The following is a 126,072-nucleotide window of genomic DNA, read 5'->3' as shown; positions in this document are numbered from 1 at the left end:
AATATCTGTTAACAAATCTCCATTTGTGAACACTAAATCCAATGTGGCCTCCTTACGAGTTGGTTCCTCAACCACCTGTTTTAAAGATAATCCCAATAAGGAGTTTAGAATATCCGCACTCCTGGTACAACCAGCTACTTTCGTTTTCCAGTTCACATCAGGGAGATTAAAGTCACCCATGATTATAACATCCCCCTTCACTGTCATTTTAGCTATTTCCTCCACTAGTAGATTATCGAGTTCTTCTACTTGTCCTGGGGGTCTATAAATCACACCTATGCGAGTTACTTTACTTTTGCCAAATTGTACTGTAACCCAAACCGACTCTAAGTTCTCTTCACCAACTTGTATTAAGTTAGATTTTATGTTATTTTTCACATATAGGGCCACCCCTCCCCCTTTCCTGCCCTTTCTATCTTTTCTATATAAAGAGTACCCCGGTATTGATATGTCCCAGTCATTTTTCTTATTATACCATGTCTCAGTAACAGCCACTATATCAACATTCTCAGTTGCCACAACTGTTACAAGTTCATGGATCTTATTCCCTAAACTGCGAGCATTTGTAGACATGACCTTCAGCTTGTCATTTAACACCGATGCTGCAATCACTTTCTGTCCTTGCTTTGGGGGGCAAAACATATGCTTCTCCCTATTATCGTTATAGACCAAGCCCCCAGATCCACCCACCTGGTTACTAAGTAAATCGCCTTCCCTTTCTATACTGTCTAACCCGGTATTTATTCCCTCCCCCCCCATTCCTAGTTTAAAATCTCCTCCAACCGTCTAACCATTCTCTCCCCAAGCACATTGGACCCTCTTGCATTTAGGTGCAATCCATCACGACTATAGAGATTGTACCCCAAAGCAAAATCAGCCCAGTGCTCTAAGAACCCAAAGCCCTCCTTCTTACACCAAGACTTCAGCCATGCATTTAGCTGCCTAATCTCCCGCTGCCTTTCTGGTGTAGCGCATGGCACAGGTAGTATCTCTGAGAATACTACCTTGGAGGTCCTTTTCTTAATCTTACTACCCAAGTCCCTAAAATTATCTTTTAGGACACTCCATCTTCCTCTTACTATGTCATTGGTGCCAATGTGCACCAAGACAGCTGGATCCTCACCAGCCCCTCCCAATAATCTATCCACTCTGTCCGCAACATGCCGAACCCGGGCACCCGGGAGACAGCAAACCATTCGGTTGCTGCGATCAGAGCTACAGATTACCCTGTCTGTTTTCCTGATTATTGAATCCCCTACCACCACAACCTGCCTGGGCTTTCCTTCCTTTCGGATCCCCTGCACATTGGATGAGCTGCTCTCCCGGCTGTTAGGGAGAACAGCTTTTTCCGCAAAGCCTACCTCTGAGTCTGCCTCCCCAACATGCTCACTTAAAAGGGCAAATTTGTTGGGAGGGAGAGACTCTGGGCTGGCTTGCCTCTTCCTCTTCCCTTCCCCACTGCAACCACGTCTTACTGTCACCCAGCTATGTGCCTGACTCCCTTCTGCCTGATCTCCTCCCTCATTGCTAGGGGCCCCATCTAAACTTTGCTCAGTGAGCAACAGACTCCTCTCAAGGTTGTCAATCTCTCTCAGTGTTTCAATGTGCCTCTTCAGAGCACCAACCTCAGCTTCCAGAGAGACCAATTGATCACACTTACCACAGCGATATGGACCCAGGAACTGCTGTTCCAAGCATGCATACATATGGCATGATGTGCACTGAGTGAAATCTCCAAGCTTGCTCATTCTTTATAAAGAATTGCTAAAGAATTGTGTTAGCCAACATTATCCTTGGTCATTGGTGGGAATTGAGGATGTCTTCCAGTACAAATATGCCAAATATTTAAAATTATAATTAATAATCTTTTTCAAAAACAAAACAGTGATTCACAAAACCAAAGAAATATTCATCCACCGCATTGACAATCAACAACATGCTAAGCTATCCCTGGCAGTGGAGAGGTTGATATACTTTTCATACATTTGGTATCCACGTTGTCGCATTGCAGGTTTCACTAGAATTTCCTAAAATAAAAAACATCCCTGCCAAATCCTGATTCACAGCTGGCTGTTCTATTTAAGAACAGATCCCTCTTCATACTTGTCAGAGTTATTCATCTGAAGGACCCGAACCTGCATTTATCACCTTCTAATGACTCCTTCTAAAAGGCTCTTTTCTAATGTCATATTCATTAATCACCATTGGAAGATGTTAAGTTAATGGTCAATATGGACATGAAGGTGTCTGGATGGATGTAGGAACGAAAGGGTAACCTTTTGCAAAAATGTCTTTTAGAATTGGAGAAATGGTCTCTTTTGTTGTCTTGTCCTAAATATTATTTTATTAAATAATATTCATTATTCATCATTTCACATTAAAACGTTTAAATAAATAGCCTTTTTGCTACCACTTGCAAATTCAATAAATATTCATAAATGTGTGTGGACAGCAAAAATGGTTAAATATTCAACTACTTTTTTGCACATTATAGCAGTTCTGAGTACCCTATGCATGTTCATAAAAACAGTGTGTATAAAACAGTGTATGCACATTACCCTATTTTGCAACATATTTAGCAAAATATAATATTTTTTCTTTACATTATATACTGTCCTCAAAACTGTCAATGCAGTGAGCAGTAAAGCAGCACCTTAGCGTGATTATTATATGATAGTGTTTTAGAACTTGATCTTTTTCAGAAAACACATTATTGCTAATAAGTAATTGATTGTTTCTATAAGAAATAACATCAGACATTTTGCTAAACAGTCTCCAGGTAGTTTCTGTCTAATTTGACACTTGTTTGCCTTTTGGTTTACCCTGTATCCGCATGTGCATTCCTACCCATTTGAATGATATTAATCAAAATGGAAATGAACAATGGTTAGAATGGTTGGACTTTATTTTTAGTGTATCCGGCCCTGGGATTAACTATTAGTTAATGTAGGCTTTATGCAATAGTTTCAGGCCACTACACCACATCAATTCATACTTTGTTATTTGCACAGGGATAGTAGTATTCTATGCAATTTGTAAAAATGTATGCATTTAAATTCTGCAGTCTATTTCTGTTGTTCACAAAAAAAGATTTTTTTTAAAAAAATACACCATCCAAAAAAAATCACTTACTAAGTTATAGCCCATGTATGAATGGTAAAAAGTAGTTCTGGCAGTTTTCTCTGGAAACAGGGAGATTAGGTTTATTTTTCACTTGTGGTAATGGTCTATATGACCACTAATATTTCAATAATATCAATAATTTCAAAATGGTTAAAAAAAAGTTTTTGTGATTGAAAGATTTGCCTTATTAATGTGCATTAACCCTTGTGTCACGGTCACTGCTGCCTGTGTGCTACATATATGTTTTGCCACTGGGGTGGACAAAGCAAACCTCCCTGCATGAGATACTGTCCTCAAAATCTGTGACTATAATACAATAACATGGTGTACAACATAACATGCATATCACCCATATGTTATCAGTGTGCAAGATGTACTGACCATTTAAAATTAATTAATGTAATTAATGCTGATTTTCGGCTCAGTCCTACCAGGTTGACCTGGCTTCTGTTTGGGACAACGTGATAAGTGTTTCCTTTGGAAGACATCGGTGTCAACTGGAGTTTCAAGACTTTAGTGTGCACGGGATGAGAAAAAGCAAAAAATAAACCATACAGCAGATCCAAAACTAATGAATTAAGTAACTGCATAGTTTCATTTTTCCCCAAACACCCTGTTTTCACATAACATCATGACAAACCTGTGAGACATTGTCTCAGTTCCAAGTTGTTAATATAGCCGTATCCCTAATAACTAGAGTCACCAAAGAATTTGCTGAAATGAAGTAGCAAACTGGAGTTAATCCCAGTCTGTTGGCTGATTCCTGTTGTTTCAAATGACCGTTTATTACACTGGTATTAAGTAATGTTTAATTCTCGTAGCAGGATACAAACCACTAATTTATAACAGTTATTGCTGTTTGGCGTTGTAAGAATTCTCATTTAACAGTAAGATTGTGCCACGTTAGATTTAAATCCAGGAGGTGAGACCCCTAGCACTTTAGTTGCAATAATATTAAGAAATATTGCCGGCAGAAGGCTGTCTAAGTGTCATGTGAGTCCTAATCTACAAAAACAGTAATGCCAGAGGTTTCCTATACTAACTGTAACGGTTAAGCCATAACACTAATGATCAAATTGCTGTCTTCATTGAGCATTGTCGCTTTCCAAACACCTGCATGCTTTCTAGAACATAGGCCTTTATATCTGTACACTGAACAGTGTGACTTCTCTCTCGGCTCCCGCAATGACTTTGTTAACAAGTGCCCTCAGGAAAGTTTCTTTCAATGGCTCATGTCCCTGGTTGTTTGAAATGGATGTAAGAACGCTGTTTGTGTTTGCTGGCTAAGCAGCCTCTCCAATCTCAAAGCTTGCAGGTGCTCTCTATACACGCACAGACCCGTCATAACATCTATAGCTACAAATGTGAATTCTCTTTATTTTCGAGCCCCGTGTGTATGTGGAGAGCTCTGTATTTAGTAGATCTCGTGAAAAACGTTAACCTTATTTTTTACATTCCCCAAGTATTTTAGCTCAGAACTGAGAGTTCTGAAATACAGCTTATTTCTGTTGAAAAGAAATTCTGTGAGAAAATTCTACTTTACAGAGAAGGTGGTAGTGGGGGTAGGCAGACACACAAAGCTGTCCTAAAGATAAATTTATTCAAAAAGGGCAGGCTAGATTAGTTTTCTGTTGCCTTTGTTTTTCATATCCTTATTGGGCATGGCAGAATATTTTTTTTAATCTAGAGTATAAATGTATTAAAATAATAACACGTGTTAGCTAGCCCACTCCATTCGACTCACATCGGAATGGGGTTTTACCCATCCTTTGTCCGAAGCTGCACCCCCTTCCAAATGTTTTTTCAATAGTAGTGGAGTCTGGATCACGGAGCTTCCAATGTTTGTGGTCATGCTGATGGTCTGCGTATTGGATTCACGTCTTACTTAGCATTATGTCACCTGACATCCATGGGGATTACATGTGCTGCTTAGATAGATCATAAAAATTGAAAGCTGGGGTGTTTAGATGAAGGAGTTTTTATTGGGCCTCCAGAGAAAAAAAGATGTAGAACAATATAAGCTTTCCTGACCTTGGTGGTCTCTTCTTCAGATGGAGAAGATGACCCAATAGAAAGTATGTTTTTTGCTAAAGACTCTCTCATTTTTATTTCTAAAATGACTCTGTTACATTATTATTTTTATTATTATTGTAATTATTATTGTCAATTACTATGATTCATTTGCATAGTACTGTACCAATTGCATGGGGTATGACATAGGGAAATCAGTACAGTAAAGCGGGCCATGATTACAAGTATTTATTCTACAGAGTTATATTTATTAGTTCTAGATGTCACACTTATCTGACCCTACTGCGGCCATGTTCCATACTGCTGAATGCTATGATATGGAATCATATCAAAGATGTTCCTTGTATCTAGCCCAGAGGAGTTGTGCACCAGGAACCCCAATAGTCATTAACAGCTACCAAACCCAGAGCCTATCATCCTTGGCCTGGAATATATCCCTGATTATAGAAGGCCTAAGAGGGATGCGTCATAATGTGTCCTGGACTCTACCAGGACTTTTTATGTGACTGTGACTCATTGATAGCTCTTTATACAATTGAGCAAGGATATAGAAGAATATATGTAGAATAAGAATGTACTTAATTTAAACATGTTTCCCATTTACTTCCAGGATGGGTTCTGAAACTGAAAATTCTGAAAATTAACTCATCCAGTACCAAGCATGAAGTGCCACTGCCACTAAAAAAAACATACTAGTAAATCTAGTTGAGGCATGTCCCCATCCCCAGGTTTCATTTCTATATACACTGAATTGTAATCATAACCTGGAGGCTCCTTATTACTCATTATTTGTATGAAGCCGCGGAACATACCCTTTTGTCCAGTGATGTGAGACTGATAAATAAAAAGGGTTTATCCATAGAGTGTTCATGTCCTTGGTGACTTAACAGTGGTGAGTTACAGAGCCTACCCCATATACAGGCACCCAACAGAGTAGATGCTTAACATAACCAGCAGGGCCATATTCCGTGGGCTCTGCCACAAATGACTGCTTGTTATTTCCCCCAAAAAATATTTGAATTTCCTAGAAACAGTCACCCAAAACAGAGACCTAGGCAGCTACCCATTTTGCCTGCATGGTGGGGTCAAATGTGTTATCTCAAACAGTTAAAAGGGTAAATGCATAACATCTTAGAACTTCTATGTAGAAGCAAGACTCTCTCTAGTGCTGTGAATGATCTTAAGCTATAATTTAATCAATTATATAAATCTGAATGCACAGTTCATTTAATTTAATTGCACTAAATCTATTTTATAGAAAAGAAAAATAAATTGTGTATCGTAATTAACCTCAATGAATTTGTGCTTGTGTTGAATGCCCCAGATCTTTCAAGTATTAACACCTGTTATAGTCTCTTTACAAACATGTGTACCTTTCCTTTGGCAAAGTGATGTAAACAGCATGAGTGAGAGACACAAAACACATCCTGCATCTGGATACGGAAAATGGTGAAGGATCGCTGCCACCTATAGGGAAGGACTGGGACTGATCTTTCTAAAACATTTGTATGTCAAAGTTAGTGAGATATTCATCTAGACTAGAGCTTAAAAAAAAAGAGGCGAGAAGAGAAAAGTTGAGCTTTACAACTATGTAACTTTTAGTAAGATTTTCAAATTCTTCTACAGCTTGTATAATTTGTAGTTAAATTGGTGTGAACATTTTTGGTAAATCACCCTGTATTGACAATGCATTGCGCAGGGCCAGCTCAACCTTTTTGTGCAAGTCAAGGTCACTGAGGTTGGCCCTTCTGAGTTCATTGTGAAGCCAGGGAATTGAAATGTTTAGATAAGTAAACATACCCCAATGATAGGTCCCAATTCAATCACAATATTTTATGTAGGGGGGGTGACCTAGTGAATAAAGGTGCAAGTTATTTTTAATGTAGAGAAATGGACAATTCCATTTGAGATACCACAAATTCCTTATTCCACCATTCAATGTTGTTCCTCCTTTTCCACAGCTCCATTTCATTCCTCTTAGTTCCATTTCTGCATTTGATAGATAATGGTTCCCACTTTGTCTATATCTGTCTATAAGCTTGGCTGAGAACTAAACACTTAGGAACATGCAATGTCAAGTTGGGTTTATATGCACCTGAGACACACAGTTTGTAGTGGTCAGACTATGCCGTGATAAAGCAAGTCAAATTGTTCAATTAATCTGAAGACATCCTTTTTTCCAAAAAAAAACAACCCACAATGGAGTATCATTGGATAGAAAGAGGTCATGCTAAGAAAGCCATGATTAAACAAATGCTGTATTTGTATCAGGTTAACCAAATAAATATCAGCAGATGTGTAATTTTATCATTTCCTTTGAAGAGTTGATTTGAGTATGTTATTTTGTTTCTATTATTGTGTTTAGTTGCAAAGTGTTATGATTAGCAGAACACGTGAAACAGAACCTTTAAAATCATACTTTGTGGCTCAGCAGGAAATTGGATTTTAATGTTCTTGGGAAATTTGGACATCATTCCAATGCGCGGTGGAGCTACACCAAGTTCATCTACCTGGTGGGTCTACTGGGAATTGTGATGCTTTCTACACTAAGATGCCTAAAGGTAGACCACACTGCAGTAGATATTCTTCTCAGCACAGCAAAGGAAGAAGTCTGTATGGGTCAAGTTTAAATGCATCTTCTCATTCAGAGCTTTCAGTTTTGGTTTGTTTAACACGCCCTTATTGGCCAATTAATTAATTTAACTTGAGAACTTGAAAACAAATAATTATAGCTTTATTCATTTACCTCATTACTTAGAACATATAGAAGCACATGAATAAAGCAATATCAGTATATAATGCTATCAGTTCTCACACAAGCACAGCCTTTCTTCCCCTCATAGTAGGGGTATCCACATTTTTGCAAGAAAGGTCAAAGCCTAATTGAAAGCAACACATCTTTCCTCTGATCCAACAGCTGCTATTTCAGCTGTTCACATTTATCCCATTGTCCTCCTCACCATTTCCCATTCCCTTACCGCCCGCAGATTAGGGGAAGACTGTGAGAGTCAGTGCAGTCTTTCCCCTTCTCACCCTGACCATGACTTTGAGAGGTCCTCTCCCCTAAAATCATTCCCAGTCCCTTTGTCCCTCATTCACTAAGCCATAGCTCTCCTTTCCTTCCTCCCTCTGATCTATAGATCAAACACATATAAACAGCACTTGCATGTATAGATCACATACAAACCCTATATTTGCAGGTATGCATAAATGATGTATGGAAACATAGCATATCAGGTATAGATCAACAGAATCAACACAAAAAAACAAGCTTTGCAGGTACAGATCAATTGAAAATCACATGTTAACTCAGTGTTGAAGGTATAGATCAAATAAACAGAATCAGACATACAAACCCTCTATTTGTAGGTATACAATAATAATGCATGGAAACAGAGCGTACCAGATACAGATCAACAGAATAACACACACCCAGTTACACAGTTACTCAATTTACACATATTCATTAATGCAGTCTCACAAATCATTCAAGCAATCCATTCACACATTAATTCATTCATTCTCGTACGCATTCACACAATTCATCCACACATTAATTCATTCATTACCCCCTCTCCCCATCTTCCCCCTTCTTATTATCTGCCCCTTCTCACTATGTACCCCCTTATCATTATGTACTCCCTCTCCCCCTCCCCTTCTTATTATCTGCCCCTTCTCACTATGTACCCCCTCTCCCCCTTCTCACTATCTATCCCCTCTGACCCTTCTCTCTATCTTCCCCCTCTGCCCCTTCTCACTATCTACCACCCCCCTCTGCCCCTTCTCACTACCCCCCCTCTGCCCCTTCTCACTATCTACCCCCCTCTCCCTACTTCTCATTAGCCTTACTCACCTTGTTACCGGAGTCCTGCGGTGGGAGCGGGAGGTGTCCGTCTTCCCGCTCTGCCGTGGTGTGTGCTTCACAGCTGAGCGCCGGAAGATGACGTCATATTCTGGCGCTTAGCATGAAACGCAGACACCGCGACAGTTTCAGTGAGGGGCCCCGAGCGGTTGCTGAAAACTTAACGAGCGACCGTTCGGGCCCCTGCCCGGGACTTAAATTAAAACATCGGGTTTTTTTGTTAAATAAAACTTTATTTAACATATTTAACATGGAGGATGAGAACTAGAATATATATGTATTGACTAGCTATTAATGAAAAAGATGGAAATGAAAATTCATTATATGAAAGGCTTTTGGTAAATTAACACAACTAAAATGTGAAACAATATATTAATTTGAATATTTAACACCAAACATATATAACAAAAAGGAATAGTTTACATAAACTGCCTAACTCATATTTCTGGACAAGAATTTGTTAAAAGGATGAACCCAAATAAGCAGTTTCTTATGATTAATTTTGTCTGGGTCACTGTGAAATATGGAGTAACACAACATTCTTGGGAGATAGGTTATTAATTCTCTGTATGAGAGCTTCTGCCAAAATCTGGATGAAGGAAAAATTCAGTATTTTAACTTTATGTGGTTGGATTTTTTCTGTGTTTATAATTGTTATTGATTGTAAGCGGGGAAATATTTTGTTGAGATAAATTGGAATACACATTTTGTGATCGATTTTCTTTTCTATAACAAGATGCCAACATCATCTGTGACACTTGTATTCAGCAATATTTATTTTCATAGAATTCTTGCCTAAGATATGTATGATTATTAAAATAGGGTTACTTTTTTATAATTCATCACAAAATAATGTGTTACACTGTGTTTGTTTGTAAGAGCACTTCACCTTGCACAACTCATTCTAACTACTAAAACTTACCTTAATGTTACCTATAATTATTCCTATTTCTATGGAAACCATTACATTCACTTACCCAAGAGTACATTTACACATACTTAGTATAAAAACTAAATTATAGCCATTCCAGGGGAGTCCTATAGGAAGGCATATGTTCTTCCTGCTTTTGATGATGATGTCATTTAGGAGTATGTTAGGTCATACTTTACCATATAAGATCCAAGAATACTTAGCTTAGTTAACAAAAACACTACTTGGCTTTTTTATATAAACATTTACTTACACAAGTGATATTAAATTAAGGTTATGCAAAAGTGTAATGATGGGATATTCTATTTGAAGCTTCAGAATCCCTTTTTTTATATAAAACTATTGAATGTGTTACACTTGATAGACTTCCAGTTAATATTTAATGGCAACTATAAATGACAGTAGTTGTAGTACTACATAGTTGGCACTAGTACTGATTAAACCCCCCTTGAAATCTGGAAATGATGTCTAACTGTGACAGATACAAACTATCAAATATAGTTGTTTCTTAGCAGTTGCCATGGCAATATGGAAACATTGCCAAGCCTAATTGGCAATGCTCCAAATTGGTGTTCGCAAAATATGATACAAGGATTCATGAGATTGATAAATATAATGAGAAGTATAACCGATACTGGAACCCAATTTTAGGAAAATTATTGGGACAGCTGTTTCATATTAGCAATATATTAAATAGTGATATTTTGTGTTTTCGCTCTGTATGTGTATTGAGAACGACTCACCGTCTACTCCACGTTTAAATGTTACTTCCCTAATCCCTTTACCCCCCTGTGTTACAATAAGCTATATTAGTTGCAAAAGGGGGTGATTTAGCCCCTTTTAACACTTTATGCAAAGCTGTTTTTCGACTGAAATTTAGCGGCTTCTTATGTAGCATTTGTTTTGTGTGTTGTATCACTTTCTTCTTGAAGATATGGAGAGTATTAGTGTCTAGAGTTCTTGGGTATATCTAAACATATTTCTGTTTTAGACTGAAACTATTATGGACATTTGCCCTTAAAGTGTTTGTGTTATTTAACCAAATGGTATTAGAGGAGATGAGTGTCAGTTTTATATAAATTCTTCTTATTATTTAAATCAGTTTTCACTTTGACTAGTTATGTGTCTAGGGCAGGGCTGGCGCCACCTATAGGCAAAGTAGGCAGCCACGCAGCCGGCCGGAGGATAATCCCCATAAGTTTTCCTTTCTCATTTTCCTCTTCTGCATGGCTGTCTCTACTAATCATAGGGGTACCCACAGCAACTACAATGCACATGGACTGTAGCACTTCCAATGAAACCAATTTGAGGAACAACGATTGCATGTGTGCTGGCTGAGTGCTGTGATGTGGCTGCCAGAGATACTGCTTTCAATCGACCCTTCACTTCAATGTACAATGGATGTACAGGAAGCTTTCATAAGTATGCATCCTACTCATGCATCTCATTTTCTAACCCCAGTAACTAAATGAAATGCACTGATTTCATGTAGTAAAATGCAAAGGACTCCATGCAAAGTAGACTCCAATATTCATTTTACATAAAACAGGGATTTTGTGTTGGTTTAAGACACTGGTAGGTCCAAGACAGAGAAGATATCAGTAATGTAACACAAGGCTGGATTTTTCTGGGTGTTACTCAGCATGAACTCTACTACCCCTCCTTCATTACCAAACATGTGGCATTTGAGTAGGACATGATGTAAAAAAGGTAAATACGATGAAATATTGGTAGGATACAGACAGAGGTAGGTGAATCAGAAAAAGAATTGGGCTATCATGAAACCACTACCATTTTGTCTTCCATGGCACCTATACAAAACCCAGACATGTCTAGTCTGATGAACATGATCCATCTCTGGAGAAAAACACAAAGCATGTATTATCTACAGACAAAAAAGTGACAGTAACCAAAGTACCCTTGTCTGTTGGCACATCATTAGCTCTACAGTTCACAGTGGCAACTTTGCCCTCTCTGCTTACATTTTTTAGGCAATCCACCCATGGAGTGGAATTGCGGTTCTTATCGTATTTATGTTACATCACAGTAAACAGATTTCAAAATTATATTTTTTGCCAGGAGGCTTGAATAGATGCATGAAAACATTACACATTGATGCATTTATCAGCAGAAAATGTACCTAGTTCCATCCTTGTGATGTATTTAGCATCTCCTTTTCCAAGGACATTCCATTTTAAAAAGTACACTCAATTTTAAAATTTACATCTCATCTAGTATTGTATTTTCCAAATTTAAGATAATTATATAAAAATCGAAGAACATGCAGATTAAGACTTAAATTACTCGTTTTAAAGAATTACTTGTGTAAATATATATATATATATATATATATATATAGACATAGATAGATATATAATCAATAACCATTTTGAAGCTGTTTACTTTTTATTTTAATATGTTAGCTTCCAAAGAAACTAATGTTTTTTTAAGTTATTTTATACTTCTTGTTTATATTACAGAAAGAATAAAACCAAGCTCACAAATTGCCTATACTTTTATATATTTTTTTTTGTTCCACAGATGCCTTATGACTGAATACTGATTAGTAAACATGGGCCAAGTCACCCCCACATAAATTGATATTTGCTAACAGTGAAGTACATATTTCAATTTAGAAGTTTTATTGCAAGCCCACATGTCAGCTCAGTATACTCTTGGCAAGCTCCAAGCTATTTCGCATGAAAAATAACCATTAGACATTTATCAGGACAAGCAGTACCTTTTGTTTTTGAAATTTGATGTATGACGGAGAACATTATACAGAATATAATATAAATTATAATTATTGACCTCTGCACCACCAGAATACACTGATCATAATGTTAGTAAAGCCATCTGTCGATATGCAAGCAATTGTAATACATTTGCCTGAAGCATAGATTCACTGGCTGTGTTCGTAATATTCTCAACTGGTTATCATTATTTTTATTGTCTTTATATTTAAAATTGATGAGTTTTTAGTAAGTATAGAAGAAAATGTCTTTGGGTTAAATGATCCTCTAAACTTAACTTAGCATGCATCTTTATATATAAAGGCAAATCTTCTCTTCTTTACAGATTTCTTCCAACATGTTCATCTAATTCCAGGTATCATTCCATCGACCTGTGCCCAACCATTATTTCACAAAAGAACATTTCGAAAGGGACCTTTAAACCACAGCTTAACCAGAGCTTTTTTTTTTTCTTCTTCAATCCAAGGCATCTTGTTCTCTCCATTAGTTTCCCAAGGACTCTAAGGTCTATTTTTATATGTCCAAAAGTAAAACTACAATGATCATGATATTAAATGCTTTCCACAGACTCTGGATGTAATGATCCATCATATGGCTGAGATTAATCTCATCATGTAACAATGAAATGACTCTTTCAGTGATCACTTTGCGGTGAGTGCATTGGCTTTCATAGGTTTTAGTTGCTCAATTTAGGTGCTCATAAAATGGTCAAGATTAATAAGTAATATTGGACAACAGAATAAAATCAAATTACTAGCATTTCTAGCGTCTGTGACCCAAAATTGGAATATTAGGTCCTTGCATTTCTTACATATTTACAAAATGTACCAAAAAATGTCAGCATTTTGCAAAGTTACGTGTTTATAGGAACTCCCCAGATGGGCACACTGTCAGGAGAATGCTCCAAGGAGGAAAAACCCTTTAGGTTGCTATAACATTGAAAAATATATGGCCTCTGGCAATACTACTTTGTTTTTCTTGACTTTGAGTAGTATTGTATTACTGGCTCCTTTGTATATGCCTTCTCTAGATCTTTTGTACAAGACATTGTAGAGAGTGCATGCTTGGGTACTACTTGAGTAGAGACATTGCTGTGGTTGTGAGTGTGCCAAGGAGCTTATATTACAATACATTCAAGAATAAATGCATTGTAAATAAGGAAAAGCCGATTGGATGGACCAGTTGGTTCTGCTATTTTCCACATATTTTAGATCATCTAAAATAATTCTACTTATACTTAACACATCACCAGGGACATAAGCTTGCAATGAGCAAATCAAAAGAAATTGGTGTGTAAATAATACTTCAAGTTGTTTCATTTATTAAATACATACTAACATGGTGATATAACGTAGACACCAGTCTATCAAGTTCAAGCCTACCGTTGATCCAGAAGAAGGCACAAACCCTACCTTGAAACAATTTGTAATTGTGCTTCAAAATAACGAACAAATGACGAAGTCTGAATGGATGTTCTTTGTACTGTCCTTTTAAAGTATTTTTCTCCTTGAACATGAGATACAGTGCTATATACAGTAACGAAAAGTATTTTTAATTAACAATCAGGCTGTCTAAGCAGATCAAAGAAAACCTTTTGGAATCAACGCTATCAAGCAATTAGGTTCAATAATGTTAAATTAGCTGTAAAAAGTCCAGATTCCCTTGATAAAACCTGAAACTCATAAAAGACAAATAACAATCTTTCCATTACATTTTAAATGTTACATGTCTGTTTTGTAGTCATATGGAAGTAGATATTAAATGTATTAATGATATCTATATCGTTTAATAGAAAATAAATTGTTAATATTTAATAATCACAAAAAGCTGCAAAAAATAAAATTAAATAAGTAATAAAAGGTACAATAAAAGGGACAAAGAGGAAAAAAAAGTTAACTTCATTTTTTGTAATCCAATGAAGTGGTGACACCAGATAGGCTTCCATACCAGTGGCATGGACCAGTTTATTGGTTCTTAATTATGGTATTTTCTAAATATATGTTAATCATATTAATTTATGTATAAAACATTATGTGTTTTTGATCAAAACAGTTTCATGCAGGTAAAATCATTGTGGCTACCAAAATCTGTATTAAATAAGGACCAATATTTCTATGGCTTTCATGGGGCGGCTATGTAATATAACTGCATACGGTGATAGTGATTATGTTTATTTCTGTATTATGGGACATTATAATTGTATTCAACTGAACTTAGTAAAGTAATAAATGGTATGTTTCCAAGCCATGCATCATACAGCTGTGTTACGGTCATTCAAGGAGTGTACTGGAATGTTTTAATTTCTAGTGTATTGCGCAACACTCATCTGTTTTATGGAGGACGTTCCCCTGAGAGGCAGTTCTAGGCATTAATACAAAATGTAGTCATCATACTCTTCATATTTTAATCATTTGGCTCTAGTCTGTCAGGTTATTGTGCCAACAAAATATTTTTTTTTTCTGCCAATACTAAAAACAATCAGTAATTTAGAAAATGTAGTCTCATAACTGGAACAATAATATACCATTAAAAATATACAACTGAAAGCTTAATTTAGTTTCCTTTGGAAGACTGCAGATTACTAGCTGTTTTATATATGAGTTTTAATAAAATATAATGTAAAGCCATCTTTACATTTATTAAGTAATTATACAGAATAATAAACACAGGCCTGGTTCCTTAATATATTGGCAACCCTTTCTTATACTTGTGTGGTTTTCTTCCCATTCTTTGGCCCTGGTGTCTCGTTTGCTGCATAGAGGAGAATTCTGCTTCTTTTAAAGCCAGCATTAAGACCCTCTGGGACTACAAGGCTTTGGGAACCCCTATCCACCACAAATAATAGCACGCTCACATGCAGGGCCGTCTGGGGGCCGCCAGCTTATATATGTGCTAGATGCCCCATCCAGCCATACTCACATTTTCTATCTAACTTATGCTTACCCATTTCTAGGAATATATATTAACCTAGTAAGAGAAGGTTTTTTTCTGTATTCCCTAATGTATGAATAAATATGAATACTGACTAAAGAAACCATTCAATTATTTTCCAGTTTTTTTATTTAGATCATTCAAGATCCTAAAATATTGTGTTTAAAGATGTAACCTTTTCCGTTGCATCTCACAACTGAGTAATCGGCAAAATTTCCCTGCTAGAGAAATCTTTTGTTGGAAATTCTGATTTCACCAATGTACACTTTAAGAAGCAGTTATTTTATTTAAAGTGATTCTGCTTACATTTTTTGAATTAAAAAGGTCTTATCACCACAGCAACCAAGGAACTAATCCAAACCACAATCTGTAGATATACATCTATCTATCTATATATCTATATATCTATATATACCGTATATATTTATAGATATATATGTATATGTACCTCCATTTGCCTTGCAATAAGGATTGGGTGAGTTTGGAGAGAACTGTTATCTCATAATTTCTATAAAAAATAAATAAAAATGAGGACAAGGCCATATCAAAAGAATCCAGATTCTATTCAGCATTGCAGTTATTATCAAAGAAATATAGCGAGGTCTTCCAGCTATGCAATAAAATTTAAATATTATGGAGCAGATTATACTTTCTGAAAGGGACACACACGTAAAAATACAACGTCACGCGGAGAATATAAATATTTTACGATGCGGTTTTCCGAAATCTGCAAATTCAGGGAGCGGTCCAATGAATGGACAACATATGTGAAATAAAATGCACCTTGTGACAATCACATTCACATGTATGTGAGCTTCTTCCTGAGTCTCCCAGACTTGGGGTTTGTAGCTTGCTTCCACACATGGGTTACATATTTGCTTTCTCTATCATCTGTTTCAAGGAAAAAGGCCACAGAATGTGGGATGTTGTTAAACTGGTCCATTTTTAAGCAAAATCTATGGAGGTTTTGATAATATGACGCTAATCATGGATGAGCCAGTGATCACTGGCTCCTTGGTGCGGTGTTTTGCAGTTCTGCCCCAGATATCCCGTATTTAGAGCACTCAGGGCAGAAAAGGGCTCTCTCCCCAAGGATCAATATTTCTGGTTACCTTTGAAATCTAATTTACCTTTAAGCTAAAGAGGGATTCAGGAGACGTTTCTGGGGACTAAAATCAACTGGCCACTGTGGTCACCCTACTTGTAAAGTACCATACTTTAACCAACCCATAAACTATGAGTCAAGTTAACTTTGTCTAGACTAACGGTAAATGCAACTTTCTAAATTCCATATAATTCATGAAAAGCAAAATGATCTGTGTTAAACCAGACTACATGACTGTGTTATGTTATTATTTCATATCACACGCAAGCAATTGATATTGATATTGGATGGCTTAAAAAAAAATAATAATACTTAGCAAAGGTTTGTGATGCACACATAACTTTTTTTTTTAATTCCCTCGCCTCCAACTTCCCTGTATGCCACCCATAATTTCTGAAATACACAGAGCGTAACAGGAAAATAAAAAAGCATTATCTAGACGAGTGTATATTCATAATCATGTACGTTACCCGATTATGTGAAATTAGTAGCAAAAATAACTCATACAAGTATTGGATATTTTGCGGCTGCAGTCACAAAACAGCTGTCGGGGTGCAGGATGCCAAACCCAGATAGGTTATAGGGTTCTGTACAAGAACAAATAGCATTTATAGGAATGAACTCATCACGGAATGAAGGGGAATGGAATTGCAATGAAAGCAGTTCTGCATGACTGCAGCACACTAGGTTATTCATTTACACCGTAGTTTTTCCATTGGTTATCCGGTGGCTTTGGTTCTTGTCTTTCTCTCGGCCTCTCCATACACCTAGTTTAATGCCATTTTTCTTGTATTTGTCATCATAAGCCACAAGACAAATCTACTTAATCAGCTTGCCTGCTTTCTCTTTATTGAATTATGCTGTCAGGACATCCTTCTGTATTTATAAACAAATCTGCCCAAAATCTGATTGCTACATTTCCTACTGCCGAGGTAGAAACCAGATTTCGTTTTCATATGTAGCCGTTTGAAAGCCCAATTTATTAAAATATAGGAAAAATAAAGCAGTACAGTACCAACAATGGTTCATTGTCAAAATCCGACTGAAAGTGCTAGATTCTGTTATATATTATATTTTTACATGACTGGCAGAGCGCGGTGAATGCAGGTGTAAATACGGGTATCTGCCCCAATTCCAGGGAAGCCTAAATTTACCAACATTCAGTCCTTAGGCACAAAGCAATAGTGAACTCAAATTGCACATTGTAATTTCTGGCGTCAGTGAAAGAGGCACATGTTCTGTATTGCTGGTTTTAGAAGAAAAAAAAAATCCAAAGATATACTCCAAATATTTGACATCTTCCTTTAAAATAATAGTCCTGGTAGGGCATCCGTTTTTACCTGTATAATAGGACAATCATGGCTAGACCTGAAAAAGCATTATAGTGTTGTTCTTTTTCTGCATTTCCCTAAATATCCCATGTAAAGAAAAAAAAGGTTATTTTCATATGCCCAACTGGAATTGGACTCAGTTTTACTGTATATGTCAGAATACCACTTTGATATAATAGTTTTGATCATTCATGTCTCATCATCTGATAAATGTAAAACGTCCAGTGAACAATATCTGCTAGTGGATTGTTATAGGAGTACAGGGAAAAAAAGTGAAGGCAGACTCACCGTGGATGGCCTGTGTCTCCCTTTTTAGTTTACCTGCTTTTTTTCAATTCAAACGTTTGGGGTCAGTTAGAAATTTACTTGGTTTTGGAAGAAAAGCAAATTTTGTCCATCAAAATAACATGAAATGGATCAGAAACACAGTGTAGGTGTTGTAAATGACTATTTTAGCTGCAAACGGCTGATTTTAATGGAATATCTTCATAGGCGTACAGAGGCCCCTTATAAGCAACCATCCTTCCTGCGTTCCAAAGGCACATGACTATTTTCATGGAAAACAAGGAAATTACTAAGTGACCCAAACTTTTGAACAGTAGTGTATGTATGTTTTGTTTAGCTTACCACAATGGTGTATTTTACAGCATTACTATGTAAATAGATCATCTTGTTTCATTTCTTTCAATTTTGTGAATACATTCGGCCAAGTACAACATTAATCAATGGACTTGTGAACTGAAAAAACCTTATATCTTAATGGTGGTCTACTGAATAGCAGTGATTATTAATTACCAACACATTTCATACAAATACAATTCAGAGAATACTCAGCAAAATGATTTGATTCTTGTGTTTTGTGGAATGTACAGCCACCATGGATCCAGCTTCACTGAAACAAGGTATGAAGCCAGGTGAAGATGTTTTGGAGAATATAGGAAAGGAATAACCCAGAATTGTTTAGAATGCAAAAAAACAGCTATATTTATAGTGTCAGTTCAGAGCTGTCTTTTTTCATTTGGAAAACATGGCGGCTTTTCTAAGCCCAACCGGAAATGGCATAAAGTTTCCTCTTTTTCCAACTAAGCGTCAATTGCAGTTGGAGGAGGTGAGCCAGTAGAGGAAATAGTGCCAGAGACCGCAGTCTGTTTTAGATCTTAGGTTTAGGTTTGCTTTAATGGATCCCATCGTAAATTTGGATCAGGTAGGTATATGATCTTACAATGGCAGTACTGGGTAGAAGGGTCATTAAAATAACAACTACTTACATCTCCTCACTCATTTCATCTATCCCTAACAACGGCACTTTTACGTCTTGTGTAATACACCCCAAACTCCCTCTAGATTGTAAACTCGCTTGAGGAGGGCCCTCCTTACCTGTTGTTTCTGTAAGTCATCTTGTTATGTCCTGTCTAACCTTTGTACAGCGCTGCAGCATAAGACGACACTATATAAAACAATAAGTAATAACAATAATCAAAAGCTGGTTTACAGGATGAACATTCTCATAGACTTGGGGCACACGACATTAAAGTGATGGCGGTATTTGGCAAAATAAGGGCAAAAATGTAATGATGAGGTAAGATTTCTAGCCCCTGATTAAATATTTTGTTGCCACATCTACTGTATTTCAGTTCACAGGAGCCAATGTAAAAATAAAAGCAATTTTTGGTCAAACTAGTTCCAGCATAGATGGTCCTATTTTATAAATGAAGTCATGTGATTCTAAGTGATTTGATATAAATGAAACGCCATCAGTCATTTTAACACCATGCTTACGCTTTAGCTCATAACGTTTGAGCATAGGTTTCTTTTTTAATGATGTAAAAAGAATTATTGTTACGTTTAAAGTATGTATTACAATATAAAACAAGAGGCTTCACATGCCTATACAACTTCCAAACAAACGGGAATTGTATCTGACAAATTCTAAATGTGTGGCCTCTCTGTCTCCCATTTTTAGCCCAAAGCACTATCAATTCAGAGGTGTCAGCTGGGGTGTCAAAGGTTGCCAGCCCTTACATTAGACAGGTTGTTAAAAATCCATTTGAGTGAATCAGACAAATGAAAAATGGCTTGATCTCATTAGTGATCGCTTCTTGACTTTCATTGCAGGGATCAGAATAAGTCAATGAGGTGGCTGCGTGGACAAAAAGCCACAAAACCCACTATTTCTGTTTCTGCTTTTTTTCTGTCATTTTACCTTATGTTACAAGTAGGGCCTTCGTTTAAAATCATAGAAAAAGAGAATAATTATTAGTGATAATAGAAAAAACCATACTAAAATAGAAATGTTTTCCTTAAAACGTGTTCTATACTGTAGGTGCCCCGGCTGAACAATGGCCCAGTTTATGTTGAGAATTATCACCAGAATACAGTCATACCCCACATACCTATTTATTTAATGAGGGTCACATGCATACTTTACATATTACCCTATATTACATATTTTAATACCTTTAACTTAAAGGGTTTGGGGGTAGTGATTTTTTATATTGTTTTCTTATAGTGGTAGGGCTAAGAGGCACTTTTAAAAATATATTTACTTATTATTTTTTATTATTATTTTCCTTTGTTTGTTTTACACTGTTCCCAGTGCAGCATGGCCCTTAAGGGACCTCTCATACATTTTTTATGTCAGTGATGTCATTTTTGGGGAGAAACTTTGTCTCTCTCCTCCTTCTGCTCTATCTGTGCTGATCACACTGTGAAATTTAAAGGGCCCACCTAGCTATCATTTTTAATACCAAAGCATAGCAGAATGTGATGAAAATCATTAATTAAATGGTTTGGCCAAAAACGTAATGGAAAACAATTAGCACCTGTAATCAAATCCTTTTTTTTAGACAATTTTCATGTTCCCAGTTGCTGTTATCTGAGATCAGCAAAAAAAGAGTAAGGTTAACAAAATGCCTTATTATGTATAAATATGACACCACCAATATGGACCATGGCAAGGGACTAAAAAGACAAACTTATAGAAAACAATGACAAAGAACTACTATCTATTGGGAGCATTTTTATTTTAGGTGTTGTAATGTGAGCACTCCCAAAGTAATGCAATGGTCTACTTACTTTGTTAATGTTATTTTGTATCTGCGTGTTATGCACACCTAGGGCTTGATTCAATAACCTGTCTAAAAAACATTTAGATGGAACGTAGAGCAAGGAGCTTTTTCTTCACTGAGATGTGAGAGATAGAATAGCCTCCCAGCAGAAGTGGTAGAGGCTAATACAGTGAGGTCATTTTAACGTGAGTAGGATAGACATAAAACTATCCCAAATCTAAGACTAGCCTAAAGACTGATTAAGGTCTTAGTCTTAGAAAAATGGGCAGACAGCATGGGCTAAATGGTTCATTTCTGCTGTCAAATTCCTTGTTTTTATATACTTTCATGAAAAAGCAGACCCACTAGTAAGTAATCCATATCCCAGGACCCAAATCCCCCAAAATGATCTCTAACTGCCCGTTAACTAGCATATCTCATAATCACAGCCCAGCATGCGCTAACTCCGTGTCTTCATAATATCAAAGCAAAACTTCAAACTGATGTTAGCGCAGGTTGTTGTCACAGCTGCAGCTTATTACAGCCAGTCTTGTGGGTAATTTTATGTTTACTTTTATGTTTACTGACACTCCTTTGATGTATGCTTGCCTCTAAGTTAAATTATTATTATTATTATTATTTTATAATATGTATCACCTGATATAGTTAAGTGGTAAAAAACATGGTTATATTTGTGCATCAAATATTGGGATGAAAGTGAAATGCATGTTTGGTTAGGAAGCCATCCCTATGGAAGTGAACGTGATGTTCACTTCCATAGAGTACATGTACAGTAATAAGAGAAGGAATAGCATTGTGGCTTCTTTTATATGCTAAAGTCCATATGCTGGCTTTAAAAGGGTTAAATTATCAGAGCTATACAGTGTATATGCCTCTGTATTTGTTCAGAGTATTTTTTGAGACTTAAAATGTATTACTTGTCCTGTAGATTGTGGTGTAGATTGAATATATAATAAATCTGCATACTCTTACCTGGAGCGTTATTTGAGCTGTGCTTAGAGGTGCTGCAAGCTGCTGCGCTACTGCTATGGGGGCATGTAATGTTATAAGCTATGGACTCATATAATGGGCTGTTCCAAGTAGGACTGGCCCTATCTGAATAATTTGGACTGGTACCCTATCCACGCCCAACTATTTAGGTTTAGTGAAGCCATGTACTTTCCACAATTTCAGCCACATAAGGCTTAGAACCAAGTCTATCTGGAACCACTGGACTATCCCTGTACATTACTTTACAATTATTTATATAGCACCAGCACATTCCGTAGCACCCTACAATCGTTGGTAAGATACATTTAAAATCACAAACAATGACAAACTGGTACAACAGGAGAAGTGCACCCTGCTCTTGTGAGCTTACAAACTTTTTTAAATATCTCCTGAAAGCTGATCTCACCTGGCTCCTTTGCAGCATTAAAAGGTTTAGGTGGATGCCAAAAAATATATCTATAAAAAAACACAAATACATATGAATAGAAGAACAGCCATTTTCTTGAAATGCCCCTAATTGCACATAGATATTCATGCTTGTTGATCTATTGGAAATTAAGTTACATAACAGATGCCTGATTTTTATTGTCTTCTGGTTTTCTGGTAATGAGGGCTGCTTGGTTTCATTCCACACCCATAAAACCTTGGTTGGATGTCTAAGTTAATTCGTTTCAGTGATGATAGGATAAAGGAGGTACATTCAGCAATAAATTCCTCCTCTCATCCCTGACTGAGCTCATGCCTAGTCTGTCTCCCTACATATTTATAGTGAACTCATACATTGAGTGGGGAGAAGGGTGGAGAGTAATTGGAAGGGAGGGAGAGCTTAAGGGGAGGGGGAAAAAGTCTTCTTCTATCATCCATTGTGTATGCTCCAGAGAAGAGCAGGCATTAACATTTCTTCCAGAAGACGCATAGCAAGGCTAGTAGGAGGTAAGTACTTACATTTTATGGTGCATGAATTGTACACAAGGTTGACCTGTGCATCTGGAGCTCTGGAAGCCTTGTAGATGTCTTGGATAGCCAAGCCCATGCCACCACAGGTGAGTGTCCCTGACTGCAGCATACAGAAAACTTTACTCTAGTTAGCCACACTTTCCTTCAAGAAATTTGGAAGCAAAAGGTCCCCTTACAGATTATTTGGATTATTGGTAAACTGTATTAACCAATTGTTTCTATTATTATTGTGAAGAAAGAAAACTTTCTAAGCCTAGGGGACTTGGGACCATATTAAATGTCCAATATAGCTTAGGAGAAGGCTTAGTAAATAACTGTTGTTACTTTCACCGAATGAATAAAACTACCCATATATTCATTTGGTTTTGTATGAAGCTAAATCACACCCTGCATTTAGCTGCATTTAGATGTTACTTCTGTGGGTGAGGTCTGTCTGTTCGTAAAGGAAATATATATATATATATATATATATATTTCACTGTGTATTGCCTAATATATATACATTTATGTTTTACCTTAATTTTTTGCATATTGATTAATCATTTTTATATGAACAAGATTTAATTTAACTCTACATTGTGTATGATCATATAATATATAGATCTCATTGTACAGTGGTACTGAATATGGTGACTATATAAAACAATAAATAATAATAAATAATTTATACTACTATTGAGACTGTTAATTAGAAGTTCTCCTAGTGTTTCATATATTGTTGAAAGTTAATTTGGTTTAAATGTGACCCCTTTCTCTCCACTTACTTGGACTTTCTATTTATGATGTGGATACAAAGTTTTAGAACAATGTTCTTAAGGAATGCTTATCTCACTTGTTATTGAGATGTTGGAGTCGGTTCTGCACAGGGTATCTGGAGCTGATGGAAGTATAAATGTTGAATCAGTTAAGTGTCTGTATATAGGAACTGCAGTATAAGAAGGGGGTTAGGTATTAATCTCAGAGAATGTTCTATGTTTAGCTGCCCTATATGTCTGTGTAGAGAAGGATATACAGATAAATACTGGCAAGCAATCTCTCTGCTGGCACAGTATAGAGTAGAGGATATGTTAATGCTTTTTCCAAGGCTGTTAAAAAAATATGATAGCCCTTATGTTCAATGTGTATTTGATACTGAAGATGAGGCAGAACTCCTACTTCTGAGTTTCATAACCAGCATTAACCCCATTCACAGACACAGATCTGGTACAATGAACAATGTCTTTATGTGACAAAGTAATAACTCCTCCACCCAGATCCCTAACCTAAGACTACATACTGCAGATGGAAGATTCATTGTAGAGCTACATGGCCGTAGTTACATTGTTGGCTATATAGAAAAAGAAAAACTAGCTGGATTGATACAATGTATAGACACACAGAGGGAGGCAGGGATTGTATAGCCAGTTCTTGGCATGTGTGTATATGACAGTAATTCATTCATTGAGGGAGATAAGATGCTTTAGAGCTCTGCTATGTTATCACACAGCCCTGATGTGAGAAAGTGAACAAAATGTTAAATGAGGATATCTTGAATGTTTAATTTTACATTAAAAAAGTGCATACTTGAGAGGCATTTTGGCATTAACTTCAATTACTACAATATCGTTAAACCCTTACATATTCATGCAGTGTATGTGTCAATACTAAGAAAGTCACACTGAGTCCCTTTACCATTGAAGACCTTATCCCTTTATGTTGGTGATATCACAAGCTAGCCTGAATGTTACACACAAAAACTAGACAGAAAAAAAACATTTCTGCTTCTCAAATCTAAAAATGTGTAGGGATTGTCAGACTTTTTAATTGATTGTTCCACCCACCTTTTCATTAAAACCCCTCCAGATTCTCAGAGCTTATATAACAATTGTAGAATATATCGCAAAGCTTTGCAGATCGTACTTAATATAATACTTTGATATAATATTTGAAGTTGGCATCATACATATGTATATATGTGTGTATACATATATATATATGTTAAGGAAGGCTATATATAATCATAGAATCTTATATTTCATAGAAAATAAAAACACGTTTGCATTTTATATATATATATATATATATATATATAATAAAAAAACGAGTGTAGATACATATAGATAGATAGGTATATAATGCAAGCATGTTTTTATTTTCTATAATATATAAGATGATTAGTTATGTATGTGTAACAGCATGTGTAACACTAAAAGGGGGTGAATGAACTTTAACCCGTTAATGAAGAATGAGAGTAAAGCTGCTTGTAACATATATGATGCTGGTAGGGAATGTATGTGAATGGGATGCACACACTGATGCTATAAGCCCCTCCGGGTCTACAGACTGTTATATTCGCCAGGCGGACGGTGGAAGGGTGCTTTTTTTCGAATGCAGACCAGAGGGATTGGATCCAATTAATGGAACGCGTAAGGAACCCGTTAGCATAGAGGGAGCCGCCGAGGGGCTATATAACGGCAGGAAGTTACCGGAATCCTAGTGACGGAGGGGAGAAGTTCACACAGGACTGAACAGGCGGCTGCAGCCATCAGGGAGCTCCGAGCTCTCCATAGGCGACGCAGTTACCGAGCGCTATCCGAGGTGCTGAAACCATCCGAAGAGCGCTCTCTGAGCAAGTGGCTCCAAACTGCCGTGGGGTGGAACACGCGTGGGGGGTATGTAACCGATTTGAAAATCTTTACAGCAACAGTGCTGCTATGCGAGTGATACCTGTAATGGGAGCTTTTATAATCATCGTTTGTGTGGTGTAGTTAAGAGAACCATTCTGTAACTAAGGACATAGAGTAATGAATGCATTTACGTGTATGTAGGATCCAACACAAGACCACATACATACATATATATATATATATATATATATATATATATATGTGTATATATATATATATATATATATATATATATGTACATATAAGTCTTAGGTACCTATTGTGAACTTAGTGAAAGCAATTATCTCCCGCAAAGGATTGTTGAGTGGGATGGAATATATCTATCTATCTATCTATCTATCTATCTATCTATCTATCTATCTATCTATATATATATATATATATGAAAATTCCTAATCTAAAGAGGAATCATAGCAAATACTAGATATATGTGAATTTGAGATTTTTTTTTATCTAGTGTCCCTGCTCTTTATCATCCTAGAACCAGTTCCTATAGGAATATCTGCATTCCCTTAACCACAGGCTGTAAACTGAAGGCTATGCAGCAGCTTGGTTCTATTGCTTCTCTCTCTCTATGCCAAATCACTTATTTTCTAGCATATGAGCCTCTTAAGGACGAAAGTCTATATTTATGACAATGATCTTTAAAATTGGAAATGTTTTGAAGACTTGAACTCCTGAATGGTGTCAGCCAGTTTCAGCAAGATTTGGTGATTTACCAGCTTTAATTGTAACATAGTAGTAGAACACAGAATCATTACACCTCTTAGAATGTAGAAGCTCATTCTGAATTTAAATGAAAGATTTTATATATTATATATTACATACTAGGATTATGGATTGATTTTGCTGATTAGAAATTAAAACAATAATTCCAGCTGCAGTTGGACATGTCTCTATTGACATATAGAGCAAAGAAAACTCTCTTTAAAGTTCCATAAAGAATATCATTTTGGAGCATTAAGCAGACATAATCTGAAATAGTGGAACTTTAGCTGGAAATATGTCATGATATGAACTTGTGGCATTCTATCACCAATTAATCTTTTTAATCAACAAGTGACGCCATAATGTACTACTCTACAGTTCTACCTTATTCTTGCTGAAGATGTATGTCCCTTAAAATAAATGTGCGGGCTCCAATCTTAGTTTTAGAACAGACTTGACTTCTGTATACATGACATGATAAGATGAGTAGCGGCAGCTTTAGATTTGTTAAAGTCCATAGGTTTTAACATGTTTCATATTAAATACCAAGGCATGCCCAGCATCTATAGATGAGTGACAGAGTCTTATTTTCTCCTGTATGTCAGACCTGCAGTGTTTGGCAGGAGGAGTGCATTGTGAGGATTTGCCTTAAAGCATGTCACTTTGCATGGGTTGGGATTATACCAAAAGAAAATGACAAGGGTAGAAATAAGATCCTGTATTTAAAACATTTCAGTTGAATGTTAAATGTGTGTGTATTGCATTACACATTCAGTGGCATTACAAGTGTTAACCCTTCAGGAATACCCAGTCTTTAAAATACAAGGCTGAGAACTGACAGACATGATAAAGTGTTCTTTTCCACCTTCAATTTCTGTGTTTGAGCGAAAGAACAGAAAATCCCATTTAATTACATATCGCATATGTAGACAACAATACTTACCTGCATTCCCCAGAATTACTGTTCTTTTTTACTGATACGAGCTGTTCCATAGAATTTTTTTTTCCCCAAGTAAGCTTCTATAAACAGACCCCTGGGAATTCAGGATAATTTGGATACCAACACATCCAAAATATTTCCATAGCTCTTCTATGTAGGTAGAGCTTTGCTTTTTATTCTCTACAGGCACCTGGTAACCATAAAATCTATGCAATGTTTTGACAGATTGTAATGTCATTCGTAGTTTCTTCTGAAAATTTCCCTTTCAGATGAGTGCATATTCCCCTGTTCTGCTCAGCTCTGTGTCAGCAGCCAATACAGAATGTGCAATATATATATATATATATAGATATATATATATATATATTGAATATATTTTATATTGTTTTCAAGATAATGGTTCTTGCAGGCTTAATCAGAGCAGTAGAGAGAAATCATAGAATGTGTGTATACATTTAACTCAGAACATCTAGTTTGCATAGTTACCAATAAAATATGGTTTTGTGCCACAGAATGTTGTCTTTCTTGTTACCAAGTATAAAATTAGCAACATGAGTCATCATGTTCCATGTAAACTAGTGGTAAATTGCTACGGGATCTCAGAATGATTTTGCTCTTTGACTTGTTGGATTGTGTCACCCACAGTTACATGAAAATGAACAAGCATGAGTAGAATCTAATTATAATAAAATACTGTATGCGGAGGAAAGTGGCAATTCAATTAGCGAATGAAATTGAGACAATTTGGTCACCTTTAACTTAGCTACAAAGTGGATCTAAAATTGAGCTTCAACAAATGTTAACGTGTAACCCTTCCTGTACGAGAAGACTCAATAGTGTGCCGCACACCTCTAAGGGCTAAATAAAAAATGGGTATCTGTACTTTATAGGAATCCTTTCACTGTTCCGCATATATTGTGTTTTTGGTGTAGTGTGAGGAACTGGTAATAGTGTAAGTTCTTGAGTTCAAACCAGCACTAGTTATGGAATATATTAGTATTGCATGAAGGTTGTTGGTTGATTCAAATGACTATGGCACAGAATATTATAAGAAAATCCTCAAGCATAACCAAAATAAATGCCATGGTCGTCTCCACAGTTCTCGTAGAAGTGTCTAAATTCAAGGTCAATGCAGTAATCAGTAAACCCACGAGTTAGAACTTGAAATAACGAAACAATGTAGAACTAGAATAGCCTAGACAAATAAGCACTCTGTGCTTGAACTGATCATGTCTAATAGTTGCATGGAGATATACAGATCAAAAGAGCTCAGAAACCTGAAAGGTAGGGAAAAAAGAAATGATGTAAGGAATCGTAGACAAACAATCTTTAAGTATGGCTGGAGGTGAACCATATGAGTGTACTACTACAATTTTTTATGATGGTAAGTAGTTTGTGTGATGAAGTAAACACTTTGCTTTAAATTCATTGAATAAACCTCATGGTTCAGTTTTGTTGCAGTAATTTCGGAACATTCTGGGTTCAGGCATCCACACTGTCAAGAAAAAAAGACCCAAACTGATCAAGTTCAACCTGTCTAAATTGTTGCTATTTTTTGCAAATATTAAGGACAGATTTTCATGGCTCCCAAGAGCAATAATTCCTTGATCACTACTGGAATTAAAGCGTAGCTGCAGGTATTGCCTCCATAAATTCCTTCTTTCAAAAAAATATCTCTTTAAATGAAAACTATGGTCTGTTAATGGTAACGAGTATCTTCCCATTATCCGCTCTATGTGTAGGGTGACCATTTCCCCTGTGATTTAGGAAAACAGCTGAACAGGTTGGTCCCTCCAGAACTAAAGGAATGTGTACTTATTTTTTACAAAGAAATTGTGACCATTTAAATGTGTTTACAGTCCAATAGAAAAGTACATTTCAACTAGAGCATTTAATGCAATGTGGTGTTCGGTAAAGTGGTTTGGTGTCGAGGAAAAGTTAGTGTGGCTTTCCCAAAAGACATTCATGTGTGAGATGGTTTAGTGGAACCCCCCCTTTAACCCCTTTAACATTAATAATGCCATAGAGTCAAAGGTTATGACATTAAACTATCCTGCAGGTCAATTAGGCAAAGTTACATGGAGTGCGTGTGCACAGGGGTAACAGGGTGGCTTCTTGTCTGGGGTGCTCTCTGAGCAAAGACTGGCAGACGCCCAGAAATACGTCTGCTTTGGTTCAGATTTACCTATTAGGTACAGTTCAAATAAATTCCCTATAGTAAATCACCAAGAGTGGCCATACAGCTAAAGTTTAAAAAAAATCTAAACTACGTCAACTACTGGTTATTTGCAGCAGTGGCAAGAAAAGAAATTCCTACATATTTCCTGTTCAAATTGCGAACACCTTCTTTATGTTCGTTTTTTTGCCAACTTATGTTCTCTTGACAGTTCATACTTGCCTGAAGATCTTTGAAAATACCCGTCAAATGTTCTTATCTGCCCACATCTGTCTTATCTGATGCCTCCTATGTACCAAGTAAAGTGGCCGTTAAAAAAAATCAAATCAAGAGTAGAAAAAATACAGAAAATACCATTATATTAATCCTGGAACTCATAGGAATACAGGTTTAGCTTTACTCCAAGGTATTCCTTCACACCTATCTCCCTGTCATTCCCACATACGTAAAAACTACAAATATACATTACACCCCGCAGATTTGTACTTTGCCGTCACTGTAGGATAACACGCTTTTTAAAAGATTTGTCTCAGGGTACATATGTAATCTGAACTATGCTTCAGTTCTTATGCATTAAATAACTGATTTCATGCATTATTGGAACCCAGCCTCAAATGGTAAATTATATTGCATAAATGTTCACCAATTTGTTACTCCCAGTCAGAAAGATTGAGGTAGCTAAGTGGTAATATTATCACAACTAAACTACTTTCACTGATTTATTTTATGATGCCTTGTACGAACAGAACTAAATGACTATGCCAATATATTACACTTACATTACCCTTGCACCAATAATGGAAACTGTACATTGTGTGATGAATTGATTATTAACGCCACGACCGGGGTCTAACATCACTTGTAGATTGTAAGATCTCTTACCATCTGTACTTTTTGGAAGACTCCTGCCACCTGTTGTCACTTTATGTTCCGTGGACTGCAGCTAAAGCTGTCATCATTCACTACTGGCAAACGGCTATCGACATCGCATCTACACTGATCCAAATCTGTGCTCTTCACATTTTAGTTATACGGATCAGTTAATCATAATCGTTTCTCTCGTTATTAAAGGTTTTGGTCCTGTGAACATAAGTGCAAACAAAACATTTACTTGAAACACTTTTATGTGATATGTGCTGTTATTAAACAAACATATAGCTCTCTTCTGTGACTGCTAATCACTGTAAGGCAGCTCTGTGAATAATGTTACATTTACTGCAATGTCCACTCAGCTAAATCAGAGCCTATAACCAATTAGCATCGCAGGCAGAGCAAATGCTAAGCCCAAGCAAATTATAGGCAAACAGACCCGCATGCAGTAAATAGCAGATGTGATTAAGCTCAATTATACAATAATCTAACGTGCGAACCTGCAATACAGGAACAGAGAAATATGATTTAAGTGAGATCATTTTTGTTTGGAGGAAGGTAAAAAGATATGTATCTGCAATAAGTATATAGTGTCACAATATGTATGATTCACTAAAATCTTGTAAACAAATGAAATATATCGTCATAGCCATTCCATTCTACTCTTATTAGGTGGCATAACAAAGCATTGGAAGAAGTAGTTTGGTTGATAAGTTAATTCTGATAACACTACTACTTTATTAACCCTTACATTCTAAATTATACCATCATTTTGGTTATTACTGCTTGAAGAAACGTGCTTTTAATGCAGTTGTGTTAAGAAAAATGGTTAACATTTAAGAAATTTGACAAGCTCCCAACAATATCGGGCTTTCTCTGAATGTAACATTCATTTCAAGTAGTATAATTGGGAATTTAACAAAACCATGTTAAAATAAAAGATCGTTAGATATCTGGATATAAATTATTTGCAAGATCAGAAACATCATGGGTTTACTGCAGGGAGATCTTTTCAAATAAACTGATTTTTTTTGACTGGGTAACTAAAATATTGGACCATGAACAAGCTGTTGATATAAGTATATTGGGATGTCAGTATGGCATTTGACATTGACCTTCACATAAGACCTATAAACAAATTGAACTGTTTGGGCTTGGATGTTCAAATACATGAATGGATAAGACAATGGTTGAGTGACGGGTGACAGAAGGTTGTAGTTAATGGTGAATATGTAGAGTGTATATACCAGTGGGGTACCTTGGGGATTGGTACTGGGACCTGTACTTTTTAACCCCTTCAATCCCAGGGGTTTTTGGTACCTCAAAGCCCAGAGCAATTTTGCCATTTTTGGAGTATGTCGGTTTAGCGATTATTCTCTGTTCCTGTGAATAGTGTACCCATATAAACTATATATTGTTTTTTCAAGGAGAGATAGAGCTTTCGTTTGATACCATAGTTGGATGATTAGCTGATAATTTAGAATGAGAAATTTAGTAAAAACTAGCGAAGATTAGAAAAATAAACTACAGCCTGGTCTCCCATGCAGAGGCAGGGATGTGTCCCTGACGCTGCACGAAGGGCTGGACGTACCAGGACGTCCATAGGGGTTTCTTAGTGGGTGTTTTTTGGACGTCCCGGTACGTCTATAGGGGAATGAAGGGGTTAATGTGTTTATTAGCAATATTACAAAAGGTCTCAAAGGTAAGGTATGTCCTTTTGTAGATGATACAAAGTTTTGCATTAGGCTAGGTTTCCACTTGTTTTTTTTTTTTGCTAAAAACGCCCATAAAAACGCCAATTCAGCCACACAGCGTTTTTTTTTGTGAAAAAACGCTGCGGCCAGATGTTAGCTGTTCTTCAATAGGAAATCGCACAATGCCATATCCACTTGGCGTTTTTCTGTTTGGCGTTTTTTCAGTTTTTCAAAATCGCAGCATGTTGACACTCTGGCGTTTTTTGCAAGGGAATCATGGCTTTTTTCTCCAATACAAGTCTATGGGAGAGAAAAAACGCCATGAAAAAGCCATGTGGGTTTATTGCCTTGGCGTTTTTTATGGCGTTTTTTTCCACAGTTACAATGCAGAGGATGGACCCAGTATCTGTGTGTCCTACGAGAAATAGGCTGGAAACAAACAGTTTCACACAAAGCAAAGTTCATATTGAATTTTACACCATTTGGAACAAACATGCCATTACAAACAAACATACCCAACCAGATCCTGCGTGCCAAAAGCAACAGCAAACCATTTGCACCATCATTTGGGGCCAATCTTCCTAGAGGAGCAGACATTCGGAATAAAGCATGCCTTACAAACCACAGAAAAGAGACAAAAGGGCATGTTTAAGTAGAACTCTACCAAGGAAATGACATCAGGAGGGGGCAGATACTTGCCATTTATCCTAATCCCTTTTAGCTGGGTGACAATTGTAACATGTAAAGGCTGGAAAAACTGCCTAAGGCCAAAAAAGCAATTTCCACAGAAAGGCTAAAACGCCAGAAAAAACTCCAGAAAAAACACCAAAACGCAGGTAAATGCAGTGGCAGTTTTCTTGGTGTTTCTCCTGGCGTTTTTTATCAAGAAAAAAACGCAGGACAAAAAACCAAGTGGAAACCTAGCCTTAGGGTAGAACAAGCCAAATGTCAAATGATTTCAATAAATTATCAGAATAGAAGCTGTAATTTAAGGTTAACAAATGTAAAATAAGGTACTTGGGATGTACAAATCCAAAAGATAAAATATAGCATTGAGGATACTCTTCTGCAAGTGACCACAGAAGTGAATGACTTAGGAGTAATTATTTCTGAGGAGTTAGAGGTAAGTAGGGAAAGCATCTGAAAGAAATAAGGGTTTTGGGTTGTACAGCTAGAGGCGTTGTTATGCCACTTTACAGATCTCTGGTCAGAATTCCCCTAGAGTACTGTGTACTGTTTTGGAGACCTCTCCAGAAGGACATTGCCATTCTAGAAAGAGTTAAGTGGAGGGCTACTAAAATGGTAAATGGTTTGAAAATAAAAATTCTCAGAATTTGGGATCGCAATATGTACAGCTTGGTGGAGACTGGGGATAAAGATAAGGGATGGGCTAGATAAATTTAAATGCATAATGAAAGTACAGAAGGGGAGATGTTAGAACAAGAACTCATAATATAAAACTAGAGGGTCAGAAGCTTAGAAGTAACATAAAGAAGTTATACTCCACTGAGATGGTGGTAGATAAGAGGCTTCCCTGTAGATGTAGTAGAGGCTATTAGAATGAGAGAATTTAGATATGCATGAGATAGGTACGTGGTTATCCTGAATATCCTGACAAGAATAGATGGGTCGATGGTTAAATTCTATGTTTCTCAAAACCTCACTGCTTCTACCAGTGAGAAGCTAACCACTTCTTTTAATAATAAATATGGTATAGCACGGAAAAACCTTAGTCATTCTAATTTTACTAAAGCCTTATATTCAATTTCAAAATTGTAACAACCAAAGAAAATGTGTTTTCTTTCCAAATGTCCATGTAACCACTGACCCACATTGGGTTTTGTATAGGAATATACACAGTACTGTGCAAATGTTTAAGGCAGTTGGGAAAAAATTAAGAATGCTTTGAAAAATAAACATGTTAATAGTTTATTTTTATTAATTAACAAAGTGCAAAGTGAGTATACAGAAGAAATCAATCAATATTTGGTGTGACCAAAACAGCATGAATTCTTCTAGGTAGACTTGCACAAAGTCAGGGATCTTGTAGGCATGTAGATAGGTGAATGATTGAACAAATATAACAAACAGGTGCTGATGGTTAATTTAATATGTAGGTTGAAACAAAAACAGCTGAGTAGGAGAAATAAAACCTGGCGAGGAACAGCTAAACTCACTAACAAGGTGAGGTTTCTGACAATTCAATGTAAACAATCACACACCATGGCAAGACTGAGCACAGCAACAAAGGCACAAGGTAGTCATACTGCATCAGCAAGGTGTCTCCCATGCAGACATTTCAAAGCAGACAGGGGTTTCCTGATGTTCTGTCCAAGCTCTTTTGAAGAAGCATAAAGAATCAGCCAATGTTGAGAACCATTGACATAGCAGTGCTCTGCCAAGGAAACCTAGACTGTCAACTATTCACCAAAACACAGGAACTGGTTTGTAGAAAATTGGAAGCAGATGCTCTGGATTGATCAGTGAAAATTTGAAATATTTGGCTGTAGCAGAAGGCAGCTTGTTCTTTGAAGGGCTGGAGAGTGGTACAAAAATGAACATTTGCAGGCAACAGTGAAGCATGGCGGAATTCCTTTCAAGTTTGGGGCAAACACAGATACTTATCCATCATGCAATATCATCATCTGATTGGCCCCAAATGTATTCTGCAGCATGACAATGACCTCAAACAGAAAGTCATAAAGAACTATCTCCAGCATTAAGAGTCCTGGAAGTGATGTGATGGGCCTCACAGAGACCTGATTTCCAAATCATCAAATCTGGCTGGGAATACATTAAGAGAGCGAAGCTGAGGCTGCCAAAATCAACAAGAAAACTGTGGCTAATTCTCCAAGATGTCTGGATCAACCTACCTGCCAAGTTCCTAAAAAAAATGTGCGAATGTACACCAAAATAGTTTTAATATTTTTCCTAATCAATAATAATAAAAAAACTATAAAAACCTATTAAAATGTCTATTTTTTAAAGCATTCTTACAACATTTTGCACAGTACTCTATATATATATATACCGTATTTGCTCGATTATAAGACGACCCTGATTATAAGACGACCCCCCAAAATCTGAATATTAACTTAGGAAAAAAAGAAAAAGCCTGAATATAAGACGACCCTAAAGGAAAAAAGTTTTACCAGTAAATGTTACTTCATGTAAACTATTTTTTTTAATAAAAGCTATGATTGAGAAAAATATTTTTTTTTGTTTTTATTTATTTTCCAACCTGTCCCCCAGTTACGCACATCTGCCCCCAGGCTTGCCACACCAATATGGCACTGTGGCCCATGATATGCCTTTTAACCCTCTATATGCCACTGTGCCCCATGGTATGCCTTTTGACCCCCTATGTGCCACTCTGCCTCCAGAAATGCCTTATACCCCTATATCCCATTCTGGTATTTAGGGGGTTAAAATGCATATTATGGGGCAGAGTGGCATATAGGGAGGTATAAGGCATTCCAGGAGGCAGAGTGGCATTAAGGGAGTTAAAAGGCATTATATAGAGCACTCTGCCTCCAGAAATGCCTTATACCCCTATATGCCACTCTGGCATTTAGGGGGTTAAAAGGCATATTATGGGGCAGAGTGGCATATAGGGAGGTATAAGGCATTTCAGGAGGCAGAGTGCACTATTAAATGCCCCCTTAACGCCACTCTGCCTCCTGAAATGCCTTATACCTCCCTATATGCCACTCTGCCCCATAATATGCCTTTTAACCCCCTAAGTGCCAGAGTGGCATATAGGGGTATAAGGCATTCCAGAAATGCCCTACACACACACACACACACACACACACACACTTACTTACTTACTTACCGGTGCTTCCAATTTCCTGCTGTATTGCCGGGGCAGCGGGTTGACGTCTCATTCCGCGGCAGCCGGAAGGAGGTGGAGTTGGCAGCGGGGGTTTGTATGCGTCCGTCGCAAATACCTTCCCCGGCTGTCAGAGATCAGAGTTCCCCGCACCGGTGCGGGGAACTCTGATCTCTGACAGTCGGGGAAGGTATTTGCGACGGACGCATATAAACCCCCGCTGCCAACTTCACCTCCGGAAGCACCGGTAAGTGTGTGTGTGTGGGGGAGGACGTTAAATTGGGGGGGGGGGGGCGACGACAGGAGGATCCAGGTCCCCTGCAGCGGTGCGGGGGATCTGGATCTTAGTCTCCTAATCAGACCTCTATTTGAGGTCTGATTAGAAGACGACCCCGATTATAAGACGAGGGGTATTTTTCAGAGCATTTGCTCTGAAAAAAACCTCGTCTTATAATCGAGCAAATACGGTGTATATATATATATATATATATATATATATATATATATATAAAACAGTTATAGAAGCATATTGTCATACAAGTTGACGATGTTCTTGTGCTTTCGCTTATTTCACATATATTAATTCGCACGACTCTAAGCCATTGGTGAAAAATCAGATCACGCATGAAAGATGATGTTTGATTTTGGCTCGCAAATATAGCAGTTTCCTTTGAATTATTCCAATCATGGCACTTTGTAAGAGAGAGAGTAAACAGCACATACAAAACATTTTGCTTTCTTAATACCTTCAGTTCTAGATGAAAAAAAAAAAATGTAAATTTGTATAGAAGTCAAAAACCTCATCTTGTTCTAGTGAGCAGACAAATGTTTAGGGGTTTCAAAAATAAATACTTCGGAAACATAAAAGACACCGAGGAATAAAAGAATAGGCAGCGTAAAAATAACATTTGCTTTGTTTCAAAGAAGATATACAAAACGCTGCTGTTTCCATATAAATAGAAGACACCCAGTGTATCACACGCAGACTGAAATATCCCAGATGTTGCATGTTAACCTTTTGACAGCTATGAAGTCTTGAAATGATTTGAATCCATATTATATTTTTTAATGAAAGTTTTAAGTATTTAAGTTTTGAGAGTTTTCATAAGTTAATCATTCTAGTGAGTATTCCTAAAACTTTTTCAAAGTCTCCTACTTGACAAGGGAAACTATGGCTTAAATTTAGTTTACTAGAAGGTACGTTTCAGAAACCTTTTCAGTCTCTATGGCTACATCCTATAAGTGTTTGAATTTGTATTGTGTACCTGAGTGCAAGGTGGACATCTGTGCAGCTGCTGGGACAAACCTATCCACAAATGTCTCCTCATCCACGGCTTACATGCCACGGCTGCTGGGCACCAGTATATAATGCCATATCCCAGCTCACCACAACAATTGGTAATTGTTCAGGGGCCAAAGGGACAGCTGCTGCGGGCCCTTAAACTGATGTGCAATGTGAGGAAGAGATTGTGTGTTGTAAAAAAGAAATACGTGAAACAAATAGTGAATAATAATGGGGGCACTTTAAGTGTTGGATCCTTGGATGTTCAGTGTTGGATCCTTTGTTCTTAATCAATTATAGGTTGTCTATGTAAGTATAAATCCATGAAAAATATGAAAATATATCTCATATATCATATTTACACACACGTTCGCATACCTGTATGTATATATGCACGTGCACATACAGTAGGCATGGACGAATGGATTGCTTGCCTGGTGTAGGAACAACCCACTGTTGAAAGCTGTAACTCAGCTCAATGCCTGGAGTGACTTGTCTCTCTTAGTGTAAAGATGTTGCAGAACCTTCACAGTATCTAGATCTCCCAAGGTAGCCAATTTAAAAGAATAAAAGAGAAGGAAAAATCCAATATAATGTAGTTTTTAATAAATAAAAACCAAAGCAAAGCCTCTGGGCGGGTCGAATCAGGTCGGCGTCTCTGCAGCTTCTGGGTGTGACATATTGGAAGTACGCCTGGGCCCAAGACAGCTTCTGCTTTTGTGTCACGTTAAAGACAGCCTTAACAATACGTAATAAGAAAAATTGTATGTGCTTGAAGAATTATTATTATTATTTTTGCCTTTCAAGTTTACCTTCTGTAGTATTTTTGTGGAACCACCTTAGAAAATGATCAGGAAGCTGCCATAAGTAGGCATGGGAGAAATATGAAATATAATGGGTACAATATAACGGTATAATAAACTACAATTCTTTCCGTGAAAGATGAATACTACCATATTGACCCAAGAAAAAAAGGAGAATATTTAGTCAAAGTCAAAATCTTTTATTGGGACAACAATAAAACACAAAGTTACATAGGCTTTCATGACAGAGATCTCTTTGTTAGATACACATTCCAGCCAATGAGTTCACGAATCGACACTTATTCCTATTAATACCTACAAAGGAAAATCTGACCTTCTAGAGAACAAAAGTTATTTCATGTGCTCAGCTATCACACTATGGCATATTATTGGACCATTTTAAGACCTGTGAATCTCAGGTTATTGAGTTCCTCAGACCATGATGCCCTTACATATGTAAGAGGCTATACACATTAACATTGTATGTTTCTGCTCCGAATAACCAGGCTGTTAATGTTCTATTGGACATCAGGAATCATTCCTTTGTACTGCAGCACATGTTATAGTAATTATATCCTATACAAGCTATGAGGGGAAACACCAAATGAAGTAATAAAGAATTGGTTTAAAAAATTATATAATCCTGGCCATCAGTTATTGTTGAGTGGAAGTGAAATCATGAAGACTGGCACAATTCAACAAAACATACTCTAGTTACTGCATTTTAGTCTATGAGTAGATATCAGGTGACTACAATTGCCATCACAGCATTACGATAAACAGCCAAGAAAAAATCTCCCTGAATGTCCCTGTATTTAAGTCATGCAAAGATATTTAAAAAAAATATTTTTGGGGGGATATACGGGATATAGATAGATATAAATCTTCAGTTCTGAGTATGATCAAAGTAAACCTTTTATTCCTCTCCTTAATGAAATGTGGTCTCATTTGCCTCCTCTATGTACTACATTTTGTATCAGCTGGTTGGTGGGCATCCAGGGCTTTCATTTGGCTCTCTGGGTGTTGGAAGTGACATTTAGTTGTGCTTTCTTTCATGCTAGGATCCACCTAACTCATGTCTGTTCTGCCCCTACTCACCTGTGGCTAACCAATGCCCCATGTGTCTATTACCCTGCCCTTCCAGATCAAGCTTCACCCTCACACACCTCTGGGTGAGATTACTAAAGAAGTTTACAGACATACATCAATGTTCTCTATTGTCAATCTTTTTAAAAATATCCATATGACATATAGGCAGAGTTTAACTTTCGACATCTTTTATTATGTGTATTATAAACCTATAATGAATGGCCAACATATTTAAATACATTCAGCCTTGAGCATGAGCACACATAGCTCAAATGACAGTGCAAAAGATTCACCCTCTAAAATAAAGCAGGGAAAGTTTTTGATACCTGGTAAATTGGCAATCACTGAGGCATGGATTTATAGACCACCGACTCGAGCATACCAAACATTCTAATGAATATGTATATTGTACATATGAAATGATCTACAAGGTGTTTATCACCTTGCTGTATAATCAGCTGCTTTTTGCGCAGCAATCATGTGTTATCAGTGGTGCCTGGCATCCTGAAATATTAATGCTCACACTATGAGTAAATAGGAATAACTAAAGAAAAATACACTGTATCCAATTTAGTAAATGTATGTTTTTTCATTGGGCTTGTGACCTCATCATTTATCCAACTATCTCTTGCTGCAGAGTGGTGTGAGCTGAAGCCGTAGAGTGGCAAAGTCAGCTTTCTGCATTATTATTTACAGAAGCCTTGAGCCTGTTATTATAATGCTGTCACTTTCCTTAAAGCTGTGACTATATCTCATTATTACTAAACAGTCTTTTCCACTGACGTTATTCGCCTATAAAATCACAACTCTAGTTAGCTTTGGGAGGCAGGACCCAACTTATAGTGATTTCTATTCTACTAGCAGTCTGGTCGAACGGATGTGGTAAAAGAAGAGTGAATCTTAGGCAACTGGCATAAAGACAAGGAGCATAAAACAATAAATATATATTAAGTCAAATGTGATTTTATTAGCCTAACTGAAAATGTGATACAAACCTAATGTTACTTGTTTATTGATCATTAGGAAGAGGTTGATATTAGCATTATCTAAGCTATTGCTTCAGTAACTTTGGCGTCCCAATCGTTTGAATTTTGTCTCAAGGAAATGTTCCGAAAAAGGTTATCTTAGGTTCTCTTTCTTCCGAACACATCCCAAATATTTGTAAGATATTTTAAATAAACCAGTCATACCGTATACATCAATTAGCTAACTAAGGATTCTGTCATCTAAAACGGGGAAAACCAATTTATCTAAGTACTGAATTAAAGTCTCTAAAGAGATGTTTAAAAAAAGAAACCATTTACGGTATAAGCAACAGTGAATATTTATTTACACACAGGAACAGTGTTTGTGGTTTCTTTCTGTCGCACCTGTCTTCCTTATGTTCAGCTAACTACTATGGACGTGTTAGCGTAATTGTTGCATTTTATTTATAGAGTGCCGGCCAGCTCTAGGTGGGGACAAAACTAAATTATCTAAAAATTGTGAAATTAACAAAGTACATTATTAAAGGTAATATGAACATAATACATCCTGAAGAAGCCCCTCTTCTATAATTTTGTATCCGCTAGAAGCTTGATAACTAGAGCCAGTTTCTTAGTGTCTAGCTCTGGTAGAATTAGTATATTTCATCAAAAAGTTCGAAACTGCGCCATGTTATGTTACTAATCAAATAAATGTAACGTTTTGTTTTTCTCTGCCAGATACAAAAATTCTAGAAGCAAACTGAACACCTGAACTCGAGGATTTATAAGAAGTGAGGAAATATTAAGATACGAAGAGACACCAAAGTTGTTTGGATTTAGTCTTACCTGGGAAACATAGGTTTCGGTCCTCCTTATACAGCCTAGTTGCACAGCAAGGTAACTGAAAATTGGAGGAAAGCATGAGATAGAGCAAGCTACTGTACGTTCACCTGAGATTCAGGACTGATCTATAAATTTGATTCTGAACTCATTAGACACTGAAGGAATCAGTTTCAAGAAATAAAATACAGCTTCTTGCTACTTTTGGACAAGAAAATTGACTAAGCCTTCATACACTTCTGAAAATTCTCTGGTTCCTCACAGACTGCAAAGAGCATTGCCATGGAGGAGTTTGAATTCAGTGTAAAACAGCTGCAACCAAACGTCATCTCTGTAAGGCTCTACAAACGTAAAGTTGGAGGTCTGGGGTTCCTTGTTAAACAAAGAAGAAACAAACCCCCTGTGATTATCTCTGATATCATTCGTGGTGGTGCAGCTGAGCAAAGTGGTCTGGTACAGGTAGGAGACATTATTTTGGCAGTGAATGACAGGCCACTTGTTGATTCTAGCTATGAAACTGCTTTGGAGATCCTGCGGCGTATTCCTTCGGAGACCTTTGTGGTTCTCATCCTTAGAGGTCCTGAGGGATTCACAACCCATTTAGAGACCACTTTCACTGGAGATGGTACACCTAAGACTATTAGGGTGACCAGGCCTCTGTGCCCTAAATCCAAGTCGTCTGATCTCTCAAGTCAGAGCATGTACAGCAAAGATCAACATAACATGGTGGACAGTGCCACAAGTTCAGCTGGCTCTTCCTGGCAGGAAGTTCACCAGCTTCTACACTTAAATGGACTTGACGGAGCCAAGGGTGATGATATCAGCATCAATCCTTGTCTTAACGGTGGAGCAGAAAGCAATGATATCCTGAAAGAGATAGAGCCAGTGGTGAACCTCCTACAGAATGCAAGAAAAGAGCTAAATGGAGATGGTTGTCAACCAATAGAACATAAGGATGCAGAATGTCAAGCTGACAGGTAAGTTGTCTGATTAAAAAAAACACAAGATAAACTATGCATTTGATATAGAAACTTTGTCTTTGTATAGAAACTTTCTAGACTTTGTCACAGGGATTAGTTATGAAACATGTGAAGTGTACAGGTTTACAGCATGTCCTCAAGAGGCACCTCAAGGAGAAAGATATTGCTTTATTGGCATATGATGTTGGCAGTAATTCCTTATCCTCACTCGAATCTCTGCATTCAATGAACTGGCAGAATGCATTGGTAATAAGCGAGGAGTAGCTGTAGAGGGAGCTGAAATTCCTTGGCCCTCAGTTTTAAGATTAATTTGTGTGCTGTAGAGAAGAGTCCATTTACATTGGTTAACAAAAGCAACCCAACAGTTTCTATAAATCCATTGTTTTAACATTTTTTCCCAAGTTTCCCATTCTATCATGGCCTTACAGCACACACATTGGTGAATTATGAAGGGGCTCTGTCAACTAAACAAGATGTTATGCTGTGAATGTAGAGCATAGAAACCAATCTGTACAATAGTGCAGTAGACCTTCAAGCAAATGTTTACCACCTTAGAAATCAAGAACAAACAAGTAACAAGGTCAGAGATAAAAAAAAATAGCATTATAGTCCAAAGAAGCAGAATGTCTACCATTGTCCTGTCCAAGGAGACAGATACCACACAGATAAATTCAGAAAAAAGCATTTGAAAGAAACTTAACCGCACAAAGGACTATGGGGTATACAATACATCAGACACTTTTTCTACAAGATTTTAATATATATATATATATATATATAAATTATCTGGAAAGCCTAGGGGATCTCAAATGTATAGCTTGTAGGAGAGAAAGAAAGAGAGAGATATGGTAGAGGCTAATATAGCGAGGGAATTTAAACACGCACAGAATAGGCATATGGCTTAAACTGGCAAATCCTTAATCAAAAACAGGACCATGGGCTGATTAAGATCTGAGTCTTCAAATCAGGAAAAACTGTTGGAGCTTCTTATCTGCTGTCAAATGTAACTTAGAAATTACAAAGATCCTGAGAAAATATATTTTCCCATTTTCCAATGGCATACATGTCAAGTAATTCATATGAAATGTTATATATATTTCAGTATATATATATATATTGGTTGTTTTAGTCGGGTACATGGATTTATTTATTGTATGGAATTATAAAAGAAAACACTCCAGATCCTTATACAAGCAACATATCGAGTATATAACTACTAGACACAATAGTGATTGAATATATTATGCACAGGTTCTTATGTATTCACAGCCAGAAAATTGTAGTGTCAGCTCTGTTTTCCATGGTTTTCAGTTCCCAAACTGCAGGTTTTTAACTGCACTGTTGTAAAAGGCCTGGATTTAACTGCTAATTGTTTGCTAAGAATATACATACAGTGAATTTTTCTAAAGAGATTAATGTGCCTCTTGATCTGGCTTTCAATTCACTGGTAAAAACCTAATCAGAGCTCTACACGAGTGTCAATCAATAGAAATAAATAGAATGCCAACCTTGTCGTGAATTAATGTAACGAAGCATGAAATGCACAGATCATACTCTCTGTTCTACCACTTCCTAACAACGATCTGTAAATACCCTTCTGTGATGAATATTACTTCCAATTAAGTCAACTTTCATCCCCTGGAGGAGCTTGCTAATGGTTCACAGCATCTGACCAACAGCCAGGACAAGACTGATATCTCAAGTCACAGCTAAGTCGCATTACAAGGCTAACACAAAGACACTCAAATCCCTCTGCTCTCTCTTAATATGTTATTATTAATGTAGATTGATATACATTGCAGACCGTGGTATCCCCCCCCCCCGTTAGTACAGCTTCTGATTATAACAGGATAATCGGATGCTAAATAAACAGCTGTTCATATACAGTAAATATATAGGGATATATTTGACTTCTTTGCTTTCTCATCAGCTTCATCACATGATTTAATAACTTCTATAATCCATTATAATATAGATTTGTATACATTTACTGTAGTTATACTATACAGGATAACCAGTGCTCTCAGGGATTAGGTTGTAAGAAATATTTAGCAACTGAATTCCAAAAATGAGTGTATGATACAAGGATAAACTATACAGGAACAGAGTTTAGTTGCTACTTTGTGAGTTGATTAAATAACTTTTTTTGTTGCTGATCAACATAAATTATTATGGGTTTACCTGAGAGGTATATTCTATATGGCGTGTGCGTGACCCTGCTTGATGCATGCATAAGTGTGCTTATTATGCAGATACATGTTTCTTCATTCAGTGGATGCTCAAGGGTTAATAGTTAATACAATGAAATGCTTAATCGCATGTGAACTCTCCCTTCGGGGAATAGAGCCCCTAGGTAATTATTGGTTGCAAAGAGACGGTGGGTTTACAAATAAAAAATAATCGTATGATATTAATATACAGGTCTGCGGAAGAATCAGACTTATTTTTATCGGATTGCTTGGTGCATCTTGAATACACACTGTGATTCATTAGTGTTTATTACTACTTGTGATTAAATGCAGTTCTGTTTCCTTTTACTAAACCTGCTGGATTGGTGTTTACATATTTCATTAAGATACGCTAAGGTTTCCCTTTAAAGCCTAATGTGCTTTTCTAATCTGTTGTCACACAAGGGTGAATTAGTATTAGTACAAGTACTGAATCGTATACAATTACACAGCTCTTAAAATCGGGTTCATTCTTTACATACATATTATAATTCTTTACATATGCTGCAATATTATCTCCATACATTGCATGGGTAGTAAGTTAATATCTTTATTGAAAAATTATAATATAGTTTTTTTTTTAATTTTAATGAACTCTGTTCATTAGCTCCCATGTCCATTGAGTGGACTGAAAACCATTTTGCCCCGCAATACAGATATTTGCTCGTAACATGATCTTGCCTAAAAATTGGTTTGCAGCCAGATTGACAGATTGACAATTCCTCTTCTATTGCTACATTTAAAACTGGTTTGGGGCAGGGTTGCCCCGTCCGTCATCATGCTGTCCACATACTCACCGCAGGCCGGCGAGTTCTCCAAAACAGAAACTGTGTTTGAACTTGGAAGATCACACACATCGAACAGAGGTGTCTACTAATCGTATGTCAGTGCATCGAGAGCTCATGTCTCTCTCAAAGAGATTGGGATGATCAGATGTCAGTTACCGATACGGTTTCCTTTTCTGATGTTTAGAGAGCTTGTCTGCACCAAAAAAATGAAAGTACAGCTATCTGTTCATCAGTCAGAATTGAATGCTTCATTTGCTCTTCTGTATGAAGTAGTGTACTTAATAACAAATACCACTAATGCGTGTATAATAATCATAATACCGGTACTAATAATTCTACTATACAATGATGGATATAGCATCATCATATTCCACAGAGCAGTACATTTGCATCTATAGCTTATTTTAATTGTCAGTAACATATAATTTAAAAAAAAAAAATCTCACATCAATGGTTACTATGTTGGCTTTAGAGTATTAAGTACTGTCAGTGGGTACACAAAGTTGATAACCATATACACGTGGTCTTTACAGTTAGATGTGTACCAACATTATAGTAGCAACAAGAATCCCTGGTAGATGTGTGGGTTGTTGTGGGAGATACGTTCGCGCTCATGTTAACTGTTCCCTGTAATCCAACATCCCTAATTATAAATGGTGCTTTCTGACTGCATGTTCTTCTATGCAAAAACCCGATACTGTGAATGTGCCATGTAATTTGTCCTAAAGAATAAATAGATAGTAGCTGAACGGAGGAGATGAAAGCAAACCCTGATTGCATTACAAGGCTAATGTATTAAATCAGATATTTGAAAAATGTATTAGTATGTGAAAATTATACTTCCTTTTAAATCCTTCTCTGTAAACACCTGCTGTGCTGTCCCCACGGTAATCTGCTTTCGACACATTATTTGTGATATAAATGCAGGATTTCCCTTCTGTCTTGTGGCAGATCAACTATGAATCACCTGGTCTCCATAAAGCGGTTAATTCCCTTGTATAGCATATTGTTCCATGTGTACAGTAACTATACTGTTAACTTCTGGGTGTCCTTATACCTTTTTTGGACCACTGTACACCTTCACATATTTTAACATGAAACACAATAATACTGAATTCTAAGTATTTATGTAAGGACCAAAATAGAAGGCTGGGAGTTTTCTTTGTTGAGTTCAGATTTCATAAATAAATAGTTGTTTCTATGGGATGAGTTTTTGTACATGTTTTAAGTATGAAGAGTTAGTAGAGTGGATCTGTAAATACTCAGGAAATGACCATGCTATAGGTACTGAACTTGACATGTTCTTCTATTTTCAGTAAATCTCAGAAACCAACAGGAGGTGAAAATGATCAAGTCCTAAGTGATCTGTGGAAGAACAACAACAACATGCCGGTGGTTTTGAATAACCCATACCTGGAGTCTGAGCTGGTAGGAAAATTAGATGAATTTCTTCGACCATCTACAGGATTAATTCATAAAGCACACGTTAACATGGAGTATTACATTCTAGAACTTTTAAGGTCTTAAAAGGGTAGCCTAACTAAGTGTTGAAAATTCAGAAGGGTCTATGTTATTCTATGGAGACTGTTCATCACTTTGAAAGTAAGGTTCAAAAAGAATAACTCATTCTCCTAAATGTCCTCATATAGTTTTGCCATTTTGCCTTTACAATAGATGGATTTTGAGGAAATGCACCACATTTGAGATGACCTTCCCTAAAAAGCTTGGATCAGAGAAGCTTTCAGAGCAGTTTACTTTAACCTTGTACCCATCCTGCGTCGAGAGGGCTCACTGCTTGTTTATTGTCAGACTTGATCTGTTGTATCCTTGCAATCAGCTTGGTGGAAAGCTATCATTCTTGAAAAGTATAATCAAAGAAACTCTGGCCAGCTTGTCCTGTTGTAAATATACTGCTCTACGCGGGATGGCAGAGATGAAATGTCCAGTATAGTCAGGGCTCTTCTGATAAGGAAATTAAATAAAGTAAGTTTTTTATTCTGCGTAGTGAACAGGGAAGCTGCAGTCCATTATTCTATTGTTTTATGAATTTACAGTGGATGTACAAATTTGAACATTCATGCAAGTGTGCCAGTTACTGGACTCTTAATTCACGGTCACATCAGATGTAATAACATATATATATATATATATATGTGTGTGTGTGTGTGACATACTAGAGGTGACCGGGATTTCCTGTTAAATGTATCCCTACTCTCAAAACAAACGGATTATGGGATTCCCCTAACATGTGCTTGGAGTCTCTGTCCCTTTCTCAATTCTCACTAAGCTCCATGTCCCGTGGTAATCCCTTTTACTGAACGCCTGCCCTTCGGCCCCAACATTAATCTGCTTTTAACTTAAATTTCTGACACAAATGCTGGATTTCCCTTCCATCACGGGTGCTGATCCATTGTGAATTACACATCTCCCAGAGACCAGAATTCCTATAATCTCTGCTATGACCATCCCCCTCCTTTTTTTATTTGCATGCTATATATTTGGGAAGTGGAAACTGCATACAGCGACGTGTTCTCTATGTTCCTTCTCAAACGGTACCACTTTAAGTAGCAAAATGCTTACATGACAAATATATGTCACTCGTATGATTGCCATGAAACATCTGCTTTAAACAGAGATTGGCATTGTGTTAGCCTTTGATTGGTGACTAGGAATTGATCAGCTGTAACTTTGTAGATGTTGTCTTACCCCAAATCCCTAAATCATTAACCCATTTTTATGGTGACCACTGACTACATGTCCATATTGCCCGGAACAGTCCTTAAATCAGAGGAGCTGCCCTGTGTGCCAGAAGATCTTGTTCTGGGACCATATCATGTCTCAAAATGAGAACAGACTGCCCTTTGTAACCTGCGTCTGCAACCAGCAAGGGGGAGGACATGCAGAGTAAAAGACTCCGACACCAGTAAACTGACTTTGAAGATAACACTGTGCATCGAGCTCTAAGGGCAACCAGGACCCACTATGTGGTAGCCAATACATTTATTCAGCAGGCAAACTATTATTATTTGGAATCCTTTATAAACAAAAGAAGGTATTATAACAAATCAATATATCAAAATATGTCAGAACCATCTGCTTAATGGTATAATACAAACATGTGATTTTTCGGTTTCTCTTCTGAAGCCACACATGTAAAAATGTGATATAAAAATAATTATTGTCATTCGTAGTTAGAGTTGCCTCTGAACATTATTCTTGCCATATTTGGTAATTTATCTGTGTACATAATTAACTTAAATGGAGACCTCTATGGCAAGGGACAATTGTATCTGTGATATCCGGTTTGGTCTTATCTGTCTTTGCTGCTGTAGCACTGTGCCACTAGCTGCTGTCTCGTCTACTAACACCTAGGTCTGAATAATTCTCCAGAGCATATTTTGAACCAATTATCCCTGTCCAGTGTAAAACCAACTCTGCCTTAGGGACAGTTTTACGGTTTTTCACTTGAAATAAATCATCCTTTTTTTAGGTATTAAAAATCCTCTCTCCCAGCGGAGCCTCAAGGCCAGTTACATTGACTCTGTAACATGCTAGTCTATCAATAATCCTTATTGCAGGGAGGTCACTGTAAATGCTTGTCTCACTGGTCAGGATGAGGTCAAGTGAAGCTGTAAAAATGGCAAAGTGAAAAACAGATGTCATCTTTGTTCTCAAAGGGATGCTCTTGTAGCATTCTTTCACGCCATCTTAAAAAAACCTCAGATTTCTGAAAATACTAGAATAATAATATATTATTTAATAATATATATAGAATTATTTATATAATGCCAACAATTTAAGCAGCGCTTCTTACACTATATACACATACATATACATATATGGACAAAAGTATTGGGACACCTGACTATTACACCAACAGGAACTTTTATAACATTGCATTCTAAATACATAGTAATATGTAGTTGCCCCCCCTTGCAGCTATTAACAGTTTCCACTCTTCTGAGAAGGCTTTCCACAATATTTTGGGGTGTTTCTGTGGGAATTTTGCCCATTCATCCAGTAGAGCATTGGACTAGAGATGAACGATGGGATTGAGGTCAGAGCTTTCTGCGGGTCAGTCAATTTCATTCCACACCAAACTCATCCAACCACAAAGTTGGAAGCATAGCATTGTCCAAAATGCCTTGGTATACTGAAGGGGACATACCAAGACATTTTGGGCAATGCTTTGTTTCCAACTTTGCGGGAACAATTTAAATCACCTGGCAGTGTTTAAACATGTATGCCATTTATCCATGGTGATCATCTATACAGTATGTTCACCTGAACTATTTTTCTGTAATTTGTGAGTTTTAGATATAATCCCACCAACTAAAGCTAGAAAAGAATGCTGTACTATTGTGTTTATCCATTAAAGTACCCTTTAAAATAAGATGTTACCATTGTTGGCACCAAAAAACCTACTATGGCAAAAAATAAATAAATCTGAATTAAGACTTCTCCCCTAATGTAAGTAACAGTTACAGGAACACTTATTTTCCAAGCCAGGATTGGTCAGGGCATTAAAAAGTTAACTCACCTACTCTATCTTTAGCATTCAAACTCCTGTTACGGTTATGATCGGTTCTAAATATTTTTACAAATATGTTATAAAATGTTCTCCATACCTGCAATTGAAGAGCTCCTTCCCAGGCGCTCCGGGCCAGTAACTTCAATCTCTAGGGATGATGAGCAGCATTTAGTTCTGCCTACTCCCAGATATTCTCCATCCACTTTTGCGTACTGTCTCCCTCCATTAAATTCTAACCGGGGCTAGCTCTGCCCCTACTTGCAGCAATCCCCCCCCCCCCAGTCCCAGTATTTGGGAAGCTTTGTAGGTTCCAAACCCGGAGAAAATCCCATGTTTGTCTATATCTGTCTACATCGTAGGTGTACTTTTGACAGTGGAACAGCGGTTTTCTTGTTTTGATGCGAATGATAAAACATTCCCAACTCAATATTTTACCTCTATAAATACAGTATTTCTCCATTCACATTGTGGGATCCCAAAACTAAAAAAAAATGTACTTTGTATTGTTTCAGTGTCAACGCTTTACATCCGTGCTCTGTCATGTAAACATTTTCATCAACATCACGGAAATAATGGAGGATTTTTTGAGCTTTTATTTATTGATTATTATCTGCTTTCGAAACCAGAAACCCTTCAGGCTGCTGTGACTTGCAAATTCCCTATAATAATCAGTCTTCTGATTACTTAAGTAGAATCTGTCACATTTCATAAAATCTCTGTTTCTGATCCGATTTCTCTACCTCAATCGAGCATACCTTTTATTTAATTATTATTATAAAAACGACCGCCTACTTTCGCATCAATGATGATAGCAGCTTTACAGTGTAACTTCATATTTCTTCTGCTATACGATATGGGGGTCACAATTTGTATAGAGGTGTGTTATGACTTCCTACTTATGCTGGCAGTAGGATTCCAATGCAATCTTTACTGCAGTATAATGGGAAATAAATGCACATTTCCATGGTGGTGTGCGTAGTGGGTGTAGGATGGAAAATATAAATTTCAGTAATTAAAATTAGAATATTACATATCATACAAGTGATAACTGTCCTTCAGATAGTGGTAGTGATCGTTCCTCTTTTAAAGAGATTGCTTCATGCAATGTGTGTCTTTTACTTTGCTTATAACACTAGCATAAAGCTACAAAACCTATGCCATTTTATAAATAATAATTATGTATTTTCCAGTTATTGTTTGATACCATGATTATTTTTATTTTTTGGTGGCTTCCTTAAAGTTCTCCTACTGGTTCTGCTATTTAATTGTACTATGTTTTAGGTTTCAGCTTCGGGTAGACATTCCCCGGGAAAGGGCCAGGTCAATGAAAGCCCTTCCAAGTGTCCTCGTTATCTGAAAGTTCGGAACTGGGAAACTAACTCCACGCTGCATGATACACTGCACTTCAAGGCTTCCATGGTACGTTCTGTGCTCCGGTGATTACGTTAAAGGAGTATAACTAGTGCCTTCTACTAACGTTTAAAATTTCTGTTGCTTAGCCAACACCTTGTACAGAGCAGTTATGTATGGGAGCTGTCATGACCCCCCCACAGTATGTGCGCAAACCAGAAGACATTAGAACGAAGGAACAGCTTCTGCCTCTTGCTAAGGACTTCATTGACCAATATTATTCTTCTATTAAAAGGTAAATTGTACTATTACAAGTCACATTCATTATAATGCTGATTTTAGTAGCTCATGGACAAGAACAATGCAAGCCACCTGTCATTGATGGGACTCAGGGAGTGTTAAAAAGTTGCATTTTGGTACCCAAATCTTTCTGCGATTATATCTATACATTTCATCTTTACCTGTCTTCTTTAAGATTTGGCTCTAAAGCTCATGTGGAGAGGCTGGAGGAAGTCAAAAAGGAAATTGAAGAAACCGATACCTACCAGTTACGAGACACGGAGCTGATATACGGAGCAAAGCATGCTTGGCGGAATGCAGCTCGCTGTGTGGGCCGGATCCAATGGTCCAAACTGCAGGTTAGGATGTTTTCCAGTTTATGCTCAGTAATGGAACTAAATAATTAACTATTCCTTATGCAAGACACAGGAGGTAGTATTTTCTAGTCCATGCTTGGACAAGTGTGGATTCATAGTACTGTGGAAGCAACATGAGATTCACTGTGTCAAATCGAGAGAAACTTCATATCTGCCAAATAGCCCATGGGCAGAGGTACCTGGTCCTGCACAATGATGTATCTACAATTAAGGCCATCAGCTCAACATGTCAACCTACACAGAAGGCAGCGATTTTAACAGCCATTGATGTAAATTTTTGTATAAAGTGGTTTTTGTGCAAAGTTTGAAGAGTGGTCTTATTGGAAAATCAACCAATGGAAAGGCTTTTCTAACTTTACTTACTAATTACTTTTTATGCATAAACTTCATTATATAAGAAAGGGTATGCTGTTCTCTCCCTGTATATTTAAGAAATTAAGATATAAAACTTCTAATCTAAATGTATATGTCAGACTTGTGCATTCGGATTCAATATTTTAATTTCAAATGGTAACATGCTGACAGGTCCTTGGATTTACACCTTCGCTCACTCGCCCTCATGCTCTCTCAGTGCCTGCTTACATTCTCCACTGACCTCTTCCGTGTCCCTATCCTCCTCAACAGCTCCACTCTCTCTTTCCTCTTCTTGGTCTTCTTTCTTCGTCCGCTTCTTCCCGGTATCAGCTCCGTCATCAAGGTACTTCTGCAAAGTACTCTAAAATGCCAGAATATTGCACACAGATTAGCAGAGGAAGAGATGTGTCTCTTGACCTCTTTTTCTTGTGAATCCATCTGCAATATTCTGCCCTCTTGGAGTAATTCCACAAAAGGATAAAGCGACGACGCGTACCAAGGGGGCAGCCTCTCCCCCGTTCCTCCAATGGGGAGAAGGTGTGCATAGAGGCTCAGCCCCCTTTTGCAGAAGAAGAAGAGGCAAGAGAGGAATTGGAGCAGCAGAAAAGGAGACAAGTACAAGGAAATGGTCATTGGAGAGAGACATTGAGAGAGAGAGCAAATGAGAGTGTAAGAGAGAATGAGAGAGTGAGCATAAGTGTAAGAGAAAGCAATAGAGCATGAGTGACAACGTATTTCATTTGCAAATGGAAAAAGCCCTCCAAATTGTGTCCAAATCGAAATTTGTTGTCATTTTCCCAAGTGTAATATACGTATATAGACATGCATTGATCCTGTATTCATAAAAATCTGGTGGGATTCCAAAATAGATATATTTTCCTCATATTGTCACATAAAAGCCTGGGAATTATTTGTATAGACTGCAAATGTTTTCTGTGTTTCAAATCCTGCTTTCATATATCTGCCTTCACGTTAGTCATAAAATTCAATTAATCGAAATCAGGGTTAGCTCATTCTCTTGTCAATGTCCAATGACCTGTCAGCATGTTAGCATTTTACCAGTTAATATGATCGTTTCCAGCTACTTTTGAAAGCTAAACTGTTCCATGGCTTCTTGTTTGGATGTAAAAATATATAAAAGATCTGAATTTGAATGATTTACAGACAAAAAAAAACATTATTGTGCATCATAATAGATTATAATATTGTGCACTAATGGCTACCAATAATTTGGTTACCAATAACCTTGCATTGGGTGCACCTTGGCCCATATATACAATAATGTAATATGTAGAAGACTAAAAAGATTCACTTCTCTTGCTAACAGAAGATAATAACCTGGTGTTTCTCCTGTTATAGGTCTTTGATGCTCGGGACTGCACCACCGCGCATGGAATGTACAATTACATCTGCAACCACATCAAATATGCCACCAACAAAGGCAACCTCAGGTAATTCATACAGAATATACTAGTAACCCAAGTAAAATATTGGGATATGAATGATGAACAAAAATCACTAATACGCCTTGTTATAATCCGTTGAAGTATTATTTTGAACATTGACTGCTGAAATTGACGGGTTAAATTCTCCAGTTCACATTTTGGAATTCAGTTCCCATAGCAATGTATGCCCCACAAATGAGCAGCAATTATGCCAAGCCTCAGTTTGAAATGTATCCCTTCACATTGTGCTTCTTGTATATATATATATATATATATATATATATATATATATATATATATATATATATATATTTCAATCCTTAGATTGATCCATAGGGAAATTCTATTCCCTAGGGACTGCCTGAGGTCCCTAGGAAATCGAGACTCTACTGTGAGTCACTTTTACCATAATGGATGCGTCAGGGGTATTTAGGAAAACGTCTGTCAAAATGGTTATTGTTTTCTATACACCCTGCTGGTTCATGTGGGACTTTTTTAACTCCATTGAACAGTTTTATAAATTGCTATGTTTTAAGCAGAGAAATAATAACACTGGTGGCAACACATTCTTTTTTTTGTTACAGATCAGCGATCACTATTTTTCCCCAGAGGACAGATGGGAAACGTGACTTCAGGATCTGGAATGCTCAGCTTATTCGTTATGCTGGATACAAGCAGCCCGATGGCTCTGTGCTTGGAGACCCTGCTAATGTAGAGCTGACCGAGGTAACCCCATGTGTAGATAACAAAACAACAGGATTTCCAATATAGAAAAACATGCTTATAGTATCTCTGCTGCGCTACAAGAAATATTTCTATGTATAAAGGTCCATTCAAAGCAAATGTTTACCTACAGATCTGCATTCAGCAAGGCTGGAAAGCTCCACATGGCCGCTTTGATGTCCTTCCCCTGGTACTTCAAGCAGATGGCAATGACCCTGAACTGTTTGAGATCCCTCCAGAACTCATCATGGAAGTCCAGATCAGGCATCCAAAGTAAGACCCACATATCTGTACCGTTCTAGAATATGGTTAGCATTTTCAAAGTTTGAGCTGGAAGTTTTGCCATTTTCATTGGTCCAGATTTCAAACAAAAAGTGGCTTAAATTGATCTGTTTTAGACAGTAATGTAAATACAGGGCCACATTACTACTTTACAGAGAGGGTAGAGGCTAAAACAGTGAGGGACTGTTTCTTGTTGGTTGTCAAATTCAATGTTTCTATTAAAGTGTTGCACAGTACAGTGCTATGGATAGGAAGAATGTTCGAAGGGATCCCCAAGTCCCAAGTGGTGTACACAATTATAAATAAGTCACCCACTCACAATATTAGTTGGCATACTCTTTGGGGAAGGTTCCAGTAAATAATGACCTAAATCCAGGTTGCTAATGAACATCCTTTGCCTGATTCATTTGTACTCCGGTTATTATCACTGACCCTCTAGTCTTCACTTGTTAATTGAATAATTGGTAATGTCTTGTAGAAATCATAATGTACTCAAAAATTATTGTTTTTTGCTAAAACAGTAATTGATTGTTTTTAATCAATCATATTTGAAGCTATGCTCTCCTACCTTCTGTTTTGTTTCCAGATTCGAATGGTTTAAGGACTTGGGTTTGAAGTGGTATGGTTTGCCGGCTGTATCCAACTTGCTGCTTGAGATTGGAGGTCTAGAGTTCAGCGCGTGCCCATTTAGTGGATGGTACATGGGCACTGAAATCGGGGTCCGAGACTATTGTGACAACTCTCGCTATAACATACTGGAGGTACTGTGGCCTGGTAAAGAGCTCCACCTTTTGGCAGGAATAGTTAACTGTGCCTAAAGGATGTACAGTTTAATAATCCTATGGAACCAACTTCATGCATAGCTAAAAACAGCCTTAAAATGACAGTATGAAGATTAAGGTTTCATCTACATTCACAATGCAGTCTAGATGTATTTTCTTGCACGATTCTATACCTAATATACAGTTTTTTTAAATGTTGTCAGCTAACGTTACAAATGGAAAAGTGATCCTGGTCCAAAAAATAAAGTAATGTACCAGTTTGGAGAAATGTTGAAATGATTGCTACAGTGATCAGATCACTTTTCAAACTTTGAACCAGAATCACATTTCAAACATACCCCCATACTTTATATTTTTTTATATTTTATGCACACTATTCACAAAACCATACTTGCAAAGTTTGTCTACAAAACAGTGACATGGTCAACTCAAACATATCGTTTTAGGGTCTTTGAAATTGCTGTTCTACTAGAATGCCAACCATCCTCAGACACTCCCTATATAACGCAGATATCACATGTGCGATCATTGTGTTATTAATATTATCTTTCTCCAGGAAGTGGCCAACCGAATGAACCTTGACACAAGGAAAATGTCTTCACTGTGGAAAGACCAAGCACTGGTGGAGATCAACATAGCAGTTCTTTACAGTTTTCAGGTATGTTCATCAAGGGCGCCTCTGTTTTTTTTTTTTTTATATAGACCCGTAACAAAAAGTAGGGGGTCCATCTCTGATACATGTAATGAAAAGCATAATTTACATTACATGAACTAAGGAACCCATTATGTATGATCACAAGTGTGTTTAAAAAACTTTATGCAAACTCTAAGTCTCATCCTTTCACATCTTCTGAAGAAGGAACCTAAGCAGCTGCTTAATTTGCTTAAATAGTAACATCTAGTGTTTATAAGGGGTATCTGACCTGGCAGAAAAAGGAAACGTAGGTTGAGCATTTAGAACATAAATTAAGGAATCTAAGAAAATGAGGCATGTTGGGTGGTTTAATATACAGAAAAGTCACCAGGTCCCATGGTTCAAATACAGGAGACTGCTTGCACAAAAACATTTCACAGTATTATTTTAACAGAAAAGTAGCTGCAAAGTTACTTGAAATTAATCTAAGTTCGGTAGTTTGTATGACGGCTTCTGGTGCCCCGAAATGACTGATATCAAAGTTCTACTTTGTAAACACAGACACAGCATTTTTCAAAATGATTTACCATGTGTGCTGCTTTCTGAAATGGAATGTCAAGGCTGTGTATCTTCTTTCTGCAGGATCGCTGAGGATTTATGTCACACCGACAAAACAACCTATGCATTTTATGTTAGGGTGTGTCATTTGTATTAATTAATTTGCATTTTTAGGCATCTATACTTTATTAGACGTTCTTTACATTTGATGGAATCTAAACACAAAATAGATAAGACATAATTGTTATTGAAGGAATATTACCTATGTGCTCAACAGTGTCCAATGGACTCTTGGCCTCAAAAAAAGGGGTTTATGTCATAAAAGTTGCCATGGATAGAAAGTGAATAAAAAGATAGGAAGCAGGGAGTTATTTTAAAATGATATTGCCTTTAGTTGTGAAAATAAATAAATTTTTTAGCTATATTGGCTGATGTTTTCTTACAGGCATTTTCTAAATTGTTTTAAAGTACTCTTCCACTCCAACACACAATTAATTTTACTTTCTACTATGTAAAGCAAATGTGCAGATTTGTCATTTTATCCTTTAATATGCAGGTTGAATCACATTAAAACAGTACATAAATGTTTAAGAAGCCTTTTCAGTTTCTATGGAAACAACCTATCCATGTCTATTTTTGTAGTTTTTAGGGAAGTAAAAAAAATACTTGTAAACTTGGTAAGGGATATGTATTCGCTGTGGGGTAATTTCTTTAAAAAGCAAAATTGTTCAGAAAAATGGTAGATGAGAGTCGACATTTCGTAAACACATGCTAAATCAACCAAAGAATTCAATGGGGTCGGATTTTTGAAGGAAGATTTAAGAAAATGAAAGAACTACACTAGAACGCAATATTCCTCTAATGGAACTATTATTTTGGTCAACAAGACTTCATTGTTCTGTGTGTTAAGTAGTTCTGTTTTGCTGTTTTGTTTCAGAGTGATAAAGTAACAATTGTCGACCATCACTCAGCAACCGAGTCATTTATCAAGCACATGGAAAATGAGTACCGTTGTCGAGGTGGCTGTCCAGCTGATTGGGTTTGGATTGTCCCACCAATGTCTGGAAGCATCACTCCTGTATTTCACCAGGAGATGCTCAATTATCGGCTCACCCCATCCTTTGAATATCAGGTATTAATGATCTTTTCTTATAATGCGACTACAGCTTCTCAAAGACATTTTTCCTCAGACACGATACTGCTTTGGTTTGTGCAACTCCAAAGGGATGTCAAAATGAGCAATGTTTGTCTTACGACTCCGTACACAGACAGCAAGATGATAGTATTGACTGTTATAAGCACTGTTCACAAAATGTTCAAATTTATAGCTTTAGCATTTATATAACAGCCATAAGGGGTTTCAAGTATCTCATATCTTAAGTACTAGCCCTTTAAATGCTAAACAAATTTCCATAATTTTGCCTAAGTTGGTTAAATCGTTTTTGGTCTTAACAAATTCCGTAATCAGCAGGTTGAACTAATTCCATGCGACTTGACTTTACGGCTGGTACAGTTGACTTTCATTCAATATAGGCAACACGTTCTTAAATGCAGAAGTTACTGTAATACATTCATGCATAGAAGTCAATGAAACAAATCTACAATACACAACAGTTTTTTTTATTCTTATAGGTTCTTTAAATGGCTTAAACTCTTTTCTTAATAGCTTGAATTACAAAATAGCTGGGAATTTTTTTAGTATTTCAGTCTTCAGAACACCATATTTAATTTTTTTTATCAGAAATAAACTATAACACAATATTTCTCAAACTAGGTTTTAATACCTAAAAAAAGTTTTACTGGCAAATATTCACATGTAAACAATTTTTTCATATTTAACCCCTTAACGCTCAGCGACGGGTCAGGCACGTACATTCATTTTTTATGTGATATATGAGAAGGTACTGTATATCTGAGATATTATTTGATAGTTTTATTATTTTATGATCTGCATATATTTAAAGGGACAGTCATGCCTAGCTTTTCTGAAATCAGTGAGGCAAATCATGTTTGCTTTGCTGGTTCGGTTTGCTTGTTAGTTGGCTATTTGCAGGCAGGTTTCCAACTAAGGGTTAATTTACTCGCCAAATGAGTGGTTCCTGGACAGACCACAAAGGTAAATGTCAGACAGGCTGAGGGACCAATGACAGAAAAAGAGGGGGATGTAGACACTAGAGAAAAAGTCTAAGCAATAGCAAAAGGGAAAAATGGTCTAAAATGTAATACTGAAAGACATTAAAATAATAGAAATGCCATGACTGCACGTTTAAAGCCACTAAACAACAAATTATGTTTTAATAATGGCTTCCCATCAAAGAAAGAGCAACACAAATAAAAGGCATGATCAAAATATAATTTAGTTGTAATTTACTGCAAAGAGAACTCCGCCGTTAATCTTCATTGAAGGAGTCTTGATGAGAGCCAAGGGAACTGATGCCTCTGTTATTCAACCTCTTGAGGAAAATGCAGCTTCATGAAGATTAATGGGATACATCTTTTCAGCAAGGAGAGCAATAAGGACTAAAGCCAATAGTTTGTGGATATGGAGAACATGTCCCTTAGGGTGACCTTGGACTCTAAAATCTATTGCTTCTTAAAAATACTGAACACAATAAAAAAAACTAGAGATAATGCTTATATCTGTTATTGTTGTCATGGCCCAATGGATAATGCGACATAAATGTCTCAACGTGACCTATAAAAGCATTCATGCATACTGTTTCATATTAACTATATTTTTATGTAACATTATCAGCCTGATCCTTGGAATACTCACATATGGAAAGGTGTTAACGGAACACCAACGAAGAAAAGAGCCATTGGATTTAAAAAACTGGCCAAGTAAGTACCACGTTTTTGTGTCTTTTACAACAGGGGCATTACAAAGTTTCATTCCCACCATAAGGCTAGGTTTCCACTTGGGTTTTTGTCCTGCGTTTTTTTCTTGATGAAAAACGCCAGGAAAAACGCCAAGAAAACTGCCACTGCATTTACCTGCGTTTTGGCGTTTTTTCTGGAGTTTTTTCTGGCGTTTTAGCCTTTCTGTGGAAATTGCTTTTTTTGACCTTAGACAGTTTTTCCAGCCTTTACAAGTTAGAAGTTTCAGCTAAAAGGGATTAGGATAAATGGCAAGTATCTGCCCTCTCCTGATGTCATTTACTTGGTAGACCCTTTTGTCTCTTTTCTGTGGTTTGTAAGGCATGCTTTATTCCGAATGTCTGCTCCTCTGGGAAGATTGGCCCCGAATGATGGTGCAAATTGTTTGCTGTTGCTTTTGGCACGCAGGATCCAGTCGCGTATGTTTGTTTGTAATGGCGTGTTTGTTCCAAATGGTGTAAAATTCAATATGAACCAGTCCAGGACTTTGTTTTGTGTGAAACTGTTTGTTTTCAGCCTATTTCTCGTAGGACACACAGATACTGGGTCCATCCTCTGCATTGTAACTGTGGAAAAAACGCCATAAAAAACGCCAAGGCAATAAACCCACATGGCTTTTTCATGGTGTTTTTTCTCTCCCATAGACTTCTATTGGAGGAAAAACGCCAAGATTTCTTGCAAAAAACGCCAGAGTGTCAACATGCTGCGATTTTGAAAAACTGCCACAGAGCCCAAAAAAGCAGAAAAACGCCAAAGAGGACTGAAAAAACGCCAAACAGAAAAACCCCAAGTGGAAATGGCATTTTGCGATTTCCTATTGAATTACAGCTAACATCTGGCTGCAGCCGTTTTTCACAAAAAAAACGCCAGGTGGCGCTATTGGCGTTTTTAACAAAAAAAAACCAAGTGGAAATCTAGCCTAACTCCCACAAAGGCAGAGGGTGTCTTAATGGTTATAAGGGGTTTGACAAGCAAGATACTGGCTGGTGCTCATGTTATATATTTCCTCTGTAGGGCTGTAAAGTTTTCAGCTAAGTTAATGGGACAAGCCATGGCGAAAAGAGTGAAAGCAACAATTCTCTATGCCACTGAGACAGGAAAATCGGAAGCCTACGCAAAAACATTGTGTGAAATCTTTAAACATGCTTTTGATGCAAAGGTAAGAAGTTACGCTGCCCATCATTAATTTAACCAGCCTACAGCTAACATATAATAAAATGTATACAAAATTGAATACCTTTAATTTGACAGAATCTTTGGACCTCTGAAGACAATATGGCCTTGGTGGTTCATTACTAAGTTAACAAAGTCAATGTTTTCTAAGAAAAATATATTATAACACATTATGTAGTTCACCAAGCACAACCAGCCCTGAAGTAATACCAAAGGCTTAATGACGTGGTTTAATTCAGGCCTGTTTTTTTTCAGATATAATACTAGCACAAGATAAAAGAATATTTGATGAAGCAAAGACACTTTAGAGCATTAAATTTCCACTTTTTTTTCTGTAGGCCATGTCCATGGAGGAGTACGACATCGTTCACCTGGAACATGAAACACTTGTCTTGGTGGTGACAAGCACCTTCGGAAATGGTGACCCACCTGAAAATGGGGAGGTATGAAAGAAAGCCAAACAAAAAATTACATTTCTAATTTTGTGGCAAACAAAATGGTAGAAGAGCGCAAAGGTCATTGTAGTTTCCAAAAAAAAAAGTCATTCTAGAAGATGGAAAAACAGATAAAAATATCTGGCTTTTGAACACTGCATGTCAGTGTCATTATAATGCTATCATAGCTACTATAGCAATTTATGAATAAACAGCGGTAGAGGTCTGTACTGAAGGTAACCCTCATATTTTTGGACCGAATGAGGCCCAGGACAAAGTAATGTGTATAGGTTTGCAAGTAAATCAATTCATGAACCCAGCTCTGGATACTAGAATTCATTTAACCCCTGATTGGTATTACCAGATACCCAACGGTTCAGGAAGACATACCTTTGTATTTGGGATTCTTTAATTTCATAATGTATCCACGTTGTTTTAACATGTCCATAAACATACCAGGTAACTAAAAGATAACCAGTATGTTTATAATTCATGAAAACAGATGCCTTGGCAGAGATAACCACTTGGATTCATCAAATACATTCAAAACCATCAGATAGTGACTGGTATTGATACTGCACCAGCGGGGACATCGACCTTTTGCATATTTTTAGTTGTGATTTAGTGTTTTAATGCATGGTGAACATACTGCATTATGTAAATGACATACATTCAGTACGACTATTCAAATAGTAAAAGTGTGAAACATTGAAATCTTTAAGAACGTGGTAGCAAATATTACCAATCAATCTCATTTGTTGGTGTTTTGTATGTGACAGACTTGAATGTTTACAGAAGCAGCAGCATCTACTTAAATGGACAGATGGACTGGCAGTACTACATGATATCAGAGGGACTATCTGCTCTGCTTCTATCACTTACATCACCAATCTGTTTATACAAATTATCTCATATTTCGTTTCATTGCATACTGAGTCAGTACCAGCATTCTGTACAAAATGATACCCCACTACGTGCAAGGAACCCATGTCTCTAGTTGCACTTTTTGATTATACTCACCAAACCTCCACCAAAGGCAGCTTCTTTCTACTCGTTTCATTATAAGCGAGCTGGTCCACCATAGTATGATGTGATTAAAACGTATTTACTTTTTACTGCAGAAATTTGGCTGCGCTATGATGGAGATGATACATCCCAATTCTAATCTGGAGGAGCGGACGTAAGTTTACACATTATTATATATAAATGTAAACTTTCAGAGTATGTTTCGTACCTGTCAGTACATGCACACACACCCTGATACTGGTAACACAAAGGTCATCATCATATTTTATCTATGACATAAACTTCACAATATTTCTACATTTTGGATAAAGCTACAGGATTGGTAACAGTAGCCTGTAACAACGGCAATGACTACGTCTCCTAGGGTAAACACTATGCAACCCAAAGATTTAACATCAACTTAACTGCAAAAATGATTTTTTATTTTAAAGTGGTGCAACCATTTCAATTTCCTGAGGCATTCCATTTTTCACTATCACTGTCATCAATGTTTGTTTTCAGGAGCTACAAGGTTCGTTTCAACAGTGTTTCCTCTTCTGCTGAGGCTCGGAAATCGTCTGGTGATGAGACAGGACCGAGAGATAATTTTGGGAGTGCAGGCCCTTTGGCTAATGTTAGGTAAGGGTAATGGATAAAGGACATTGTCCTCTGAAGTGTTTTTGAATCATTATGTATCATGTTGCAGCTTCCAAGGAAAAGACAGATAAGCAGCTATATTAGACGGATATACATACACAAAGCCGTGGATACAAGTTATTTTATTTTTCCAGCCGGAAGGAATAATATTTGATATACATAAACCACTTGGTCCTACTTGTATTCTTGGCCTTGTCATTATTCTAGGCCCATCTTCATATATATTTAAAGGGACACTCCAGCATTTTAATGCAGATGATAGCTCAGTGGTCCCCACTGCAAATATATGGGGGGTCTGCAGAATTTCCCCATATGCATTTGCCCCTGTTGCCAGCCCACAGGGTATGATATCTCCTACCCCAATGTGCAAAAAGTACTTTAATATACTTTCTTATTTCGAGAGGCTACAGATACATGAACAAACAGACATAGTGTTAATCTGCAAGGACTGAAATACAATATTTTGTGCTTTTGCCTTGTTCTGCTTCAGGTTTTCAGTCTTTGGACTTGGATCAAGAGCTTATCCCCACTTCTGTGCCTTTGCTCGAGCTGCCGATACTCTGCTAGAAGAGCTGGGAGGGGAACGGATAATGAAAATGGGGGAAGGTGATGAACTTTGTGGGCAAGAAGAATCTTTTAGAACCTGGGCCAAGAAAGTATTTAAGGTTGAGTATTACTTTTAGAAGCATCATCACGATTTTCATACAATCACATTGAAAACAATAGGACAGGTAGACAATGTGAGATAACAATAAATGAAGATCTTATTCCTGATATGCTTCTAGTGGGACAAGCTAGACAGACAGCGCGGTGTGTCTCTTAATACAGCTTTACAGTCAGAATAAATAGTTTCGCTTATTCCTTTTCATCAGTAGTATGTATTGATTGTTGGTTTGTGGCATGGAAAAATGAAAGGATTTGTGGTTTTTTATTACTGCACAGGCTGCATGTGACGTATTTTGTGTAGGAGATGATGTGAATATTGAGAAAGCCAACAACTCACTGATCACTAATGACCGCAGCTGGAAGAGGAGCAAATATCGAATTAGTTTTGTGGCTGAGGCACCAGAACTCACACAAGGTATTGGAACAACAAGGGTTATGGGATAATAGGAAGCAATGACTTTAGGAAAATGTCTTTGTGCTTTTTATTTTCTTTGCATGAACTTTCTACGCAACTACATTTGGGGACATGTTCCACCATGTTCTTTGGCTCTTTCCTAAATATGAGTGTATTTCCAACAATCTGTTATCATGTATTGTATTATTATTGTTATTATTATACTTAAAATATGTTTCTATTTCAACAGCTCTGTACAGTATTCACAAAAAGAAAGTATATGGAGCGCGTATGTTGTGTCGACAGAACTTGCAAAGCCCAAAATCCGGGTAAAGCAGTTTGGTAACAATTTTACTGGAAGTTTGCAAATTATCTTGTTAGATCCCAACATTTGTTTTGGTAAAAGTTTACATAAAATTATCTGACCAAACTGTCCCAGAACAATCTCTTATTGAGTTTAAACAACAATTTAATTAAATACCGTATTTGCTCGATTATAAGACGAGGTTTTTTTCAGAGCAAATGCTCCTGCTGTATTGCCGGGGCAGCGGGTTGACGTCTACGCGATCCGCGTAGACAACGTCCGCTGCAGCCGGGAGGAGGTGTGGCTAGCAGCGGGGGTTGTCTGAGTCCGTCGCGGATACCTTCCCCGACTGTCAGAGATCAGAGTTCCCCGCACCGGTACCGCACCGGTGCGGGGAACTCTGATCTCTGACAGCCGGGGAAGGTATCCGCGACGGACGCAGACAAACCCCCGCTGCCAACTCCACCTCCTTCCGGCTGCAGCGGAAGGAGACGTCAACCCGCTGCCCCGGCAATACAGCAGGAAATTGGAAGCACCGGTAAGTAAGTGTGTGTGTTAAATGGGGGCATGGGGCATTTCTGGAATGCCTTATACCCCTATATGCCACTCTGGCACTTAGGGGGTTAAAAGGCATATTATGGAGCAGAGTGGCATATAGGGAGGTATTATGCATTTCAGGAGGCAGAGTGGCGTTAAGGGGGCATTTAATAGAGCACTATGCCTCCTGAAATGCCTTATACCTCTCTATATGCCACTCTGCCCCATAATATGCCTTTTAACCCCCTAAATGCCAGAGTGGCATATAGGGGTATAAGGCATTTCTGGAGGCAGAGTGCTCTATACAATGCCTTTTAACTCCCTTAATGCCACTCTGCCTCCTGGAATGTCTTATACCTCCCTATATGTCACTCTGCCCCATAATATGCATTTTAACCCCCTAAATGCCAGAATGGGATATAGGGGTATAAGGCATTTCTGGAGGCAGAGTGCTCTATACAATGCCTTTTAACTCCCTTAATGCCACTCTGCCTCCTGGAATGTCTTATACCTCCCTATATGTCACTCTGCCCCATAATATGCATTTTAACCCCCTAAATGCCAGAATGGGATATAGGGGTATAAGGCATTTCTGGAGGCAGAGTGGCACATAGGGGGTCAAAAGGCATACCATGGGGCACAGTGGCATATAGAGGGTTAAAAGGCATATCATGGGCCACAGTGCCATATTGGTGTGGCAAGCCTGGGTGCAGATGTGCGTAACTGGGGGACAGGTTGGAAAATACAAGGAAATAAAAACAAAAAAAAATATTTTTCTCAATCATAGCTTTTATTAAAAAAAATAGTTTACATGAATTAACATTTACTGGTAAAACTTTTTTCCTTTAGGGTCATCTTGTATTCAGGCTTTTTCTTTTTTTCCTAAGTTAATATTCAGATTTTGGGGGGTCGTCTTATAATCAGGGTCGTCTTATAATCGAGCAAATACGGTAATTGTCTTCCAGCATTTCTGCTGAACTCACAGATTTTGGACTGTTTTATCCCTTCTATTCTAAAGCTCTCAAATGTTTATTGTTGTTCTAACCGTTTCCAGTGTTATTGCTGTTACACAGTTACATATATTATCTTAGCTGGTCTCCTTCTTACCCCTCTTGGCCCTTTACAAACCACCATAAATCCTGATGTCTTATCTTCCTTAGCTGTTGCTTTACTAACACCTCTCCCCTCTGACAGTCTATTCACTGGTCACCTGTATGCTTCAGGGTTCATTTAAAAATCCTTACTTTAAAAGCTCTTAATAGTGGTTCCCCTACTTAACGCCTCATTCATCTTCAAAAACTTTCCTACTCACTCCAATTGTCATCAACTCTGATTTCTAGTTCTCATGCACGCTTACAAGACTTCTCAAGGGCAGCCCCCATCGTCTGGAATGCCCTCTCCAGCTTCTCTGCCTTTCCTCCTGCCTTCAATTCTTCAGAAACATCTCTCAAGAGCCACTTGTTTAGGGATCCCTATGAACTGACATGTTAACTTCCTTCATCTCCTTTACCTTTAGATCACCTTTTTTAGTCCCTTTTCTACTCCTGCTTCACAAAAATACTTATGTCCAACAATTTTTTTTAACTAGTTGCATTTTTGCCTCTTGTGTAATATTTTACCCTTACCTTAGATTGTAAACTCGTTTTACCTCTTGTTTCTTAAATCAAATTGTTATGTCCTGTTTACCCAGAATATGATAGCACCATTTCAAACAATACATCATAAGAAAATAGAAAATAAAACAGTACAAAAATATTTAAGGCTTTCCATCTTCTTTTGTTTTTGATAAACACCCAGTGATAAAATATATCATTAAGAAGTCAATAAAATATCAATTTACCTTTAACTTTAGCAGAGTTAGCAGAGTTTGTCTACAGTAAATATTTTTTATTCTGTAGTCGGTCCACCATTTTCCTCCGGCTTCACACCAATGGACACCAACAGCTGAAGTATAGACCAGGAGACCATTTGGGGATATTCCCTGGCAATCATGAGGATCTGGTTAATGCCTTAATTGAACGACTGGAAGACGCACCTCCTGTCAATCAGTTAGTGAGGGTGGAGATGCTAGAAGAAAGAAATACTGCTTTAGGTATAAAGTGTTTATTTCACATACAATTCATATGTGGTACATAACACAAGTTATGCTTGTTCGTGTTCAATGTTAAGTTGAGCAAAATATCACTGATGACAAAAGCACTGTTGAATTATGATTTTTAAGAAAAAATAATAATTGAATAATACTAATTTTAGGACAGTATCAATGCCACTAGGGCTGGCACTTGTGTTATTAATAAATTTCCTTCGCTTACTGCATACAAAAATATACATGCATTCAATAACGTGTACCACATATACCAAACAGGTGTAATTAGTAACTGGACAGAAGAGGAGCGGATCCCACCCTGCACCATCTTCCAAGCCTTTAAGTACTTCCTAGATATAACAACCCCACCTACTCCGATACTCATGCAGCAGTTTGCATCCCTTGCTACCAACGATAAGGAGAAAACACAGCTGGAGATCCTGAGTAAGGTGAGACAACAACATCCTAATATTTACATACTAACTTCATGAAACCATTTGTAAAATGTAATGGATATTACAGTTAAGACAGCATATGGCATGATAACATATTATTGATATTTTAATTTTGATAATATTTGTGTCTTGTTTTCTGGTGATTTAGGGCTTGCAGGAGTATGAGCAGTGGAAGTGGTACAAGAACCCAACTATTGTTGAGGCTCTGCAGGAGTTTCCCTCAATACAGATGCCCTCATCACTGCTGCTTACACAACTACCCCTTCTACAACCCCGTTACTACTCAATCAGCTCCTCCCCTGACATGTATCCTGACGAAGTTCATCTTACAGTTGCTGTGGTATCATACCGCACAAGAGGTAATCCTCCAGTACAGTGCATAGACCAAGTGGGCAAAACTAAGGAGGATCCATAACCTCAGAATTCATCGGCAAGAAGCAGTCAAAGCAGAGGTTAAGACAATGATGAAGTTTTTTTTAACCTGCTTGGACACAGCAGGTTGGGATATGCTTAATAAGTAATCAGACCACGTCACATAAAAGCAGAAAGGGAGTAGTAATTACTGAGCTCTAAAAAAGATTATGTAGGGAATGTTCATCGTTCAGCAAACAATACTTCTCATGGAAACATATGTAGTTTTTTGGTTGGGCCTCTTGTTGTACCTCTTAGAAACATGTTGGTATCCATGCTTGTGTTCTCAGCTGCAACCAGTCTAAGCGATAATGGAGCTGCAAATCCTTAAATTCTAGCGGTATAATGCCAACCTGCCAAATTGTATCTGAACAACTTTTATTGTTTTATAACCTTTCAGATGGGGATGGACCAATCCACCATGGTGTATGTTCTTCATGGTTGAACAGGATACAACCAGATGAAGTAGTGCCATGTTTTGTTAGAGGGTACGTTTACTTTATGTGTTAATCTTTATCATTATAGTTACATCTGTATTTCCCTGTGATACTTTGGGTGTTAGTAATGGCAGCATTTGTCTACATGCATTTGGATACATGCTGTGTTGTAGCACCTACACAATTTATTTTTTTCATTGACTGTTATTTAGTGCTTGCGGTTGAGTAATGGATACCCATGAGGGTTTATCAATTATTTAAATCAACCTCTTAGTTCTGCTTCATAAGGCCCCTCCGAGATCTACTTAAATGCTAGTGCCATATTAAGACTAAACGCAAATACTTGCAGAGAAAGCCACACTCCCAATGTATTTAGTTGGAATTAAATCCACAATGATTATATATTATCATATTCCCACTAGCCATTTGATTAGTGATTCCTTTCAAACTAACTGGGATAATATACTGTTGAGTGTTCCTTTAGACTGGTGGAATTAATCTTTATTACAGAACAAGAGGAACTAGGCATGACTGCCTCACAATTACAGATAGAAACGCAAGAGACTATTACATTCAAAACAGATAATCTGTATTTAGACTTGAACAGAAGTTAAATCAAAATCTGGACACATTTTAAGAATCAGGTTAAGGACTGAAAATTTAGGAAGTTCCCAAGAGATAAAAATGACTTTAGCACTAATCAAGTTTTTCATAGAGACAAAAGGTTGAATAGATTTGACCATAATAAATGTTACTAATTATGACTCTAAACGGTCAGGTGACAGGTATGACTCTGAGACCAATGCTTCCACAAATTATTCCAAAAGAAAAGGTTACCACACGCACTAAAAGGGTCAATTATTTTAAACCAACCTCAAACAATACTAAAACCTACACTCAGGAACAGGGACGTCTAGGGGTACAAACAGCGAAGCAAAAAATCTTTTACAGAGAAGGAGGAAATAAATGATACCCAAATCATAAATGTCTTAATTTCATGAAGTTCTTAAGAGAGCGTTATACCGTACTTTATGGAATCACATTCTGGGGCTGTCTCCATGGCTGACACAAAGTATCAACATCTTGTTACACTACCAACCATTCAATGCTGTCCAACCAATTAAGATCAGACGGTGGCACCTTGGGTGTATATGGGACCATCCAATCAATTGTTAGAGTGTCTATTTAAATACCCGCAATCCAGAAGTACGGGTTTCCCTGACAAATCCAGCATGTAGCTGGTGAAATATGCGTCGGGTTATTTTGTCGCACGTTCGAGTAAAGAAGCTTTACGCTATAGTCAGGTAGAATTTATAGTGCAGCTATCTACTTTATGTAGGCTGGACGAGGGACGAGGATAGCAGAGTGGCTAATCCCCATTTCCACATTTATTGCTCTCATCCCTGTATTTATGCAACAACACAGTGGTTCTATCCCTCTAATTTATACTAAGGGTGTAGTTTCATATTTTTCTACTCTGGCTTTTTGGGTTCTGGTACTCCCATTTTAATGGCTAAATAAAACTTCCATTTTATCTAATTGGATTTGACGTATTAACCCCTTAAGGACAATGGGCGGTCCCGAAACCCATTGAAAACAATGCATTTTGAGTCCGTACATGTACGGCCTTTGTCATTAAGGGGTTAAGACTAGCCCTAAGACCGTATAAAGGAGCCAAATAAGGACCCTCGTGAGTTGCAGTTGGTATGGGTGGCCCTGTAATGCTTGCTTTAGATCATTACATACGCACTCCCACTTTGACATTGAGCTGCTGCTAAATCATTTAATGGGTAGGTCAATTCCAAGGGAAAGTCTGTCTCCAGTGCAAAAAATTAGAAATTCACCCTACCGACCAAATTCCACCCGTGTAAAGATGCAATGTTTCTCCATAAAAGAGTTATCAGTGTTCTAAGCCAAATAGCTGTTTTACATTGTATTGATGTTGTCATCTTTCATTTGAACAGTTTGGATAGGGTTAAAGCAGACTGCTGCATCTAGATTTTAGTTTTACTACTGTTAAGATTCATGTCTCTTAATCTCTGCCTCTCATTTTCAGGGCACCAAATTTCCAGATGCCACAAGATCCACATGTTCCCTGCATCTTGATTGGCCCTGGAACTGGCATTGCTCCTTTCAGAAGCTTTTGGCAACAGCGTCTTTATGATATGCAGCACAAAGGTTAGTTTATTAATCCAACGCTAACATAAAAATTGGGGAAAAAATCAGTAAGGTCATGCAGCACGTCTCATAAACACGTATGCTTGTTGCTGTAAACGCATGGACAGTTATTCTTTACTTGTTGGCTTAAACTACAAGTAACATAGATGTACATACTCTTTAATTGCTCAACCCCCATCTGGAATAAAGGCATGAAATATTGTACTGTCGTGAATTGGCTATAGCATTATTCGTATTCTCACTTTACCTTGTAGGGCTAAAGCCTTGTCCCATGATCCTGGTCTTTGGCTGCAGAGAATCCAAAATTGACCACATCTACAAAGAGGAAACCATGCTTGCCAAGAACAAAGGCGTGTTTAAAGAACTGTTTACAGCATATTCCCGGGAACCCAATAAACCAAAGGTGCTTAAGGCTCAATATTAACCAGCATTTTAATAATAATATAACATGATGATAAACATAAACCCAAATACGACGCGTAACAAGTAACAGTAATGCAATCAAGTTGTTATCAACACAATGTTTAACAGAATAGAATAATACAAAATACGAACTGTGGTTCTGCACTGTAAATATATATAATGATCTTGTTATATTAGTCTAATGTTTATTTCTGAGATGGACATTACAGTACCCTGTGAAGCCTTACCATTAGAACACTGCATAAACACACAGTAATCCGATATATGACTTATTTTTAGCTGGCACTAGTTTATTTTCAAGGTCATTTATTTCTCTGCGTCAGGGGACTAATTACTTTCATTTCATAGAGAGTACCTGGGAGTATTTTCTGACATGTGCAGAGCTCCCAACTTGTAGAGATCCAGACTTGATTTGCAAAATAACAGAACCAAAGGCGCCTCTTGCCCAGGAAGAGAAGTCTTACCAATGAATTATCCTATATCAGCAGCTTACTTGATGTACAATGTAAATATTGCATCACAATCTTATTTTCTTAAAATTAAATCCATCATTTTTTGTGAAACACAATGCAGGGCTGTGTGGTCTGTCTCCCAGCCATTTCATTTATGAAAAACAAGCCATACATAGCAATACGTCCTATAAAAAGTTTGTGACTTAACGTTTCTCACTTAGAAGATACAGTAACAGAGTCCACTTCCAAAGAGACATGCATTTAAGACTAAATTGATGAAAGTAAGCCCTCTCTTTGTCCGCTGGACTCAGATTGCTTGTCTCTGGTTGTCATCCTCATGTTTAATTTTGAATACAGTTGTGTCCTTATTTCTTTGTACCGGGTCATGGGGCATCCCAATATAACTCACTCATGGTGATGAGAGACAGCTTTTACAGATCAGTAGATGTTCACAGTGTATATGTGTAAAACATTGTATATACGCTGTGCATTTAGTCTTGCCTACAGCTTGACTTCCTCAGGATTGAATCAAACAGCTCTGAATTAAACTGATCAGATACAAGGTCTCAAAATCCACGCTTATAAAAGTCCAATTCCTTTTATAGTACAATGATGAATGCAGGAAACATTACATGTTCCACCATCAAAATCCAAGGGTTGCCAAGTAGTAAAGAAGCCCAACGCTCATTTAGAAGGCAATATGTACAACGCATGTTATTATTATTTATTGTTTTATATAACACCATCAAATTCCGTAGAGCTGTACAGTGGGTAGACAGGACATAACAAGTAGTATATAACATAACAAATTGAATTACAGAGACAACAGGTGAGGAGGGCCCTGCTCAACGAGCTTACAATCTAGAGATATGCAGTCCAGTCCAAAGCACGTTAATGGAAAGGGAAATCATAAGATGTGAAAATAATTAATTACTCTAGACTGGTGGCTGAATACGGAATTGAAGTAAAATACACATTAGAGCTTAAGGTAGTAGCACAAAATCTTTATTACAGAGCAGCCCTGTCTCCCTTTCCCTACGTGTATAGCTGGTAAAATACAGTGCCTTGTAATGTCATAAGCGAGACATGTTTTTCTTCTTTTACTCTACTACAGAAATATGTGCAGGATGTGCTTCGTGAACAGCTGTCTGAAGTCACTTACAAAGCCCTGAAAGAGCAAGGAGGACATATATACGTATGTGGTGACGTCACCATGGCAGGCGATGTACTGAAGAGCCTCCAGCAGATTGTCAAACAGTGTGGAAACCTTACACCCGAAGGGGCAGGAGCATTCATCAGCAAGCTGAGGGTGAGTGCTTAGTTTGCACATGCACCAGTAATTCAATATTAACTCATCTAGTTAACAAATTATACTCATGGACATAGCTGCACTTTCCTTTAAATCTTTAATAAATTGAGCTTTCATGAGAACTGAGCTCCCACGTGCCTTATGGTAAGAGATAGACCTCATCAGATCTCATTAGTATGGAAAGTATTTATTGCAGTACTTGAGCATTTTCTGGTACACATTGGCACTTGAGTATAATACTGCGATAATGATCTCAGGGCCAAGAATAAGCGTAATTGTATAATAAGTAAAAATCCTGCCCTCATCACAGGAGCGGTTCAAGGTACATATCTAAATCTCCTGCATTCAGCTAAAATAAGTTTCGTAGATGAGTCTTTTGGCCTAGATGCTGCGTAGCCAATAGGTCCACACACACTCACAGGGATTTTTAAGGTCTCGACAAAAGTACTGAAACATCAGTGATGCTTGCATGCTAATAATTGTTTGCCGATTATTAAAAAGCCCTGTGAGTGTATGTCGATTTAGACATATATAATATCATTCACAGGAGTTAGATTTAAGGGAAGGGGAGAAGGGAACAACAAACAAAGCCAGGGGCATCATGCAGAACAAGGCGTTGTTCCCACACCATATTCCCCACCTAATTCCCCATTAAAAATGGTCTATGTCCTGCGATATCAGCGGGATCCCCCACGGACGGCAGAGGGACCTCCGATCCGCATCCTGCAAGGGAGCTGTGGGTAGTTTGAGCCAGCAAGTTCTCCAGTACTTCTCCAGGGAGCCATCCACTCTTACCGACTCTTAGTGACTACAGAAAGAGCTTCTTACTGGCAGATCCTGTCACATGACAGAAAGTAGAAGCCCGAATCTGCCGTCACTGATGCCTATTATCACTGCTCTTTTAATTACTTAGGTGGCCTCTTGTTAATTAGTTGAGTGTACCTTAGTGTTTGGGGGGTGAATACCTCTTTTATAGTTATTTCTTAAAGCCTCGCCCAAAAAAGAAAAAAAAAATATATATATATACAGTATATATATATATATATATATATATATACCGTAAATATTTACAGCAAAGTTGCTTTTGTTTCCGTTTACACACATTTAGGATGATAACAGATATCATGAAGATATTTTTGGAGTCACACTTCGGACATATGAAGTTACAAATCGTCTCAGATCTGAATCAATCGCATTTATTGAAGAAAGCAAAAAGGACTCTGATGAGTAAGTTCATGCATTGCTATTAACGTATAGTTTAAGATGATTTAAATAAAAGGTAAATGAATCAAGCTCAAGGAAGTGCAGCCTCAGTGTAGATCTGTCTTGCCTTTCGAAACATCTATTATTTGTATTCCCTCACACTTGCTTTATTAAAACGCTTGAAATTGTCAGGACATATCATACCTGGGAACTTCCCAATGTAGCGACCTAGAGATCGCCCTCTTTTAAGGAGTGCCTTTGTGAAGAGGGTGTGGCTAGACATGCATGGGGCGGGGCTAGCCAAAGACAGTGGGGAATGGCACAGAGGTAGGCGTGTCCAGATGGCACTCCCCTGTCCACAAAAGTGAAGTGACCAAGTCAGGATTGATGGATATAGTAAAATATTTAAGAAAATAATACAAAACAATCATAAGACTTGATATGGACAATTGCGTAGAAGATAGAATGCAATTGAAAATATGTTAATGGAGCAGGTCAGAAAATAATGCTCAAAAAGATGGAGCTTTAAGGTTTATATTTTGGCAATGTCAGACAATAGCGTTTTAATATCATAATGTAGTTGGTATTGTTTGTTCAGTTAAGTAAGTTAGTAATTTCGTTATACTACTGAATCCACAGGCAATATACAGTGGTTCTCAAAAAGATTTGAGATCGGAACACTGTGGTGATTACGCCACACGTAACATAGTGTACAATATAATTGCGGATATACAGATGCCGCAAATGGTGTTGATGTCCGATATGGAAGCAGCATCACCTAACATCTACCATTAAGCAGACATTACTAGGTACCCTCCTGACTACATAACATTGAGAAAAAATGATTGGAGTTTCCCCTTAAAATCAGTATTTTCAACAGCAGACTTAGTTACGCTTAAAGCCTAGTTCACTATCGGCCCTTCAAGGTACGAATTGAGCTTTTCTGCTTCAAATACAATAGCTACAATTCTTTGACAGGTAACATTCTTGGAACCAAGCTCTTGGAGGGTCCTTCTTTCCATCTTCAGTACTGCAACTGGCTCATTTCTACCTTCATCAATTTATTCTCTTTTGCTTCACCTCATCTTCTAGATGTTGCTCTTGCTATGTTGTTCTCCGTTCAGTCAGGGTACCAAATGTCCATTTGATTATTTCTCTCTTTCTCTCAAACTTGAAACTAAAACGCATATAACTTTCTCTTAACCTATCCATCAGTATGCATGGTTTCATAACATATATACATAGAATGTATTACAATCAAGCCAAAATGACATATTTAGAGATAGTACTTCTGAAATGTGCTCAGATGGAGACTTACAGCTGTTACGGGGTCTTTAGAGAGTAAAATATAAGACACTTAGAGAGAAATGTTTTTGCATGTTTGACATTATAGTTCCTATTCAAGATATTAACATGCATATACAGCCTTTTCTGTAAAATCCACCATTGGTAATTCCTTGTTGCTGCGACCAGATCCATGGTATATCACCTTTCTGTGCCCAGATAATGAAAGATACTGCATAAATATATCAGGGAAGACACTGATAGTCAGAACATTTTTATAAAATCCTGTGCTTGATTACATTCACAAAATCACTTGCTTCTGCTTATCCTCTTAGTGCTGGTAGAGACATGAAGAGCCGAGAAGTCAGGTTACAGAAGTAGCATTTGTTAAAAAGGAAGGTAAGGATAAAAAGTAGTACAATACATAGATTTGCATTTCCTAGGAACAGAATAAATGTGATGCATGTGCCGCCTAACTATGTATGAAAAAAATCTCTGTGGCCATGTAATTCTCCAATCCTGAAAGGAGCTTCACTTCTGATTTGGAATAAGAGCGAATGTCTGCTGGCTTTGTCCATGTTTAATTAGCCAAGACCTTTAGCACTCCAGTCTCATCGAGTTCATAGCTGGGATAGATTTGTCATTCTGGTTCATTCTGAAGCATCTGTTATGGCTATTTTGGCTGGTCCATATCTGTGCAATAAACAGGTTGTGTTTGTGCTTCATAGATCATGTTCTCGTATTCATCTTTTCTGTCACCATTCTTAATTATCCATTTTTGATGAAGAACTCGTAAACTAGAAGGCTAACTGGCAGGCCTTTTTCAACACAGCTTTCTATTCTATAGATCTTTTTTTTATATATCAGTCAATAGGCCACACTATAATTTAATATATAATGTAGTGCTGCCTTTATTTACAATTCCCCCATCCCAGGCAGCACAGTATCTGTAACACAACAAATAGAAATTGGATCATTTACTGTAACTTGAACAAGCACTTATGACTTTTATTTCTATAATAAGACTAGAGATTACTTTGCATGCCTCCCCTGTCAGTCTGCATTTTCTTTTGTTAAAATAAAACATTGTTGCTTATGTTCCTTTAATGCTCTGTAAGGGTATTGGCAAGAAAAGTGGGTACAATTATTTCATTTTAAATAGGTTATCTCCCAAGGAAGTCCGCTAATGCGACCAGCATTGGCTTCACTTAGTCATGTTTTATCTCCTTAATGTCTGGCCTTCTTCTTAATAATAATAATTAATGCTCTAATATTAAAATTACAAGTTAAATATATAGTCAAGGTTCTGAAGACGGTGATGTTCCTACATTCCATATTGTTATACCAGTGGTAGGGCCCACATTTCTCTTCCGCCGGTTAGCAAAGCCGGTGTTCTACGTATGCTACGTGAGTTCACTGGCACACCTCCAACTTTTAGCCATGTTTAGTGATCAACTGAGAGTCACTTAGTTTGCTTGTCAGTATGCTAAACATGCTTGGGTATCAGGGTGAGCAAGGGAGATGAGTTTAGAAGCAGTAGGGGGTTAGGATTCATTCTTTTTTTCCCAATTTTGTAAACTAACAACAAGCAATGACATGAAAATGCTTGATAACACTACATATTTTTGGCACAGATGTCTGATGTTTAAATACCTGTTAAGATGTTTATTTTCTTCCTCCTGCAGGGTTTTCTGCTCATAACTGGAAAGTGTCATCATTCAAAAGATGTCAAACTGGTCTTGCAAGCACACAATTCATGCACATGTCATAGAACTGCATGTAGAGCTTGTGAAGACATAAACTGTGTGTACTGCATGTATGACACCAAACGCCTCCATGCCCACATGACAGTGTCGAGATTTCCATATATGCTAATTCACTAATTCTTTCTCACATAAGATGGGTTTTGTAATTTCAGCAGCAAAGAGTTTTTTTTTTCTAATGGGACACCTCTATGCCTGCTGCCCTGTGGTGTCTTTGTCCTGTGCTAATATGCATCTATATATACATATAAATATATATATAAAAAGACATATATACATAATATATTGCATCTTATTATGGGATTTCAAGTGTTTCGGGTATAAACTCACTACTGTGTCTTTGCTTGAGGTTCAGCAGCTGCATCTTGAAACAAGGAATGAAAAGCAAAAAAAGAGCCAAAAAATAAATAAATAAATAAACATAAGAAAAAAAATCTCTGGTGCATGATGTTACTAATATTCCTCAGGCTTTATTTGACAGTCTTCAAATTTAATAGATCTCATGTTCTGAGGGATTTGAGGTCATGCTACCATCAAACGCAAGAAGGCAAAATCTTTCTGGTCTTCAATCTGCGTTGTTGTTCCATATACCAAGCTGTTACTGCATTCAAAGAAGATACACTAGGCTTTTTGTCATCCTTAGAAGCAATGACATAAAATTACTGAAACGTCCAAAGAACCTGTTAAGAGCTACCAGGGAGCTATGCAGGGAGACATCTTTGACCCTCAAATGATAAAAATGCTCACAATTTCATGCTGTCCTTTCAACTTGCTGAATTTCAAGTTATCTTGCACTTTTGCAGGGATTGTGACTTTGGTTAAGATAACGAGATGGTTTAAAAATGTAGTTTATGTAACTTATTAATTTATTTAATTTTGTCATTTTTAATTCCTTGTATTTGTCTCAAATTGAAACCATTCCTATGTTGGTTTGAATTTCTTTACATGCAAAGCTGCTTATACATCTTATATATCTGTGATCGAGTTAATGTAGGGCTTAAAATTAAAAGGTATACCACCATTGAGTAGGGTCATTTACGGTATATTTGAACATATGTACTCTTAGTGAAAAGCTATTGTTTGGTGCTGAAGTGTTATATTGGCACAGAACCATATCTTGCCCTGGAAGTGTATTTGTGGATTCTAAGTTATAATACAGAAATGGTTACAAATATGATATATGTTAAATAGTGATAACTGGAAAGCAGGGGGGAAAAGAGAGGATAAATCATTACAACATAGATGTTTATATATGCATAGGGTATAAAAGTATATGAAATCATATGGCTCCAGCATTTTAAGCAATTATGTTTGTGATGCTGTGAGTACAATATATTTTAATGTATGGTACAGTTTTCATTTGTGTTGATTTTCCATTCAGCAACAACATGCAGTCAGCATCATATAGCTGGAACGATTGTATGATCATGTACTGTATATTCTGATTAAGTGGTGTAAATGGAAGAGTAAAGAAAGGGTCTGAGAGTTGTTAGCAATGAGAAATAATGTTTACATGGTACCACAATTCAGTTTTAAATCCAAACAAAATCTTTGCGCTCATTTGATTCTTGATCTATCGTCCTGTATAGGGTTTTCTCAATTTTTTGGACTGTTGGTGTTGCCTGAGGCCTTATTACTGTCACTTTGTAAAGGCCTGATATGTCAACTACACTGCATGGAAATATTAAAACAGATCTGGAGAAATGTCAGTGTTCTAACTAACTGATAAAGTTGACCTCCAGAATGTTCTGCCAATATTGTCTCTCGGACTTTTCCATCTATCCTCTAGAATATATCTTTCAATTCCATTAGTTGATTACCCCCCCAGTTTAACTATAGTGTAAGCATGCACCTCCCTGTGTATAGTCTCGAACAACCTGTGATATAAATCAACATTGCATATGTCTGTTTACGAAGATTAAATAAATAAAACATAAAAGAAATTTCATTAACTCAGCCCTGGTTGTCTATTTTTTTTCTAAACATGCAGATCATGGACCATTTTTGCTTATTCTACTTGATCAATTTAAGTTGTATTTCACATCCTCGACAATATTTTTACCACTGTATGGGAAATTCCAAGGTTTAATCCATAGATTATATCCTACAACAGGTAGGGAAAAAATAAATTAATTATAAAAAATAGAAATGTTGAAGAAGCATACATTATTCTAGTATCAAATGCAGATGTCCCACATCAATGCAATATTTAAATGTCAGGTATTAAGATTTTATCTGTTATATCCTACACAAGGAGGCACTCTGAAGCTTTGTATCTGGTAGGGGGTTGTTGGGATATTGTGCTCCTTGAAATTTTCATATTTACAGAGACTTCTGACATCACAAGCAAAATTGATGCCAATGTGCCAATCGTTATGCTGCCCAACCCAGGCTCATGGAAAAGAGACCTGGCACCTCACTGACATGCATGGTATTTTAAAAAGTGGGCATTGTATCAACCCCATTTTCCTTGTATTATGATTTGGTTCAGATATGGGGATTCAGGCTCAGATTTCTTCAGTCATCAATCCTTCCTTAACGGTGACTTTTTTCTTCAAAAATGTTTAGCAATATTTATATCCCGGAAAAGCATGTTCTGTATTGATTAGTCACTTATATTTTTCAAAGGCAGAGTTCTGTTCAGACAATATACATATTAGCTTTTAAGGTATGGGGTAAAATTTTACAAAATGTGCGAAATCAGTACAGGATATAGGCTGTCTTTTAGAATTTGTCAGGGGAAAGACACCTAAATCTTTCTGGCTGCCAAGACTCAGCACAAGTGGCAAAATAATATGGACCTCCTTGTCCCTTAAATAAAGGCCACCAATGGTAAGACAATTATCACGTGAGCAGAACTATTTGGATGTTTTATATTTTTAGACACAGCAGCCTGTGGCACAATCTGAAAAAAAACAAGAGGTTCCCCCAGCAAACGGTGTACCCTAAACAAAAGTGCGTCACAACAAGCGATTTACTTAATTATGACTGAGGTACTGCCTATGATTCCCTCTGCTTGGAATAACACAAAGCACTTTATGTGTTCAAATAAATCCTCGTCTTTATTAAACATCAGGTAAGAATGATGATGTCCATCCTTGGATGGACTAACCGGCTAATCTAACACTTCTATCAATGTCAGGCACCCGGTCTGAGGACTGTATCCCATCTGCACCAAGCGCCGTGTCTGAGTGCTATATCCCGCCTGTGCCAAGCACCCTGTCTGAGGGCTTTATCCCGTTTGTGCCAACGGCCCTGTCCGAGGGCTATCGCCGCCTGTGCCAAGCGCCGTGTCTAAGGGCTATATCCCGCATGTGCCAAGCACCCTGTCTGAAGGCTACATCCAGTCTGTCCCAAGCACCCTGTCTGAAGGCAATATCCCACCTGTGGCAAGCACCCTGTCCAAGGGCTATTTTCAGCCTTGCCTGTACCTACCAGCCCTATTGCTACTCTCCAATCCTGCCTTTAATATTCAGAACCGTGTGTTTCATCTAGCCTGCCTGTACCTTCCTGTTATATTGTCATGTATCGTGGGGTACAGACAGAGTCCACCGTTTCCCTTGCAGCGAGGATCCTAGCAGACCTTCTCACTCTTGTGCTAAAAAAGGTCTTTAGAAATTTTGAGGATTTCACATAGTTCGATAGTTACACTAGTTAGTTACATAGGCTGAAAAAAGACATGCATCCATCAAGTTCAGCCTTTCCTATATCTGTTAATTTGTTGCTGTTGATCCAAAAGAAGGCAAAAAACCCAGTTTGGCTCTTTCCAATTTTGCCCTAACCAGGGAAAAAATTCCTTCTTGACCCCAAAATGGCAGTCAGAGTTCTCCTTGGATCAATAAGCCGTTTCCCCATAATTAAAGATTATATCCCTGAATATTATGTTTTTCCAAGTATCCATCCAGTTGCAGTTTAAACGTCTGTACAGACTCAGATAAAACTACCTCTGCAGGCAGAGAATTCCTTATTGTCCTTACTGTAAAAAATCCTTTCCTCTGCCTTAGACTAAATCTCCTTTCTTCCAGTCTGAACGCATGACCACGTGTCCTATGCATAATCCTGTTTATGAACAGATTTCCACACAATGCTTTGTATTGGCCCGAATATATTTATATAATGTTATCATATCCCCTCTGAGGCGCCGTTTTACTAAACTAAACAGATTTAAATGTATTAACCTTTCTTCATAACTATAGTGCTACATTCCTTTTATTAGTTTTGTAGCCCGCCTCTGCACCCTTTCCAGTGCTATAATATCCTTCTTTAGAATAGGTGCCCAAAATTGCACAGCATATTCAAGGTGCGGCCTTACCATTGATTCATACAAAGTCAAAATTATATTTTTATCCCGCGAATTGATGCCCCTTTTTATACACGACAATACCTTACTGGCCTTAGCAACTGCTGACTGACATTGCACATTGTTGCCTATAACAATTCCCAAATCCTTCTCATTTGTCGTTACCCCTAATTCACTACCGTTTAGGGTGTAGGTTGCTTGTGCATTCTCTATCCCGAAGTGCATAACTTTGCATTTATCTACATTAAATTTCATCTGCCATTTGTGTGCCCAGTCCCCCAGTCTATCTAGATCCCTCTGCAGGACTGTAATATCCTGCTCACACTGTACACTAATACATACTCACTCACATCATCCAAACCTCGCTCTCTCACACATCACTCCTATCACTCCCTTACCTCAACTGGTGCTCTTACCGCCTGGGCTCCTGCCAGGCTTAGAGCAGAGGGAAGTTGGAGGGGGCAAATGAGAACAGAGGGGAGATGGAGTGGGCAAGTCAAAGCAGAGGTAGCAGGAAGGGGAGGGTTAAAATACATGTCTTCGTGGGAATTGAAACGCTAGTAGAAAAGGGAACAATTAGAGTGCAGCATGTACATTTCAAGTTGTCACTTGCATGCTTCACAGTGCTACCAAGAAAAGGTGAAACAACTTAATTAACAATCTCCTTTTTCAGTAAATTAAAAATGATTTGTACCTCATACGAAGCAATTTGTTTTACTAAACATTAGAAAGGAAAGGCTAGTTCAACTTCTAGATTTACCAAAGGAAGTCTGTTTAGGTAAATGTGACATCACATTATTCATTACAGCTATTGCAGTTGACTACTTTTGAGGTTGTTAAAGTATCTGATGCAGCAGTTTTAACATTTTCAAGTATTTATATCTGTGTTGCAAAGCGTCCCGGTATTTTTCTTCAAACGTTGGCAAAATCTTTCCGTCATATCCTGGTTCTTGGTATCAATCTCCAACACACAGTGCTACGGAGCACTGACACATAGGTCTGAAGGGACAGACCTCTTGCTCCCTGTGGTCGTCCTGCCCCCTGTGTTTATTGGGACATTGTTGAACCCGGCCAATTGAATTTACCTCATCAAATCATAATTTTTTTTAAAGTAGATACCCCATGGGCATTTAACATGCCAGTATTTTAACTCTTTCCATGCGAGAATTGTTTGAAGATACACTCACTAACCACTTTAATAGGTACACCTGTTCAATTGCTTCTTAACACAAATAGCTAATTAGCCAATCACATGGCAGTAACTCAATGCATTTAGGCATGTAGACGTGGTCAAGAAAACTTGCTGAAGTTCAAACCAAACATCAGAATGGGAAGAAAGGGGAGTTAAGTGACTTGGAATGTGGCATGGTTGTTGGTGCCAGATGGGCTGGTCTGAGTATTTCAGAAACTGCTGATCTATACACAACCATCTATAGGGTTTACAGAAAATGGACCAAAAAAGAGAAAATATCCAGTGAGCGGCAGTTGTGTGGACGAAAATGCCTTGTTGATGTCAGAGGTCAGAGGAGAATGGGCAGATGGGCTACACCAGCAGAAGACCACAGATGGCAGGGTCAGACTTTGGCATAAACAACATGAAAACATGGATCCATCCTGCCTTGTATCAACGGTTCAGGCTGGTGGTGTAATGGTATGGGGGGACATTTTCTTGGCACACTTTGGGCCCCTTAGTACCAATTGAGCATTGTTTAAACTCGACAGCCTGAGTATTGTTGCTGACCATGTCCATCCCTTTATGACCACCATGTACCCATCTTCCAGACATGGCTCCTGATGCCGATCTCGGTGTTGCTGAATGCTTCAAAATCGAGGCATTACAGCAACACCATTTGGGTGAAAAAAGTGACCATAGATAGATTTATACGCCAGTTTAAAGTCATGACGGTCCTGGCACGTCAATTGTCATTAACTGACTGTTTTTGCGTGATGTGCCTGGACCGTCAATTGTCGCCAAGGGGTTAAGTTTGTGGGAGAGCTAATAGGCTTCTTTGCACTGTTTCCAGTCTTATTGTATGGTAACACTAAGTCAAAATCTCTTTTATCTGATATGATGTTGGGTGGCTCTTTCTCATAATAAAACTATGCCCCATTTTTAAAGTTCAAAGAACGGACAGTTCTTTACAAAGATATTCACATGTCTAATAGTATGTAGTTAATAAATTATATAAACATATTATAGTATGCCTTACTCCTCACCCATATCTAATTTATTGAGATCTCATAAAGCCCCCTTGCCTGGATTGCAAAGTGGGTGTTGCCTACCATCTTTGTGGTACCGCTTTATCATATAGTAGTTTTATATAGCACCATCATATTCAGTAGCGCTGTACAATACAGAACATTATGTATGTTGAATAAAATCCAGCTTCAGCGGTACTTTTTTCAAGCGTTTGTGTTATTTTCAGCGCTTCTGATAATTGTGTTACCAGCAGTAAAGCGCTTTTACACCTCCAAATATTTCAAGTGGCCCCCAAAAACTAATAGGGCTTTTCAGAGGCATTTTCTGCTGCCCCTCGCTGTGTAACAACGGCTTTTGGAAGAAGGGTGTGTTTTATTTATATATATTTTCTGTTTTGTTGTTTTTAAACATTTATTGCGTAATTCTTGCGCTATAGAAACGACAATATTTTTTTAGGATTACTCCGCACACTAGCCCTACCGCCCTGTCCGCTTTCCCGCCATCATGCAGCCGTTGCCGTTTGAGTTACAAAACCCCTTTCTCCCCTCAAATGCGTTCTTCTCAACCGAACCTACCCCTGAAAATGACGTCTACGCTGCGACGGCGGGCGCACAGAAAATATGTAACGAATGTAAACAAAAGATGGCCGCCCCCACACCGAACGGAACGGAGGGTTGTACACAGCCAGCCATCTGTTTTTCGGCTGATGACAACGACACGATGGACCTGTGCCCACGACCACCAATGGCGGAGCTCCCCTTCGAGCTGCTGGAGCAGATCCTGTGTTCCGGGTGTCTCGATCACAGAGATATCGTCAATATCAGCTGTACGTGCCGGCGGCTGAGGGAAGTGTGTGCGGCCCGGGGTAAAGTGTGGCGGAGAAAGCTCACTGACAGGTGGGTGACAGCGACAGGCCAACTTCAGGAGTAGCCCCTTAACCTGAAGCGTACGGCTGTGGGCAGTTAGTGCCTCTGCACACCGGTGACCGTATCTGCTGGGAATGTGTAGAGCGCGCCTGCGTTACTAGCTGTATTACCTCAGAATAAAAACTGCGTCATTACACCGAGACGGTAATCAGACTTACCTAGTAGCAAAAGTAATGCATTTTATCTTTTCAACTAGCTGTCTCAAACCTTGGAAGGGCAGTCCTCATTTTATACTCCAGTTCAACTTTCAGCTATTTTCTGTGTGTTAATAGCAGTAAACCCTAAACATATAATAAACTAAGAAATATGAAGTGTAATTAGCACTCAAAAGACTGCTTATGTATGCTATAATGGTGTTAATACAGCTACTAGTGAAATGCCCCCATCAACATTTCATTGGTTGTTATGGTAACATGACCGATGCATGTACTTATACATACGTTCCAGTGTAACATCTAATGAAGTGGTGGGGAGATGGTCCCTACATATTATGGGGGTGGGGTGTAGTGTGAGGCTTACATACATGAAATGATAGGGGTATTTGGGAAGAAAATTAAGTGGAACTTGAGCTTTAATATGTCCAAAGGTCAGAAACTCGATCTGGGATTCAAAATGATATTGGTGACCTGCTTAAGTCCTAAACAGCTAAAAACTGGTATCTCTGTACCAATAGCTCTGGTTCAATAGTATATATTTTTTCTTGCTATGTTATCATGTAGGTGGCCCTCGATGATGAAATATTTCCGTCATACAGATTCCTTGGACTGGCTGGAAGTGTATAAAAGTCGGCATAGCGCGGGTTTGGCTGCACGCAGGATTGTGGCTTCCTTTACGAAGATGCTGATCATAGAGCGTGTAAGTCCGTTCGGAGGCGCTTCTCCTCTGCTTTATGTATAAATTCCGTGTTTCTCTGAAATTCCAGTTATCTTTAGAAATACGCTTTCCTGTAATGTACCCTACCAGAGAACATGGGCTTTTTATATGTTACAGAGAATTGAGGATGTTCACACTGTTACAATCGTTATTTCATTGACTGTGGAGCGAAGTGACCATGTTCTCTATGTACAGGAGAAATAACAAAACATTTAGACAATGTAACAAGCATTGTTTTTTGTCACACTGTAAGTTTGTTCTCAATCTATTTTAGCGCATACCATGTGAAGGGTTTAGTAACTTTGACTCTCTGGGCTACCCAGAACATTTCCTGGAAGATGAGCTCTTATCTATCCTGGATGATAAAAGCGGGTAAGGTAATGTCCATACAACCATGCTCTGTTGATGTGTTTTTTTTCTTCTTCAATACATTATTGTTCTTGTTGATATAGCTACAAACATTTAGAGATAATCAGTAGCAGGTGACTGATGTTGATCTATGCATTATTGCTGATGGATATGGGAATACACCATGTTTGTACATAGTTAATGATATTGCATCACAACATGACTGATGACATTTATTCTATTCATTGGGAACGTTTCTTGCTTTTTTTTTTTTTTTTTTTTTTTTTTTTTTTTTTTTTACACTATCTTGCTTCTCCCATTGTGCTTATAAATGGGAACTGCACCTTTATTCTAGATAAACTCCCTGTAGTATCCTCTACCATAGTTTTGATTTCCCCACATTTATTACATTTGTCTCAAATAAGTTTGGTTTACATTTCATTCAATCATAATTTTCTTCATCTCTAATGTATAATTGGATGAAGATACAATCCCCTCCCCACTCATCGTACATAAGTGGCACTCAACAGTAATTTTCTCTGCTCACCTTATCACATATGATGAGGATTACTATTACACATATGAGGAAAAAATACATATGCTTTAGGGACGTGAAATGATCTTCTGAAGGAATACGCCCCAGTATTGCACCTTATTTTGTGTTGGCTCAAAGAAAGGTACCAAAGGTATCTCACCTTATTTTAAGGAAATCCTAATCCTGACATATGACAGCCTAGCCATGTTGAAGGTTATGGAGGTGCCTTATGAAAGTAGCAGACTTTATTGCTCAAAAACATTATAATTTACACAGCTTTGATCACTGGCTCGGCTGCAATTGTATTTCAATTTAAGAGCGAGAAAATATCTGCTACAATCCAATTACTGTGGAAATCCATATTATGGGTGATTGTTTAGGTACATAATGGGCAAAGATTCTAGAGAAAATGTCTTGGAGGCATGAGTCATTTCATTGAAAATGCCCAAGACTGTTCTACATAGTCTGTGAACTGGTTAGCTGTTGCACTTCAGCCTTTCGACAGTGTGCTTGTCAGTGCGATTTCTTAATTGATTTTACAGATATGACAGTTTCCTTTTAATTTTAGGAAGTGTTTAATGCTAAAGTATTGTGCAAAGAAAATCCTCTACTTCATGCGTCAGGAGACCACACTATGCAAGTTGAAAGCTTTTCTCCAACAACCAGCTGAGAAGCAGACAATGTTAGAAGGTGGGTGATTTATCAATATTGTCCTGTTGTAGCGCTGTATTTTGCTGATTTGTTTTTAACCTTTAATGGGACTTAAAAGTTGTTAGACTTTTATACAATATTGATCTGGGGGTGCATTATGAATGATCTATTGTAAAGTTCGGGGTTTATTTACAAGAGTAAGGGGTTTACAGATGAGAAACACTTCAGATGACGAACTTCATTCTGCAATATGAACATGGTTGTCTTTGTGTGATGCAAAATTAAGTCAGTGGGATGAAACGTTTTAATGTCCCAAATGAACATTTACTCGCTGGTAACGTATATTAAATGTTTTTATGTGCCGTAAAGATAAAAACATGGGCATTTCCAGTCATTCATTGGACATTTGATACCAACAATGGAGGACAAATAACCTCCTATTGGATTTTTAATCAAAACTAATGTAAAGTACAGGCTTTATTTATACTTTGGGCACCTCACTGCTCAATGCTAATTCCCATAGTTTTATCCTGTAAATCCTGTAGAAATAAAATAATTATGACATTCAATGCTGACATGCTGTGTATTACTGTGTCCCTTCTTGTAATGTAACACTTATGAATGGATTAACTCCGTATCTGGCTTTTCCTGTTCCCTTTTTTTCATTTGTTTTTGCTTTATTTCTACTGTTGACTGCTTTTGGCAGGTGCTGTTCTGATTGATCAATATTGTAACCCTCTGGAAAATGTGTGTTTGGAAGTTATCCAAGCGCAGCTAGATGAGATTCTGGTGAAGGTAAAAGTTTTGCTGGGTGTGAGGAATAGCAGACACCCCAGCTTATTCCTGCAGGAAGGTGAGTATGGAATACCTTGGTCTTGTTATCCCAATAGTCTGACCACTTATCTTAAAAAAAAAAATTAATTAACTTAACTTATCTTAAAAAAAACTATTAACGTGTTAAAGGAACATCTAATGCTAGGTATATGAGCCTTGTTATATTTGCTCTGACTAAATATTCAATATTAGTTTGTGTGAATTTGTTAATCCTGTTTCATAATCAATCTATGTGAAAATCCTGACCAGAATCCTGTTGTGGCTACCCAGAGGTATATTATACCATAACTATACATAAAACGTTAATGTATTGCCATGTGCTATTGCAATATGATGAAGTCTGATGTTTCTGTTATGTGCTAATTCACGCCCTACTGTTGTGGAATTTACCGCTTATAGGTACAGCTTCATATATTGAAGAGTTGGATCTTCAGGAACAAGCACTTGATGCCCTGAATCATGTCATTTTTATTGAGATGAACTTTAGGGGCAATGTGGCTGATTTTTATAACCCCCTCAATTCCTATATCCACCAGGTATGAAGTATAAAAATATTAAGGATAATTTTAACAAAGAATATTGTGGTTTGCAGACCACAGTTTTAATGGAAGATGGCTGGGTGGTCTTAATTTGTTATATATTATGATATCCTGTACCAGAAGTCTGCATTGTCAAACACTCCTAGTTGCAAAGGATACCCCACATTAATTTTGTCCATTTCTTCTTGTAGGTCCTTATTACTAAGACGGGCATCCCAATCAGCCTCTCTGTGCTGTATCTAACCCTGGCTGAACGATTGGGTGTCCCCCTGGAGCCCGTCAATTTTCCTCACCATTTCATGCTCAGATGGTGCCAAAGGTCCCATGGGTAAAAGAAGCTTTAACTTGACGCCTATTTATTAATGCTGCTAATGAATATTAAAACTTCAAATTTGTATATGAAAACGTAAAGCTTATTTTGTTTCGTATAATTTCACTTTAACATACTGTGTCCTGTTCTACCATTCCCACCTGGTGTATCTAGATTGTAAGCTCGTTTGAGCAGGGCCCTCCTCACCTGTTGTCTCTGTTAGTCAGTTTGTTATATTACATGCTACTTGTTATGTCCTGCCTACCCATTGTACAGCGCTGCAGAATTTGATGGTGCTATCGAAAACAATAAATAATAATAATCTATTTTATAAGCGGTGCAGCAATATATTTTTTGTGCTCGAAATACTACCTATAAGTATTAACGTTAAGATGATTTTCATTCATAAATGAGTATTTTACACTCAGTTCTGTCTATATCTTGCTGATGTGGTCTTGCTGTCCATGGGGTTGGAGTTACCTCCTGAAGTGTAACACATCTGTATGGCAATACTGTCTAGTAGTTTACCTCCTAGCACTGAAGTAATAACTTCATAGGATCTTTATACCACTACTAAGTGTCGTAAGTGTCACTGCTGCTTTGTCTGGGGTTTGTTGCTTTAATCCCATTTCTAATCTGGTCAGCAGAAGTTCCCACCTTTCTGACTATCTATATGTGGACGCATTTGGAGGGGGCAAGCGTCTGACTGCCAGGGAGTGCGAGTACATGATCGGACAACATGTAACAGAGGACTTCTACGCAGCCGTCAGCACCAAGGAAGTCCTGCAGCGCATGGTTGGAAACCTTCTCAACCTTGGTAAAAGGTAGGAACCAAGCAGTCATGTTGCCTCTTTTCCTTTTTATTTTTCCTTGTATAGAAAAAAAAAAACATGAATTAATTGCTTAATAAATGTAGTGGAAAATGTATTTCCTTGTGTAAATTCCTAGAATCATGCTGTTACATCTTTTTATCCCATATGTGAAATGTTATGGGAAAAATAACTCAAATTATAGTAAAAGAAATTTATATCATCAAGTATTTTGCATATGTTCTAGCAGTTATAGCACCTTGAGTGTGATTATTACTTGACAGCACGAACAAACTAGTGTGCATGACATCATACACATCTTCATATCAGAACACCCGAGTTACAGCTATATCTTCACTGTGTTTTTAGCCTAGCTGGATTGCAGGAATACAAAATAAAGTTAAAGCCAATAGAAACAGAGTTAAAGACTCAACCCTTAATTAGTCCTTAGATTTAGCATAGCTTTTTTTTAGCTATTTAGCATGCATGTTTAAATTCCCTCCCTGTATTAGCCTCTACAACTTCTGCTGGAAGGCTGTTGCACTTATCTACCACCCTCTCAGTAAAGTAAAACTTCCTTACGTTACAACTAACCTTCTGACCCTCTAGTTTAAGATGATGACTTTTTGTTGTAACTTTTCCACTCCCTTGAAATAAACTTCCCTCCTGTACTTTGTTAAATCTATTCATGTATTTAAATGTTGCAATTACATCTCCCCTCTCTGTTCTTTCCTCCAAGCTATACATATTGAGATCCCTTAGCCTCTCTTAATAACTTTTATCCTACAAAACCATTCACAATTTTAGTAGCCCTTCTCTGAACTATCTAGAATGTAAACATCTTTTTGGAGATGGGGTCTCTGGAACTATACACAATACTCAAGGTGAGGTCTGACCAGAGATATTCTTTAATGTGTCGTTATGCATACCGTGGACCCCATAATAAAACCATTTTATGTCCATGCAACAAATAATTATATTATTCTTGTGTATCATTGTTTTATATCACTCTTTATTCACATAAAGGTTCATATAACTGATTTTCAAGCATTTTTCAATGTAATTTCATTACAGTGGGGTATGAAGCTAAACTGGTCGTGTTTGTGCCTTTTCATGGCTGTTAGGGAAAGCAAAGACCGGAGCTTCATGCTACTGAGAGTATCCTTGGACCTGTATCTCACCATGTATCCCGAAAGTGTGCAGCACCTTCTTCTCCAAGCCAGATTGTATTTCCACTTGGGCATCTGGCCTGAAAAGGTAACTAAGCCACAAAACTATCCAGAGAATTTCACTTTAATCTATATATTTGTTAGAAAAATTGCAATCAAACAAATAAATAAAAATTTACATTTCCATGAAGTCATAGACACTCTAAGGTATCTGTTTTCATCAATTTATTTTCTAAACTTTATTCCAATCTTTATATTTTTTTAACCGTCACCTTTCCGTGTGGCTATTATCTTGTTTTGTCATCTGTTTTAAAAGATCACATTTCATTAGAGCTTTTTTGGAAAGCCTTACATTATTTCTGTTTTAGGTCCTAGATATTCTACAGAACATCCAAGCTCTGGACCCCTCTCAGCACGGAGCTGTGGCCTATCTAGTTCAACATACGCTAGAGCACATCGAGAAACGCAGAGAGGATGGAGTGTCTGGCGTCAAACTGAGATCCAGCGAGCAGCAGGTCTGCTACTCTGTTGGACTTATTGTTCGACACAAGAGGTAAGAGGTGGTTCGGGATACTGTGATTATGAAACTTTACTCTTTACTGTCACCTTTTACTCTTCAAGACTACATACATGTACGGAATATCTTGAATGTACTGGAACTTAGTTTATACTTAAACATCATAGTGATAAAAGGGGAATATGATTCTGGGCATTGTGAGCACACAAAGAAAACAGAGAGTGAGAGGTTCATCCCTTTCTTGGATGAAATAACATCTTAGCAGGTGACTGAAAATAAGTGTAAATAACATTAAAATGTCCATATTGTTTGTAATGCTAATGTAATGATTAGGCATGTTTAATGTTTTGTTTGTATTTGGTGTAGTACAATACAAATTACTTACTGATAAGGCAACCCAGAGTGCCTGTATATTTCTGACAGGCTCTCTGGGAGTTTCTACTGCATGGCGTCAGTCCTATTTGCCTTTGATTCCATACCATATAAGAAAAGGTTCCCTCTATTGTAACTGTTACTAGTAAGCAGAGCTCCAGCCCCATGTTCTTATCAAGTGCATATTTGAGTGCATTATGCTTTTTACTGCATGCAAACTATGTTTGTATTCTTTAGTTATAACGCATTATGCATCAATCATCTGCTCGTAGAATCTATACTAGTCGGTCAAAGCTGGATATGAATATGGAAGTAGCAGCATCCAATCACATTTGCTGTCTGAACGCTGATGTTTTGCTAGAGTACATGTGATTGGCTGCTGCTTCAGCTGGAGTTCTGTTTACTATTCTGTTTCCTGTTTATATAATAATGCTTCCTGTCTGCCAGAGGAAGTAGATTGTTAGAACACATCCTTCCTCTGTAAAATCTCTCTAAACAGGAGTAATGAACCTGCTTGCTCCGTCCATTATGCAGGAATAATCTAGCAATTTAGTAAATGTTTTAGGTTTGTTGTTTTTTTTGGGGGGGGGTTAGTTGCACAGATTTTTCCTCCTCATTGTTCAGGTCCCTATGGTGATTGCTGCTTCATTAAGCTAAAAAAGTCTCATACTTTAAAACGGTTGATTGCCTGTAAGCTCTTTTTCTGATTTATATATTTTATTTACATTTATCACAATATGCCATTCCTTACTAATTGTAGCTTAACAATGTTAGCTGTGGCTTCTACATTTTTAGTACTGAACCTGATAGAAATATTTTGTGCTTCTTCATATTGCTCTTTTCAAATGCTCCCCATCATGGGCTTGTAAATCTACATTTCACGCTCACTGCTTGATCTAGCCTTAGCTTTGATGCTTTCACTATGAATCTTCTGTTACATGTGTTTGCTGAAGTCTTTTAAGTACTACGGATTACTTTGTCACTTAACATGTAAAAGCAAGTGTTTTGCTTTCCCCAGGGGTACTTCAAGGTTGCAGACAGTACAGATCCTTCAGATGCTTGTTTATACATTTAAACTCTCTAAATGGGATCACGGACCTTGTTTTAATATTTGTTTAGGCACGTAGGCAAAAATAAAACAACTTCTTTTTTTAGTTATATTGATAAATCATCTACGTGCCTTTTCGTGGTGTGCGTCAGCATGCATTCTTGTCCCTATGTTAATGCTGTTTTTTTCCCACTACTTTTATTATTTTATAACTGATTGAACGCAGATGTCTCAGAATTGAATTACGCGACTGACAACAGTTTGATACAAAACATGAAAAGGTTTTAAGTGATCTAAACAAACCCTTTTTAAACTAAGTTTGTACAAAATATGAGTATTGTAAACCTTCAAGTGTTAAAACGGAAGCTTTAATGAACATTAATTTGCATCATATATGGTGCAATGTAATCTAAAAGGTATTTGATGGAAAGTTAAAGGGACCCTCCAATGTCCCAGGCAGGATCCTCGAGAGAATGTATATTAACCTACTTTGTAAGTACGTTAATATGGATTAATTAAACCTGCAATCAAAATAAAACAATGTACTTACCTTCAGTAAGGAGCACCAAAATGCTACCAATGTAATCTAACATTTCTTGTCACTGGCTGCTTGAAGTAGCCATTCGGTGGCAGGAAAGCGCTCACATGGCAAGAGGAATATTTGGCTCAACACATCTCCTGCAAGGAAGGAATCCTGCAGAAGGGGGGGTGTCACAGAAATATAAAGGGACCACTCATCTATATGGAGTGAAGTAGCATGTGGAAGGCTCACATGATCAAAAGTGCAGTACTGCAGATTATGAACATGTATATGTAAATAAGAATTTTTTGAACGCTTTAACAATCACATCAAATCATATTAAAAACCTCATTCAACTGTTTTATTAGAGTACTTCAAAGTAAAGGTGTAAAAAAACATTTGACCCAAATCATAGTCACATCAGATTAATTTGCTTTGTGCTGAGATAATCCATGTATTGTAATATTGAACCATTAAAACCATCCACCAATAAAAGAAAACAATGGTGTAGAATATTTAAATTGATTATGTTTTTGTAATTTTTTTTTTTTTTTTTTTTTTTTTTTTAGTGGTTAATTTTCTAGCAGCAACCCTTGAACGTGTAAGCCTTATGTGCTTTTTTAGGTTGTGCTCTTCCCTCTCTCTATATATTTTGCTATTAAAGTATGCAGCTATTCAAGTTTGTGTAAATGTGATACATGTCACAGAACATAATTTTTATTTTGCAATTCTTAGCTGTAACATTTTTAATGGGAGATGTTTGTGGGGGAAATTATGCATTTTGTTTCTAAAGGTGTTTTATATTCTTAACCCCTTAAGGACAATAGGGGTTTTTACTCGTAGTATATTGTGGGACAATGGCTCTTTTAACGTTTTTCAGTGTTCCTGTTTAGCTGTGATTTTCTTCTTTCTCATTTCGTGCTCCCACACATATTATATATTGTTTTTTTCAGGACAAACAGGGCTTTCTTTAGATACCATTAATTTTATCATATCATCTAATTTACTATAAAAAAAATGATAAAATATGGGGATTTTTTGTTAAAAAATTACTTTTTCTCACTTTTTAAACAGAAAACTTTTACTCATCTGCAAAAACGAATGAAAAAACCTACTAAATAGATTCTACTATTTGTCCTGAGTTTAGAAATACCCAATGTTTTTATGTTTTTTTGCTTTTTTCTGCACGTTATGGGGCAATAAGTAGAGGTAGCGTTTTGCCATTTCAAAACCTTTTTTTCCAAATCTGGTAATTCTTCCCCCCATGTGCCATTTCAGGTATCTTTGAAGCCGGCCAATGAAATTTACCCCATCAAATCATATATTTTTAAAAACTAGACACCCCAAGGTATCTGAAATGCTGGTATTTTAACCCTTTCAATGCACTAATTTTACCACTACCCTTTGTGAAACTTTATGGTAGTAATTCTTTTTGTATTTTTTTCACACATGTTGTATAAATTTATCGCTCCTGGTATATGTCCGTGTCACACAACACCCCAATATGTGTTCAGTAACATCTCCTGAGCGCAGCGATACCCCACATGCATGGGTTTGTAGGGTTATTTGGGAGGTAAAAGGCCGCCTTTGTGAGGTGTGTATTTTTTTGCCATTTAGACATCTGCCCCATGTCCCATATTTGGGACATCTTTGAACCCGGCCAATTCATTTTACCCCATCAAATCATATATTTTTTAATACTAGACACCCTATGGGCATTTGTAATGCCAATATTTTAACTCTTTCCATAATGGAATTTTTGTAAAGATATTAGGACATATTTTGTAAAAATTTTAGGACTTGCTTATTAAAAACTTTTTTTTTTTTGGTGACAGTGGGGATTTTTACATGTTACCATATTTTTGACATTTTTTTGAAACTTTTTTTTTTTTTTTTTAATTTTTTTTTTTTTTTTTTTTTTTTTACTAGTCACTCTCACTAGTGAGCTGGGCTCCATTGACCTTGCATGGTTGGATGCAGTACCTGCATTCAACCTGCAGGAGGAGCTCGAGAGTTCTCAAGAGGGTCTGGATAGACCCTCTGTGAACTCACATGTATTGTTAATGCCATCCTGTGAATGACGGCAATGTCATTCACAGGATGGCACTTGTGGTTGCTCCTCGGAGCAATCACAAGGCGATCGGGGGTCGGGGGGGTTGTGTTGCTACATGCCTCGATATCGAGGCATGTCAGCAACACAGTTTATGCTTAGGAAGCGATTCAGATCGCTTCCTAAGCAGTTTTAGCCGGGCGCCGCCGCGATCTTTGATGATCGATGCGGCGGCGGCCATTTTTCTTCCGGGGAGGGCTGCCGAGGGCTGCCCTCCCCGGATCCACGGTCAGCCTCACTTGTGAGGCTTCCGTGGATGCTGCAAAGCCGCCGATCGCGGCGAAAACGCCGCGATCGCGGCGCTGCAGCTATTTAACGGCAGCCCGTACATGTACGGGCATTGTCGTTAACCCGTTGCACGGCAACCCCGTACATGTACGGGGATTGTCGTTAAGGGGTTAATATAATTCTTTATTTCAAACATAAGTAGCTTCTCGCTGACTTCTGGTGGTTGTGTATTTAATTTATATGAAAGGTGATTAGGTTCTCCGTGAACAGTGTTGATCTGGCAATGTATGTAACAAGTTTTTTGGTTTTTTTTTTTCTCTATCTCTCTAATCTCTCTATCCCTCTATCCCTGGGCTAGGTATGGTTATAGTGGTGTGATCTTTGGCTGGGATCCTGTCTGCATGATGTCACCGGACTGGATTGAAAGCATGGACATAAACAACCTTTCTAATGGAGCTAGTCAGCCTTTCTACAGTATCTTGTTGGATGATGGATCCTGCAGCTACGTGGCACAAGGTGAGCACAGAAGAACAGAGCTGTGTGTGCTGAGCTAGTGTAATGTAATATGATGTAGGTTATTTGAGCTCTGCAACATCATGTGAATGGATTACGAATGAATATTTTATCATTTGTTGCTTTGGGCAGAAGTGCCAAAGATTTATAAAGTTTGACTTTATGAAGCTTATGAAACATGAAAATTAAAGTTTTCAGGTGTTTTCAAAACAGGACAGTTTCATAAGATCTCTCGCCTTAGCAAATATGCTCTTCACTCGTGTTCACATGGGGAGATCCTGTCAAGCCTACGTCAGGAATGAGCTGGGACAACAGTCGGTAGAATTGGTCTGAGTTTGCGGGCAATGCCTTCAGTCACTTTTTAGGATCTGTTTAATGCTTAAAGAAAAGGGTCAAATATAGTCTCTGACAAGAGGTTCAGTGGCTTATTGGGGAGCGCAGGTTAATACAGTGAGGAAATGTAAGCGTGCATAAGATCAAACTGTCCTGGATTTAAGACCAAAGGACCGAATAAGTTTTAGGTCTTTACTACAGGAGAAAAGAGGCAAATCAATGGGCCAAATGTATTTTTTTTGTTTTGTTTTGGGGTTTTTTCTTTATTTGCAATTAAGTTCTATTGTTTTAGAAGAAACGGCAAATCTAGTGACTTTTTCAACTGAAAAAATGCATTTTTGTTTTTATTTACTTTTATTTGCCAATCTGCCTCCCAGTTATGCACATCTGACCCGAGGCTTGCCACATTGCCCCCAGATATGCCTTATACTCCTAGATATGCCACTGTGCCCCCTGATATACCTTACACCCTCCTATATGCAACTGCCCCGATATGCATTATACCCTCCTATATGCCACTCTGCCCCCTGTGCTCCAGATTCCCTGGTGTCTAGTGGCGGCAGCCGGAGAACGTCCCCTGCAGCGCTGCGGAGGATACTCCTCTTTGGCAGCCGGTGAACGTATGCGCAATGCTCGTAGACATCCTCCGTAGCTGTCGGCACTTCCGCTGGGGCTTCTATGGTGGAGCGCCGGTGTGACATGACCTTCCTGTGCTCCATCATAGAAACCCCAGTGGAAGTGCCAGCAGCGGCGGAGGATGTCTACGAGCATTGCGCAGACGTTCACCGGCTGCCGGAGAGGAGCATCCAGGTCCCCTGCAGCGATGCGGGAGATCTGGATCTTAGTGTTATAGTCCGACCTCTATTTGAGGTTGGATTATAAGACAAAGGGTTAAAACACTCATCTTATATTTGATAAAATCGATTCAACTAATCGATAATGAAAATCTTTGACAACTATTTTCATTATGGATTATTATCTATTAGTTGTTGCAGCCCTATATCTGATATCTCAATGATGACGTTTGAAACAGCCTCTAACTGTGGTTATGTGTTTTTTTTTGCTCCCACAGAAAACATAGAACCACATCCAGATCCGAATGAAATCTTGCACCCTGACATTGATCTGTACTTCTCAGAGTTCTCAGGGACCTATTACGTCGGAAATGATGAACTAAGGCATCAGTACCCAGAGGACACAGATTTCATGGTTTCCAGTAACAGTAGCATTTAATAAAGTTAGTCCGATAGCCCTGAGCATGAGCTTGAAGATGTATATTTGGAGAGTGACGTTCTTATATATATACACTTCCTTACTTAGATTTCCCTTTGCTTCTATGGGAACCTGCAAAGTGTGGTGCTTTCAGAGCTCCAAAGGTTGTAGCCTGCTTGTGCCAACAAATGCTGCCAAAACAGATCAGCGTTTTGTATTTATGGAACAATGCATGTCCCATTGTGTACTGTTTACCGAGGTACAGCAACTAGGGTCACCTTCTAAATATATTTGTGTTGTCCTTAAAATGTATGCAACTAAACAGTCAAATGACATAGCATGAGATATATTCCAAAGGGAAGCAATTATCTCTCACAAATATTAATATGGGTTAATCAGGAGGGACCCATTTATTAAATAGCAACCTTTATATATTAAGATTTGTTATTTTGAGTAAGCTTTTGCAAGTGGGATACTGATACAAACAGCTATCCTTATTTAAACGTTAAACATTTATTTTCATTTCATCTAATGAAATGTTCAGGAAAATACACAGCAGAGCACTTTTTTAAGTACATTTTCTTCAGCATTGTTATGCATTTTAATTGATTTTTGACAGTTTATTTAAATCTATATTAATGTATATTTCATATACGTTAATGTTTTTGTTTGTTTTGCGTCATGTTGTTGCTTCATCTTGATTGAGCCAGGATAGTTGCATGCATATAGCAGTTCGCAGAGGTACTTCGAATGCACCAGAAAGCACTTCGATGCACATTTCTTTCTGAAAGTTAATGTGTTTTTGTTTTAATTTTTTTTTATCTTAACAAAGCTGTTTACAAAGCAAACATTTTATAGCAAGAGTTCTTGGATATGACAATTGTTAACCTGAGATTGAAAGAAATGGATGAGAAATACTGGTTACTGAAGATATATATATATATATATATTACAATATATCTAATAATATATGCATATTTAACACGTACACCAATATATATATATATATATATATATATATATATATATATATATATATATATATATATATATATATATATTATTTAACACTTATCAACTCTTTTGATAAATATTCATGCGTTTATTGCAGTGCATAATGAAAAAAAAACGAAGGCATAGACTTTAATTCCCAGAATCCTATAATAAAAAAAGATACACTACTAAGACATGTGAGAAGACAAAAGCTGCTTTCCCTAGATGTAAAGATGGCTATGAAACGGTATGCAGTGCCCTTTAAAGTATACTTGTCCATTTCTCAAAACCTAAATTTGACAGTTTAGTATGTTTAATAAACCTGTGTAATGATAATGTTGACACAGAACTTGAGTACTTTAGTGTTAGATGGAGAAGGAGTTAAAAGGAAGTTATGTCTGGATAGGCTTGTTGGGTATTTTTATACACCACACAGATTTAAACAGGTTGTATGTACATTTTAACAATCCTAAAAGGTTGTGAGCAGTAAGTTTTAAAAGTTTCTTTACTCATCCACTTTTATATATCTAATTTTAGTTATTAGGATAACAACGGGAGGGCTAGATTTGAGGATAGCATTAATTGTAAAGGGGACGTCCAACCCATCACGTAATAAAAACATGTTATTAGACGCCTCTAAAATTTCAGCCGTCATAGAATGACCTAATACTAGGTGAGGATCTAGGTGATTCTGAGGAAAGACCAGGAAAAATATATCGTAACGCACCTGACATGTTTGTGACGCTAAAGTATATCATCTTCCCATTTCCACGAGAATCTTTGAAATGAGATACAGCAAAATTGTGTTATTCAGCCAAATTAGGCATAGGTGCTACTCTTGAATTGGTCTTGTATATTGATCTTCAATGTATGCCTCAAGGACCAAATAAAAATAAACATTACAGCATCTCTGATCTTAGTATTGCTGTTGGTTTTTGTGGTGTGCATGTAAATTCATTGTGCTTTGCTTGGAAAATGTCTTTGAAATGGAAAGTTGTGTCGCTGTGAGATGAGAAGCTCTGGAAAGCTGCTGTTGCACATTATTTAGTTACTTTAAATGTGTGGATGGTTTCTAATGTTTTTGGAAAATCCAAGTAACTGCTAGTCTCATTCAGTTGCTTAAACCTCAAGGTGACATAGAAGGCAAGACATGGCATTGCTAAGAACACCAGCAGAGGGCATCTGCAGCCCTTCCAAACTCTACAAGTAGGAAGAACTTTGAAAACGCTGCCAGTAGAGGACATGTATGTTTCCCAAACACTAACAGTAAAAGAACTCTTCCCATCGCTGCCAGTGGGTCTCTGTGCAGTTCTAGCTCCTTGTTCTGTTTCATACATCCTTAAGGTTCATTCCCTATGTGCAGTATATGTCTTTCACTCCATCGTGCTTTCCAGATGAGAAGTTGCGTTTACGGAGCTGCATAATATCATGGCACTATGTAAATCGATATATTTTTTTGTGGGGGGTGGGGCAAAACTTGAATGTTAGAGACATGGTCATGTTCAATAATAATGTCTTTAATATAGGGTCTGGCAGACACAGGCCTGCCAGGTTATCATAGACAATCATTTACGGAAAGGGGGAACATGCACTTGTTTGGGCCATGATGGCAAAGATTGCCCTGCTAGGTATCAATATTTATTCTATTTCCTGCTATTCTGAAATTGATTTTAAGTAATCCAGAGTATTTTTTCTTGGCATAATTATATAAATGGGACATTTAGATGATAGAGGAAAAAAACATTTTGCAACATGACTGCAAGTTATGTGTCAGGTAAGTGTTTTCTTTTGGAAGGATGCATAAAATACTCTTGCTTACAATACACAATTTTCTTACACTGCCGCCACCATAATGTGCTGTTGATATGGTCATGATGTAACATTATATCCGTTCTATGCTTCTTATAACTTTACCGTTATTATGTCCTTGTCTGACAATGTCCTAACAGTGACTGGATACACTTAAAGTGAACAAGGAATGCATCAGCTTGATACTTAAGAAGCTTTAGTAGTGATGCCAAACTACTATTTTTAAATAGTTATTTGACATAAACCAACCTCCCACTGGTATGTGATCACAGTCTACAAACTATAGATCTGTTCATTGTACATAACTGTGACACGCCAGGGCTTTAAAGGTAAAGTTCGCTGACCCTGACAGCCCTACTAAAGCAGAATGCATTTTAAAGTACTCTAAGATTATTTTAAAATGCATTCCTCAAAAAATGAAAAAAGCACTTGTGGTAGAAGCTGCACAAAGTGGAAAAGGCGACCCAACAAAAAGGGACCACACAGATATTATATGCATTCACGTGTGTATGATTACTGGAGTACTAAATATTGTTAGGGGAACCATCTTTTTACCAACTCATTTCTTATCAACGCTGTTACTGTAGTAAAATAATACTACAGAGATGCACAAGAAAAACAAACCTTTAGCTGAAAGGGTTATTGGATACTATTGAGGAAAATGTCATTCACGTGAGTCATGAGATGTTTTTTTACTGTATAATATATCATTCTCATAGAACATTACTGGTGTTTGGAAACATATAAGCAGAAATCATTACGGTGGTGATGTGATCTGGATCTTGGTTTTGTAAATCATTTAATGCATTTTCAATAACATTTTCTGTATAACGTGAAGCAAATTTGCCCTGCAGATAAAAATGTGTCAGGATTAAAAGACCTCAATATGTAGAACTTAGAATGAAGACAAGGGAGTAAAACAAAGTACATGAGTTAAGTATATATAAATCAAGGAGAAATGGCAGGACAGAACATAATTGTCTAAAATTAGAGGGTTGGAGGCTTGGATGTCATGTAAGAATCTAATTCTATACAAAAGGCTGTGATGAATATGAGAGAATGTTAAGCACCATGTACGTTTTTTGAGGTAGGTAAAACGGGCTAATAAGATCAAAATACATGTTTCTATAAAAATATGTTTGTAGTTAGTTGAACATGGCAGGCAACATTTTCCTTTTAAACATTACTAGCAATGTTTCCAAGGATTTGTCCTTGGTCTGCTTTTTAACTTGTTTATCGGTGTTCTCAGAAGGCTATTTTTTGTTGTTGGTATTATGTAAAGCAATAAACACAACAGGGTGCTTCAGGGATGGCACACGCTTTCAAGATAAAAATGAAAGGTTATGCATTTTTTAATCATTTTGAATAAACATTGTACAATGATTTCAAGAAGGAAACTGCCAATGGAAATACAGTTGGAAGCATTTATAGATTTTATTAACATTTTTAATGTCTGCCAGCAACCGAATATCAATGTTAGTGGGATAAAAAAAAAAAAAAAGAAGAAAAAAAAGAAAAGGTTAACATTAACTAACAATAGGATAGTGTCCCTTTATATATTGCTACTCTACATAGGACATATTCTCACATTAAGACTTTTTAATCATGGTCACTTATTTGGCTGCCATGTACTAGAGGGGCTTTATTGACTAGTGCATCAAAAGCAAATGGTAATCACGGTGGATAACATGCTATAGAACCTAGACCATGCTGTTTTTAGAAGTTGTTTTAAAGGGGGGCTCCAAGGAGTTTTCCATCAGGTTAATGGTACATACTTTATATAAGCTACAGGTTGACAGCAATTGAAAGTTCCTTTGGGGACTTGAAAGTTCCTTTGGGGACATACTGGAATATACAGTATATTCCTAAAGTGGGTCACGCTAGGAAACTGACTAGTTTTAGCTAGTAATCATGACTTGACATATAATATACGCAAAATTGGAGATTTTCCTAACTTGCAGTGCAAGAAAATATAGATTTTATTAACGACAGGAGGCGAATATTATGCATTAAATTCCTTCTTTACTACTTCAGCAGCAAAATAGTTAAATACAAAGTTTGGTGGAACAAATAAAAACATCCAAACTTGAAAGACACAATAGAACACTGAGTAGCCAATCAGCATGCAGTAGAGGATATGTAGGTGTAGATCCCCAACTAATCTCCCTCTTTCGCGCTGCCGACTGGACGATAATCATAAACTTCCAAAACAAAGAACGATGAGAATAAACTAATCTGAAATGAGAAAATGACATAAAGGGAGGGTTAATGAGGTGGGATAATATTCGCCTCCTGTCGTTAATAAAATCTATATTTTCTTGCACTGCAAGTTAGGAAAATCTCCAATTTTATTACAGACAGGAGGCTTCATATTATGCATGTTTAAAGCTAGATACAAAAATTACAACACCACAGACGAGATGTGAGTATCAGGTTTAAAATAAAAGGTCTTGAAGGTGGAGTCAGTGGACCAGTCTGCGGCTTTGAGTATCTCAGCCAAAGAACCACCAGCCAGGAAGGCTTTAGTTGACATAGCACTTCTGGAGGAATGAGCTCCAAACACAGAGATATCTATGCCCGCCAGAGACATAGTGGCTCTGACCCATCTAGCGAGAGTAGCCGAGGAGACAGGAAGAAAAGGTTTACGAAAGGAAATTAGAAGCTGAGGAAGAGAGACATTACGAAGAGATGTAGTCTTGAGCTCATAGGCTTTGAGACAAGCAACAACACAAAGAGACGGATGATGTGGAAATGAAGGGTAGAAAAACAGACTGTAAACCAGTTTTAGTACGTCTCTGGATTTTAAAACTAACACCATTAGGTACATATTGTCTAAGAGATATATCTAAAGCCCTGACATCTGAAACCCTTTTGAAAGAAATGAGACATAATAGAGTGGTTAGTTTAAATGACAATAATTTCAAAGGGAGAGAGTCATAATTGTCCCAGGAATTCAATAAGTTCAATACAATAGACACATCCCATGTATGATGGTATTTAGGAAGAGGGGGGCGTTTGAAACGGATACCCCTCATGAGCTTGCATACTAAAGGATGCTTACCTGAAGGAAATCCATCGATGAAAGCGTGATTGGAGGAAATAGCCGATCTGTACGCATTGATGGTACGATAAGCTTTACCAGAGTCAAACTGGGATGAAAGGAAATTTAGAATGTTGGTTACATTGGAATGTACGGGATCCACCTCCCGTTCCATGCACCAAAGTAACCAAAGCTTCCAGGCAGATCCGTAATTAGTTCTGGTACCTGGAGCCCAGGTTTCGGAAAGGATACGTCTAGCCGAGTCTGAAATTTCTGGATCAAGTTGTGCTGCCCTGATACTAGGCAGGCCACAAGGGGTAACTGGTGGGAGAGGACCAGAGGGTGGAAGTTCCCTGCTGGGTCGAGGAGGATGTCCTGATGGAAAGGAAGGGTCCTCGGGAAATCTATTAGGATACTCAACAGGAGAGGAAACCATGGTTGTGTTTGCCACCATGGAACAACTAGGGCCAGGACTGCTCTCTGGGAGCATGTAAGGAGGAGAACCCTGGAGATCATGGAGAAGGGGGGAAATGCATAGTTGATCCCTTCTGACCAGTCCTGAAGGAAAGCATCCTGGCCTTCGGCTTCCGGGTCTGGTCGCCAGCTGAAGAATCGGGAAAGTTGAGTGTTGAGTCTCGAGGCAAACAGATCTATGGCAAATGGGCCCCAAAGGCTTGAAAGGGTCAGAAAAACTGAGGGATTCAGTTTCCAATCGCTGGAATCTGTGAGAAAACGTGAGTTCCAATCCGCTATGGTGTTGGATAGCCCTGGCAGATATTCTGCTCTGAGAAAGATGTCTCGCTCTAGACAGAAGTGCCATAAGGTCTTGGTAATATCTGCTAGGAGTTTGGACTTGGTCCCCCCCAGACGGTTCACATACTGAACCGCGGATATATTGTCCATCTTGAGGAGAACGCAACAATGAGTTTTGTCCTTCGCAAAACTCCTTATTGCGAAAAACCCTGCCAGTAATTCCAAACAGTTGATGTGAAGATTGAGTTCTGTTATGGACCACTTCCCTCCGGTGGAGATTGAGCCGCAACGAGCTCCCCAACCCAAACGACTGGCATCGGACTCTATGACTATGTCTGGGAATGAGCTGAAGATTGCTCTTCCATTCCATCTGCGAAGGTGGAGAAGCCACCACCGTAGTTCTTCTTCCGTGTCTGGGGTTAGGGAAATCTCGTCTGAATATCCCAGACCATTGCGGAGATGTTGAGCCTTCAAACGTTGAAGTGCTCGATAATGGAGGGGAGCAGGGAAAATAGCTTGGATAGAGGCTGACAAAAGGCCTACTACTCGAGCTAGGGATCTGATAGAGATCAGGCGTTTGTTCAGAATAGAGGAAATCTCTTTCCTTATGGTTTTGAGTTTCCTTGGAGGAAGACTCAGTGTAGCGGACTGTGAATTGACTAGGAATCCCAGAAATTCTATTTCCTGGGTTGGAGATAGAATGGATTTCTCCCTGTTGATGATAAAACCTAAGTTTGAGAGAAGGGAAACTGTCCAAGATTTGTGAAGAGAGATGGTCTCTAGGTCTTGAGACATTATAAGGATGTCGTCTAGATATATAATGAGTCTGACACCCCTGCTGCGTAGTAGTGATACTACGGGTTTAAGTAATTTGGTAAAGCACCATGGTGCAGAAGACAACCCAAATGGCAAGCATGTAAATTGCCATTTCGTATTCTTCGAGAGGAATTGGAGAAATGGTTGATGGGACGGATGAATGGGTACAGTAAGATAGGCGTCCTTTAAATCTATCTTTATGAGCCAATCTTTGTGAATGAGAAGGTCTCGAAGGAGGTGAATTCCTTCCATTTTGAAATGGTTGTATTTCACAAAGGCATTGAGAGTGCGTAAATTGATAACCGGTCTGTGGCCGGAATCCCTTTTCTTTACCAAGAACAAATTGCTCAGGAAACCAGGGGAGTCTAGAGGGACCTGAATAATAGCACCTTTGTGGGACAAGCCTGAGATTTCTTCTTGGATCAGCAAAGTGTCTTGTTGGGTAAAATGAATTGGATGGGGAAGCTGATCCTGAAAGGGGGGAAACATGAATTCTATTTGGTAACCCCTTACTGTATCTAGAACCCAAGAGTCGTTTGTGATACGACTCCAGATAGGGAAAAAATGTAATAATCTCCCCCCCAGCCTGTTGGGGGAAGAAAGGGGAGCAGTGATACTTACTGAAAGATGATCTTCCACGAGGAGTTCCTCGATGGCCCCGTGCTTTCCAGGGTCTTCCCCGATGTGGGAAGAAAGGGAGATGGTTGGAGTTTCCTTGATAACCCTTATAAGACGAGGTGTAGCTTGGGTTATATGAAGAGGTCTGGTATGGAGGGTTTGGACGGCTGGGGAAACGACCTCTGCTTTTCCCAGCCCTGCCAAAAATTTTTGGGTGGAAAACCTTCTTGAGACTGGCATTTGCCTTGTCCAGATTGGAGAAAACATTTACATATTTGTTAATGTCCTTGAGAAAGGCTTCTCCAAATAAACAACCTTCCGCAGCTGAGCCTGGTTCTTTACTGGATATATGGGCTAGCTGCGGGTCAATTTTAATAAGGATGCTTCGTCTGCGCTCTGCGGACATAGCGCAATTGGCGTTGCCCAGGAAGCAAATTGCCCTTTGCATCCAGCCACTTAGTATGTTAATGTCGACAGGAGTGTCTGTGCGCTTGGCATCCTCTATGAGCTCCAGGACTTTGGCTAGAGGACCAGACACATCCAGGAGCTTGTCTTGACAGGCTTTCAAGGACCTGTCAATGCCCTTTCGGGGGTTCTTCCCAGTTTTTGCGAGGTAGTGGATTACTGTCTCGTCTAATTCTGGGGTCTCAATTACCTTATGAGGTAAGACTGGTCTTGGGCATTCTGCCCGCATCTTGTTGCGAGCTCCCTGTTCGAGAGCTTGTCGCATCCAGAGCTCCATATATTTAGAGACTTGTTCAGTTGGTACCCACTCGGCCGAGCGGGGATGTTTTATTTGGTCTGGATGGAAAAAGGGGAACCCCTTAGCATCCAGAATAGAGTCTTCAGTTTTTCCAGGCTGATCGTTATGATCTTGGGAGTCTGAATACAAATCGGATGAGGATGAGGAGTCGGTTATTAGCGAAACGATTTCAGAGTCCGAATCACTGCTAGAGGAGGTATGGAAGGAATCAGGCTTCCTCCTATAATGGGCCTTCTGAGCTCGTTTGCCTTCCTCACGAGCAGAGGGTTTAGATTTGGTCTGGGTGTCAGACACGTCTCTCACATGCGCAGAGCGCAAAGATAAGTCTGTTTCTTTCCCATGTAAACGGCTTTTAGCGCGTTTGGGGGAGTCTGAAGATAGAGGAAAGCAGTGTTTCCTTTTCTGGGTGGCCTTCCCAGACCTCCTCATGCCTATGGCTAAAGTAGATTCCGACTCCTCAGGTGACCAAAATTGGTCTGAGGGGGTTCTAGGGTCACTATCCCTGGAGTGTTTTTTAGGTTTGGAATGGGATACTGCAGAGGCTATAGATTTCACCAATGACTCCTGCATTGAAGTCATGGCCAAAACCACCGCGGTGGAGACAGACTTTGAGACTGTATTATCCCAGATGTCCTTAATATGGGCCTCAGAAATTGAACCAGGTGTAGGAATAGAGGCAGGAGTGGGCATATCACCTGCCTTTTTCAGTTCCTTTGAAGACATAGTAAAACAGCAACAAAAGGAGACACTCTGGAGCTGTTGAAACAATGTGCAGCTTTCCTGAGGTAAGCTGAGGTGAAAAGGGGCGGGAATCTAGCTGAGAACCAGCTAGAGCCAAAATCCCGCGAGACGTATGACGTCACACGCGATTTCAGCAGAAAAGTGGAATAGAAATTAAACTGACAAAGAAACGAAAGCAGTCGCTGGACCCGAAAACGCAGCAGAAATTGGCGTAAACAGGGTATGATAGATGTAGGGGTGATGGGAATAGTATAAACACCCAAAATAAGCAATTTGGTAAAAACAGCAACACTGTATAATTGAATGCGCGCCCACCTGTGAACGTGTGCGCATGCACCCACTGGCAGGATGAAATTAAACAGCCAGAGGGTAGTGACAAATATTAGAAAATAAATTAAAGCATTTTAAACCACATAACTGAGGTAAAAAATACAATTCAGAGAGCAAAAAACAGTTGGTACTTATCTGTGCAGCTGAGCAGCAAGAAAGAGGGAGATTAGTTGGGGATCTACACCTACATATCCTCTACTGCATGCTGATTGGCTACTCAGTGTTCTATTGTGTCTTTCAAGTTTGGATGTTTTTATTTGTTCCACCAAACTTTGTATTTAACTATTTTGCTGCTGAAGTAGTAAAGAAGGAATTTAATGCATAATATGAAGCCTCCTGTCTGTAATAAAATCATAAACTATTGATTAAGAAAAAATGAATGTTTTTCAATTTTTTCATTCTTGTTAAAATAAAATGAAGCTCTAGAGAAATGCTTAGAACATTTTTAAAATGCTTTACAGAATATGGCTAAAGATAGACTGGTGCCAGTCTCTCCAGCTGCTCCCCTACACAAGCACTCAAACCCTTATAGCCTTGTGTCACCTGGTACTTGATACTCTGAAGGTAGGGCCATCTTGTCTCCATAGTGTAAATAGACGTTTTGAGGAAATCACAGTAGCGGCATACAGGGGGGCGATAAGCCCCCGGTTTTGTCGCAGAGTAACTGCCTAGTCGCTCTAAGCCAGAATATCCCCTTAAGGACAATGGGTTGTCCTTAAACCAATTAAAGACAATGCATTTTGAGCCCGTACATGTTCTGGCTTTGTCACTAAGGGGATATGTCACTCTCTAGAGAAAACAGACCAGATTTTCCATTAAAATCCAGGGTCATTGTTTTTCATGCAGACACATACCTTACTGGGATTCTGTTTCTTTCTTTATAGTCTGATGTAGAGAAACCCCCTGATGACTTCCCATTCTAGGGGAGACTATTGGTTAATATTTCCATTGTGTGACACGGCATCAGATAGGGCAGAAATGTTTCAATTTTACAGTAGCAGATTTTTCAGAAACCAAAGCATCAGAGATATTTTCATACGTCTTACCCATATACAATCTCCACAGTGCTGTATTCCATTGGCATATTCTCACATTAAGACAGAGGTCATCCTGACTTTTTAAGCTAAAACAACCTAGGGCAAGGTACAGTACAAGATGTTAGGAGAATCATCTGTCTCTAATGTAAGTTGAGTTGCCATGGGCCATTCAGCATGTCATCACCATGTGGTCTGTCTCATGAGTTCCTTCTCCAGCCATCATCTCTGATTTGCAGGCTAGAACATTCTTCTTTAAATCAGCAAAATTTATATGTGCCTTGTCTAACATAAAACATTGTAATTGTGCCATAGGAGTTTGTATATGAACTGGCATTAATTAAAGCCATGGGTGATCTGACAGGTGGGCAGGGACCAAATACCACATGCAATTTTCGTAAACAGGCAATATTAGTTTAAGGATGTGTCAGGGGTGGTTAGTTGGTTATTTCACCAACCCTTCCCATTATGCTGTAAAGAGAATGAAAATCTGGTGCAGAGATTAGGCAATGTTTGCCCAAATAGGTTTCATTGCACAAGCTCATTTGTAAGTTTATTACTACTAAATTGTCACACTACAGTTCCTTTCCAGGGATTTATTGTATTTATGAACTCATCTCACGCAGATGTGGTTAGCAGGTCAGAACCAGATGAATTATTGATTATCAAGTCCAGACAGCACGTGCGATGGTCTAGACTGTCTTCTTTGTACTGCGTTGGACTTCCTTCCAGTAAGAAGGGAATAAGTAAAGCAGCATGATGAATAGAAGAGCTGGGTGATCAGAGGCACTGAGGGTGCACCATGACTCATAAAGCTCAATGGCAAATTCATGGAACTTATAAAAAAAAAAAAAATAACACTTGCTGGCTGTCATATCTGCATTTGATTTAGCACTTTTAGCAACAAAGGGCTTGGAGTAGCCAAGCTTGCCATAATCTTCTGGCACCAAAAGGCTTTTTAATTCCCGTTATCATATGGTTTATAATTTGTGACATTGACAATTCAATTAGCAACAGTCCTCAATAAAAGCCCTATCAAATACACTGCTATATTTAGAGTGAATATTTCATTTGTTTTGGGATTTTTTTTTAACCACAGTTATAATTTTATTTTTATGTTTCAAGTAATGACTGTGTGTGTGTATCCCATTTCATAAAGCCACGCTGATCCCATATAGTCTCACTCCACCTTCTCCTGTCCCTTTTCATATTACCCCATTCCACCAACTCCTATCTTTTGTTATCTACCCCTTTTTAACCCAGCTCTGTCCTAGTAAAGTGACTCTGTATGTTAAAAAATGGTGTTATGGTTCAATACATACCTATTATTATTATTATTTATTGTTTTATATAGCGCCATCAAATTCCGTAGCGCTGTACAACGGGTAGACAGGACATAACAAACAGGTACGGAGGGCCCTGCTCAAACGAGTTTTCAATCTAGAGGCATTTAGGGTGAATTACACAATAGGTAAAAGGTAAAAGTGCCAGTGTAAGGGATGGAGCAGCCACACTAGTCAAAGTATTGCAGGAGAGGGACTAGGAAAGGTGAGCTAAAGAAATATGGGGCGGCGTTAATGTGCTATGTTGTAAGCGTCCTTAAAGAAGTGGGTCTTGATGGATTTTTGAAGGAATAAAGGCACGAAGAAAGACGGATAGACCGGGGGAGAGCATTCCAGAGGATAGGGGCAGCCCTGGAGAAATCTTGTAAGCATGCGTGAGAGCTAGAAATCAGAGGAGAGGATAGAAGGAGATCATTGGATGAGCGGAGAGACCGGTTAGGAGTGTCTTTAGAGATGAGTGAGGAGATGTAGGGAGGGGAACCGCTGTGAAGGGCTTTGAAAGTAAGAGTGAGGATTTTGAAATGAATCCTGAAGCGCACAGGCAACCAGTAAAGAGACTGACAGGGGGGAGAGGCGTTAGTAAAGCGATGTGAGAGGAAGATAAGTCTGGCAGCAGCATTCATGGTGGATTGTAGAGGGGTGAGACGGTTAAGAGGAGACCAGCTAAGACAGACTTACAGTAGCTAATCATACTCCTGAAAAAAGTTTTAGCTTTTATAAAAATTTTACTTCCCTAATATCGTTTTCCTAACAATTGTTAGGTTTCCGAATTACTTCTGATGGAAAAGAGTTAATGGACAAAGCCCTGAACATAAAGAGCTGAGTTTTGGACTAAAACGGAAGTCTCTCTCCCACCTTCTGCTTTGGGTATTGCAAGAAAAAAAAGAGTGGGGGCGCAGACTGCAATATTTTATAGATCAAGATTCATAACAAGAGCCATAACTTCACAGATCCAAAGTGTCTCCCTGTAACTCATATAAGAGAATATATAAATGAACATATGGGTGAGAGTTTAGCTTGGATTTGGGGCAGTGGTCAATGGGCCTGATATAGCTCCTCATACATCAGCACAGAAGGAGCTGTTGACATAGAGAATGCAATACGCCTGTGCTGGCAAGAGCCAAAATCTGCTGATTCAGTCTTGTTGCAAATGTATTCAGTATTCAGTCACCATACACAAAAGACTTTTCTCTCACATTCAGGATTGACTGCAGTTGCTGAACATATCATTTTCTCCTAGTGGGTGTGGAAAGATCATATAAACCTGTTTTACCAGAGGTTGTCAAACCTTTTCCTATTGCCAGATTAGTGATGGCTACATCCCATTGAGAAGATTTATTTGGGCATTAACATCAAGAAATCTACAATGTTTTTCATTTCCCGCCCCAAATGATGATGTTTGCTACATTTGAAAATACAGCTGTGAGACTGTCCAGCCACTTAAAGGCCGCTGCTCGCTGGTCTAGGCTGGAATAGGTCACTGACCAACAGTAGCTGAAAAGGCATAATTTCACATACACCTACACATCTAAAGACAAGTTCCGGGGTGCCAGATGGCCAGTCTGGGTCTGGCTGCAGCTATCTAATCTAGATTTAGCTCAATAAAAAGTACTTATTTCAAGTAGAGTAATATACTATGTACATTCTGTCTCAAAATATTTAGACTGTTCTACAGAAATGTAATGCATCACAAATAAAAACAAACAAAAACATCGACAACTTAATACTTTAAATGTAAATGGAGTTATATAATTATTTAAAAATGTATAATCAATAATAAGACTAGGACAAATCATCACACGTTAATGTTGTGTAATACTTGTAGAAATTATGGTAAGATTACTTTTATTCTTGTTTCTGGATTTCATGCCAGAAATGTAACAATTCCAAATTGGTTTTATTACAGACGTGTCTGGCTGGGCATATCCAGTTGGCTGCCACACACTTGAAGACTGTTGGAAAGGCAGTATATGTAAGTAGGTAGCCCCTACTAGCCACTGACCCACTAGGCAGTGCCAGATGGCTGACCTGGGTCTGTATAGTTTTAACATAATTTACTACAGAATGATCTCAGATACAACTACTTTGAAACTGTAGTTTGATCCTAAGTGAAAAAGTAGTGCTCTGCTTCGATCTGTTAAGACAGGCAGTATTTTGGACAACTGGTGACTTTATTAGGTAGACCTTGCTATTGCCGGGTTGGACCCCTTTTTGCCTTCAGAATTGACCTTCACGCTTCATGACATACTTTATACAAGGTGCTGGAAACATTCCTCAGAGATTTTGGTCCATATGGATATGATGGCATCACCCTGTTGCTGTAGATTTGTCTGCTGCACATCAATGATGCAAATCTCCCGTTCCACCACATCCCAAAGGTGCTCTATTGGATTGAGATCTGGTGACTGTGGAGGTCATTGGAGTAGCATGAACTCATTGTCATGTTCAAGAAACCAGTTTGAGATGATGTGAGCTTTGTGACATGGTGAATTATCCTGCTGGAAATAGCCATCAGAAGATGGGTACACTGTGGTCATAAAGGGATGGACATGGTCAGCAACAATACTCAGGTAGGCTGTCGTGTTTAAACGATGCTCAATTGGTACTAAGGCACCCAAAGTGTGCCAAGAAAATGTCCCCCACCACCATTACACCACCAGCAGCCTGAACCGTTGATACCGGTGTGGTCTTCTGCTGCTGTAACCCATCAGGTTCAACATATTGTGCGTTCAGAGATGGTATTCTGCATACCTTGGTTGTAACAAGTGGTTATTTGAGTTACTGTTGCCTTTATGTCTACTCAAACCAGTCTGCCCATTCTCCTCTGACATCAACAAGGCATTTTAGTCCACACAACTGCTGCTCACTTGATATTTTCTCTTTTTCGGACCACTCTGTAAACACTAGAGATGGTTGCGCGTGAAAATCCTAGTAGATCAGCAGTTTCTGAAATACTCAGACCCGTCTGGCACAACAACCATGCCACGTTCAAAGTCACTACAATCCCCTTTATTCCCCATTCTGATGCTCATTTTGAACTTCAGCAAATTGTCTTCCCTACATCTACATGCCTATATGCATTGAGTTGCTGCCATGTGATTGGCTGACTAGCTATATGTGTTATCAAGCAATTGAACAGGTGTACCTAATCAACCGGCCAGTGAGTGTACATTTAGCATTTGATCTGCTTTTCCATGAAAAATCTCCAGACTAAGGAGGTTTTTCTTCACCTAAGGAGGGAGAAGTTTGGGATGAACCCTTTTTTCCCCAGTCGAAGTAGCAGACAGTTTAATCCCAGCTCTGTGTTCTTGGGAGGACCAACCAGATGATGCTAAGGTTAACTACCTTTTTTTCTGGCTATGCTAAACCAAAATCTGTTGTGCAAGGAGACTGTAGTCTATGTACAATACAGGGGCAGCCAGTCTCTCTCTGCAACTGATCAAGAATGGCTCTTCATAATGTTTCAGAAGTCAAGGAGCTGAAAAATAACTTTTTTTTGTTGTTGCGCTATTTTCATCATCATATTTTTTGCATAATTTGTAAAAATTATCTGCAAGGCACATGATCTTTTAGTAAATTATTGTCTCCTTACTGATGTGTAATAATGTCACTTGATTGTCTGGTAATTGGTTTTCAAAATGATTAATGATTTAGCTAAATAGAAATACAGGGAAACTTGCAGCAAGTCACAATTTAATGGCACAAAGTGCAACATAATGCCTCTGGCCCACAAAAACTCAAATGTGTAATTTCAGATTAATAGCATCACCTACAAAAGAAATTGATCATTGCACTTCCTGGACGTTTTATTTCCCTGTCTTTGGCAACTACATTTACTAGAGCAGGGGAGTGCAAGTTCATATTTCTTTGTAAAGAAAGCATTTTTACAATCTTCTTGGACATTCCATTAAGATCTCATCTCATACCTCGGCTGTAAACATGGCAGGTGTGAAATCGGTTATAAGAGCTCACTATAGATAAAGTTTCCAAGTTAGAAAAGGGCACGGTTGTTTATTGAATATAAAACATTTATTGTCAGGTACAATCTCTAAAAGGCCAGCTGTAAAAAAAAATTACGTTACAGACCTTTTTTTTTGTTGTTAGAAAAACAAAAAAAATAAAACCCTTTGGATGCATAGTAAAGCATGCAAATAACCTAAATGTTTTATTTTTATTAAACCTCCCAGACTGTCCTTTTGAATAGCCGTTCGCATTAAAAACGTGGAAACCGATACCCTGCACCAACTGGATGCCTAGTGCCTTTTTGCCCAGTAGACAAGTAAAGTCCCAACCCAACTGTGTATAGCACATATAACAGACAGACTCTTTCCAAGCTGGACCAACCCTGTGAGAAGAATTAGGACGGTCCCACTTATCAAACAAGAGTGAGTCAAGTTATTTTTCAAGATGGTGCAATCATAACAGACTCATTATAGATCAATTATTACAGACTCAAATTTACCATTTAAATACACCAATTTGTATACTTTTCAAGTACCCAAGGCTACTTCTTCTATCAGAGTCTGTAGTAGAATGAACATGACAACATCTTGAGGTTGAAAAGGAACAAGAGTTAAATTTACAGAAAGGGAATGCATAAAAACGCTAATGTGGGTGCACAAAGGACCCAGTCTAGGATACACATGGCATTATAAGTGTTTTGGAGGACCACCTTTCGACCTTCCACGGGGGAAACGTTCTCTGTCTGCTTGCTGTCTTAGACCCTGCTAGTCCTATTGAAGAGATTTTTGTATTTTAAAAGTTGCAAAACTCACAGCAACATTTGCAATATGCCTTTCGGCATTTAAATTGACTGATTTGATCAAGAGTAGCCTAAGAGATCAGTCTTTTCAGTATGCATTTAACGCTGTTGGTGACTTCTCTCCCCCTGCTACGTCAGTTTGTGGCTAAATACATTAGTGGACCAAACCCTATATTATTACTTGCATACATATTCAAAGTGGTGTCACAATGCAGCCTCATGATAAGCGGTATGAAATTGCAACGATGCAAATAAAATAATGCATATACATTTATTTTTAGTGTTTTTTGTAGTAAATGGTTCAGTGTTTTTTTATAGTATTTATAGCTAAATATTTAAGCCTATCTGCTGTTGAATTCATTTGGAACTCATTTATGGTAGCTTTGACGTTAATCAGGAAACCATATGGCAGTTTTGAGGTATCTGTAATGAAGCCAACATGATTTGGGCCCTCCTCCTATTTCTTGTTTATGCACCAGTTGTAAATCCTTCCAAAAGATCTACAAACGCTTTAAATAGACTTGTGCATTCAGATTTGTACATTTTGAACAAAATTTACCAATTTCTTGCAATCATACGAATCTCCGAGAACAAGGAGGACTCCCAACGAAAGAAACGAAAACAAACAGCAAAATCGTACAAATATTGTTAAGATTTCTTCATTTGTTTGCCATGTTTTGGTGCCATTACAACCTGATAGGACGAAGTAGCCAAACCAGGGAGTCTCTGGTAACTGGGGAAATGTGGCACTCTGTAATTGGGGGAAGAAGTAATTCCAACGGACCCCTTTTACCTACCTCCCCAGAAACAACCCTTTCCAAGGTAAGGGCCCATAGTCTGTAAGGAGGAGGCCTCTCCAGGAGCCCAGTGCCATTAAACAGTTATTATAGAAAAGAGTCAGGGTGTTTATGTATATAATATATATTTCTTGCCTCTTTGTAGATCAGGTACAATCTCAGTTTATCAGATGAAGAATGCAAGACCACTAACCTGGAAAATGTACATTGTAATCTGACCACAAGTCAAAACAGTTACATTTAATTGAACATTGCTATAGATATAATATGTAGATATATGATCTATAATTTGGAAATATTGCATCCAGCTGAGTAGAGGTATCTTATGCATTTACACTGGGTAAAGGAGATTGTTATTGATGTCGTTTGTAGGAATTTACATTGTTGGCCACAATCCCATAAGTTTTTCTCATTCTTCCAATAATTAAGTTAAAAAGTAATGAGATGGCATTAGCTTAATTAATCAGTATGTACTCCTCAAAGCTGCCTTTATCTTATATTATTTGGCTTCAGACCAAAAGGTGACTAATGGCACTTAATGTCTTGTTCTAGAAGCACAGTCAAACTACCAATATATTTTTTTCTTCTTATAAGTAGCAAACACTACACTACAGCATTGTACTGAAGCCCATGGAGCAGCACGGCTTGGTAGAGTGGGTCTTGACAGAGCTAGTGGGTGTGCATGAAGGAGTAATTTAAATTAATTGGTGCAATGTTGTTATGGGTGTGGCTAACATTATGGGTATATAAGTGGGAGCCATTTTGTAAGAGGCTCACTTAACATTTTTTCCCAAATCTGGGTTGTCCCACCCTCCTTTCCTTTAATAGTGAGTTGTGGAGGTGTCTACCCCATCATTTCACAGCGGCAGGGAATGGTTGGGGATAATTGTTTTGATACAGTGGGTTTTGGTTTGGTTTTACTAATTTGACTTGGTTCAAGTTAGTTTGTTAGGTTTCAAGCTGGCCTGTGGCCCAGAACCTGGGGTGGTGTAGGGGTGTCTCGGTATGCCCATGCATTGGTTATTTGGTTAATTTGGGTGGTGTAGGGGTGTATCGGTATGCGCCTACATTGGTTATTATTCAGTTATTCGGTGTGGTGTAGGAGTGTCTTGGTATGCCCCTACAGTGGTCAATGGGTTAATGTGGAGGCACCTGGTACGTGTTGGTGCCAATTTTCTTACAGTTAATGTTTATAATTGGGGCGTCATTGTCATTGTTTATAAAGGGGAAATATGTTATCACTGTTTAATTGTGATGGTCTGTTTTGATAATGACTTTTAAATAAAAGATAAAGGTGTGCGTGTCTTCTTTGGGGAAAGTTTGGTTTGTGGGTACGGTTATCCTGGGGCACATTCGACTATGCACCTGTCATGTAAGAGGGGCATAAGCTTTACACTGCTTACTATCACTGAAATACTAGTATCAGTTTCTGTGTTTCTATTATAACATTTAGGGAATAAGGCCTATATTTTTGTATTTTAATATATATCTTCCACTGCATGTGCTTTCATACATATTGCATAGTAGAGTAGAGTAGAGAAGTGTCCCTTTTAATAACTACTAAAGGAGTTATAAAATATTGACATATTTTATTCATTATATTTCACAATTAAAATATTTGTTGTCTTTCCTACCTAACGTAATGTCTTGTGTCAAGATTTAGCCATATACCTCATATTTATCTGTCTGCAGTTTAAGGCCAGTTATTAGAATAATTAAAGGTCTGGCGTCTGCCAGAGTTTTAAAACAGCATCATTTCTTCTATGTAAACATGCACAAAGACAGGGATTTTGTAGGCATAGCGTTAGGTGTATGATTAAACAATTATACCAAACAAGTGCGAATGATCATCAATTTAATATGTGGGCTGAAACACATTCATTAACTGAAACAGAAACAGCTGCATATGAGGAATAAAACTGGATGAGGAACAGCTAAATTCACTAACAAGGTGAGGTTGCTAACAACATCAAAATGTCAAAGACATTATACCATGGCAAGAGTAAACAGAGCAACAAGACACACAATAGTTATACTGGATCAGCAAGGTCTCTCCCAGGCAGAAATGTTAAGGCGGACAGGGTTTCAAGCTCTTTTGAAGATGCACAAAGAATAGGGCAAGGACACATCATGATTACTTGCCTTCACAATCGAAAGATGTCCAGCAATGCCATAAGCTCAGCATAGGTAGAAAACAGTATGGTTAGAAGTAGTACTTCATGGAAGACGTGCAGCCAAAAAGCCACACCTCTGAGCCAAGTGTCTCAACTTTTCAAGAAAACACAGGAACTGGGGCATGGGGTGCATTTATGCAAATTGAGTTGGGTATTTGGTCACAATTTATGGTCTCCTCAATGCAAAGAGGTACAATCAGATACTTATCCATCTTGCAGAGCCATCAGGGAGGCATCTGATTGGCCCTAGATTTATTGTGCATCATCACAGCCAACGAAAACATACATCCATTAAGAACTATCTTCAGCGTAAAGAAGAACAAGTAGTCCTGGAAGTTATTACCCACACAGAGCCATGACCTCAACATCATCAAGTCTATCTGGGATTACATAAAGAGAGAGAAACAACTGAGGCTGGCTAAATCCACCGAAGATCTGTGGTTAGTTCTCCAAGATGTTTGGACAACCTATCTGCTGAAAAAAAACAACTTTGTGCTAGAAGAATTGATGTGGTTTTAAAGATGGTGGTCACACCATATATTGATATGATTTAGATTTTTATTCTGTTTCACTAACTTTGCATTTAGTTAAAAGATAAAAATAAACTAACATGTTTATTTATGAAAGATAATGGTAATGTACATTAAATGTCTACTTGTATATATCAGAATATATGCTTACTTTACAGCAATTTTTCACCCCTGAAAAACTGATATGGGGTGGAGGGAGACAATTGGCCTGCTGCCCCTCCACCATAGCAGACCATTCTTGGAGATTTTCCAGCCACATATATGTAGAATGTACATTGTTACACTGATAACACCGTCACATTACTTGTAAGCCCTCCATTTTCTAGTGAAAATGTCAAACCTGCAGGCATAAATCTACTCATCATGTGATATCTACTTCTATCAACACAGATCATAATACGATATTAGTATATAGCATGTACAAAAGAAGTGTGAGCAGTCTTGGTCTTCACAGGAATTTCATCAACCTTTTAGAACCTAGAAATTGCTTTTCCATAATTGCTACCATAATTGCATTATGGTATCTTTGTGAATAAAGTGAAATATGTGCATGACATGGATGTACGTATTCAACTAATCTCTTGAACAGCCCATCCATTCCTGCAACATGTTCCTCTTCATTTTCCTATCTACTGACACGGAGACAGATTTTGTGTGAACGGATAGTAATCTGAGAAACTGGGACACCAGACACAAAAGTGGATGGGTGATAAATTCCAAGTATGAGAAGTAATTTAAGAGACTCGAAATGAGAAAAGTGACACATTGACATCATGTCATTGTTTGATGGAATGCTATAAGAAAATACATGATATAAAAACAGCAAAATGTTTCCTGTCTGCCTCTGTCATTTCTGTACGCCCTCAACTACATGAGAAATGAAGGGATAGAAGGCATTTCAACATCCTGATGATTGAAGTGATGGCATGTGCTTAGCATAATACAATACAGAAAAGATCTAGAATTGTTTTGTACAAATCCAGGATTTATATGAATATGACTCGATTAAGAAGCATTCAAAGAGAAAAAGAGGGATGCTTTAACTGATATATATATACAAGTAGAAATGTGATGATGTTGAGATTTTATTAGCTTTATCTTTAACAAGAATCCTCTAGGTTGTAGTTTTGCAAGATGGACCTTATTACCGTATGTACCATGAGGTCATCCATTCAGACTTGACAGAAGGAATTTATTTCCTAAAGCAGTGAAAAGGGTTATTTGCAACAAAAAAAACAAGAAAATAATGGCTGTGTGATATTTTAGCAAATATATAAAAAAATATATGGGCAAATAATAGGTTATTAGGACATGATTAGTTATTGCTAATTTTTCTAGTGAGAAATCAGCCATTTGAAGCCAGGAAGTATGTTTGAGGCACAATTGGAAATCATTCCAATATGTTTGGTGTTTTTTACCTTCATCTGGATCAACAGTGCGGTTGAACTTGATGGAGTTGTATCTTTATTCAACAACTACTATTTTACAATGCTACTATAATAAAAAGTTTGCATCTGCAAGCTATAAAGCAATGTCTAAATTGTTGATGTTTACCTTGTAAGTGAAATGTGAAAAAGCCATTTGTGTGCCCCGTATAACTGGATGAATCCGGTAGTAATCCTGCCACTGAAAAACACTGAAATCCCACAATGCCATTTTACGTTTCTAGCACACAATGTGCCATTCACATGGATTATTGGCTATTATGTGTACCCAGCAACCCAGGTGAGCTGCACACAAGCACCGTTAATACAAGATTATGCTGAAATTGCACAATTTCAGTGTTATTTTGGTATGCTTTTTAACAGTTGTTGGGTCCTCAGGTTGCACAACTATTTGACAGATCTAGGGCAGAAGAAATAAGTATGGCTAAATTTAGTGCTAAAAGTTCTTTTGCCAAGCAACACTTACTTCACCATTGTCTAGTAGAATAAAATTCAGTATTGATGGGAGCTTTCTTTCGATGGCTCTTTAGTGCTCATTCAGCTGTTCTTCCTCCTTGCTATTTCCTCCAAACTTTTCCTTGTTTCTTGGCACACGGCCATAGTATTATGGACATTTAGAGATGTATGTGCTGCTGCCAACCTATCCAGTCAGTGCTGAAACTTCTGAATGTATATTTGTATCTCTTGATTGTGAGCGTTGGCTGGTACAGACGGGCTTCCCCCACATTTTTAAACTAACCGAAACCTAAGTCATTTTCAGTCCACCACAGAATTTAAGATGTTTTTAACAGACAGCTTGATCTTATAGCTCACCAAAGCACTACATTTTTTTTAAATATATTCATACATAATGTTGGGCTATACATCTGAAAATGGTATCAAATGAAAGGTCTATCTGTCCTTATAACATATGTACACTAACTAGCCACTTTATTAGGTATACCTTGCTAGTACCGGGTTGGACCCCCTTTGCCTTCAGAACTGGCTTTGTGGCATACTTTCTACAAGTTGCTGGAAACATTCAGTTGGTAATAAGGAGCCAAAAGTGTGCCAAAAAAATGTCCCCCATACCATTACACCACCAACAACCTGAACCGTGGATACAAGGCAGGGATGGATCCATGTTTAAATGCTGTTTACAGCAAAGTCTGACCCTGACATCTGAATGTCGCAGCTGGAATCGGGACTCATCAGACCAGGCAAGTTCTTCCAGTCTTCCATTGTCCAATTTTGGTGAGCCGGTGCGAATTGTAGCCTCAGTTTCCAGTTCTTAGCTGACAGGAGTGGCACCCGGTGTGGTCTTCTGCTGCTGTAGCCCATCTGCTTCAAGGTTCAACACGTTGTGCGTTTAGAGATGGTATTCTGCTTACCTTGGTTGTAATGAGTGGTTATTGGAGTTACTGTTGCCTTTCTGTCATCACGAACCAGTCTGCCCATTCTCCACTGACCTCTGACATCAACAAGGCATTTTCGTCCAAACAAACCGCCTCTCACTGGATATTTTCTCTTTTTTGGATATTTCTCTGTAAACCCTAGAGATGGTTGTGCATGAAAATCCCAGTAGATCAGCAGTTCCTGAAATACTCAGACCAGCCTGTCTGGCACCAACAAACATGCCACGTTCCAAGTCACTTAAATCCCCTTTCATCCCCATTCTGATGCTCGGTTTGAACTTCACCAAGTTGTCTTGACCAGGTCTACATGCCTAAATGCATTGAGTTGTTGCCATGTGATTTACTGATTAGCTATTTGTGTTAACAAGCAATTAAACAGGTGTACCTAATAAAGTGGCCATTGAGTATATATATATATATATATATATATATATATATATATATATATATAATTTGTGCGGGTACACAAAAATTACAAAGAATAATCATGCTTAAAGAAACAATGTTAAAATGCAAAAAAAAACCTTGGTTTTTGGGTACACAATAAAAATGAAGAGTTTATATAGATGTATTTTGCATGATGATGCTGTGTAGTTTTACTTCCCTTCTGTGTGTATATTATTTTCTACTTGTGGCTTCCTCTTCCTTGCTGCCTGTCATGATTATATTATCATGCTTCAGTCACCAGCTCATCACAAGCCAACCCAACAAAGGCTGATTTTCAGATCACTAAGACATCAACAAATCATTTGGAAAAAAACAAAGACAAAATGCAGCTGTCAGCAACAAACTCATATAGACTTATAGATATGAATTTATGTCACAGTTACTAACAAACCCTTTTGTTCTTTGAGAATTAAATACCAAGTACAGTAATGCCCCCCCTGAACAATGAGGAAGGGGATATGACTGCTGTCCTATACAGGGATGCTTTGTGTCCTTCACATTCATCTGTCATGTTTACTTTGTATCAAGCAGGTATATAAACAGAGAAGGCACTTTCTTACTTCCTTTTCAACCAGGATCAGGCAGAGAGAAGAACTGGAACTTTCCCACCCTCCCACCTCCGGAATGGATTGCTAAGAAGACTAATATTGGTATTTCCGCAATAGCAGAAAATGGGAGAGACCAAGCCAGTGGTGGCCAATACAACTGGTTTGAAGCTCTTGGTGAATATGATGGGTGTACCTGCCTGACTTGGTTGTCAGCTAGACGACTATATGGTATCCACAACTGCAGAAATTGGGAAAGATCAAGCCAGTGTGGGCTGATGAGCAATACTGGTTTGAATCGCTTGAAGTATTTGTTGGATGCAACTGCCTGGTGTGCTAAATTAGCCAACAGCTGACCTTCCCTGCTTAGACACTACACTGTGTAGATTCTTTATGGCAACGCTAATGAAGTCCATTCCTTTTTAGACTTTTATGATTAATACTGAGACATCCTGTTCTTAACCACAAGGCAGTATGATAAGGAGCCAGGTTGTCTGTCAAAGGAGGAGACATAGATAAAAATAGATTAAGATGTTATGTTTTACTTTACAAAGAGGGTGGTATATAAGTGGTACAGGTTAAATGAAACATGCATGGAATAGGCACAAAGTTATTCTGAGACCATGGCCTGATTTAGGTCATTAAAAAATGCAAGTAGATGTAGAGTAGATGAGCCGAATGGTTCTTAACTGCCGTCAAATTCCATGTTCATAGTTGGGCAAGGATAACTAAGCTAGGATATATGAAAAAAGCTAATTACAATATATTATGTAAAACAGAAAATACAATGTTTCTTAATTTTGGTGGAATGTGTTTAAAGCAGGTGTGGCATAACTGGACCAAGAAGAGCTTATGTAGGAGTGGACAATGATTTAATTAAACCCCTTCCACTTTGTTGACAGCACCCCTAAAACAACTGTGCTTGGTTTGCCATATGGGAAACCCAACCCTGCTAATACTAGATGACTTCATAGGCATTTATACACTTTTGTACTCGATCAATCCTCAATGGTTTATCACCGGCTACATTGTGTTTGTGTTCCGTTTACAAAGTGGTTAAGAACAGGGCATTATGATAATAAGGAACTTGAGCAATTCACAAAGAGAGATTATGAAAGGCTCATATATTGCTCATTGCTTTAGTTGCATTACATTTTGGAGTAAAATGTTCTGTCCTAATCAAGGAACAGGAAGTCATCTTAGAAAATTGAGCATTTGTGGCAGAATGAACAAAGGTTATATTTCCACCCATTGTCATAGAGCACATGCATTGAACTCTGCTTCACCTACATTCTCATAGCAGTCTTATTTTGTACAGTTAATGCTAAATTATTGTACCTTGAGTTATAAAATAAAGTTAACCAAGTTACAGATTAACAGAATCAACAAAAAGCCTACATTATCAGGCTTCTACCTAATACCAGCAGCTCTCTTATAATTAGAAAGCCCTTTGAAAACCATAGCAAATGTATTATCATAGTTATTTTCAAACTAAACATACTCTATTTCTCCCTTTTCTCTCTCTCTCTCTTTTCATCTCTTCTTATCTTGTCTGTTTTGCCCGTTATCTACACACAAACCTTTTCAAATTGTTCCTCTGATGTTGATGTTCTCTTTGACTCAACACAAAATTCTGTCTTCAATTGCTCAACAAAAGGTCTCGCATTTAATGCACCTGAAAAGACTACATCGTGAATCCATTATTTATTTGGTCTCGTAATACAGCAGAGCTTGAAACAATGCAATTCATTTGGGGATACTAATTGCAATTCAGTTTATTGACTGCTAATCATTTAATGTAATTTTCTTATTAAGGATGACTGTCTGTCTAACTATGTGCCAACATATAAATTCTGTAATGGTCCCAGAGTATTTTTCTAGTGTGTTGTGTTTAGCTAATTGCATTAAGTTCCTTCCTTCTTTATTTACAAAAAGGTCAATCAAGGATATATATGGAGATGTAGCGTATGCATTACCCTCAGGGCCTACTGCCATGCATATGTTTTAAAAATAAAATTAAGAAATGCATGGGAAAGGAATGAGGAGAAATTCCAGAAAGTGGGTGATAGATGCTCAAAATGACCACCACACAAGCAGAGGGTGGATAGGGGTACATTTAGCTTAAGGGAGGACTGGGAAGGAGGGCAGGGGGTCTATTGCCCCTAGGATGCTTTCATACTAAGGTTCTGGGCCACTGCCAGAGGCTTTTTGTTGTATTTACTTTGATTCCACATTTAGCCACCTGGCTGTCTAGAGTAAGGGCTTTACACAGCATTTACACCTTGACTGTATTCATCTTGTGGTCTTTTTTATGTAGTCCATTTTGGTAGATATGGTCCATTTTGGCCCTTGAACTTTTGGTATTATTATTATTATTAGTGGTCTTATGAGGGACCCTTGTGATCTTACATTATAAAACAATTATACAGGTAATTGAAGCAAAAAAAAAGTAAAGGATAAATCAAACAAGTTAAACAAGTTCAGAGTGAAGCAGTGGTTAAGTAATAATCAGAGTGCATGTGAAAAAGAGTATTGAGCTGATGCTAACAGATCTATCTACCTATAACAGTGTTATGGAACCAGAACAGGAAGCTACCTGTAGCAATAATTATAATTATAAGCAAGTGGTTGCAGGAGAATGGAAACTCTGTAAATACAATGAATAGAGAGCTGGGTTAGAGCTTCGATCAAAATGGTCAGTTTTCAGGGAGAACTTAATGAGACAAATGAATTAGATGGCAAAAAGAGGGGGGTCTGTAGCGAATGTGCATTTAAAAAAGGTAAACATTAAGTGAGAAAAGTCCCAAGAAATATATATTTGGTATGTACACTGGATTAGGGGTAGGCACCAACATTGCTCATGGTGGACATTCACTGGGGTCCATGGTAGACAATTTAATGATGTTCTATGGACCTTCACAAACTTTGCTACAGACACTGGTGTCCTTGTACGGACACTTTACCTATCCCTGAATTGGATAATGATATGCATTATAAAACAGAACATGAATTAATAAACTTGCTTGTGGCTCTGATATAGCAAGCATTTCTAATGAGGTTGAATACCTTTCATGCAAGACGTCTGTGACAAGATGTTGAGTAGCAGGAAAGTCTAGGGTAAGTTACAAGGGGGCTGGGAGGCTTTCTGTTCTTGCAAGATGCTTGGGACTAGATGGTTGGCTGTAGGGGTTCCTGAGGTACGTTATTGAATGAGGCTGGAAGGATGGACAGAGCCCCCTTTGTCATTGTCATTCCTACAGAGCTGAACGTTTCATTGTCAGAAGTCGTAACTATGATAAATGTTTCATCTCTTCCAAATAATTTATGTATAAATCAATGGTTTTCATAGCAGGCAAGCTACCAAAATATTCCAGTAAACGTTAGAAGGTTAGTGCACAACTGCTTAAGAGAAACCTGTATTTTAAGCATATTTCTTAAATATAGGCTTGCAGTTTTGGAAATATCCCAAGCATGATACAGTGACTGATCCAAGCATAAAACATTTTTCTACTTCATGCTTTTCTTATATGACCGTTGACAAGGATAGACAGGGTTCAAGGCTACTTGTGTTCATGCTTCACAGCATGGTGTGCGCTGCCTTTTGCCGCTTTACCCGTGATGTGGCTTTTTTGGGCTGTAATGCTTTGTTGATACACTACAATAACATCCTGCAAAACCAACAGCATGATATATTGTTCAAACGGAACTATAAAAGAAAAAAAAAGGAAAAGCTTAACCGTAGCTTATACTTTTATAAATCACTGAAAAAAATACCTGAACTATATTAACACATAAAAGGTATAGTAAAAATATAGATTTATATATAGATCAAGCTGGAAGCAAATCATCAAAATGACCACAAAGGAAACCCAGCTTAAAAGTGACATCCACTCTCTCACATGCTGTAAGAAAAGACATCTCATCCGAAATGGACTCTGCCCATGTTAGTATTGGCTACTATTGTTTTCGACTTAATAAATGGAGGCTGATACATTAAAAGCTCATCCTTAAACTGGAATGTTCAATAAAAAGGCTTACATTGCAGTACACACACATATATATCCACACATATATATATTGCAAAAGAGATTTTGTGGGCTGCTTATATAGGGACTTCTTCTAGATTTTGACAGAGGATGATAAAATATAACAGCTGTATAAGGACCATGTCTACCAGATTGATCGTTGCATTAGTAAATGGGCTTACTACATCACATCTATCATTTGTGATTTCTGGCTGCTGAGCAGATTCAGACTCAATAAAGTAGGGATACATTTCACTGAATATTCCCGTTTTTATTGTCTAGGTTATTCTGTCTGTACACTGTTCCTTTATGGAGAAATTCAACATGTGTACCGGTATCATTTTGCCTGTACATTTTGATTATGCCCATTTTCTGGGCTTGTTACTTCGTGGGCACCTCTAGTTCCATTCCTTATATATGTAAATGTTGGCGCCACTGTCTTATATGCGTTGTTTAAATATGACTGTAACACTAGATGAGCAGCATATCATCTTTGGTTGTGGGGTACGCTGTACTTACTATGTTACTACACTAATTGTACCTCCCTTTATTACATACAACTTTCCCACTGACTCATTTTTCCAGTAAAATAATACTTAACAAAAAAAAGACACTTTAACCGATGCATTATAATAATAAATAACTCATTTACACAAATAAACTATATTTCCATTAGAAATAATCAAGAATTTCCATATTTTGTTAGATGCGTGTAGTTGTGCACTCACATTGCACTCACGGGGTTAAAGGAACCTGCATTGGTTACATTTATTCTGTAAGCTTTTGCATGTCTGTGAGCGCGGACGGATTGTTCTCTTTTTTTTCTTTTTTCTTTAATTTTAAAACAGTTCATTGCTTCAGGCGGATATACATTTTGTAATATCACGTTATGATCACAATGCTGTACTTTACACGTATATTGTGGTTTTCAGCATAATGGGCTAGCAGAGTCAGGGTGTTAAAATGAAGAAACATTCAGGAAATTCTTTTTTTTGCCGTTATTTTAAGTGTTGAAGAACATTGCTGTTCCATCATCAGACTGTGATAGGACATTAGTCTT

General features: G+C 37.9%; 2 protein-coding genes and 1 long non-coding RNA gene across 3 annotated transcripts; all 3 read left to right on the top strand.

Annotated features, from left to right (window-relative positions):
- Positions 1 to 22,947: 22,947 nt before the first annotated feature.
- On the top strand, positions 22,948 to 40,898 carry LOC128503288 (uncharacterized). The gene is made up of 2 exons (XR_008355214.1): positions 22,948 to 23,058; positions 40,846 to 40,898. It is a non-coding gene; the product is annotated as an uncharacterized LOC128503288 (long non-coding RNA).
- Positions 40,899 to 41,046: 148 nt separating this feature from the next.
- On the top strand, positions 41,047 to 73,287 carry NOS1 (nitric oxide synthase 1). The gene is made up of 27 exons (XM_053473327.1): positions 41,047 to 41,924; positions 46,260 to 46,371; positions 50,756 to 50,893; positions 50,974 to 51,119; positions 51,300 to 51,462; positions 53,194 to 53,285; positions 53,864 to 54,005; positions 54,136 to 54,275; positions 54,871 to 55,045; positions 55,623 to 55,724; positions 57,196 to 57,390; positions 59,014 to 59,099; positions 60,150 to 60,294; positions 60,647 to 60,751; positions 61,864 to 61,922; positions 62,270 to 62,386; positions 62,895 to 63,069; positions 63,347 to 63,485; positions 63,715 to 63,793; positions 66,204 to 66,397; positions 66,671 to 66,840; positions 66,995 to 67,205; positions 67,658 to 67,745; positions 69,751 to 69,872; positions 70,127 to 70,275; positions 71,862 to 72,056; positions 73,165 to 73,287. The coding sequence occupies exons 1-27, from the start codon at positions 41,230 to 41,232 to the stop codon at positions 73,285 to 73,287; spliced, it is 4,257 nt and encodes a 1,418-aa protein (XP_053329302.1). The 5' UTR covers positions 41,047 to 41,229.
- A 10,171-nt stretch (positions 73,288 to 83,458) lies between these two features.
- Positions 83,459 to 96,725, top strand: FBXO21 (F-box protein 21). The gene is made up of 12 exons (XM_053473304.1): positions 83,459 to 83,702; positions 84,452 to 84,587; positions 84,880 to 84,977; positions 86,057 to 86,178; positions 86,846 to 86,992; positions 87,373 to 87,509; positions 87,704 to 87,840; positions 88,470 to 88,646; positions 89,756 to 89,888; positions 90,169 to 90,353; positions 94,954 to 95,111; positions 96,514 to 96,725. The coding sequence occupies exons 1-12, from the start codon at positions 83,527 to 83,529 to the stop codon at positions 96,672 to 96,674; spliced, it is 1,767 nt and encodes a 588-aa protein (XP_053329279.1). The 5' UTR covers positions 83,459 to 83,526; the 3' UTR covers positions 96,675 to 96,725.
- The last annotated feature ends 29,347 nt before the right edge of the window (positions 96,726 to 126,072 follow it).

This window comes from Spea bombifrons, chromosome 1 (assembly GCF_027358695.1).
Source record: "Spea bombifrons isolate aSpeBom1 chromosome 1, aSpeBom1.2.pri, whole genome shotgun sequence".
NCBI classification, from domain to species: Eukaryota; Metazoa; Chordata; class Amphibia; order Anura; family Pelobatidae; genus Spea; species Spea bombifrons.
This window is presented reverse-complemented; position numbering and strand designations above follow the sequence as displayed.

What these genes read in the sequence shown, in the direction of transcription:
- NOS1 (XM_053473327.1), top strand. Translation starts at nt 41,230, where the DNA reads ATGGAGGAGTTTGAATTCAGTGTAAAACAGCTGCAACCAAACGTCATC. An exon ending in GCAGAATGTCAAGCTGACAG is followed by an intron (nt 41,925 to 46,259) that starts GTAAGTTGTCTG and finishes TTCTATTTTCAG; the next exon opens with TAAATCTCAGAAACCAACAG. An exon ending in ACCAACAAAGGCAACCTCAG is followed by an intron (nt 53,286 to 53,863) that starts GTAATTCATACA and finishes TTTTTGTTACAG; the next exon opens with ATCAGCGATCACTATTTTTC.
- FBXO21 (XM_053473304.1), top strand. Translation starts at nt 83,527, where the DNA reads ATGGACCTGTGCCCACGACCACCAATGGCGGAGCTCCCCTTCGAGCTG. An exon ending in TCAATTCCTATATCCACCAG is followed by an intron (nt 87,510 to 87,703) that starts GTATGAAGTATA and finishes TTCTTCTTGTAG; the next exon opens with GTCCTTATTACTAAGACGGG. An exon ending in CTGCAGCTACGTGGCACAAG is followed by an intron (nt 95,112 to 96,513) that starts GTGAGCACAGAA and finishes TTGCTCCCACAG; the next exon opens with AAAACATAGAACCACATCCA.